General features: G+C 40.9%; 1 protein-coding gene across 1 annotated transcript; it reads right to left on the bottom strand.

Moving 5' to 3' along the window:
- Positions 1–7,727: 7,727 nt before the first annotated feature.
- shroom4 (shroom family member 4) lies at positions 7,728–106,488 on the bottom strand. The gene is made up of 12 exons (XM_086276909.1): positions 105,946–106,488; positions 70,765–70,916; positions 37,632–37,850; positions 27,152–30,041; positions 20,740–20,801; positions 17,711–18,502; positions 15,553–16,209; positions 14,003–14,132; positions 13,801–13,902; positions 12,013–12,183; positions 11,744–11,886; positions 7,728–11,218 (listed from the first exon to the last, which is right to left on the bottom strand). The coding sequence occupies exons 1-12, from the start codon at positions 106,066–106,068 to the stop codon at positions 11,056–11,058; spliced, it is 5,604 nt and encodes a 1,867-aa protein (XP_086133035.1). The 5' UTR covers positions 106,069–106,488; the 3' UTR covers positions 7,728–11,055.
- Between the last annotated feature and the right edge of the window lie 15,408 nt (positions 106,489–121,896).

Genomic DNA, 121,896 nt, shown 5'->3' with positions numbered 1-121,896 from the left:
AATGTGGCACCTTTTTTTCCCCACAAACTGCAGACGGTGAAATCCTCTTTATTTGATAAAGTGCCCGTAAACTATTCTTGCTCATACTTACTTTGTTCCCCGGCTACTTCTTTACTATGTCAGTAAACCATTTGAACAAGAAAGTACGGTGGCTGGGAAGTGCAAAGCGCAACAAATTAAAAAACGGCAACAAATTAAAAATCCACAACAAATTAAAAAACGGCAACAAATTAAAAAACGGCAACAAATAAAAAATTCGCAACAAATTAAAAAACCGCAACAAATTAAAAAACCGCAACAAATTAAAAATCCACAACAAATTAAAAATCCACAACAAATTAAAAAACCGCAACAAATTAAAAATCCTTGACGGAAAGGGATTGTCTGAAATACCGGAAGTGGAGAGTGATGTCACGAGAGGGGGCGTGGCCAGAATTTTTGGTTGAGGCGCCATGTTTCTGGGCCGAACAAAGCGCTAGCGAAAGAGGAGCGAAAGTACACGGATAACACCAGTTATGGTTCGTACTTGCTGTGCGGTCGGTTGTAAAGTTAGATCGCACGACCGGCAAGGGAATAAGGTTGAAAATGGTTTATCTTTTCATTCTTTCCCCACCTGGAAGCAACATGAGGCAGCTCATGTATCGGATGTTACCAAAAGAAGGCGTCTAGTCTGGATAGCAGCTGTGAGACCAGCTGATATCCAGTTCGATTCCATCTCCAAATATCTGTTGGTGTGCTCCAGACATTTTCATTCCGGTAAGTTATAGATATGTTCATATCACTCTTTATCGGTCTTTTAAGTCTGACATCACTAGCCGTGTCTTGGCTCAAACTCCCAAGAGCACCTGCAGGTCCATAAATCACACGATCACTGTGGCATCACTGAGTGTTGAAAAACTATCTAAAGTCTTTCATCTGTAATAAAATGATCAGCGTTCTGCTCTACCATGTGTAACAATTGAGTTTATCATCCAGGCATCCATGAAGACGAAATTAGCAGGAAGTTAGCTCGCTAGATTCCATCTAAATACAATATAGCATGTCCTAACTGAGGGATTTTGGAAACAAAGTCAAACGTACAGCTCTGCTATCACTTCCAACATAAATGAAGACAGAAAACTAAACAGCAGTGACGTTTGTAGGGTACTGAAGTTTGGCTAGCTGGTGTAAAACGATGTGCTACGTGACCATTAGCGGCACAGCTATGTTAGCATAATATAAACACTAACTTTTTCCACTTAATAAAAGTTATCGTGAGGATTCTCGGTGGTCAGAAACAAATGTAATCGCATCGCAGGATGCTGTAAACGGACCAAACTCCAGCCAGGAGAACAACTGAGATAATCCATCCACAAGGATGAATAGGATTAGTCATTCATATACTGCTGCATGGGCTGGGCTGTAGCTACATCCTAAGGTTTTAAAAACTGAGCTTTCAAATGATTAGTGGTGATAGAAGCAGTGGGAAGCCAACAGTGATCACTGACTGTTTTTAGGAGTTTTTTGAGATTAAATAGAAGACAATACAAAACATTAAACATGTTAACAACACAAAATCCATATTAAACGCAGACTACTTTAGGCCTGGAAGCAGGATTTGTCACGCCACCACTTAAAGACCAGATAGCCTATTAGTTTTCTTTTCGATGCACTCTGAGGTCATAGCAAATTAGAAAAAAAAAACATCCTAATGAGTGATTTTGCAGAACTACGTGCTATTTATAGACTTGCTAATTATTTGGCATTATTGCAGCAGACCAGCCAATGAAATGGATGAAACATCATGACTGAGTTCCAGCGCTACACAAGGGACCTGCTTCAAACATACCACCATGCCAATACTTCTTCCATGTGAGGGTGAAGAGGTGACCCTTCTGGATAAGATGGTGAAGGTTTGCTGCCGTTTTGATGAACAGTGTGGTAGTAAAACCAGGGGAAAATGAAACTTGCTCCTGTTAAATATTCTTAAGTCTTGTGCTGTATAAATAGCGGTAATTTTTCAGAAGATAAATTGAAGTAATTGATAGTAAATTAAGTAGTGTTAGTAGTGGGTGATATCGTGTAAATGCTGTCATGATTTTGTGTAAACATTTTGTCTTTTATAAACTATAAATGACATGGATTCTACATTGTAACTGATGTGATATTCTATAATAAAAAAGAGGCAAAAATTAGTTTGTTTCTTTATTGAACTTTTGAACAGTGGTACTCAGTCAGTACATATTCAGTAAATGCAAATTATTTACATGGCAGTGCACTTCAGGCATAAATCTAGACCCTTATATAAAACATTATGGGTCATTCCCACAACCCACAGCTTTACTGTGCTCCAGCAAAGTATCCAATAGCAGTGACAACTCCTCCACAGTAGCAGGTGGGATTTTTCTGTTTTGAGGACGGCTCCTTTTACCTTTCAATACGGATGGTCTGTTTATGTTTTGATCCAGAGCAGTTTTTGGGCAGCTGAAGAGGAGAAGTCTATCTTATGGCCAACCTCTGGCTGTATCTTGGTCATATTACCCAGCAAAACCCAGTATGCAGGTTCATCTGTAACAGCCCTTGTGCCACAGATCCGCATTGTTGCTTCTACTTTAAAAAGAAGAACAGCGACATGGCTGCAGGTCTCCACGACTCCGGCCATACAGGTGCAGTGGGCGGCTTCAACCTTCCCTGTGATGCTCACAATGACCCATGGCTGCAATGCTGGTTCATTCAGTCTTTGAGAGTGCAGTACCTGAAACATACAAGTTAAAAGTTAATTTAAAGACAAAGACTAATGAGCCAAGGCCAACATAAATGTGTTTTATCTACTTTCAAATCCATTTATCATAAATGTAACAAAGTGTTTAGAAAGTTAGCACATACATGTAATTTTCCATTTTTTTATGTATCCATCTATAGAACGCTGCATGTTATATTCCAAATCTGCCTGTTCTCTTTCAGAAACCTGACTTCAGAAAATGAAACTAAAGTATGTAATCACTTTATGGAGAAAGCATAAAGTTTGACTTTAGGTGACAATTATGGACACGTAATATGATAAGGAGATTCTGCAGGTCATTAATCAATGTATTATAGTAAAAAATGTATTTTTGTGACACAGGACACAAACACAGAAGCAAGATATGTAATTAGGATTATTTCTAATAAATATGAATAAATAATTGCAATTTCTTTAACCACTGAGAATAACTAAATCCTTCAGAACAATGTCACATCAATGCACTCTACTCACTATGGCTACGTTCACACTACAGGTCTTAATGCTCAATTCCGATTTTTTTGTCTGCTTGTTCACACTACAAATAAAATGTGACAGCAAACACGCTCCTTTGTGAACCCTCAAAGTGGCCCACATATGCAAAAGCAGATGTCACACACAACACGCTCTGTTTAGACCCAGACCAAACAGTATTGTTTGACTGATGCCCCTTAAGTATAAAGATTTGTTTCAGACTTTGCTTTAAATTATTTTGTTATTTACATATGGCCTAATAATTATCCTTATTGCCATTTTAGAGAGGAGCGGTGCTTCAAAGGATATGGAGATTTCTGTCAGAATCTGCAGATTATACAGTATAAGTAAAATGTTCATGTTGTCTTCCCAACAGTTTCACTAACATCTACACGGGATGGACACGAAGCGCCGTTGTTCCTGACCACCGAGAATCCTCACGATAACTTTTATTAAGTGGAAAAAGTTAGTGTTTATATTATGCTAACATAGCTGTGCCGCTAACGGTCACGTAGCACATCGTTTTACACCAGCTAGCCAAACTTCAGTACCCTACAAACGTCACTGCTGTTTAGTTTTCTGTCTTCATTTATGTTGGAAGTGATAGCAGAGCTGTACGTTTGACTTTGTTTCCAAAATCCCTCAGTTAGGACATGCTATATTGTATTTAGATGGAATCTAGCGAGCTAACTTCCTGCTAATTTCGTCTTCATGGATGCCTGGATGATAAACTCAATTGTTACACATGGTAGAGCAGAACGCTGATCATTTTATTACAGATGAAAGACTTTAGATAGTTTTTCAACACTCAGTGATGCCACAGTGATCGTGTGATTTATGGACCTGCAGGTGCTCTTGGGAGTTTGAGCCAAGACACGGCTAGTGATGTCAGACTTAAAAGACCGATAAAGAGTGATATGAACATATCTATAACTTACCGGAATGAAAATGTCTGGAGCACACCAACAGATATTTGGAGATGGAATCGAACTGGATATCAGCTGGTCTCACAGCTGCTATCCAGACTAGACGCCTTCTTTTGGTAACATCCGATACATGAGCTGCCTCATGTTGCTTCCAGGTGGGGAAAGAATGAAAAGATAAACCATTTTCAACCTTATTCCCTTGCCGGTCGTGCGAGCTAACTTTACAACCGACCGCACAGCAAGTACGAACCATAACTGGTGTTATCCGTGTACTTTCGCTCCTCTTTCGCTAGCGCTTTGTTCGGCCCAGAAACATGGCGCCTCAACCAAAAATTCTGGCCACGCCCCCTCTCGTGACATCACTCTCCACTTCCGGTATTTCAGACAATCCCTTTCCGTCAAGGATTTTTAATTTGTTGCGGTTTTTTAATTTGTTGTGGATTTTTAATTTGTGGATTTTTAATTTGTTGCGGTTTTTTAATTTGTTGTGGATTTTTAATTTGTTGTGGTTTTTTAATTTGTTGTGAATTTTTAATTTGTTGTGAATTTTTAATTTGTTGCGAATTTTTAATTTGTTGCGAATTTTTTATTTGTTGCGGTTTTTTAATTTGTTGTGGATTTTTAATTTGTTGCCGTTTTTTAATTTGTTGCCGTTTTTTAATTTGTTGCGCTTTGCACTTCCCAGCCACCGTAAGAAAGGTATCGTAGATTTAAAGGCAAAAAACTGGAATGACTTTTATGCAACTGTACATATTAATTCCAACAAAGAGTGAAAATCCAAAAGCTGCAGCAATCCTTTGTATTAATGGTGTGTGTGTGTGTGTGTGTGTGTGTGTGTGTGTGTGTGTGCGCGCTCACAGAAGGAAGATCATGGCAGGAGCTTTTTTTAAATGCATTTCCAATCAGCTTCTTTTTTTTTTTTTTTTTTACAAGAAGTGTAGTTCATACATTGGAATAAATGTATTCTTTTCGATACTTTATAAACACGAAACTAAAGATTTTCAGTTCATGCACATTGTGAAACAAGAAACTAAATATTTGTGTCACAATGATTTCTATAAAAGCAGGTTGTTTATGGGGATCATGTGACAAATCTATTGTGGTCACAATTAATGATCAATGGTGATTGAAGAGGAAGCTTGAACCCTAACTCTGGACATTTTCATGACAAGTGACAGCGCAGACATCTGCTAACGAGAGAACATGTTTTTTGTTCACCCCAAATTTGACAGAACCCTCAGACATCCAGAGCTAACTAACTAACAATGTGGAGCAATCTCAGTGTATTTAGCAGCTTTTTTTCCCTAAACACAATCAGGTGACTGAGACAAATGCCTGTAGTCATCAACTTTGGTCAATGTGAACGTTGAAGGAGATTTGTTCCATAGACACCTTACACTAGTGTTTCCTACACTTAATCCAACACTGCTGTGTTCTATTTAAACCCAGATTCCTTTTATAGTTTGCAGTGAAATTTCTTAAACCATTGCTTAACGGGCCAGAAGTACAAGTCACTCTTTACTAACACATTGTAGAAAAGTTTACTGCCAGACAACAAAGCTAACAGTCTCACGCGCTCTTTAGATTTTTACCCTTTTTTCACCAGTATCACAACAGATGACTCCCAAAGTACGGCTCAATAAACAAACAAAGACTCTAAAGTCAGAACAGAAAGAGACAGTTGGAAGATTAATGATTGGGTTTTTATGATGCGTGGTAAACGACACCGTCCTCTTCTTCTTCTCTGTGTTGTTGTTGTTCTTGTGTGTGTGTGTGTGTGTGTGTGTGTGTGTGTGCCTTAGAAGTCATATTATACATTAGCCATACTTACAAAAAACATTTTGAATTTCATTTAGAACTGAGATTCTAAGTTGTAAGCATTAATCTCAGCCAGGAGTATGTTTCCCCACTTTCATAACGCTAAGGTGTCAAATCCGTGACCCCTAACAGATGGTTTGTTACACACAGGCGACAAGGGCGAGCCACCCTTAACTTACAAAGCCTCACACACTATAGATTTTTAAAGTTCTTGTGTACAATGCTACACAGTAAGAGACACCGTGTGCTCTGTGACATTATAGACTTCTACTTCTGCTTCCATTGGTTTGCATTTTAAACTCCCAACCTTTCAGGCTGTTATGAATGGCTCATATTTCTAACATTTTGTGATGTAAAAGCGAACCACACTTTTCTAGTCACCGACAAAATGGAAACTTTTAGTTTGAAGCCCTGCATTTCTCTGTACTTGGTAGGGATGGGTATTGATAGAGAAGATTTGAAAGAACAGTGAGATCTTAAGAGATCCAGCCTACGGCTGTATGTATGTATGTAGCGACTAGCAGGTGAGGTAGGACTTCATTTTGATGGGCACATCATCACCAGTGTTGGTCAAGTTACTTGAAAAAAGTAATTAGTAACTGATTACATCTTCAAAAAAGTAATCCAATTAATTTACTGATTACTTATTTTCAAAAGTAATTAGTTACTTAGTTACTTTTCAAAAATTGATTGGGGAGATTAAAATTAATAATATATTTTTATGTGTTTCAGCCACAACTCTACTAAAACCTCAGCCAATAATAGGTAGGCCAACCTTTGGACCTCCTAGTTGTCTGTATGATAGCCGCAGTACGTGCACCACATTTGCACACTATCAGAAAGTGCCCTGGTGGAGTGAGGAGCTGTAAAGAGAAGCAGTTTATATTCTAAAAATGTTTTAAACTTATAATCTTACAACACAAAATTAGTATTATTAAATTAGTAAAATTAGTATCTGCAGTAAAGATCTTTTCATACATTCTATACATTGTACTATAGGCAAAGTTGCCTCAATTTTTATAATTTTTTATTAATATTTTGCACATTTGTACATTTCATGGACTCTTCTATTTTGGAGTGTATTTTTTTATGTATCTGTATTATATTATAAAATACACATTAAAAGTGAATCTCTGTCCAAAAAATGCAGTCAGTTTACTTTTTATTCACTATGAGCATCATCCATTATTCTCCCGCAGTAATTAAGGTTAGGATATGTATTTTTTTTTTATTCCAATCCATTCTTCTTTTGCAGCATTTAAATAACCTTGATCAGATTTGATGGTTTTGTTACAGACTTTCACAAATGTGGGGATTAAATTGTGTTAAAATGTACAAAACAGTGATTTCATGTTTTGTGAAAAGGACTCAGGCACAGAGAGACTGCAGTAGTACAGAGGGCTGGATTTAAATGCAAGTTCATCGGGAAAGTGAAGAAATGGGCAGAATCAGAAAAAGAGCAGAATCTAGATGCATTTCACTGATACGGACCTGAGTGCAGAATCTGTAAAATGACACCCATTTTTATTTTCACTCACTTTCCAGTGAATAGGACAAAAGACCTTAAACCACATGACCTTAGTAGTAGCAAATGCATAAAAATTTGGCTTTTATGAAAGCGCTGAATACAAATACAATTTTTTTCTGTTCAGGAATGCAAGTAATTAACTGCAATTGGACAAAATAATAACAACAACAACAACAACAATAATAATAATAATAATAATAATAATGATGTACTTTAGTTTGTTTGGTCTTTTTTATAAATGGTCATTTTCAGAATTCATTAATAACAATAATTATATTTTAACATTAAGAACATCATTTTAGTTAAATAGCTTGTGTATCTGGTGGATTAACCATTAAACCAATATAAAAAATAATTTTGGGAGTTACCAAAACATTAAACTGGGGCGGTTTTGCTCCTTAAACATACAACTCACGACACTGTACGTTAATATTGTATTTCCTGGCCTCTGCTCCATTCAGCAATTTAGACAGAGCATCAGTATTAATGACACAGAGATCATTTCCCTTCAGGAGATCTCCCCAGATCCCGCAGAGCTGCTGAATGACTCCCCCTCGTCATCAGTCAACCTCCATTTACCCCGAGCCGTATTTCGTCCAACCACATTTGAAGAATGGCCCCACCCCGAGAGGAAAACGCATTTCAGCACCGGACAAGTTGATATAAAGAGAGCTTTTACCCATGAGGGCATAAATCACAGCAGGAGACCCAAAGCTGGTTTAAAATATCATTATTATTATTTATGGTACTTTTTCCTCAGATGAGTGTTTTTGCAGTTATAAAACAGGCCTTTTCAGTAATGCATGTTACAAAAAGAGACAAAAAATGGTTTGTATTAAATCAAAATGACAGATGGAAACATGAACAGAAGAATTATTCTCTTTCTCAGGTCCAATAAGCAACTTTCTGTCCCTCTCCTTTCAAATCAGTACATTTCCAGTCAATTTATAGAGCAGGAATACATTTAATATGTACAAAACATGGGAGTAACACAGTTTTAAGTTTAACTGGACATCTTAAGAAAATGAAATGATAATGGAATAAAATGTAGGTTTGTTCTTTGTTTCAGTTGATCAATAATTAAATGATCAAACAGATTGGACCAAAGCGTTTCAGAGCCGTTTCATTTCCCTTCAGCATCACTTTCCTTAGAAATCTTTGGAATGGGGTTTGCTCTTCTAGTTTTGAATTTGTATTTATTCAGACAGGCAGGTCTGGACTCCTTTCTGAGGTTTAGGCCAGCGGAAAAAGCTTGGAATTGGATTTTGGCAACAAATCCCAAATTACAAGACAGAAGTTGTTTTAAAGTTTAATGGAGGGTTGTAACAATAAACAATTAACTAGAAGTTCTTCTCTCTTTCAGGAAAGCTGAATTCTCTCCATTTTGTCAACAAAAACCACAAAATTCAGTTTTAAAACGGGCTGTATCTGCTCTCTAGATAAAATGTAGATGAGAAAACTGATACTACATATATCAATCTACTTCCAAGAGCGTGTTAGCTTAGCTTATCTTAGCAGAAAGACTTGAAACAAGGGAACACTGCATTTTGTTTGTTTAATGTGTACAAACTGCACTTTAAAGCTCAATATTTAACACATTGTATCTAGGTTGGTTATTTATGGTTTATTTTGTGTTTTTTGTGGTTAACCTAAAAGTTATAACAAAACCAAAACAAGCTAAAACAATTACGTTAAGTAGCTAGGTCTTTACACTTTTGTTCCAGTATCAATTGTGATACTTACCTTATGTTTTTATAATAATTGGTGTTTAACGTTTACTTTATGACTCAGTGATTAGATTGGTTTTGTTTAATTTGAGCTGAACTTTAAAACAAGGCTAAAATAAACAACTTAAAACAATTAGCCGCTAAATCCTAAATACCAAGATGCTAGCTCCATTAGCATCAAGAGGTAGAGCTTTAAAACACTGCAGTTTTCACACTTTCAATCCTTTGTTTATGGATCAATAAACAAAATACAATGTGTTAATTATTTAATTTTGCTGGCAGAAAGAGTCGGGCTTGTCATCAATGCTAAACTAAGCTAACTGGCTGCTAGATGTAACCTTATATATACTGAAAGGGTTTGACAGGGTTTGAATCTTCTTATCAAAAATAGCCAAAATTTATACAACATTTGGGACTCGAATACAAATTTTAGGGCAAAAATGGTGGACTTAAAAACATTTTTAAAACTTTACAGTTGCTTGAACAAGCTTATTGGACAGAAAGAATGAAAAAGGATACACAAAGTTTAGTTTAACACAAACCAAACACTGGATTCATCCACTGCCAAAATATACAGTAAACTTCAACTCCTTCCGGTCTTCTTTCTCATCTTTTACAACCTATTCCAGTCATTTCAAATATCAAAACCGCTATATACATTATAAACACGCATCTTCTGTACATAACGGTCACTCCGTGGCAGAACAAGTCAGTGAAGTGTCAAACTCCACACAGTAACACATGTTTACAGCCACAGACATTACAGTAAAAAGAATATAAAGTGATATGACAATATGATGCTTAGATAAAACAGTACATGTGTTGCTGAAGGCTGTAGAAATGACATGTTTAGCTGTTAATAATCCTGCAAATGGCATTTCACAATATTGGCTTTAGTGTGGTTAAGTTAAGCACCAAAAAAATCCTTTAATTCTCTGAACCAGGAGATTTAAATACATTAAAAACAACAACAACAAAGTGAGCAGCGTCTTAGTGACACATTCAACAAGCAAAAATGTCTTTGGCAGCGTGGCGCGATACTGGTTAGAGGACAATAAATGTTACAGTACGTGGTTCATAACGTGAAGCAGAGGGTACAACATTTTCTCACGTGTTCGTTCGGTCCACGAGAAGCCGCTCACTATGAATCTTCACCAGCTGTTTCACTCACAGATCGCCCCCCATTTCCAACACTGAGCATGCTCTGTGCTCTCAGATCGCATATCCTGGAGATTAATTGTTGATATGTTTTGGTATATCTTTAGATTTATCCATCCACTGCAGTCTGTAGTTAATGATAATAACAGTTTTTTTTTCCCCCGTCTTTTTTCATTTTGACACCTTGGACTCGTGCCTCTCTCCTGGTCTCTGTTGTTGAGAGACCTCCATTCCTTCTCACCTACTTAGAGCCTTGCAGGGTGCTGATTCAGCTGTTTGTGTTGGACCTGAATTCTCTGCGTACAGGTCTGCTAATCCTTAAAAAAGTAGTTCGAGGTGCTAAATGTGAAGCTACATGAAGACTTCAGAAATCTGTGAGGCAGTCAGTTTTAGACAAGGAGACGATTTCGCTATCTGCAGATGGAGCCAGCCCAGTTATTTCCAAGTTAATCAGCTCCTAGCAATGGTTTCATACTTGGTCTCAAAACAAGTGATGCAGTTTTCCTTCAAAATAAGAGCGGAGGTTCACGATGAAAATTGATCAGGATGGCATCCTTTTCTCAGACAGATGAAATCGTAATCACCAAATCTCCTTTTCTTCATATCCAAGTAAAGTCTACAAAAAAACCCTTCCTTCTTCTCCGCTTTCAAGCTTTGTTGTTCCTAATATTGTCCATATCCCATCGACATGCCCATGCCCATTCCCAGCCCCAGCCCCAGTCCCAGGCTCTCCCTCAGCCCCCTCAGCTGCTCTTCTCCCAGTCGGATCTTGTCCTCCAGCTGCCGCTGCTCCACCAGCAAGGCGGCCTTCATCTTCACAAAGTGGCTGCCGAAGGGAAAAACACAAAAAACCCACAGTGAATATTATTAAGATGTTTGGGGTAGAATGTTGAGCTTTGATACTTTGATTTATGGAGTTAACATGCTTTAGTGTCTGTCACATGCTGCCCTTCAACACAAGAAAATGTATTGAGCTCAGCTTATATTTAGTGAAGCAGTCAGATTCCCATGGTTTGCACGAGCTCAGGTGCATGCTCAGAGACAACCCCACTGAAAACCCAGGTCATAACACACATTATGCACATGACCCAGACTTTTTAGAGATATCTGGCTTCCTGGCTTCCCTTGGCGACCTGGATACGGTCTGGCGTGATACTTTAGACCATCTCCACTGGATTTTCAAAGGTCCAGAGAGAACTCACCAGATGCTGCAGGATCTGTGACACTTTCCAGTCTCTAGATGAACCCATTCCAGAGCTCCTGACTACACTCTTACAAAGAAAAGTGAGCTCTCACCAGAACTCTCCACCGGTGGGTTTGTTTATGTTGCCACACTGGGCATATATCCCACCTGTAGTCTCTGTGCTGCTCTGGAGAGAGGCAGCGGGCCAGCACACGGCTCACAGCCTGCTCTCTGCGGTCTACGTGGTCCTTCAGGTCCTGAGCCTCGGACAGCTGCCTCATGAGCTGACGCTTTTTCTCCAGCAGGGGGAGCTGCAGTGCAGAGAGCGAGGGAGAGGGAGAATAGAGGTATTTTAAAAACAAAGCCCGATGCACTACAAGTCCACTCTGTCTACATCTGCTCTTGTCCTCGTTTCTCTCCACCCTCATCACCCTCACCCTCTCGTGGTGCTCCGTATCAGGGTCCAGTGTGTCCAGCGTGGTCTCCACCCTTAGCAGCCTCCCGGACAGCGACAGCAGCAAGCTCACCACCTTGTCCAGATCGCCGATGAACATGCGGAACTTGTCCACCTCGTTGGGCTTGCACACGGAGACCACCATGCTCTCCACCTGAGAGCAAACAGGAAGAGCAGATTTACTGTAAGTCAGTGACGTGATGGACAGAGCTGATGAAACACAGAGCTGATGCAGTGGATGTGAAACCTTACCCAGCATCAACACGCTTCTTCATTCTGCATCCATAAGATGCTATTAAAAAAATAACTGCCACGAACTTTTCAAATAAACCTGTCTGGTTTTTGTAGCCTCCTATTGGTTAGAAAATCCAACACAATGTGCTAATTTAAGTGAAGAAAAAAACCTAGCAGGCTGAACACTATTAGCTTTAAAGGTCCCCACACTCTTACACTCATATTTGCACTGTTCATTCGTGTTTCTTAAACACTTCCTTAAATGTCTTCTCCTTTAGGGTTTGTCACAGTGGCTCATTTGCCTCCATCAAACCCTATCCTTACCATCCTCCTCTGTCACACCAACCACCTGCACGTCCTCCTTCACTATCCATAAACATTCTCTGTGGCCTTCCTCTTTTCTTAGTATTTAAACTCTACCTCCACTCCCTGCATGCTTACCTATCCACCTGCCTCCGTCTCATTCACACACATGGATTCTGTCTTGCTTCCACTGACTTTTATTCCCCTCCTCTCCAAAGCATACCTCCTCCACTCCAGGATCTCTCCCACCTGTTCACGACTCTCACTACCGATCACAGCGTCGTCTGCAAACATCACAGTCCACAGAGACTCCTGCTTGTCCTCATCAGTCAATAGAAAAAGGGGCTCAGAGCCGATCACTATTATAATCCCAGTCTGTGTGATCGTTGTGTTGGTGTTGTTCCTGGATCATCATAATATGTGTCCAGGATCAACACTGCATCTGACCAATCACACTGTTATGATGTCACAGAAAACAAAAATGCTGATGACGTACACTTAGGAGGAGAGGCTGTCCGGGTCAGGCTCAGGGCGGGGGTTAGGATGCAGTTGTGGTTAAGGATATAGTTTGGTTAACCTTAACCCCTATCACTACAATGTGATTGGTCACTTGCAATGGTGAACCTGGACCAGAATTAGTTTTTTTTTTGTTTTGTTTTTTTATCAGGAACGACACCAACATGAGGATATCAGATCGTGCATATCATCCCACCCCCACCTTGAACCCATCTGTCACTCCTATCGCACACCTCCTCGCTGTCCTCATACATGCACCTCCCTCACATACTTCTCTGCCCCTCCTGACTTCCTCATGCAGGACCACAGCTCCTCTCGCTATCATATACTTCTCCATCAACACAAGAAAGCAAACATCACATCTGTAGTACTCTTGAAGCCAGTGAAGGCAAACTGCCGCTCACTGATGAGCACCTCCCTTCTTAACCAAGCTTCAACAGCTCTTTCATCAGCTTCGTCTCTGTGCAGTTACTGCAGCGCTACACATCACACTTCTTCTTAGCACATTAGATCTCTTGTGTTTAACCACACAAGAGCGTTTAACCACTCTTGTGTGTTTAACCACACAAAACCATCTAAAACAAAGCAATAAACAGCTTTGCTTTAAAAAGAAAAAGGTACTTTTCTTTTAATCTGATTGAACAAGAAAAATACAACATGTTAATAAGTGTGTTGTTCTGTGCTGACATAATGACCAGGTGAATGAGTTCGTCCTTACCTCCTCTCCCAGCTGTGCATTGGCTCTGATGTCCTCCTGCAGTCCTCTCTGAGCCTCCCTCAGCACTCCCAGCTTCTTCCGGAGGCTCTCCATCAGCTGTTTCTACACAACAGAGGAAGAACTTAAAGCCCAATAACCAGGAGCGGTCCTCTCCCTTTATCTCCACCACACCCGTTCTTCAAACAGCAGTCGCATGAATTACCTTGTAGGTCAGCTCGTCATCCTTGTCGCGCTCTCTGTTATCTGTGAAGTCCTTCATCTGCGACAGGATCTGAGCCTTGGCCGTTGATGTGCTGTAATAGGACGAACAGCTGGAGCTAGCTCCTGACCGCCTGTGGAGAAGGCACCGGCAGGGGAGTTTATGTTATTCCCACAGTGATAAAAGACAAAAAGAGGTGCAAAACAGACAAAGCTGTAAAAACACGGAGATTACAGGTGCATGTAAAAGAAGTGCAATTAATTACGTGGGTTTAATGAGGCAAGACATTAATGAGCGGCATCTCGGCACAACTCGGCTCCAAAACTGTGAAACATGAAGCCAAATGAGAGGACAGTGAAGTTTGTTTTGTTTTTTCAACACTGTGTAATGCTTAGGGGAGTTCTTTTTCAACATAATGGGTTGAAATATTAAAAATAAATCCATGACTTAGAATTTCACAATTACTTTAACTACGTTTTTGGGTAACTTGACCCGCTTCCACCTATACGGCTTTGTCTGGACTACAGGTAAGCTAAAATAAAAGTTTTCAGTGTTAAGTCAAAGAACTTGTCAGGGTCCAATCCAGGCCTTTGGAAAGGATCGTACGATGTTGAAATTAAAGATAAGAAGGGTACTGTGTCCGTTCACAGAGATAACAACCTGCTCCTAAACACATTCGTAACAAAAGGTGCTGTCTTTAATTATCAGTGGGAAGTATGTGGAGGCGAGTCACAAACGTCCGGTTTCTGGGAGTTTACATCAAGGAGGATCTGATCCCAGAAAGCACAGCAGAGACTTTACTTCCCGAGTGTCCTCAGGAGGAAGAACGTCCCTCTGAGACTGTTGGTTTCCTACTTCAACTCTATAGATAGCATTTTAACATACTGCTTCCACGTGGGGTTTCCTTGTTGTGTGGTGGCACAGAAAAAGGTCCAGAGGGTTATCAGTGTTATCAAGGGTTAAAATGATTGGAAACTGTGAGGACCTACACAGTTCAGACAGCCTAATATCATAATCAGATCATCACAGATCTCTCCCAGCCCGGTCACCTCCTGTTTAATCTGTGACCATCAGGTGGGGCAGAGCAATTAAAAGGGCAAACAGACTAAAAAAAATGTTTTTATGCTTTCCCCCTTTTTAAATCTGTTTTTAAATCTTATATAGTTTTATATGTTTTTTAGGACTGTTGGTGAGATTGCATTCAAAATTGCTGTACAGTGACAATAAAGACACTTCATTAAAAAAAGTGAAGACAAAAATGAAAAACAAATGTTTCTTTGTTGATTTTTCAGTTTTAAGATTTAAAAAAATGAACCCGTCTGCACTCTATGTGGTGCTAATTACCCACCATGCACCTGTGCCTGCGACTACGAACCATCTGTAAACCTAACAGAGAAGAACCAAGTCTTTTGGAAAGGTTGTGGGAAACAGAATGAGCTTAGTGATGAGAACAGTTAAGTCTTGTACAAATCAAATGGTCTGTGTAACACACACACACACACGCACGCACGCACGCACGCACACACACACACACACACTCTCTTCTCTCATACCTATCCAGGCTGTCTGTGCTGTGCTCTACGGGTTGTGCTTCTCTCCAGCTCTCTGTGCCCGACTCGCCCTCACTGCTCTGGGGGAAGAGCTCCTCCAGGCTCAGCCCCTCTCTGCTGCTGCTCTCCCCACCCTCCAGCTCCTCCTCCAGGGAGCTGCTCTCCACCCTTGTCCTGCCTGACGGAGATGCCTCAGAATCCGGGAGCGTGTCGATGTCCGTCTCCAGGACCGTGACAGGGAGGGCGAAGCACGGGAGCTCGCTTGTGATGGGAATGTCCTCTCCCGGAAGCTCCTCCTCCTGGAAGTCATCGATGTCGGTCTCTAGGGGGACGTCCAGGTCAGCCTCCAGGCTGTGCTCCGGGCTCGGGCTGAGGGTCGTCTCTGATTCGGTTCCCGTTTCAAGGATCTTCTGCTGATCTTCCATCTGGAAGCCTCTGTCCACACGAAGTTGCTCGCAGTCGGTTCGACTGGCATATCTACCGGAAGCCTCGATGACACCTCCGTTTTCTAAAATAGGAGGGGTCGCCGTGTCGCTGTGAACCCTGGGGGCTGAAGCTCTCTCCCACTCGGCTCCAGGTCTCACGCTGGGCTGCTGTTTGTAAGGTTTGACTGTAATTTTGTTGTGGTCTGGGCTGCAGCTGACGTCCGTCACAGATGAACTACAGAGAAACAAGAGAATTAAAATAATCTGACACATCAGTAAACCAAGCACAGGAATTAGGAGTCTATTAAAATCAGTGATGGGAATAACGGCGTTACAGTTGCACGGAAGTAGCTGTCTACGTAAGTAAACTGGGCGCTACAGCTTTAAGCAGCTGCGCGCTCCCGCGTTCAGCTATCACTTTCTGCTCGACAATCACTTTTTGGCACAACACCTGTAGCTCAGGGGACAAACAAGCGCATGAGTGCTGCTGTTTCACTGAGGAAGAATAAAGTAGTCATGGTAAGCCAATCACATGACCACTTTAAGATGACAAAAGCAACAAGGTGACATATACCAGTTTTTAAATTGTGTTGAGAGGCCACGTAAAACCAGAGTCATGATAAACAATAAATACACAGCGTTTTTTCCTCAATAGTTTCGTCACATTTACTGTCCAAGGACAGCGCAGCAAGCACTCTCTGCTTATGAGCAAAAAAAACAACAACAAAAACAGCCCGTTCGTCTTGTTGGACAAATGCACCATGTCGACCAATTAAAAAATGATATGGCAAAGTGACATTTGGTTGTTTAGGAAGAGGGAGAGAGAGAGAGAGAGAGAGAGCAGAAAAAGAGTGGGAGAGCAAGTTTTGAGATGTGAGAGATTTGTGATGTTTAGCGTGTTTGGAGTGTGTAGTTCATGTGTTGTCTTGTGTAGTTAGTGTGTAGTGTTGTGGATAGTTTTGCATTGTGTGTCAGAACAATGAGGCGACTGCTGTCTCCAGGTAGAAACAGGAGTGATACACCTGCTGCTGTCAGACCTGCAGGTATCAGGCTGTGATGTTCTCCTTTATAGTGGACAGAAATATTTGGAGTGGCACAAAAAGTTTGTGGCATCTTATTGAATGCAGAACAGCTGATTGTTCTGTAAATAGTTTGAAATGGTTATTTAAAAAAGTGTTTGTTACAGTAAAAAATGTAAATTTCTACTTGGATTTTATGTTTTTTTGTCTGATTTTAGATCAATGGTGTCAATGCAGTATGTCAACATGAAAACATAACTGTACTTTCACACACGTGAGGTTGTGCTGAAAAGAATGAAACCAAACAAGGCAAAGTAAATAGTTTTTAAAGGTAAAATGTAGAGAGAAAATCAAAAGTAGTCAAAAATGACCAATTATACCCCGGACCCCAGAGGGTTAAAGATGTCTTTAAAGTAACGCAATAGTTACTTTTCGAATCTTGTAACTCAGTTAATTTTTTGAAGAAGTAACTAGTAACTATAATTAATTCCTTTTTCAAAGTAACACTGATTAAAATATTAACAGTGACTGATATTAGCCCATCAAATATTGATCTTTACTGGTTTTCTATGCCTGAGAACAGGAATCGATCATCTTCTTGTTTTGTTATGCAAAAGTTTTTTCTTCTAGTTTTTCTGACTTTTCTAAAACAAATAATTCAACATTTAATAAAAAAACAAAGTTATTTATAAACATCAGCATTTTCTCCAGTCTCACCTGCTCACACTGTTCTCCTTTGCTACTGAAGGAGGATGAGGCGGTGGAGGCGGCAGAGGTGATTCAGCCTCCCTTTCTCTATGGGGCGGAGCCACCGGCCTGAATCCCCTCCTGGAGAACATGGGGCTAGGTGGAGCAACGGTAATGAGGCGTTCCTGAAACTGAGGCTGATTCTGATTGGACGGGGCGATTGTGCGTTCCTGGGTTTGACTGCAGCTGCATCTTGGACACCCGCCCTCCACCACTTCCTGCCTCTCTGGAGGAAGACTGAAGGACCTCTGCCTGGAAGTGTCAGGTGGAGGGACGTAGGTGGACGAGTGGGCTGAATAGTGAGCCCCTGGAGAGTTGAAGGAGGCAGGGATGGAGTGAGGAGCAGCAGAAGCAGATGAGGAGGAGAACAGGGTGTGGTGAGACGCTCGCCGGCGGTGGAACTGCTCCCACTTTGGGGGTGGTGGTCTTGGAGGAGGGGGTGTCTTCTTCCTGTTTTGCCTGGAAACACTTGATGCATCTCCACGTCTCATGTTGCCTTCCTCCACCTCACTCAGGGTCTGGCTGGTTGCCATGGAAATTGAAGGGGACCAGCGCTGGCTGCTGTCGAAGCGGAGGTCGTTTTCGGACATGGCTCGACCTCTGAGATAAAGAGGAGCTGGTGGAGGTGCAAAAGCGTAGCCGTTGTGGTCATCGGTGCTGCTGTCTGTGTGTCTGAGGCCCCATCGAGGCTGCTGGAGGTGCTGCTGGTACTGACCGATGTTCTCTGGAGGTCTGGACTCCCGCCTCCAGCTTGGGTAGTCCCTTTTGTTGTGGAGAAAGTAGAGTGACACGAGAAAGGTTATTTTATAAATAAATAGAGAGTGAGCCAAGCTTATAGATAAAGGAAGAGCTCAGAAACATCGTGACACAAATTCCTTGTAACAGAGCTCAGCTGAGGATGAAAGGCTTAGTCAACACTAGCCTAGCTGTTTCTCACATTCACGCCACGTGAATTTTTGGCCTTTGCCTGTGATTTCTATATTTCTAACTTTGACAAAGCCTGAAATTTACAATTTAAAAACTTCTTCGGTTTCTTTTTGTCTAAATTTGAACAAAAACAGTTCAGTTCAAACGCCAAATGACTGCAAAAAACATTTATTATGACAATGTCCAAAGACTGCATGAACTGAGCATCAGAATGATGAAGAAAGGAGATTTAAGTGACTTTGAGTTTGGGATGATTGTTGCTGCTAGACGGGCTGGTCTGAGTATTTCAGGAACAGCTGATTTGTGTGGGATTTTCCCACACAACCATCTCTGTGGTGTACAGAGAATGGTCTAAAAAGAGAAGATGTCCAGTGAGGAAAACAGTGGGTGGGTGAAGAAGAATGGCCAGATTGCTTCAAGCCGATAGGAAGGTAACAGCAACTCAAGTAACCACTCGTTGCATCCAAGGTACGCAGAACATGGGCTACAGCAGCAGTAGACCACACAGAGTGCCTCTGCTGTCAGCTAAGACCAGGAGACTGGGGCTACAATTCACACGACATTTAGATGGCATGCTGAGGTTTTTCTTTGTATCATTGGTTCAGGTGTCGGTGTAACAGTGTGTGGATACACGCTGGTCCCCTTAGTACCAACTGAGCATCATTTAAACCCCACAGAGTATTGTTGCTGACCGTGTCCATCCCTTAATGACCACAGTGTACCATCTTCTGATGGCTGCTTCTAGCAGGACACCAAATCATGTCTCAAAGCTCACATCATCTCAGCTGGTTTCTTGACCATGACAATGAGTTCACCACACTCAAGTGGCCTCCACAGTCACCAGATCTCAGTCTAACACAGCACCTTTGGGATCTGGTGGAACGGGAGATTCTTCTCATGGATGTGGAGCTGACAAATCTGCAGCAACTGTGTGATGCTGTCATACCAACATGGATCCAAATATCTGAGGAATGTTTCCAGCACCTAGTTCAATCTACACTATGATCAATTAAAGTAGCTGCAAAGGCGAAAGCTGTCCAACACTGTAATAGCAAGGTGTACTTAATAAAGTGTCTAGTGAACGTATATGTATGATTTGACACCAAGATCATGAAAATGGTCAATCTTGTTGACTACACCCTAAGTAATGATGTTTTCCTTTATCAAAGAAGCAAAAATAAAATGAAGTGCTTGCCAGTTATCGACTGCACTTATACAGACTGAAATCGTGAGCCTTGTGCTTGCTTTTATGCATGCTGGCAGGAGGTTCTTACAGTTGCACGTCACAAAACACATGCATCTTTGATCCTCTATTTAAAACTGAAATACAGGAGTTGCTGCTGAGAGAAAACGTGCTTCAAACCTTCAAACTGAACAGAAAAGGTGGTTTAGAGCAGGTTGGGTTGAAAATTTTGTTTTGAATTGGTTCCAAATGCCACGTTTTTCACTAATTCTTCTGATGACATTGTGCTCTATTTGTAAAGTGTGTATACTGTTAAAGTTTTGAAAATGCTTTTGGAAACAGTTTGTTTGCCCCCCAAAATTGAGTCTTCCTGTTAAAATAAACTGCTAAATAAAAACAATCAAAGTTCGAGTAACAAAAGACAAGATGGACATTTCCAGAGGGAGTATTCCTGAAAAAAAGCAAAAACACAGAGACAGTGAAAGCGGTTCAATTACAGTAAATGTTTCCTTTGTGCATACCATGCTCACTGAGCTGTTTCGGTCTCAGGTCAAATCCGAGCAGAGGCCCTTTAACGAGCACTATGCGTCCTAAATGCCCCTCCCGCTAACATACATCCAACCACATATCATTATGGTCACATTTGGAGCACGCGTGATTACTCCACACACTTAGAGCTCATTACAGGCAAATCACAGCCGGGCATGACTGAGTGGGATTTCCGCCCGCCAGTGCACAATGACCCGACCGCACCTAAACGCCTCCGGAGAACCACACAGGGGATGGAGCGAGTGAAAAGAAAGGCCGTGAGCAAATACGTGAAGATAACCAGGTCAGAAAGAAGAAGGGAAAAAAAAAAAAGGTGCGGGAGAAGAAGGAAGCGGCTCACCTCTCGGTCAGGCTGTACTTCCTGTTGAGCTTGCTTGTTTCCTGCTGCCTGGCAGGATAAGTCTGTGGAGAGATTTAATGGCGGTTAATAACACCAAAGGAATGAAGGAAGGCTTCAATTTGGAGCTGAGTGATGTTCAGCACACGTCCCAGCTGAAGGGAAATTGGTGTGTTACTCCACCCTGCAGTGGTGACGGGGTTTAGAGAGGTGGAGGTAACTTGTGCTGAGTGTGAAGTATTTCTAAGTCTAAAACCAAACTTGATGAACTACAATGAGTCAACTTTTTATTGTTATATAGCTTCAAATGCACTTTTGTTTTTAATATATTCTCCATCTCTACCTTATTTAAGTTGTCTTCTAAAAACGCATTTGTCTGACTTTTAATGATTATATTAACATTTGTTGTGTATTTTTGTGTGATTTAATTGTAAATCTCTTCATCTGTACATTTTCCACTCCGAGTTGTTTGTTGTCTTCCTATTTATAACTTTTCTTTCTTCATCATATCACATGTGCTCGAGTGAGGACTGTTTAGTAAGGCTGCGTTTTGTAATGGAAGGGAAGGCAGCGGGACCTTCATAACACTGAAAACACAGGGTTTACCCTGAAGTCAGTTTGCTGTGAATCATCCTTTGATCACTCCCCCTGGCTGTCTTCTTTGTGGACAGCATTTTTGATGGACTGTTCCTGCTCTCTGCTTGGATTGCGTGCCTCGTTGTCGTTCTGTGTTTGAGTTCTGCTCTTTTTTGCTTTTGCTTTGCATTTGGGTCCTTTTCTCCCTGCACGTAACAGTTTCCTGGGATGCAGTTAAAGAGATTGCTAACCTCATCTTCGCTTTATTGCAGGATGTTTCTGTTTGTAGTACATGCAGCTTTTGTAGATTTGTTTGTTCACTTAAGATTTTATTTAGATAGGATGGATCGCTCCTTTCATCTCCTGCACTGTTGTCTATTTTACAGTCAGAGCCACTATTGCATGTCAGTAAAATAAACATATTTTGCTTCCAAGGAGCTGGACTTATTTTTAAATTGGTCTTGAGCAATCACTCTCCAGGCCTTCTTCAGTTGATCCATCAACTGTTCACTGAAGCCTCATCGGAAATGTCTCAGTGGACCTTCTTAAACAAAACAGGGAGAAACTGAAAACTGAAAATCAGTGGAAACAGGTCTGATGGAGTGATGAATCCATTTTTTTACATTTTTGGTTCAAATCACTGACAATATGTATGGAGGAAGTCAGGAGATGGGTCTACGGCCATCTGTAAAACATGGTAGAGGCTCTGTCATGGTTGGGAGCTGCATTTCAGCTGGTGGTGTTGGAGATCTTGTCAAAATTGATGGAATAATGAAGACAGAAAGTCCCATCAGATTTTGATTCACTATGCAATATCATCTGTAAAGTGTCGGACTGGCAACAACTTCATTATTTTTTACCATGATAATGACCCCAAACACACTGTCAGTGTAGTAAAAGCATACCTGGACAGAAAAACCCAGAAGTGACACACTATCAGTCAGGGATTGGCCTCCCCAGAGACCAAAGCTCAATATACTTGAAGCAGTGTAGGATCATCTCAAGGCAGCCAACATCCAAAGAAGAGCTTTGAGTGTCCTTCAAGAAGCCTGAAGAACTATTCCTGAAGACTACGTAAAGAAGTTAGCTGCCTAAGACAGTTCAGGCTGTGAACTCAAGTGTCAGATGGAATAATATGAAGACATATGAAGGGGTGGCTTAAGACTTTTACACAATTTTCCAGAAGCTTCCAAAATTGTTGTGACTACACAAGGGAAACAGTGAGCGAACTCATTGCACTCTCATCACACACACACACACACACACACACACACACACACACACACACACACACACACACACACACACACACACACACAGCTGTGGAGGAATATTTTCTGACTGTCTGTGATGCAAATCAAAACATTCAGATGGTTTTTCTGTTGGCACAGCTGGAAGTGAATTTTACATATTTGGCCGTCACTTGATGTCAGCAGAGCATAAAACCAAAAGATAACAACTAATAACAAGCTCTATTTCACAAGCACTTGGATGGCTCTTTGACTTATTATTAAAAGGGACTTAGCACTATTTATGACACGTTTTGGCCATAACTGTTATACAAGAGAAACATTTTTATACAGGAAGTCTGAAACTGCAGAATAATGCTTAAGCTGTGAAATAAATGTTGTGGAGTAGACCCCATGCCCTCCCTCTGGACACAGAACAACTGATGGCTGCTGTCATTTAACCAGGTTGTTTACATTCGTTATTCTGTAGCTCTGCCACTGTGGTGGATGTAAAAAAGTTTTTGTCCATCTGTCATCGACTCCCACCCAGTCTGCTTCCTGGTGATGCTGTTCGGTTCGTTATCATTCTTTACGTGGCTACCGTGCAGATCTCTCGAAGCTCACGACTCTACTGCTGCCTCAGCCTCGCCCTGTTCCCACCTCGCAGACATCCCTCAGTGGATGCTATGGCTGGTCTTAGTCCAATTTCCTCATCACCTCGTGTATAAAATCATGCCAAAGCTAAACACAGACTGATAGAAGAATATTAAGCTGGAAACTAGAGATGGCACGATACCACTTTTTTATGTCCGATACCGATATCATAAATTTGGATATCTGCCGATACCGATATGAATCCGATATAGTGTTTTTTAATCAACAAAACTGTTTTTTTAAATATCTTGGTGCATTTTGTATAAGTTCATACTCAAGTTTAAAACAACAACTACACTAAAGCTATTCTGTTATACCTGTATGCAAAAAATCAGCAATACTGATCAATCTAATAAACTTAAACCTACACCATCCTCCCTATTCTGGTATTTTAAAGAGTACTTAGTGTAAATATTAAGCAACCTAACTAATAGGGTTCCAACTCCCAGCAACAACAAAATTAAATAAATAAAAAATAGGGAACCACCCCTCACGCTCCACCTCATGATGCTTAATCGACGTAATCAACCTTAATTTGATGCAGTGTGAAAAAAAATGCACAGAAATCAATTATTTTTCAAGAAATATTAAATAGATTCAACATCTTTCTTCAACAAAATTGCAGACTGCACAGATGGTACCTTCCCAAAGGAAAAAGTACTATAGCTTACTAGGGTATATATATTAGACTTAATAGTCACTATATACAGTAATTGACTTCTATTCATTTTACATCAAATTAAAAGTTTGGGTGTCAGATAATTACTTATTAAAAGCTAGAAATTTTAAATGAGAATAAGAAAGAAAAGTATGTCTTTGTGCCCCCTTTTCCCTGTTAATGCCCTATCGGCCCCCCTGGCTAAACTTTGCTAGATCCGCCCCTGCACAGTTACCAGCGTCAGCTACGTAGAAAAAGATCCTCGAGTAGAAAGTAATATTAAATACATTCTAACAACAGCTGATCAAGCTTAAACGTGCTGCTGTTGTTCAGCCGCTGGTTTCCTCTTTCTGGTGCAAAGTGGACCAAAAACAAACAAGAGAGACGGACTCGCGACAGAAAAGCCGATCAGCTGATCATTAAGCAGTTTCATGATTGAAGTAGCAGCCGGAGAGCGAGAGGCAGTCGCTTGTTAAGCTTAACGCAGGAATGCTTTACAAACATTCAGAGATGGACTTACACACTTGCTTTACTTCTCTCGGGGATAACTTTGTCGGAGATGAAATGCCAGGTTGCTAGCGAAGCTCCAAATGCTATCCAGACCACCGACAGGTCCCGCATGCCACAGCCGCTCTATCACGTGATGCATACTGCTCCGACGTGCTAACGTTCTGAGGTGAGTTACGGCGTGTTGCAAGTTTTGTGAGGTGCTTTCGTGATATTTAATGGATCGGATTACATTTTTTATTTTTCTCCGATATCCGATCCAGTAATTTAGGTCAGTATCGGACCGATACCGATACGTAATATCGGATCGGTCCATCTCTACTGGAAACACGGCTGGATTGACAGCTTCATCTAAAAATAATTTCGTAACCAAGTCAAGTCTTCCAACTGATCGTAATCCGCTGCCAGCTCAGTGATTAACATGAATTTGTTTCATTTTGAGTATAAATAACAACTGATGGCCTTTGGGGAAGGATATATTGCTTCAAAGAGTACATTGTGTGTTTTTGTAATGACGTGGGAGGTAAAATTAGAAGGAAAAAAAAGGAATCTGATTTTGTAAAACATCAATTGAATTTAAAGGCGCAGCCGGCCTCCTTTCACTCAGTGACAGACCACAAATAATAAAAGCGGCTGCAAAGATTTTGGTTTCCGTCCTGTATCCAAAACACACAAACATGACCACACAGACACACACACACACACACCTTAATGACAGCATAAACCTCACTTCTCAATACAAAAGGGAACTGTGTGAAATGAGTGAATTTTAAGGCTGACCGTCACACCGACACCTGGATATTAGGGTTTCCCCTTATCACCCATCCAGCACATCTGTTACCACTAAAAAACAATGGACCTTGTCAGCGGCAGAGTTAAACACACGGGGTTATCGCTGTGGCATCTAACCGGCAACCTTTGACTTGAGAAGAATGCCGACACGGAGGAGGCCGAGGTTCACGGCTCCCCGGAGGCCTTGGTGTGGCGTACCCTCACAGAAGTGTCCTGAACCAAACATATGCTGAACTCAAAATACATTTAGTCCAAAACAAATGTCAGTGTGGATTGCTTGGTGTCGAATGATGAGGGCACGAATGTGCAGGAGTTCACAGAAGAAGCAAAAGTTCAGACGAGGGTCTGTGCCCCCTTAAGTCGGATCAATTTGTGGTAAAGATGTAACCCTATGCCGCTATTATCGCTGACACAAGTGTCCCGCCGCTGCTCGTTCTCTCGCTCTCTAAGTTCTGCTGCAACAATCCGCTGAATGAGAATTTCAGACTGTGACCGCATGCAGGATAAGAGGCTCGGCTTCAAACCCACTGTTCAACCGCGGAGCACTTGGACCGAGCGGCCGCTTAGCTCCAACATCCAAGCGAGGCCACTCGATCCCTTTGTGGTGCTGGTTGAAAGGAGCGAGATAGTTTTCGGTCTCCGGTGGTCATCTCAGCTTGGTCCAGCAGAAAAGTTTACTTTTCACTCTCTAAAGAGGTACTAAGTTTCAATGCTGCTGGAACACTGGCTGTGATTCAACTTAGGCAGGCTGCCTCTCAGGATCATCGCCTCAATATGATAACGCAACGTTAACACAGAAATGAGTTCATTGGTAATTATGGCGAACAATGGTTTAGCTTGAGCGCCACTTGTGAATGCATAAAAAGGTGTTTTACACAAAAAAGAAAAATAAATTGGCATTCAACCCAACAAAAAAATCATAAAGTCTGACTGACTGAGATAAGTATTTTTAACCATTATTTTAAAGCGAGGTTTAACTTACTCAAGCATAAAATAACAGTTTTGCTTAGTTCAAACGTTAACTAAGGTGCTTTTTTAAGGCCTTAAAAAGCCCTACAAACAAAATCAGCGCTGTAGACTAACCTTTTGCCACGGTTAGGTGCACATGTCATGTGACGGGCAGGAATCTCAAGGTCAAGGTCAGAGGTCAAGTTTTCTGAAAATCATGTGAATGTGGTAATCCCATAAGGAAATTACCCTAGAATCCGGAAAATAATAACATAGGTGTAATTATAAAAAATCTCAGACGAGTTTAAATTTCAGTGACCTTGACCTTGAGGTCAGAGGTCAAGTTTTTTAAAAAATCTTTGAAGGAGTTTCACTGGCTGCTGCCAGTACTTTTACACATATAAAACCAACACAAAAGAGTTAGTAGAGCAATCAAAAAAGTATTACATATTATTATTGTGCAAAGAAATAAAAAAAAACAACTTCCTGGCTATTCATGAATATTATTATTATTATTGTTGTTATTTTTTATTTTTTTATTTTATTTCCAACTGCTCTTAAATGTTTCACCTGTGATTTTCCTATAGGAAAATTAGATGTTTTATACCTTATTATTACTATTATTATATTACATTATTATATTTTAAACTGTAATCCCACAGAGATCCTTTAACAGAGGCCAAGAATTAAAATATGGAGGTAGAAACTTTGCTGGGGTTTCTTCCTGTTAAAAGGGAGTTTTTCCTTGCCGCTGTAGCCAAGTGCTTGCTCATGGAGGTAATTTAATTGGGGTTTCTTTCTAATATTTTGGAGTCTTCACCTTACAACATAAAGCAACCATTAGTAGTAGGGTTACTGCAGGTGAGGCAGAGGCAAAATATGAAGTGAACAAGTCAATGAGGGTTGTTTCGTTTTTAAAAGGGGACAGTAAACGAATTCTACTTTGCTGATGCTATTGTATAGTCGTATCTGGGGTATTACCATGTTTCCTGCTCACTTAGTTGGGGCAAGGTAAAAAAAATGGAGTAGACCCTTGGAGCATCCCTCTTACCTCTGCAGATGTGTAACTCTGTGCTGAGAATCCCGGGGGCAGAGCTTGTCGGTTCTCTGGTCGCTGGGAAGGGGTGCTGACTGGATAAAAAGCTGATCGTGGGACGTGACTCTGGGTTTGGCTGTGGGAGAATATCTGAGGTTTGGGCTGGAAGTTGTGGAAGTTCTCCTTGTGTTGTTGGAAGTCTTGAGTTTTTACTGTGAAGCCACAGCTACGATAAAACTCCTGATGAGAGGTGAGCTGACAGTCTTCTTCCCTTTCCTTCTCTCTTTCTCTCTCAAGCTCTTTCTCTCTTTGATTTTGGAGTCGCTCTCGTTCTCTCGCTCTCTCCATTTCTTTTTCCCTTTCCAGCTCGAGCTCCCTTTCCCTTTCCCACTGTCGGACCCGCTCCTCTCGCTCTCTCTCCCGCTCCATCTCCCTCATCCTTGCCCTCTCCATTTCCAGTTCCCTCTCTTGTCTTTCCTTTTCCTGCTGCTTCTCCCTTTCTCTTAGCCTCTCCTCTCGCTCCCTCAACCTCTCCTCCCTTTCCCTCGCTTGTTCCCTCTCCTTTTCTTTCCGCCTCTCCCTGCTGTTACTCACAGACTGCCTCCTGGCCTCCACAGTGTTTGAAAGCAGGGAGCTTTCCTGTGGTCCCCCCTGATAGGAATATCTCCTTTGGTTTGGAGGCTCTCCCCCTCTGGTGCTCCGGATAGACCCCAGGGCATTTGAAACAGACACGCCCTTGCTCGTTTGCTCAAAAAACTTCATTCTATCTGCAAACGGAAGGATATCAGAATCCTCGGTTCGAGAACCTGAAGACGAGCGGCCGTATGTTGATGTAGATGATGAGGTGAAAGCACAAACTCCATGACGAGACCCTGTTACTCCTAAAACGCTCTCATTGGAAACTCTGCACTGTCTGTCTTGATCAGGTTCTGGTTGGAGTTTGTGCTCAGGGGTCCAACGCCAACGGCGGGCCTTGCCAGCGGGAGCTGGTTCCTCCACAACTCGGATGCCAACACCAAAACTCGGGGCGCCTGGGTCCAGAATTTGGACAGATCTGGATAAACTATTGTTCTGAGGGTAGGTTAGGGATGGAGACTGAGTCTTTAAGACATCACGGTCTGATTCACTTGAGGTGTTTGATGGTATGACTGGTTCTGAGGTCTGGGAATCTTGGGGAAGAGAAGGAGTGGCAAATGTAGCCTTGGCACCGTCTTCCTGGGCTGGCTGTTCTGCATCTCCCTCCTCATTGACATCTGGATCCTCCTCCTGGACAGTTTCTCTACTACACAGTAACCCTCCTGGACCTCGACTGCGCTGAAGCTGGGCCTTTTTCCTCTGAATCTCATTGCGCAGGTTGGTGGCAAATCTCTCGCTTCGCCGACGGTTCCTTCGATGGTTCCTGGAAGAGTTGGACTTTTTTGCACTTGCCTCACCTTCTACAACTTCTTGTTTTTTTTCTTCACCTTTTCCTCTGTCCACTGCTCTTTGCTCATCCAGTAAGGTATCCATACTTGCAGCAGCACTAAGAGGCTCAAAGTCCCGCTCAAGCATCTGCTCAGAGCTCAGTCTTTCCTGTGCTGATGATCCTGTGCTCTCCCCTGGCACGCTCACAGAGCGACCCCATGGCACGTGATGCTGATCCGGTGTGAGAGAACCGCCATTCACATTCAGCCTCTCTCTTGAATCTTTGTCATCTCCATCTCCTTCGAAGAACACAGATCCTGGGGTTGAGCATCGGCTACCTCCCCATTTGTTTGACGTGGCATGAAGGTGGTTTTGAGAAGCTTCTTGGTGTTCACTCATTGGCTGAAGTGATGAAGGGGACCACTGGCTGCTGCAGGGAGACAAAGAGGGCTCAGAAGGGTTTGATAGACTGCATGGTTCCACAGAAGGGCTGTCACTGTTAAACTGCAGCAATTGAAGTTGTGTAGCAAGGAGCTTCTCGGGAGCGCTGTGCCTGTGTAGCACAGTAGAGCAGTGCTTGGTCTGAGTGTGGGAGATGCAGGACTGCTCTTGAACCTCGGTGGAGGCTTCTGCAGGCAAGGTGTCAGAATCAGAGTGGAGGTTGGGATTTAAGGAAGTTGTCAGTGGTTCAGAGAGCTTTTCTGAGGTGCTCTCTGAGTTGTAGTCTTTATGAGCACTAGTGTCACATTTTATAAATCTAATATTTTCCGTCTGGATACAGTGTGTATCTAAAGTATCCTTCTCGAAATTCCCACTTTGACCTCCTCCTGGTGCAGGGAAGCCATTATGCATTCCTGATTCAAGATTAAGTGAGAGCTTGTTTTCTTCATAATAAGAAGAAACACCAGAACTTTCAATAGGAGCAGAAGCACAACGTGGGTTGGTGGAATTGGGATGACTCCGGGTTGCCCTAAAACTATCTTTTCTGGTTGGAGGCTGAGGAGGGTTCCTTTTTCTTTCCATTCCTGTTTCTCCATTTCTTAGAATCTCAAAGCCTCCACCCCTCCGTTCCTGCTCATAGCAGCAGGACGAGGGTCTCTCTTTTACCTCGATGGGCCTTGGTCTCGGCCTAGTCAGTGATCTGGACTTTTGTGTGATCAGCGGTGCCTCATCTTTGCCCTCACTAGGTGACTCGCAAAGGGTTGAGGTGTCTCTAACAGGGTAGCCTTGACAAGACAAGAGGTTATCCATTGAGTTGGCTTCACCGGGTCTCAGAGGGACCGTCGCGTAGTCAGATGTGTTTGAGCTGGCGGAGAAGGAGCTGTAGGCAGAGTCTCTCTTATTGTTGAAGAGGGTGGGATCGACTGGTGAATTATGGGAGTCTGAGTATGGCTGCGTGGTGGGTGTAGGTGTGTCCAAGCTCTCCATGGAGCCCAGGGAGCTGCTTCGGTCAGTGGAGGAGTAAGGTCTGGACAGCTGACTCCACTGTATGGACAAATCACTGCAGAGAGATGGAGATGCAGAAGGTCAAACGAAATGTTTCAAAAACAGACACTGGGTGGTGCTTTGGGTTATTTTGCAGACTAAATAAGCAAACAAATGCCAACTTGATCTTTGAACAACACATCAAAAACTATCCAGATTTCTTCCAGAAGGTATTTTTTTTAAAAACAAGGACTTTTCTGTATTCATTTTGAAAAATATCTCTATTCACCAGTTTAAGGTGCTGTCAAGATTATGGCAAAATAACAAGTAAAAATATAACCCTAACCATAAAGCAGTAACACTGCACACAGTCTGATAAAGACAAAAAGAGAAACGCACTCAATGGCCAATTAAAATGCAGCTTTGTTTTAGTTTTAAAAGCAAAATTAACCCTGCGTGTGTAGTCAATATGATCAGTGGTGTATGCAATGGGCCCAGATGTTGCCATTGCTGCTGATTAGATACATGCCACCTCTTCCGCAGTGCCTGCAGAAATGTACACAAAACACGTGCGCCAAAATATCGATGTACGTGTGGGTGGGGTTATAGGGTTAGGGGTGGGGTTAAATCTAGGGCTTGGGGTCATTACCACTGAAGACTTCAGAGGTAGTTTTATTGGTATTATTGAGTTTTGGGGAACTGTTCAACTATTCTTTGATTAGCATAGTTAAACAGCATTATGGATTTAGGGTTAAGCTACTTGCCATTATTAATTATCGAACAATTCACATCCAACACGTAATTGGCGACTCATCTAAAGATTAGGTTGGGATTAACATTCACTCCTGTTTTAGGAATTTTTACTAGATTAAAAACTTTACCCTTTGGGTTTTCCAACACACAAAAATGACCTCATTTACTCTAACCCTGGATGGGTTGACCCTACCAGCTTCATTTAAAGTAGTTTAAAGGTTTTTGCTGGGGAGCTGGACTGTAACAACTGCAGGGAAAGGCGGAGGAAAGTCAATACAGTATCAAAATCAAAGTAAATTTTAATGTTCTCTAAGCAACTTCATGTGGTTTCCAGAACACTATGATGTTACTTCTTGACTGACAAGACAGTTAATGCCTTTAAAAGCTACATATACTAAGTCATCTTTAATTTTCATACTGCAAGTTTCGATTACCCCGCCCTTCACATCCCATCCATACAACATTTCCACTGAACAGCTGGTGGATCTGTTTTCTATCAGTGGTGAGCTGAAGATCCACGGCAGCCCCATGCGTTTTAAAGCCCCTCGGAGGAAGCCTCTTTAGGCAGAGAGGGATTTCCTCCTCATCAACTCACGCTGCCTACAGTCAAAATGTCTAAGTCATTCCTTGATTCCTCTTATCCTTTTTCATCTTCCTCCTTCATTCCTTTCTTCCAATTTTTGTCCTACCCTGTCCCAACTTCTTTACATCAAATGCACAATATTTACCCCCCCCCCCCCCCCCCACACACACATACATATATATATATATATTATATATATATATATATATACACACATATATATATATATATATATATATATATATATACATACATATATATATACATATATATATATATATAGCTTTTAAAAAACATTTTACTTTCTAATAACTATATATATAGCCAAAAAAGAGAAGTGTCTGTACAATATAATCTATCCTAGCACATTTGATTTAGATAAGAAAAAAAATACTCCCCCAGCTGAATCAAGAGAGAAAAAAGGCAGATGAGAAACAGATGAGGTATCCCTTCTAGGGCAGACAGACATGCAATAAATGTCATATGTACTGTATATCAAATGTTGCTCAATGGACTCAACTACCCGCCACTCAACCGCAATGTTGGGTTTGAATTTGACCTGTGACCCATGTTACACATCATCCTCTCGAGCTCTTTGGCCCCCCTTGTAGTTTCGACTGTTTATTAGGCCAAAAAATGAGGAAAAAAGAACAAAAGAATTCCCAACCATCTCAACTTCGTGGAGAAAACCACACGAGACAGAATAACAGGGAGCAAAAGGAGAGCTTAGGCAGCAAAGATAGAAAAATACACTTCGTACATATTGTCTTATCAAGCGGGCTTTGAGGGCACCCAGTGTTCATGCGCTTGGTTCAAATCCAGTGCCATAAAGGCTCCAATAAAAACCTGCAGGCATTTTTATTGTGGTATTTCTTTTTCCTGTAAAGAGGAGAGAGTGGTCACTCACCCTTTTGTTATTTCTTTGGTGTCTTATTCAAACAATGGGGAAAGTTGTCAAGGAGACAGAGGAGGGGTTACAGGAGACAGAAATTTCTGAAGGACTTTGATCTCAAACCAACATGGGCAAGACAACCAGCAGACTATCTCCAGGCTGCTGCTTGTGGTATTTATGGTTTACAATTCTTTGCTTCAGAAACTTCAGTTGTAAACTATTCAACCTCAACTTACTCTTTTACGCTAAATACAAGTTTTATGCTCATGTATTCCAATGTTTTGATGATTTGTAGTACGCGTATAGGTCATTTTCCTTTCCATGCTCTTACCAGTAGGCTCTATGTACATGGTGTCTCTCACATTAGACAAGCAATGTTTCTGTGTTTGACAGCTACCGTTTTCCAGTATGGCTGGATAATGTAAGAATTATATGAGCCAACTCTTAAAACTTCACTGGCTTTTGGAACATGAAGAGGAATTTATGTCCTTTATATAATGATCATGGGGTAATAAAGTCAAGACTTTAAAGTCAATAATAAAATTAGTGACCTTTAACTCATTAATATGCTGTATAACAGAAGTTGTTTAGAGCTGCATATCTGGATATGCGGATCCAAACAATGCCTTGAGGGAACTGTGCTACTGTGCCATATAAATAAAATTCAATTGAACTGAATATTTGGTTTGATAGACTTTTACACCAGAAGCCATTTCTGATGCAGGGATCTGTGCCAGCTCCCAGGTTCAAACCAAAGATCTTTCATGTGTTATGTGAAAATGCTATGAAACCACCATTAAGCTGAAGCAGCAAACAACAGCTCTGCAAAATAAAGCAAACATGGAAATGCCAACATTGCAGTTTCTCTAGTGTCCATCCAGACATGTTCAGGCATGTTCGTCAGTCTCAAGCGTTCAGTACTAGAATGACATAAATGGGAGCCCTGGGAGTGGTGCAATATAAGTACATAAATCGCTCAATAAGATCACGGGTGTAAAACAGTGAGATACAATACTCTGACTGGCAGGGTGGAAAGTACGCTTCATTATCTGCATGAGAAAACAGTCTTTGAGGGAAGTGAGCAATGGATGGGAGAGGAGAGGCTTCTCTATAAGTTTGACCTGGGTGACAGAGAGAGGAAGAGAGGAAATGAGACGGGAGCTGGAGAGGAAATGACAGTCACTCCTGCCCAATCAGACGCAATGTGGAACATGTGAGTGTGAGGTTTGACGAAGACGCACCAGCACAAATACACAAACGCACGATGTGAGAGTTACAAAAGGCATACACACTCCTGTGAAAGCTGGAGATATTTTATCCCTACTTTACTTATTGCTTACACATGGTTAGAGCAAAAATAACACACACACACACACACACACACACACACACACACACACGGACTGTACAAAATGTACTCTCCTTCACACAAACACAGTTTATTGAACGTCTTCCTCTCTTTGTCCACATTTTCTGGGAGTCACACGACATTGTCCAGAGTTATGCCGGGAGCTGCCTCCTCATCCGACTGATGAGATCAGGCGGGAGAACTGTGGGAATAAGAACCCCCCACGCACACTAACACACACACGCACACATCATGTGGGACTATTAAAACAGTGGTACGTTAGATGACTGATTGCTATCAAAAGGAGAACAACTGACAAAGACATAAAGGCTATTTTTACTGTGAGTAGCTTGGTGAGATCATACTCTAATACAAAGAGTTTTATTCAACCTGACTATCCGATTCAATTATTTGTCACTGATGTATTACAGTAGCAGAAAAAAAAATCTCATAGCTAGACTCAGAGCGGAAGTAATACTCATTGATTTGGGAAATTTTCAATAAAAAGTAGCACTTTCACTAAGTAATTAGTCATTTACACATGCTGCTTGACAGCTGGCCACCATATTGGATGTGCTGCACCCAGCAGTTGATGGGGAAAAAATGTGTAGTCCCCAACTGGATGGCAGTGGTTCCTGGGGGTTTCTGGCTCTCGCTGGGTGAAAATTCAAACTATGATCACAGCAATATGTTAGCAATCAAATAGTCACAAGAAGGTCTGCCAACCAGTTGGGTGACACATGTTTTTCCCTAGTGACAGGTGGTTGCCAGGGGGTCACTGACTGGTCTGAAAATCTGTGTGGCTGGGACTTGAGCAATCCCATCGACTGCAATCAACCTCTGGAAACCACTCACAGCCGATCAGGGAACACTAGTTTTTCTCTCTTGGTTGCCTGATGGTCATGGATTAGTCTCTAGGCCTGTGTAAGTGGGACCTTAGTCACTTAATCCCACATTGTCAGCATGAGCACCATGATATCTATATGTCAGAAAACATCACATTGACTTGTCACGTGTCTGCAAAACTACAAAGAATATAGTTTATGTAGAATGGTCTCCCACCTGATATTTTATATGGGCACATGGGCAAAACACTGTCAGAGGGCCAGAAACTCAACAAAAGGCAGCTTCATGTTAATGAATTTGGAGGGGAATGACTAATGAATCTGGACTGCTGTTTAACTATTTAATTATTCCAATTATGTGCACAAACAAATCTTTTCTGTCATGAGTTTGAACATTGCAAGATCCCAAATGATGGATAAAAAGCTGTCTGTGCTGCATGTTTTAACATCGGGTGGCCAATGGGTGGCCAGGTATAGTAAATAATTTCCTAGTCTTTTGTTTTATTTTAGAGTTAAACCAGTTTGAAACATTCAAAAGTCTTTTAATGTACTGACATTCCTTAAAAGAATCACTATTTTAAAAAATCATTATTATCTATATTCTTTTATAGACGATGGCATTTATTCTGACTTCAAATATTCAGTTTTAATGATTGCAAAATTGTCATCCTGGAGTCCATAATAAGACATGTTTTATGCTAACCTAAAATGACAGCAAACTGTGATTCTTTTAAAAGAAAAAGGGAATCTGTGGATGTTTTTGGGGCTGGCTGTTTTAAAATGATGCTGTAGATATTGAATTCAGTGAGTTTAAGGTCATTCAGCACCATGTTTCTCATGTTTTAATTTAGCCAGATAAGTTCAACATCAAATCCATGAAAAGTGGGATTTAATTTAGAAGTAATTTTGAATGGAGTCATACAGGACTTTTATGACTTAGTAGTAAAAAAAAGAAACCTGAATACTTCCACAATTTAGAGGTTTAGCAAAGCTGGGCTTAATGACATAATTATCTACTATCTCATGGCTCAATGAGCAATTGCTAGAGTCTGAAGATCTGTAATTGGTACAGATTAATTACACCACATGGCAGGAAGATATGATACTGAAAACACACCAAACTTCCGCCGAGAGGGCGTCTGAGATAAGCCCATCAGCAAAACAAGGTTAGCCATTAATGCGTTGCTGTGTGATTTGGATTAGTCGCTGTGAAAAAGACCACACTGGAAAAAGTGTGACTCTTTCATGAAGCATTCAAATGTTTGGTGTCCAAAACTCAAGTGTACACCACCACTTTTTAAAAACTCTGCTTTTCATCAACATCTCAACTGGAAAGGTGAATTACTTAAACCAATTTCCACTCCACCCCATTTTAGTGTTATTCTACATCTTTCTTAAAACTTCTTGATTTAAACTGCAACTATTAACTGCAGAAGGCCAAATAACAAAACAAAATCCATCTGAATTTGTTGTTGCATCCCTTTCACTTTTAAAAACCCCGAGGGCTCTGAATGGATTTGCCACCGCAGCAGAAAACATCTTGTCCCCCACGAGCAGACGAACAAAGAGCTGGTCACCAGAGAGATCTGATTGGTTATTGCTTTGGAATGTTTAAATAGAAGCCAAAAATAGACCTGCTTCCTGTGTGGGCCATGTTGACATTAAAACAGTGATGTCACCTGCTTCCTGGCAATTGTTGGCTTTAGGGGCACAGTCAGAGTCACAGGGACCAATTTTTTTTTTTTTTAAATCCCAGGTGGGGACTTGCAAATAATGGGATCATACTGTATGACTAATATAAAGTATGATGTTTTTGGTGGAGCAGCAAAACCTGATTTGCTGTAATTCAGATGAAGATGCTCATCTTATATTCCCCAGCTTGTAATTACTCTTCCCCTCAGTGAGGAAGCGACAAATTAAAGCCAGGAGAAAAACGAATCCCAAAAGAACCTTAAAATCAGAGATATCACTGAGCGCACCATATAAACAACAGCTTTACATGGAGATCATCTGAAACACACTGCGTCAAGACTACGTCAAAACATCTTGCATAAACCTTATCGGTAAAAGGTCTATTATCATTAATAGTCATTAGGGAAACAAGGTGAATATCTCCGACCTCTTCAGTCGCTTAGGCCCATTTTACACCTGCCATTTTTTGTGTGCGTTGCATGTTGTGCCACTGCACAGTTTGTTTTTCTATTCTTGGCTCCATATGATGTCAAAAAATATGGAGCAATACCCTTTATTTGGTATTCCAACTCTGTAACATGCAACGTCTGTCTGCTCAGGAAACTGAATTTCCCGGAGGAATCCACCCAAGGGATTAATACAGTTTTATCTAATCTATCTAATCTAATCTAAAATACAAAAGCCCCTCCCACTTGCTTTCAACCCTTTCTTTGAGCCAATCAGAAGAAAGTTAGTTTCAAGACAAAGGTGCTAAAACAGCTTATTTCAGCTAGATGATGAACTGAGGCTCTGCACTAAGGCTCACTATAGGATCTATTCCAAACCCGAATCCAATGTTAAAAATATGGAGCTAGAACACAATCGCTCTTGTGTTGTATCTTATATCTGAAAAAACATCTTGACTCCCTCACGGGGCTCAGCTCGGACCCAGCAGACCACTGGGTTTGTGCACCACTGGAAACCCTGAGGCCCATAAACATCATGCTCACAGGCTTCATGCTATAAAGACTTATGTAGTCCAGTGCCAAATGTCACTATCAACAATATCAGTCAGTATGATGAATGTCTACCTCGACCTTAAGCGATATAGTACACTTCGAAAGTATGTAAATATTGATTAAACCAAGTGATTTATTGCTCAAATCATCTTTCAAGCAAACAAACAAAGCTCCTGCTACTTTCACATTCTACATATGTGAGACATCACTGAAAATAGTAAGGCTTTTACTGCTTTACATAACTGCAAGCTTCAACATTTAATATATTCATTACGATAATTAATTTAATTATGAAAGCAATTCCCTGTAGTGATATAATCATGTAACTGCATTCAAACATAGAAAATCCCCTGTAGAGCACAAACAGAACTTTACATGAGCTCGGAAGATTTCATTGAGTAAAACCCACCTTTCTATGGTGGCTTTTATTGAATGAAACCTAAAGGTTAGAAAAATTGTCAGAAAAAATTAGGGACCCACCTCTCAGGAAAATGCAAATAAACAGCACCACCTACTTACGAGACACATAAAAACTTTGTTCACACGTTAGCTCACCTGCTGTCAGTCGTGTGCCAGGGTAGTGTGTAAGGGCCGGGGTGGAGCTGCATGGCAGGTGGAGGGGGTGGAGGAGGGGGGAGAGGTGGGGAGTCGGCAGTGGGGAGGCAGGGTGGTGCTGGAGGAGGGGACGGGGGGGGAGGGGGAGGGGGAGGGAAGGGCAGCTCCGACAGCTTTGCCAGGTGCCAGGAGTGAGGCCTGATGAAAGGGACACTACGTCTGTGGAGACAAAAACAAAAACACACAGGTGAGAATCAAGTGTTTAATCAATCAATCAGCTGATCAGAGAGGAAAGTAACGGCCCCGATAGCCAATTTACCAGCAGTTCAATGGTACCTACTGCAGTGTCCCTGTATTACAGGAACACTGCGTTCTTCTACTAAAACACATCCAGAAACATCCTTTAGTACCACTTGCAGGCCAGTTGAATTTAGGGGACTCCTGAGATTTTGGTCAAACATAAAGAAGCGGCTGTGGGGTTGTATTTCCCGCCCGGATGCTTCCAGTGTGTCTGTATAAATGTGAAACATGCTTTTCCCCTGGCAACTAATGTGATTTCCTTGTTTTTAATAGGGCCGGTTTTCCTTTTTCCTACCTACTTCATGTCTATGGGATCTTTTTACCCACCACTTCTAAGCAGGATGTCTGAATATGATTAATATAGGCAAAATGTATAAGATGACATGCTTGTTTGCAACCACAAGCCTAAGTGTCTTGGATCGTAAGAGCTCACATAAAATGTATGCCTACAGCGGCAGCGCCGTGCCAACCTAAATCCTGTGGAAACGGCTTCCTCGCAAGCTGTTTGGACTTCAGCGCTATGTCCATTAAAAACTCATCTAACGTGTACAGTAAGCCCTCCGGTCTGATCTAAAGCCAGGCATTCCAGTGTATCCCAAGATATTCACTAAGTCCCTTGTTCAGACTTCCGATCACATATGCTCGCCAGATTCAGCTCAGCCCCCCTGCAGACAGACTGCAAGATGGGCTGATTGAGCAGAAGAAAAGAGTGAGAAGACTAGGCAGTTATAAATGTTACATTCCTCAAGTTTGAATGGACCTTTATGGTGGTAATCATATCTTTAAGAATAACACTGACTTGGAAATACTGTTGCTGGATGGAAATAACATACTCCTAGTTCCTCTATAGAGAACAGGAACTAAGAGGTGTGAGCTTGAATCAAACTGAAGTCAGAAAAGCTGGGAATTTGCTGAGAGACTTCACCCAGTGAGAAACTTACTTTAAAAAAGACAAAAGGTTCAAGTATCTGGTGCAAAAATCTTAGATGTAGAGTATAACAATTAATAAGCTTTAGTAAAAAGGAAGAGTTTTTGGAACCAAAAGGACGCTTTTGGATATTTAAATCAAAGAAAATCTCACAAAAATTCAATTTGAAATGATTTTCTTTATTGTATTTTACTTCATTTTGACTTTTTGCCACTGACTTTGACTCGGCTTGTTTGACTTGACATTTTCTTTTACCTACTCATTGAAAAATGCCATCATCAGTCAAATAACAACTCAATTAACCTAAAATTTCACAAAACTGGCTCGCTCCAATTTCAAATACACTTCAACCTTGACTGGCATTTAATCCTTTGACCCGAGAGCTTGACTTGTCCCAAAAGGTTTAAAAGTGAGTTTGAAAACACCCGAAATACCAACTGGATGACATGGTGGATAATTATGACAAAAAAAGGGCCAAAGTTTAATTCCCAACAACACTCCAATGAGAGGACTATTAAGGTCATCAAGCACAAAGTACAAAAAATGTAAAATTAGACTATTTTGGAAAAACATAGGGAAGTACAGTTTTGGGAGAAGAATGCAGATCCTGGCACCAAGAGGGAAAGGAAAGGACCATTTTTGCATATTATTGTTTATGATAAAGCAGGGGCAGGAGACCCATTTCCAAAATAAACACTCCAGTTTCCTGATTCTGGCTCCTTAAGAGGGATTTCTATCTGAACCCGCTGATTGTTCAACTCTGCTGACAATGTCCTTAAATTATCCCCTGAGAAAGTTTATGCAGAGCCTGCGTATGTGCGTCTACGCTCCTACGTGTATGCTGCACTATGTGTGGGAACTATCTAAACTTGACCAGACAAAATACCATTATTGAACAAAATACAAACATTGACAGACCCCCCCCCCCCCATTTCTCACTGCCACCTCCTCAGTTTCTCCAAGTTTAGCTTTCCAGAGATTGATTACTGTGAAAAATCAAATGTAGTAATGCCAAAGTCAGATGGAGATGGTGTGCACGACAAAGGGTAAAAAAGAAAGGAAAAATGTGCCGACTCGTAGCTTAAAAGAAAACAGAGCGCTGATCTGCTGTTGTGCAGCAATGCAGGGGACAAGGGAAAAGCTCTCCAAAACCACAAAGCCAATCAGTGCGTTTCCAAAAGGCTGAGAGCAGCAGCCAAGAGGGCAGCAGTGATCAAATTAGGGGATTTACAGCATGAAGAGCTGCACCTCCAACATAGGAATACATAAGTGTTCTTACAAACTTGACTAAAGTGCTGTACAGCTTAAAACAAAACCAAAACAGAAAGTTTCACAGTACCAAAACTTGGATGAATGACTAATAAAGTATTATTAAAAAAATAAATCTCAGCTAATAAAATAATAAACAAACAAAAGAACCACAGAAAACATATGTTTGAATAATTTCTGTAAGTCTCCATGCAGCATAGAAACTGAGGCTATTCTACAGCTTTGGAAAAGCCGCCATTAACCTCCTGGCGTCCACACATGTGAACATCACATTTTGGGTTATTTAGACCAAAATACTCAATTTTGACTACAACGGCCTGATATCCACTTACGAGCACATTATACCGCTACTGTTCTATCGAAATTTTAAATGAATATCCTCATATGTGGCTCTTATTTTTCTTAGAAACAAAAATCAGGTTAAAAAAAAATCTGCAAATTCTTTGTTTTTACATTCATCAGGTTCCAATATGTTCAAATATCACAGAGAAATTAAAAATGCATGCCGTGGAAGAGTTCGGGTCTTAGGAGGTTAAAGCACAGCCTCCTTTACCCTCTAATCCCGATCACAGGGCAATAACAAGTACTTCTTCTGATAATGTTACAGTGGTAGAAAAGGGTCAAAGCTGTTACGAAAATTTTTGGTCAAAGATTATTTAAAATGAAGAAGACTGTGTTTAGTTCAAGTTTCCTAAACCAATTATTAAAACATAGGGTTTAAATTAAAAGCTGTGTTTATGTCAGTTACGAAAAAATGAAACCACTCACAAAGGACTAAAACATTAGTGTTAAATGTACACCGTAGGTCTCTTATAACTGAAAACTCTTAGGAAGCCCTACATCCTAATCTGACATGGACCTCCATAGAAATCTACAAGTCGCATCAATGCAGCCAACAATGACCATGATTGGCCAGTTGCATATCCATTGAGTTCCCCTGTTCATTCTCAGATGCTTTCTTGCAGCTTCACAGAATTATGGGTAATCTTGCTCTATTTCCTGGAGGGTTAGTTTCTGAACTATTGGAATGGATGTAAGGGAATGCACAAAAAAAACAGCAGGGAAAATCTAAGGGTATATATATACTGTATATACATGCTACAGCAAGAAACTCACCATAAGAAAAACAGCTACCCAGGAAGTGAACAAAAAGTCCCAGTGAAAGAACCGGTTTCCCTGCTTAAAACTGTTTAATTTTTTGTTATTTGGACTTTTTTTTTTTTTTTTTTTTTTTTTTTTTTTTTTTTTTGCCAAAGAGGCAAAAACTTTAACCTATTTTACTCAAAACTGTTGAAGATCTGTACTACATTATAGTAACATTATTATAGTAACATCCACAGGGACTCTTTTATTTATGAAAAACAGGAAACACACAAAGGACCCGGCTCTTACTGTCCTTTTAACCACGGTGACTGAAAGATCTGGATCAACGAAACAGGCTTAATAATAAATCCACAGAACTCCCACTTTCTTGTTCCTGACACTGTAACCCAATTGGCTACCTGTCCCCCAACTGGCAACAACAAGCAAAGAGGAATCACATGAAGCACATTTTTCAAATAATTCCCTGGCACACCCTGAACAGCAGCTTGTCCTTGACGTGGAGTCAAAGTTAATGAGATAAGAGATGATAATTGTTCCGTTTTGACCGCAACCAATTGGGAAATTCAATCACGTTGGCTCTACGTAGCGAGCTTCTACTTCAACATGTATTCTCTGGGAGTTATGCAGGTTTTTAGGATCTTAAATAGAAGAGCTGGATGGAATGAGAGAAGTGGCAAGGAGACGAGAAGAAGACACAAGCTGGCGACAGCAGTCAAAGGCCGAGAAATTATAAATTCTCAACTCTGAATGAGCCTCTATTAGAGGATCTGCTGGAATGTCCCACTTAATGGTCAGCAACGGCAACAGCTGACTGATACCGCAAAGGTCACAGCGCATAATCTCAGTCACACACACTGTCTCAATACAGTACAGACCGAATGCCAGAAAGGCGGCTGGACAAACAAGTAAGGACTGAAACTGACTGAAGACACTTTGCTTTGGAGACAGGACGGATTCAGTTTCTTTAAAGATTCACAGCGACAAGAAGCTGTGATTTTAAAATGAGCCAGAGGATGCAAATGTCCAGATTATTCCTCGTAAGTTTGAAAATAATGTTGCACAAAGGCTGTCAAACTTACCAGACTCCCCAAGCTGAAGCGTCCACTGTCAAACTGATCGGGTCTCTTCACAGCTTCCCTGACAGCCACAGTTCAAGTTCAAAGACACTCTGCTGCTTTAAGTCCCATACACAACACTCTCTTGCTTTTATGGTCACAATTTGGAAAGAAATTCGTCCTCAAGCCAGCTGAGGTCTGATAAGAGTCGATGTGTGACTTGAAAGTGGAGTTCAAGCCAGAGAGCTTGTTGTCCATCTGAGGAGGTAAAGTAGGTGGCAGGTTCTGACCAGGAGGGAAAAACCAACCGACAAGCCTCATCTCCCCTCTCCCTCCTTTTCCTCTTTACTTCCTCCCTTGCTCCTCTTGCTGGAAGACAAAACATGACTATTACTCCCTCCTGTATTCTGCATTTCTCTCCTTACTTCCCTCCCTCTCCCTCTCCTTGCCTCTCTCTCTCCCATTTCATTCTTTCCCTGCCTCTCTCGCCCCCTCTCAGGCAGGATGTGTGAGTCAGTGAGGGAGGAAGTATTGTGGAGGGCAGATAAAGTAGCGCACGGCTGCTAGAATAATACCCAGAGTTCCACACTGTTATTGTCTGACGGGGGTGTTCAGAGGTACTTCCTCCTTGTGTGTGTGTGTGTGTGTGTGTGTGTGTGTGTGTGTTCGTGCACACGTGTGTTTGCAGAGCATGAAAAAGACATCGAAAGAGTAAAGACAGCAGAGTGCTGGAGAGACATGGGGGGGGGGGGGGTTACACTTTGGCAGAGAGATGAGAAAAACAAAATGTGGTGAAGGAAAGGGAACGTAGTAGAGGATGGAGAGGTCTGCAGAATAATTATAGACAAACACAATGAGTGGTGGTGATGGATGGACAGTAGAGAAAACACTGTGCTACTGATAAGAAATATTATCCTTTGCAATTCAAACTTTGTGCGCTAGTGTTGCTCAAAGGACAGAGCAGCGGGCAGGAGGAAAAAAAACTGGTCAAATTCTAGCCTCTGTCTCAATGTTGGCTCCCAGTGATTCACGAAACAGGATTAATTTGGGGTGGGGGGGGGCATTATGATCTCGAAGGTTTAGTTTTGTCTTGTGGTTTGTACCCTTTTCCATTGCAGTGGTGCAATTTTGCCCCTTTGTAAAAGAACAAACTCATTCAATGTTAGTTTCACCTTAAACTGTGATTGCTAAAAGAACTTCTGGGAGAACTACAAGCAGAGAGCCGAGTACAGCTGTCTCAGACACACACTTAGATAAGCTGTAATAAGTTGTACCTAATAAATTTAAAATGTAATTTTTAAGTTACATTTTAATACGAGTATTTACAATTTGCTACAGTATGTATAAATGGGTTACAACAACAACAAATGCATTGCAATCATATCTTCATACACTGTTTGTTTGTTTTTTCATTTAAAGCACATTGGTTTTTAATTTTTAATGTTATATAAATAAAATTTACTTATGATGATTCTTTTTGGAGAGTGGGTTTTGGATATACTAAAAAAACAGAACAAGAAACAAACCTAACTGTTCCCAGTAGGCTTCTAGTAGCTTAAATTATAATCAAGTGTTGTTAGAAGGAAAAAAAGCAACAACCACATAAAAATCCCATCACGGCATTCCCAGTTTAGACTCTAGCTGGGAACTTACCATGCATGTCGTTAATGTACTGCCTTATCGTTCATTTCATGTCAACTCTCAACCATGCACTTCTAGAGGAAAGCATGAAAGACCATTTATACTTAAAATACACAACTGAAAATCCACATAACATGACAGCTGAAATACTTTTAAACTAAAGCTAATGATGATGATACCAAAATTGCTTTTTCAATTAGATTATAAAATGTTGGAAAATCCCGAATTCACAAAAGAAGCCAGAAAAACTTCTGATAGGTTCTTTGAATTGCATAAACAGTCCAAAAACCAGATGTTAAGCAGATGTTAAAATTACAGTGGTTGCCTTTAAGAAGCTGAGGCCAGAAAATGTCTGGATTTTCCTTTCTTTAAAAAAATAAAAAAAAAACTAAACTGATTTATCCTCCAACAAGTTTTTTCAGATTAATCTATCAACTGATTACTCAAGTTTCAGGTTTAATGCAGCTTGTGGGTCAGAGTGGACATTTTTTCATTTTAAACCAATTTAGATTTGGGGAGAAAATTTCGCCCAGTTGTTTGAATGAAAACAGTGTTGGATAAGAGAGATGTAGAAAGCTATATTTATGAGGGTTTCATAACTTTTTCTTACAGATACCGTGAGGAAAACTTAACTAACCTGCAGTCAAAACGTAAAACTGTTGGATTGTTTGCTCTGCGCAGCAACAGACCACCAAGGCACGCTTAAAGAAATTATGATCATCCATTGATTCCAGTAACAGGTGAACCAAGCCAAACACCCACGAAGTTTATATAAAGATGATCTTTCAGAGGGTAAACTCAGCCTCAAATCTGCATTCTTCTTGATGACCCATAGGGGGCAACCAGTGTGGCTGCACAATCAAGTCTGACTATATAGATGTCTATGGGGAAATGATTGTGCTTCTCACATGATTTATGACCTCAGTAAACAGTTTCCTTGTGACTTTGCGGTCCCCAGTCACAGCTTCAAGACTTGTTTAACGTGGTATGATGTTGATTTTGAAAATTATGGTCCAATTTAGAGTAAAATCAGGCTTTTTACTGGTTCAGAGTAAGTCTTTGGAAGGTGAATACTTTCACTTAAGGTAAGTACTTAAGTTGATTGGTCTACATTTGCTTAGCATAACGAGTCTTCGTTACCTTACTTAGTCACCGTTTTCCTGTTATTTCCAGCCATTTGATAAACAACAATAATGTGCTTTATGCCTGCGTACATTAAACCTCACAGAAGCAAATGGTTAAAATTTCCTTTTGGTGTGAGCACAAAACCTATTTGGTGAGTGCCAAACACTGAGAAACACTGGGTCTATTTTGTGATTGACAAATCTATACCTTTTGAGCATGCAGTATCGCTCACTTTTTATGTTTGATATCCAAAGTCTAAGATGGCACTCAGATCCAGGCTTCAAAAACAGGAACCAGTGGTCACTGTGACTATTTGCACCTTTTATAAAAGAGTCTTTTGTTTTTTTTCTTCAGAGGGTAAATTCACCTTAGCGGTGTCTGGCTAAAAGTGTATCAATGTCACTATCCCCTCAATACTGACCAGACATGAAGCTTGCAGAGCAAACAGCAAGAGGTGAGTGTCCAGCATGAACGGTGTTAAAGTTTAACCAAGCACACAACCGCTGATACTTAATAACATGAGGCCCTCTGTGGGCTTCAAAGGACTTCCTGGAGACGTATATCTCCTGCAGACCCCACGGAAAGCACACTGTGTACATGCATGTGGGGAGATTCCTTACATTCCCTGTCTGCTCCGTCAGGGTCAAGGGTCAACTATGCTAGAAAGCCTTAAACAAGCTCACCTCCTCCCCTCTATCCCCTTTGTGTTCGCATGATAAGAATCTATTTGTTTGCTTAATGGGTCTCTCTTGTGTGTGTCTGCATGCAATCAGACCCTTGTTTGTTTGCCTTGCAGGCCCTCATCACCATTGATTATGGATTTCTGACTGGTACCCGCTCGTAGGCATGCATTTACTGCGTAGACACACGCATGCAAACATGAAGGCTAATTCCAAAGGGTTAAACACACACATACACACACAGCTTTCGCATACCAGGTAATCAGTACAGTGAGACTAGGCCCATACCAGAGGCTGATGGCAGGAAGGGTGAAGTCCACTTTAGCCTCTGCAGCACAATGTGCTGTTTGTTACTGGCTGATCCCTTCGATTGTGTGCGTGCTGAGTCTGAAATTAACTTTTTGACTCACAAGATAAAAGCACAGTTAGATTAAAAATAAAACCCCCAGCAAGGATTTTTTTTTACAGCAAATAAGATAATATGTTCAATACAACAGAATACCAATATCTAATTTTACTGGTTAATTCAATTTTTTTAAGTAATCAGTGCCTCCTGTTGTTAGAACTACATTAGAAAATTATTTTAACACAGAAGGAATCAAGATGAGTCTAGTGTCAGAATGTAGGTAAGAAGGAGACCTTTCATATGATGCAACTTCGTTTTGACTGGTAACTAGGGCTGCTCGATTATGGCAAAAATGATAATCACGATTATTTTCACTGAAATTGAGATCTCGATTATTTGACGATATTTATTTAACCCTTTAAGACCTACTATAGAACCAAGTCCGCCAGAGCTTATATATATATTTTTTTTTACATGCTGTAGTGCCATTTGTGGGAGCATTTCAAGTTGCTATACATCAACACAACTGTTATAGCCCATATTTTAATAATATGTATGCATTAAGTCCATAGTAACTACATTAATTGCAAGAAAGTGCAATAAACTACAAAAAAATTGAAAATCGTTTTTGGTTTTTTTACATATATTTCTACTTGGGGAAATTTAAGAGGCTTATCCCTCAAAACTTTAAATACAAAAAAGTTGCAAAAAATAGTTTCCCACCACAGGAAATTTATTTTGAGTGTCTTCATAGTTTTATTTTGGAGATACAGCAATTTTTATATACTGCAGGAAAAACAAAAAATAATCCTATGATGCAAATTTGCAAAGAAAACAGCATGTGCATCAAAATAAACTATTTCCAGCAGTGCAATTCGAGTTCTAAGCATCACAGAAACTATTCAGAAAAGTATAGAGTCAAACATGACTTATAAGAACACCAGTATAGGCTTTTAAGGCCTACAAGTAAAAAACTACATTTTCTGCGAAAATGACATCACTTCCTGTTTTGAACAGGAAATGGCGGACATGCGATAGTTGACGTCTTTTTCAATGTGGGAAGTGTTACGAACAGCTGATCGGATCGGCAAAGCGTGTTTCTGGAATATTATGTTTTTGTTCCTGCAAGTGCTTTTTATGCAATTTTTGCAAAGCTTTATGTGGAAGGAAACCGTGACCTAGGACAAGCTGATGGCATAAGATGTAAGTACAACTCCTCCGGTTTCATATGCAAAACAAATTATTGCGCTAGCTTACGCGGTTCCGGTTCTACAGGGATTTAAAGGGTTAACAATAACAATGTATTGAATAATGACTTTAAAAAATAATATAAAATAGTGTGCAAATACTGATAACAGTGCAAATGTTTGCAATATAAAAAATAAATGAAAAATGTAAACATCTAAGTTTAGTGAACTTTGCAGTGTTGCTCTGTGGTGCAGCTATGACACCGTAGCAAAGTTTACACACTGTGTCTACTTGATCCACGAACCCATAATGTTTCCACACCACTGAAGTTTTTTTTTTTACCTGTCTTTTCAACCAACGGCAGTCACTCTCCTCTCCAAATAACTTGTGCTTAGCTTTCCGAGCTTCCCTCGGGTCCTCTTAATTGTTGTGATGCGTGTTCGAAATGCAGAGAGGTGCGCTCGATTTGCCACACGGAGCAGCGCGAGAGTAAAGCACAAGGGAGGGGCTAATAATCGGCTCAGTCATTTTTAATGATCGTTGAAAGCCCAGATCGTAATCGTGATTAAAATTCGATTAATTGAGCAGCCCTACTGGTAACCCATCTCACGTTGTGGTATGAACTTGTAAAGTTTATCCAACATGCACTTCACAAAGTTTTCTCCAGTGAAACTATCAGAAAACAGAAAAAACATCCAAGGTACCGATGTTGGTTTCTGTTACTCTCTGTTAAAGAAATGAAACCACTGCAGTTTCTTATTGAAATCCCGATGTATCCCATGATATATGTACTCAAAACTGGTCATAGAAAAACAAAACTGTGACCCCCTTTAGATTGTGACACTGAGAGGGGTATAAAATTGATTTGACTACAGTTTTAAGCAGAATTTCAAACTGAGCTTAAATGTATTTTTTTTCTGCCGTAAAAGATTCAGATTGTAGCGCTCTCATATACTTGTGAAACTTTGAAGGAGTTAAAAAGCACCAAATTTCAACCCATCGCCATGTACATGATGGTCTGAAACCTAGAAAACATGAAGGTATAAGGTCATAACAGTGACTGGAATGGAAGCATTTATTAGGTCACCATCCAATGTGAAGGTTTATGCTATAGTGGGCCTCAATTAACAGTACTGCTAATTATCAAAACCATTTTATGTTTCTTTAATGGCTAATTCACCAGTAGCTAAAATACAGTCAAAAGTTTAAGACCACTAGAAATATAGCAAAAAATCATATTTTGCATGGTTGGATCTTAACAAGTAGATCTTCAACATGCAACAAGAAGAAATGGGAGCGAGACAGAACATTTTTTAAGCATGCTACTTATTGAAAACAACACTTAAACTGACAACGCTTAAACAGGCTTAAACAGGCTATGATCAAAAGTTTAAGAGCACACCTCCAAAAAATCCTGTAAACCGGCCCAAAAATTAATCAAAGTTCCAAATATGAACTCAGTATTGAGTAGCTCCACCATTATTGTTGATCACATGCTTGATGCAAGTGATTCCATGAGGTGTGAGAGAGAACATTTCTCCAAGTGGTGAAGACTGCCGTACGAAGGGCATGCACTGTCTGGAACTGTTGTGCACTTTTGTGAACTTACCTTGCCATCCATCCCCAAAGGTTCTCAATTGGATTTAGATCAAGGGAACATGCAGGATGGTTATTCTCCTGGAAGAAGTCCCTTGTCCTGCAGGCATTGTGTACTGTAGCGCTGTCCTGTTGAAAAACCCAGTCGTTACCACACAGATGAGGGCCTAAGTCATTAGAGATGCTCTCTGCAACATCTGGACATAGCCCTCCTGAAGCTCCACTGTTCCACTGAAGGAAAAAGCACCCCAGACCATTATAGTGTCCCCTCTACTGTGACACGTAGAAAACTTCTCAGGTGGGATCTGCTTTTCATGCAGGTAATGTTTGAAACCATCAGGACCTTCAAGGTAAAAAAAAAATTCTCATCAGAGAATAAAACTTTCTTCCTTGGTCCAAACAGTCAGTTCTTTGGCATTCAAGGAGATAAGGCCTTTGAAGCCCTTCAGTCTCAGATGCTGTCTGATGGTTACGGGGTTGCAGTTGGCACCAGTAACGGCCTTAATTTGGGTCGAGGATCATCCAGTGTCTTGACGGACAGCCAATTGGATCCTCCGGCTCAGTGATGGTGAAATGTTTGGGTCTTCCATTTGACTTTTTCGTTCCATAACCCTCAGGATCATTTAAGAAATTCCAAGTGACTGTCTTACTGTGTCCCACCTCAGAAGCGATGGTGTGCTGCGAGACTCTGCTTATGCAGTTCAACAACCCAACCATGTTCAAAAAGGGACATTTTTTTGCCTTTGCCATCAGAATGTCATGACAGTGTGACATCAGCAGTAAATCAGCCTTATTCGGTTTAAGTGTTGTTTTCAATAAATTGCATGCTCAATTTTTTTTTTTTATCTCACTCCCATTTCTTCTTGTTGCATGTTGAAGATCTACTTGGAACCTTGTTAAGATCCACCCATTGCCATTTTTCAAGTGGTCTTAAACTTTTGTTTGGGACTGTACCATTATGTTATCCATGAATGTTCAAATTACCAGTTTCCCAAAAAAAGCATAAACATAGTAAAGACCATTATTTTCTGATTAAGATGCCAAATTACAGTTATTTACATGAATTACTGAACAGAAAATGAGCTTTAAGAGTTGAATGTTGTCCTTGACTAATTTCTGACTTCTTTAGTCCACTGTGCCAACTCAAATTTTGATTTTTTTTTTAATGTTCAGAAATATATGAAAATAAATCTGCTTCTGGTAAATAATGACGCAGGCTCAATGCCTTAGCTACATGCAGACTTATCAGTTTTACTGTCATTTTAAGTCCATCCCAATAACAAATGGCTTTGGGTTTTATGTGATTGATGTACATTTAAGTGGTGCAATCCTTAAGTTAAACACCGTTAATTTCAGTTCCTGTGTATATTGCTGAAATGTCTCTGAAATCAGCGTTATGCTACCATTTACTACATTCAACAATCTGGAAAAGTTTAAGCAACATTTTTCTTAAAGAACATCACTGTGGTTTGCAGAGATGGGCAGTAACGCGTTACTTGTAACAAATTACTGTAATCTGATTTTTTTCAAGTAACGAGTAAAGTAAGGGATTACTATTGCAAAAACGGTAATTAGATTACCACTACTTTCCCATAGGAACGCTGCGTTACTGCGTTACTAAGACCGTGATTTTTTGTGAGAATGTCTCATGACAGTGACGTAAGCAAGTGTGACATTCATGACAACAGCTGTGTGCAGATCAACAATGGATCATATATCGAGTGCGGGAGAGAGTATGAGTGTGCAGCGTTTAAAGCGTGGAAGTACTGACCTTACTTTAAGTTTGATTCCATAAAAAGTGACAAAAACATTAGTGTCCGTTGTGCGTGGGAAGAAAACTTCTTTTTACAGCGAAAAAACCCCTAAACTTCCAAGCAAGCACCGAGTGCGCTACGATGTAATGGGAAATTCACAGAGAAACTCACGGATTCTTCCACTGACCGCTTCGGCTCACCTGCACCAGGGTAAACCTCCGCCTACCCTGCTCCTGCTTTACAGGTGAAAATAGAGCAAAAGGACTGCTGAGTCTTTGACTTTATTTATTTTCTGCTGTGTTTTACTTGCATCTATGTCAAAGAGTGAGTGTAACAAAAAAAAAAATAAATAAATAATGTGCTGGAATGTGCAGAAAATAGGTTTAAATGTTAAACAAATTTCTTACAGTCAGAGAATGTTGCATATAATTAAATTTTTGCTTGATGCATAAAGTTAAAAGATTAAAACTGATAAAACAAGTTTTAAAAAGAGACTTTTCCATTTGATTACATTTTGTATGATGGATTATGTAGAAAAAGTAGAATTGGGCTGAAAGATCTATCGGTTTATTCAGGTTGTAAATCGTGTTTTTAAAAAGTAACTAAGTAACTAAGTAATTAATTACTTTTGAAAATAAGTAATCAGTAAAGTAACGGGATTACTTTTTGGGGGAAGTAATCAGTAATTAGTTACTGATTACTTTTTTCAAGTAACTTGACCAACACTGGTGGTTTGTAACTAAGAAGTAAAAGGTCCTTCCTGCTGATGCACAGTAAAACTTTAAATGACAGATTCTTATGTTATGAAATGTGTTCGAATGGCAGTAACAGCTTAAGATAAGACATATAAGGGAGCTGAAGTTTAAACACTGAATAACTGTCTGGCACTCACACTGTTTAAGTGCCAAAGAGAGTCGAAATGTCAGATGAAGTATAATCTGAAACGTGGTTGAAATGCTGAAAGTTCAGGTAATAAGATCTGAAACTATCAGTAAATACTGAAAGACGCAGCAGTTAATTCAAATGAAAGTGCTGAAAGTAGCTTATATAGTGCTAGCCTAAACCTTAAGAGACAGAACTCACTCTTAGCTGACTTGTTGTATTTATATTTCAAGCAAAGAACAGCGAAGGAAAGAAATCATCAGAAAACAACCATGTGAGGTGTCTTCATACAACCGATTACGTGTATAAAGTTCTTCTGCGTCAAACACGTCCTGTTCCAAGTTACAAAATGCATTTCCACTTGTTTTTTCCCCTCAGACACACTAACTGATGCCACAGAAAATGAGAACATTTCCTGTTTGAATTCAGGTTTTTTACTGTGAATGAAAGGATAAGACTAGTTTTATCACCTCTGATCTTTTCATGACAATTTATCACCTAAACACTTGCACCCTATCAAAATCATTGCTCTGTACATTAGCTTATCTTTAACTTATGGGCAGTTTTTAAACCATTTCCTCATGTGAATGAATGCTCAGGGGATTCAATTAATAACTATTTGAATATATAGATTTGCTTTTTAAACATTAACTTGTATTGCCATGTAATTAACCAATGGAGAAGTACTTTTCAATTTGTCAAAGCATAATGTGCGTTTAAGAGCACGTAGCTTCCAGATCTAAAAGTAAAGCTATTATGGAAGTGAATTAAACCTGCACTGCTTTTAATGGCGACCAGGTGATGGCTCTGGTTCCAAAAGTCCAGCTGTATAGAGATGAATGGGAAAACAGCCTTTAACTCCCATCATTTAAGACCTTAAAAGCTTTTGGTTTCAGTCTCTAGTTTTAAGTCTTCGTGAACAACAGGAAGTTAACTTTGTAAATTATGCTCCCCATTAGAGTCAAGCAGGGTAAAGGAGGGTGTGCATTTAAAAAAATATTCCTCTACAGCAGATTCTTAAGAAAACAGTTTGCTTTGATGACAGACCTTTGGTGCTATCCTGCAAACTGTAACACAATGCCCCATTTGTGCAAATATCCATAGTGGAAAGGAGGAAATGTAAATTAACCGAAATCAGCATCAGATTGTTAAATTTGAGAGTTAATGAGTATGTGAAAAAGCTTTGGCTCTGTAATGTGTTCTGCAGCAGACTAACTTGTGAATGACAGTCAGGCTTATCTTTTCAGTGAGGAGTGTGGCTGCTCTTCTCTACCGCCACACATTACAGCAGCTCCACCGTCACTTTCAAAGCCAACAAGTTTGCACATAATTACTTAAATGCAGGATGCCACAGACACCAGCCCCGGTATGTGCAGATCTAAAATCTGAAATAAGGGGCTTATTTCTGACGTCAGTGTTTAGGCAGAGAGATTAGGAATAGTTGTAGAATTATTTTGTGAGTCTTCTGACACTCTTAGTCAGGTTGAAAGTGTCTTTAAAGGAGAGGAACAACTTGTTTCAGAGGATGAACTGGTGGAGTTACATCATGACCCAGTATAAGATGAATACAGATTATTTTGGACTGATGCAAAGCTTCTCTGATAGCGTGCAAGAATAAAAAAATATGGAGCAGAAAATGAGTAGAAATAAGTCATCTTTAAATTGAATCAAGTGGCGTTTTTAACTGGATTCATTTTATTTACTACTTTATTATTATTATTATTACTTTATTTACATTTTATTTTTACTGAAGTAAAACAGGGATTTTACAAAATAAAAATGAAAACAGTAAATTCACTACATACTACATTATGGCTCATCTGTCACTGCATGTCAATGAGCACCACTCAACCTACTCGAGTCTCAGCTGCCTCAGCTAAAGCCTGAAAGCATCATGTTCACTAGTATGGCTCCTGTACAACCTGAGCTTTCTTACTTCCATTTCTAACCTGTTTCCAATCACAGTGTCTCTCCATCTTTTACCACTACCTCCCTGGCTGTTGATGGACTAAACATAAACTTTAGGAGCTATGGGAAATCACCAAAATTAAAGTTTGGAGCTGAGCTGATCACACTTAAGGTCTTGGTTCATGTGTGTCCACATTGGCCCCTAGGAATTTGTTTTAATTTGAGACGACATTGTCCATCTGTGTATGTGTGTATACATCTGCGTGTGTGTGTGTGTGTCTGTCTGTCTGTTGGGGGGAGTCAAACCAGTGTCATGTATCACAGTTTAATGGGCCAGTTAATAAAAAGCAGGCCGGAGGAGACAGATAAACTGTTGCAGACCACACGCATTTAGGAGAGACTCAACCACATGTTAATGCTGATACAACACAGTGTTAGGGCAGCTAATCACCATTTCCAATATCTCATTAGAGATATTAGAGAAATACCTCATTAGAATATAATCCAAAACATGGGTCTCGGACTGGTTGGAAATTATTTTAAACTGGTTCTCAAATCAGTCAAGATATAGTTCTTACCTGGGCAGGAAAAGTAGGAGAGAGAGCAATAGCTTGGGGCGTACTGAACCCATGCCACCAAATGAGCCTCATAGCACACTGGCGTCTAAACAGGTTAAAGAGAAAATATTAACATGCTTCTCTGAATCAGGCTTTAAACAGAATATTCAGAGCAGTCTAAGTCCATACTGAACTCTGAATGCTGTCGAAGCAAAGCGGGAGAAGGTATAACGACGTGCTTCAAACAAATGATTAAGTGACGGGCTTCACAACAACCACATTTTGGTTAAATAGGGATTATTTTTAACAGTGGATTACACAAAGCTACTCTGATAGTGATATAACCACCAGCTGCTAGGCCTGCTGGCAGATTGTCACAATTACCTGCAGTTTTCTGCAGAGTGCTACTTTTATAATTGTTTTAATCTGACCATCACTGTCACAAAGACCTTTCAGTTTCAGTCCCAGCTCTGCATGCCACTCTGCTTGTGTAAAGTGGACTCCAACCTAAAAGTTGGTGTCCATCCTGTTAATTTAACATTTTGCAGGAGAGCAGTAACCCTCAGACTAAAGCACATAAACACACGCTCTCTTCTGTTCACAGTGTCGATATTTCATGCTAAACAGTGTCAGATCCAAAATCATTTGCAGTTGGGGCTCTAATCAGACCCAGAGTGTATGTATGTGTGTGTTTATCTGCGTGTGAGGAAGAGGTTTTTGAGGAATGCCAGGAATGTCTATTGTTCAGTTTGGGAAGGAGTGATGGGGGCAGGCTATTGTGTTTCATGGTTCTTGGCACCGCAGATCTCAGTCTTACACCGGTCTCCAGGGGCCATGTGGTACAAAAAAAAAAAAAAAAAGCAAAACAACGGGATGTGTGTGTGTGAGTGTACTTTTTAACCAGCTATCTGTCTGTGGAAAATTCCCCCTCAGAATCGAGTATGTTTGAGTGTGTGTGTGTGTGTGTGTGTGTGTGTGTGTGTGTGTGTGTCTGGGCCCACAAATCCCTTTGTGACAGAGTCAAACAAGCGTTCACTAACAAGAAAAACAACAAAAGAAACAAAACCGCTCGCCATGTAGAGCGAGATGAGCCGGGCTGTCAGAGGAGAAACTCTCTTCCAGGAAGAATGTTTCAAATGAACACGAACAAACAAAACTGCGAAATAGAGTAGCACTGCTAAAACAGCCGGCCTGTGGACAAAATCAGAGAGATTACAGCAGTGCGAGGCAGGAAGCGAAATGTTTAACTTAAGATTTTGTTTTAATCTGTAAAACATTCAGACAACACTACAACTGATTGAGCTAGACTAAATATACAGGTGAGGCAGGATATCACTGACATTACAGCTAATTTAACTGGGAATGTCCAGGTAATCATGTCCTCTTTTACCCGTCAACACACTTCAATTACAATCCCCCAAAACATTCAAGACTAATAGAGGTTAATACTCACAATTAGAGGCACTTTTGTGAGCTGAAATTTAATTATTTAACCGTACTCTGATGAAGCACATCGATTCTGGTATTAATATTGACGTTTTAAGGAGTTAAATGAGCCTGAAGGTTTCATCTGGAAAAATAAACCCACAGCAGAGACAGAGCAGGATATGGGCCAATTGCATTGTATTGCACAACAAAGAACCGTAATGTTTCAACCATACCTGCCAGTGTCGTTGGAAACAGCATTTTTTTGACTAGAGATTGTCAAGGGTCTCTGGACGTACCTGACTGAGGCCTCAGTGAATACAGTTTTGCATTTTTAAAAATATTTGTTTTATTTTTGTTAAGTTTTCAATTCACATTAGTTTCAGTTATTTCAGGTACTTTCCAGAGTAGGTTTGCTAGTTTCAGTTTAGTTTTTATTGTTTAAAAATGTTTAGTTTTAGCTTAGTTTGTACTAGTTTCAATGTTAGATTTAATCTTTTTAAACCTTATACTATAAAGGTATTAGCTGAAGGCTGAAACATAAGAAGTTGAGAGTACAGGCATATTGGGAAAGGTTGATTCACAGTGCAGGCACGCTGTGATAACAAAACTGAAACCAGCAAAGACTAAAATTCTTCTGTACTTTTATTTTATTGTTGTTAGTTAAACACAAAAACGTTGTTTCATTTCTCTATTTTTGTAAAGTTTCTAGTTTTTATTTATTTTTACCAGTTAGGTAGAAAGTTTCACCACATCTACTTTATTAATTTTTCTCTATTACATTTTCCATTAATTTTCTGAGGTTGGAGTATCACCAAGCACTTTGTGCCTCACATATCCTCTGCTCCTCATCATCTTGCAAACTTTTAATGTTTAAAAATGATGCATTTCCTGGAGTTTTTGTTTAATCTGCAACAATTTTGTGTCTCATTTTCTGCACGAGTTAGTTTCTAAACCTAAATTTGATAATTCACTCATTTCCCATGTGAGCATTTCTGATGTACATGAAAGTACACCACTGATATGACAAAGGATTCAGTAAGAAACAAACTTGACCTCTGTTTGTGAACCGTTGACGTAAAAAATGATTATTAAAGAAAATAAGAGACACTACGTATAATACAACCACAGTGGAGCCAGCAGATGGCAACCTGGTTTCAGTTGGTTCAAATTAACAAGCACTTATTGAAGCCATTATCTTCTCATAGATGTGAATGAACTGATGTGCAGTGCGGCTGTGGAGAGGCTTAGTCAAATAATAAAATAAAACAATATAATTAAAGGCTCGGCACACTCTACCACTTCTAAGATAAGATAAGATAAGATAACTCTTTATTGTCATTGCACAGTCATACATAGTACAGTAGTACAATGAAATTGGAAAAACTGTCCTACGTCGGCACTACATATAACACAACACGACACGATATGACACATCACAACGTAACAAACAACACAACACAGTATATTAACTTAGTATAAAAAAGAAGAATAAGTGTATGTGTATTGCACACTGTTATTATTGCACATTAATTATTATTGCACCTTGTTATAAATATAAATATTATTCTATGCACAGTTAGAGATATTTAGTAATCTATCCATCGACCTATCTAGCTGTCATCAACCTATTCACATACATTTACAACCATTCATAATCTACGGACCTCAACCTATCTACCAGCCCATTAGGGCTGCCACAAACGATTATTTTGATAGTCGACTAGTCACCGGTTATTTTTGCGATTAGTCGACTAATCAGATGATCATCCATTGGAGGTAAAACTACAGCTTTTTGCACCAGCAGCATCTGCTCTTATATAACTATCATTAGCTTACAGCTTTAAGTGTTTAAGCTATGTGCTAACTAAAAATAAAGACAAGATGATAGTTTATTAAATTTTAATGAAATCTGCAGATTGTTTAGATGAAGTTTAATAAACTCCTTGCTATCTAAAATATAACGGGACAGCGGAGTATATTCTGTATATTATATAATATTATATAAGCTGTCTGCTTGACGTTTATTCAGCTGTGTAAAAACTATAACTTTAAACTCAGCAAAACCGATTTACTCAGGAACAAATAAAATACTAAAAAATGCCAAACAATATCATTTTTAAGTTATCTAAGTGACTTATATATATATGTTTAACCTGAGTAGCGAAAGACGGCGGTGGGTTTGAAAACGATTGGCCGGGAGCTCTAGTGAGCCTTGCCCCCGGCTGGTGGGTAACAGACGTCTCCGAAAACGTCGGAGCACTTTTCAAAATATGTGGTGTCTTGATAAACTGAGCAGATATTTGAGGTTTACACAGCTACATTCTCGCCTGAAAATATGTTAAACGTTTATTTTGTGACCCAGAAAGAATAATAAGAGTAATATTAAAGCTAACTAGATGCCGCCATTTATGTAAACTGAGCTGGGCTGCGCTATGAATTCTGGGACAGAGCTACGTCTTCTTCGGGGTTTAACGGCAGCTGGCATCCTTGTACATGCAGTGCTGCCATCTTCTGCTTCAGTCCGTTATTACACTCTTAAATCCTACTACTTATTCCTGCGTCTTTTGTGATCTTACAAAGCTTCAAACGACGCGTCGACTATTAAATCAGTCGTCGACGATTTTGATAGTGGACGTAATCGTGGCTAGTCGACTAATCGTGGCAGCCCTACAGCCCATCAGTCAATCAATCCATCTAGATCTATTGATCCATATTTCTATCTATTAATTTATATCAACCCACTTATCATATATCATCACCTACCTACTTATCAGTCCATCCACCATCAGTCTAACCGATCCAGCTAACATCTATTCATCCATTCATCTACCTATTTATATCCATATCAATCAATTGATCCCTTCATCTTTCCATTGATCCATGCATCAACTATGTGTCTATTGACAGATCTACCTGTCTATTTGTAAATGGTAAATAGACTGATATACATATGGACTTAGTGCTTTTCTACTCTCTACAACCTGCTATTCACACCCATTCAAACAAGCACTTTCTTCTAGAAGAGTAAGTTATTTACTTACCTTCTAGCTAACATTCACACCTAGATGGAAGCATCTGGTTTAATGCCCAATGCATCTGTGGTCTTGCTCAATTTGGCATGCAGACTGGAGCCAGGGATCAAACCACCAACCTTCCGATCAGTAGATGCGCTGCTCTCCCTCCTGACAGCCACCCCGTTAATCCATCCATCCATTTATTTGTCAGGGACAATGCACACAAACTAAGCTCATATGACCTGATTTAACTACTAGTTAATTTCGTGTTAAATTAATGGCCTAAATCTTGCGGCTTTGCTACATGTCATCTTTTCTCACGTTCCTATCTGAGTCAGGAATCATGTCAAAACATGTCAGCATTTTCTTTCACCTAAATACCGGAGAAGTCCCACAAACCCTGGATTCTTTTCTCCCCCAGCCACTTTCCCTGTTTCCATTCTTTCATCTCCTCTCCCTCCTCCCCACTGCGGCCTTCGGTTAAAAACAAATGTTTGACTAATGTGAAGCGCAGATGAAAGGGTGAGTCGAGATGAAAGGGCTTTGTCATAAAGTCGTGTTTACGCTGTCAAAATCATCAAACGTGATGTCAGGCTCTCTTGTAATTATCATTTTAATTTCCTTACGTATTCTCCTTCTGCCACGTAACTCCAGCCTTTGCCTCGCTGAGTCGGTGGGTATTTCCTGTTGTTCTGTCGTCTCATCTCTATGAGTTTTAGACATTTACCAGATTGCTGACAGAGTATGACAGAGTATTTATAGAGACGTATATAAAAATGAAATTGGGTATGACAGAGCGAGATAACCTTGATCTGTGCGGAGAGACTGAGCAAAAGGTAGGTTAACACAGAGACAGACAGACTCATGCCTGCATCCACACCAATGGCTTTCTAATTAAATTAAACTAACATTCATGTTTGGACTGTGGGAGGAAACCAGAGCACCCAGACCCAACCGAAGCTGCCAAATTACAGACCTGAACCCAAACCGAGGCTTTACTTCTTTGGCTCTTTTTGCTCTACAGTGCATATTAGTCTTCTTCATTATTACAAAATCATAGAGAAAAAGAGCTCTATGTCTCGATACTGAGACCTCCCATATTTCGCTTGATAAAGGGAAACCTGTACGTGGAAAGCAGCAGTAAGACCGGAGCACAGCACAGATAAGCCATCAACTGTATGAAAGGCGGGTCTGAGGGGGAGGTGGTTGCAAAGCTGTCTGCAGAGTAAGTGGGGGAGGCTATATGGGATGAGCTGAGCCACCCGCTGAGCAGCAGAATCTAAATTAAAGTGTTTTAAAAGCAAAAAACACCAAATTTTGCCTTCACCAGCTTGGTTGTTAACCCTGACGTGGAATGAGAGGTTTACGTGTAACTGAAGACACAGCGTGTTCACTGGGTAACAACTAGTCATGTACCATTCATTAGTCACCGAGTATACTTTGGATAATTGTGCTTTTAGACTCTATTAATGAACGTTCCCCATCTTTTTGCAACCAGAGAAGTCGCCCCCTGCTGGGCATGAAAAAGAATGCAGGCTCACTTTTTAGACCAGGCAGACATTTTTACGTTGTGACACTGGTTTATCCAGACTTTGAAGACACAGTACATTTTATCTGTAAACTCACATTTTTTTACCAAAATACTTTGTTACTGCTGCACATTTATTAAATGATTTTTCCTCTTAAATTCACACAGATACATATTCTTCGTACAGGAATCACTCAAAATAGCTTAAGTGAGATGCAACAAAGAAAGTCAAGCAGTTTGACTCTATAAATACTGATCGCTTCTGTTTCGCACCAGTTAAGATTCATGCTATGTGTAGTTCACTGGCGCCCCCTAAACGGGTTTTTTGGTACTGAAGTTCTAAAGATTTGGTGCTTCCATTTACAGTTGCACACATCAAAATGGTCGAATAAAACTAACATTTTAAATGCTTCTTCCGGGTTCATGTAATTGTTATCATGGCTGGCAAATGTAATATAAACATAGGCGCATGTACACCTGCATGTACAGAGGAGCTTCCTATTCCATCAGTCGCTGTAAATAAACTGTTTGATCTTTGTCCGCTTCCCATTAAAGACGCTGCTTTTCACACAAGTAAACACACAAATCTTGCTAACACATTAGCTGGACAGGAAGCAGGGACGGGAAACTCTGGGAAGAACAGGAAATAATGATCCAAAAGTTGAAGAATGTCCTCCTGCATGCTCCGTGGCTGCCCACCACTGAGGGAAGCCAAAACACACTCACACACACACACACACACACACTGCAGCTGAAATTAACAAAAGGTCTCTGAAAACAGGAAGTACTATAGAAGAGACATTTCCAGGTCGGGCCAACAAAACATCCCCAAACTTCACTTCCAGAAATATATTGGAAAAATCATCACTCGCTTAAAAACACCCCAAAATATGTAAAGAGACAAAAAATACTCCGAGGCGACAACACTTTGAAAAGGAGGGCAGAGGGCTGGCAAGCGTAGAAACTGAAAACTATTCTTATCAGAGAACACAGACGCTTAAAAAAGGCTCTTATGTTTCATTTATGTAGGAAAATGTGTGAATGAGATGTTCATTTCATTTTTTAAGAGATACAGCAACGCAGCAGAGGAAATGATGTTCCTATAGATGTATGAAGCTAACCTTTTATGCAAAACATATTTATGAGTTAGAAAAGAGCTTCAAAATGTCTACTGAAAGCCATCAAAGTCCAGTAAGACAGGTGTACAGAGGCGCAGGTAATTTCCACAGTGGAAGGTGGAACAGGTGGTATTTACAGACTGTTCATAAAAGACAGACATAGTGGAGCCAATGCAGATGTGCTTTAAACATGGATTCTTTTGAATGGCCAGCAGGGGGCGACTCCCCTAGCTGCACAGAGACTTCAGGTTGTACGGAAGTCTGGGAAAATTACTGGCTTCATTCTTGATTTATAATCTCTGTAAAAATGTTTCTAGTGAGTTTATGATCCAAATCGCTCATTACAACATGGAGCTCACTTTGAAAATTATTTTCACATTTATGTAAAATAGATTATAAAGCAAACTGTTTCCATATGGATAGCTAGCGTTGTTATTTACACTGGCATTTCCCTCCTTTGACATATCAAAAGAAGTATATGTCAGTCATATCGAATTCACATGAAGAACTCCCCTATATAATATGTAGCAAATGATCATATCTACATAAGCATGTCTTCATGTATGCTAGTGTGATTTTTATTATAAAGTGTGGCCAATTCTGGGGCTGTTTTGGGGTAATTAAGGACAAAAATGCTCTTTACTGCCCTGTCCTTCATAAAATGATGTTCAAATTTATGTTTTTTTGCTTTTCTGTTAAAAGAAGCATTTTTAAGACAGTGGTTGTCTTAATTAAGAGAAAATACAGCAGCAGTTAACAATAGTGTGGGTCTCTTTCACCCTCAGCTGGCTTGTTAAAGGAGCCATAAAGCATCACTCCTGAAAATAAAAGCTAAAATGGACCCAAACACACTCCCCTTTTCTTACCCTCCACTGAACTGCTGGGCAGGCCAGTAAAATCCTGCGGTTTGCCAGATTTAGCCTGTGGGCCTTCCTTTGGCCTGCTCCTCTTTCAGCAACAGGACAATGTAGTAAGTCTGATCTGAATGTGTTTTATTTAAAGAATAAACAATGGCGCTAAGAATGGCGAGAAACAGATAGAAAACAGACTAAATGCAACATCTCTGTAGCAGCCGACAGGCACGAGAGTGAAGTCCTTACTGTAAATGCAATGGAAAGCTGTCAGACACAATACGCCCTTTTGTAAATCATACACAAGCCTCTATTTCAAAGCTTTCCAAGCAGAGTTTAGCAAAAAAGAAAAAAAGAAGTAGTGCAAAAAAAAGTTGCACAAAAGTACTATTATCAAAATCATCATCTCTCCTCGCCAACTCCACATTTCCTTCCACTGAATTTACATCTCATAATTAAATCCACAGTGTGTACATTTTCCCCACAGGCCCCATCGGCTGAAAAGACCATTTATTCAGAGGCCACTACTGTACAGGGGACCCCCGGTGAGTGACTTCCTGATGTTTCCACAGGCAAACGTGTTGAGCACATAATAATCCACAATATTACTCCCCATGTAAGGCCGTTTAGACCATTTGAGCTTTAATGGAGCTTAGAATAACAGAACGAGTGTGCAGGATAATTTCGCACCTTTATTAAACACATACACATGTGCATACAGATGTAAAAACATAGCAGTGCTTTAGTTTGGTGGGGAAAAAAAGAAATGAAATGTAAATTAAACGTAGTCTTGCCAAATTTTTACAAAACAAGATGATTGGTTGAAAGATTCCCTTTAGGTTGCCAAGCAAAAAGACAAAACGGGCACAAGCTTCCAGAAGAGGGCGCTGTTCAGGCCTTGTCAGACTATGAGCTTGTAAAGCGCTGATAGGGCTGTGGCTTTATCAACCTGAAACATTTCCTGTGCTTGATGAGGCCCTCATCTTTTTTTGTATGGAGGAAAAGACACAAACTTCAGAAACTATTCAGCTGTCATTCTCAGCCTGTACAGCTTCTTATAAGTACTGCTCATTTTTACAACGTGTCGTTTTCAATGCAAACGACACATACAGTTCGTATACCTCTTTGCAACTGACTGATCTCTAGGCCCATGTGAATGGGGCTACAGCAGCTACTTACAACCATTAGCAGTACTTATTTTTTCCAAAATGACCAGTAGTTACCAAGTAGTTGCCAGCAAGTCTCGAGGTCTGTGTAACTGGGACATAAGCAAGCTAGCTAACCACAGGATTAGCACAATAGCTTCTTATCCAAATATAGTAAATTCTAGCTTCTAAAAACTAACATGTTGTGACCAAAACACTAACATGGAGGATTCAAAATGTGTCCAAAAGTCATTATGTAACGTTGCAGTGGCTACGTCCATGCTTTTGCACTACCTGTAACTCGGGTGGATAAAAACATGTTATAAGCTACTTGCGGTTGCTCCCTTGCTACAAGGGGTCACCACAGCTAGCAGCTCGGCATGTTTCATTTGGCATGCTTTTATACCGAATGACTTTCCTGACGCAACCCCAAAGTGGATTTGTGTCTCCAGCTAGAATAAACCAATAATTGTGCAAACCACTGCACCACCAGAGGCACCAATGGATAAAAAGATGCTAAAATGCCAAATGTGCCACACAAAAAAATAAATAAATAAATGGTAGGCCTTTATATACCTTGGTGACCAGCCGAAGCAACATCTATGTGCAGGAAAACACTGCTGTTCTGCTCTTTTTCTTTTTTTTTTTTTTATAATGAAAGCACACAAAAAAATGGGTGTTGAGTTAACTGAAACTGTAAACTTATGAACTGTGAACTAATCTTCCACATTTTGCAGTTTCAAGTATTCATACAAACACTGTAATGCTACTAAATTAGTCTGATCTGAAACTAATGGCAAAAGAGGGACTTTCTGTTCAGCTAGCCACTTTTTGGCATCACCGAGTCCAAGCCAAAAATATCTGTCCCACCAAACCACAGCATGTCACGCTTTTTACACATTCCCACTAAAGATGTAGTAAGGAACACGAACGTCCATCCATTTACATCTCTGCACCAACAGCCCCTATGTGTTACTAAAAGAGGTGGTAATGAGTTTTGGCTTTTGACTAAGGGCCCTTTTCCACTGTTAAAAGTATACAAGCAGAGCCAAGTGTGCAAATGTGAGCATTTCATCATCCCTGGCCAGCCAGTATGTGTGTGTGTGCAGTACTTTCAGAGGGTTCCTTGTTCCTGTACAGTAATGACTAAAACCAGACTGGCAGGCGGGTGACGTGACTGGCACAGCGTCAGGGTCAAAGTGCAACACAGTCCCACCTAATACAGAGGCTGTGATTGGTCATTAGTGTCAGTAACGTGTCAATCACAGGGGGTTTAATTTATGTGTGGGCGACCAAAATAAGAGCACTCCAGCCAAAAAAACAAATAATACCTCTTTATGGGCACAGACAGAGAAACACGCAGGCTAATGGCACAGAAATGCTGATTCATACAGAGGAGCTTGCACAGATTGAAGGAGGTTATAATACTGAATGTCATCTTTACAAGGCTATGCTGTTTTATGAGTTTTAAGATGAGATGCGCCCACATTTTTAACCACCTGAGCTCCAAACAGTCAGAGAAGAGGGTGAGGGGGGAAATCTTTAACGTTAACTTTAATTAAAGTTCATTCAGTTAGTTAATTCATCCATTTTCTAACCAAAGGCTCCCTATTTCTTGGCCACAGTTTCAGCTGTTCTGGGACATAAAAGTGTTCCCACCAATTAGGAGACCAGCTCTAATAGAGGGTGCAGACTGCATGATACAACTGCAGTGGAGGATGGCCATTGTTAACGACGATTTATAATTCTAACTCATACAAAAACAGAGGTGGACATAAGTTTAGGTGGAACTTTTTTTTCTTTTAGCTGCTGTACATAATTTGCAGAGAAATCCTTCTTAAAGACTCCATGCACTTTGGTTTAATTTGCCATTCTTCACTAATGTATAGTCTATCTCTCAGATATAAAACGGTGAGCTTTTCTGACTATAATTGCTTCCTCAGGCATGGTGACCATTGTAACAGCAAAAATCATGTGCATTCTGAGCACAGACCGCTTTTAGAGGAAGATCATTTCCTCCACCTGCCAATTGCTGCATATTATGCCGTCACCCACACTGTAAACATTATCCTTTCATCTTCCTGCGTTTATCCAGGTCCAACATGCAACAGTCCAACAGATGCCAAGATTAATCTCCAGCCCTTCTGACGGGAGGCCAAGGTGTTTCCCCAAATCAGCCAAGAGATAATGACCTGAAACACCTCACCCATGAAGCACCCTAGTCAGATGCGTGAATCACCCCCAACGGGCTCCTTTCGATGTGGAGGAATACAAGCTTGACTCTGAGCCCCTACCAAATGGCCAATCTCCACATCCTGCCTCTAAGTTCTCATTGCCACAACTTTTATCTGCAATCTCAGTCTTTCAATGATAAATCAAGGGTGGGAACGTAGATGAAATGCTTGCTTTCAGGCTCAGATCTCTTTCTGTCACCAGACTAGACCGATCTGTCCAGTCTCACTCACAATCCACACTGAGCTTGCAGACATACTGTTCATGCAAATTTCATAACAAATAAGAGTAGGATCTGAGCTTTAGATAGAAGGATTACTTCATAGGTTTTGTTCAGTTTAATGACATCTTCATGTGCAAATTTTCCAAGTGTACATTTACTGTTGCAACTTAGTGGATGAAGGCTGAAATCTAACACATGTTTATATATAATAGTTTCTTTTTTTGCAGGGAGAGAAAAGAAAAAGCTTTCCCTGTTTCCATACGCTTTGTTGTTTTTATCAACTTTTCTCTCACACTGGCGTTGATTTTTCCATACTACCTAACTTACTTAAGATGTAAATCCAAGATATTAGTGGTGTTACAACTACTGCTTTGTCTCCTTGGACAGCTTCAGACAGCTGTTTGGCAGCAACGCGCCTTGTTCTGGCCTTGAAACCAGACCAGCCGTCCAGCACCTCAGGGTTTTCTGCTCCTGTTTCTGCAGCAGGCGGATTAATTCTGTTAGGCATGCACACAACAGTATTTACACCCACATGCGTACTACACTGTACATCATATTCAGCAGGCTCAGGCTGACAGATTGACCAGTGGACAGACAGAAATGTCTTTAGGAATGCAACTGGCGATGAGAACTCTCCCAGTGAAACCCACAGTGGGTGCTGGTGTCTGGTATGTGTTGCATGTCTGACTGCTGGGGCTTTCCCAAAGCTGTGTGAGAGCCGACATGTGTCCACACATATGCTAAACACTCAACACTAACAGTCTGATCGGTTACATAGATATGCTGTAGATGTACTGCCAAGTTAGCAGCTTCAGACTTTCTGGATATTTACAGCTTAAATTTAAAACTTTTTAAGATGTTATGGAAAAACATGCAGCTCGTTTCTTCATTTATTTGGCAAAATGTCCGATTTTTGTTGTTTTAATGCAATTCTCAGAGCTCTGGTTGATATTATTAACTGCTTAATTGGTCTGAGCAGCAATTTAAGATGAAACATATAGGTTTAAGTCTATACAAATAGCCCTTAACCCTTTCCCCTATAAAGATGAGCTCCCCTGTACTCTTAAAGACGAGTTCTGAACCCTCAGTATATCAATAAAGATGTGCTTTGATGACTATTTGAACAGTTTCCAAGGGTTTTCCAAGGATAGCTGCATAGGCAGGGACCACTCTCACTAACCACTAATTCACACCCGGTCATTTTGTTGTAAAAGCAGGCCTGAAATATGAGAGAGACTACTCACATCGGTAGAGAGAAACAAGGGTTATTCAAAGTAGGCTCAGAGTCAATCAAGCCAACAAAAGTACCAGAATAAATATCCCCAAATCAAATCGCTGATAAGACTGTGACGTGTCCTCACATGGGTCAGAAGTATTAAAGTTAAAAAGGTTTCAAATGAACGTATTCTTAATGACATTTACCAATACAAATGGTAGTATGACTATTACTAATCTGTCAAAATATTTTAGAGTATCAGGCCAGCCATTAACTCAACTCCAGTTACTCATTCTGTGTGCTCTGAACTAATTGCTTGTTATAGAAACAGGTACGGCCTCCCCGAACGACCCCGTAACAGAGCGCCCATTGTTGAAACACTTTATTACACTGATCAACCAGTATTTTGCTGCTGGGAGTCAACTGTACTTTAACAAATTTTACTTGCTGACATCACTTGCGAACTCATTTTCATTACCTGTTTTTTGGTTTGTTTTATTTTTTCCCCCAGTTATGACATGCCAACTGTTGGACAACTTAGGATGGCTGGACAGAAACAGCGACGCCCTTCAGCATTCAAGAAATAAGTCTGGTCTCAAGGAAAGTGACGCCAAGTATAGGTAAGGTTGGTCCTGAATCAGCAGCAATGGGAAGCATTAACACAGGTTATCCCGAATTTTGTTGGCAATCGCAGAGCAGAGAATTATGCTGAGCTTGTGGATAACACAATGAAAACATATCAGCTCAGGAGTGCCAGAATGACACTGAAGACGCACTTACCTCAAGTGTTTTTCCTCCAAATCTTGAAGATGTTAGCAGGCAGGACAGATTTGATGTAAGATAGAAAAGTGATGGAGAACTGATATCAGGGAGATTTTGATCCGGGCGTGATTGCGGACTACTGTTGGTTCTTGAGAAAGACAGATGGCTGTGCAGCACAAGCACAAAAGCAAGCATCTAAAAACAGTTGCGAGCACGCTGATCCCTGGTGTGTTTTCAGAATGAACAGATTAAAACTATTTTTGTTAGAAATAATTACAATTCAAATGTAATTACAGTTAAAATTCCTGTCATTGCGTCGATTTATTATACTGATATTCAAAACTGTCAAAACGTCAGTGATAACAAAAACCTGACACGCAAATTCAATTAGATTTCATATCTGAACTCACTGTAAAAGAACTTGATAAATAGCTGAAGTTCACAGTTCAATCAAAGCAGCAATCGGTTGAGTCCAGCTCCTGACAATTTAAATGCCAGAGCTCAGATCTGCTGCTCTTTTCCCCCAGCACTTTTTTAATCCACATTAAGATGCCAACTGGAGTTCAGTTGACGGGCTGAAACTGTTCCCGTCATTAGCTCCAGCTCCAAAGCCAAAACACAAATGATGTTTTTTTGCCCTTTGTGTGTCTGTGTGTTTTTGTGCACAAATTTCTACCCTTTTACTATGTCTCAATAAGGTGCATCCTTGTGTTAATCAATACAGCGTGTTTTCACTGCATATTACTCCTAAACAGACCTTTCAAGCTGCTGAGGAGTGTGCACCACTTCAACTTGCAGTTACACTTCTGTGAAGGTGCATGTCAAGCTACAGTGTAGGGTCCAGAGCTGCGCTGGAGCCTGCGCCTTAGACTACACACAACCTCAAACATCCCATGAATCAAACATTAAAGTTCTGAGGAGAAACAATGCGTAGCTGTTTTTAGCAGGAAGCTCTGACAAGCACGCTAGTTGCAAAGTACCTAAATGATAAACAGAAATTTATCTGCTATAGAGCAAGATTGTTCTTTCTGGAAAGGACCATAAACGGTGCTTAAAGAGAGTTGACGTCAGAGTTACAACCATGAAGTGAATGCAAAAGTCCAAGTCAGAGCAAGTGTCAGTTAAAATCTTCTGGATGTGTGCACAGTCCTGTGAGTTTTTGAATAACGGCAATTATGACTTTTAAATAAAGCACTAAGGATATACAACTGCTGGTGTAGATGTCAACAAACGCACACAAGCAGAGTCACCTATACTCCACCCTCACTGCTCATCGGTTTCCTTTCAGACACCCTGAAAGTCAAAGGTGACTTCCCGTGAAAAACATCTTAAGTGTGAGAACGCGCCTTTTAGGTGCCGATGAACCGGGGAAAAGGACGGCGACTTCCTCCCTCACCTTCCTTCCCAATGCTGAGAATCAAACTAAACACAATATTAGGGGTCAACAAGTCAAAGAAGACGAATGAGCCAACGTTCACTGTGAAGCCACGAAATTACTTGTTGATGAAGTTTATGTACGAGTGCCGTTTATTTAACTATTATGGTTGTTTTTTTTAAACTATTATTATTTTTTGAAATCTGCAATCTCAGCTTGGGAGCTTGACATGCCTCAAAATAAAAGCAGAGAGGCTGACGGGAATGATGCTGTGAATAGGCCGAATGCTGAATGGCTGAAAAATAAAAGAGAAAGGAAGCGACAACTTTGTTCACCGTGAAGAAAAAGAAGCCGAAAAACAAAAACGAACACAAAGAAGGGCCTCGAAGGGCAATGACAGTGGCTGAAGAGGACGTATTAAATGTTTTTAAGCTCGAGTTTCACATCATCTCATTTCTAAGACGAAGAACATTAGCCCCTGCTGCAGAGACCAAACTAAAGGCCCGGCAATATCATAAGCGTGAACCGCATTACTCCTTTGACACTGCCCCCTGGTGATAGTACACTGTTACAGCATGCACACAGCAGTCTGCAAAGCACGTGAATGTGCATTGTACAAGGTTAAAATATCAATACTACAATCTAAATATCAGGAGAACAAATCAATATGCTTTCAGATGTGTGGCTACATGTTGGTGACCTTTTCCTGGATTCTGGCTCCACTGACAGGTGAGAGGTAGGAATTTCAAACATGATACTGATAACCAGGAAAATACTCAATACTCAAAACCATTTTCCGAGAAGACACAAACCAGGGGGTTAGAGGTTCAGGGTTGTATCAGGAAGGACACGCAGTATAAAACGAGCCAAATGAAACATGTGGTACCTGCTGTAATGACCCTTTGTAAATTAACCGCAGCACACTATCTTAACGATACCATAATGTGGCTATCGGGTAACTGATAATAGTTAACCAGTCACAACATTTGGCAACTCCTCCCCGAGCCTGCTTCAGCCACAGCTTTCTTCCTTTTAAAAGGGAGTTTTTCCTTCCCACCGTCTCCAAGTGCTGCTCATAGGGGACAGTCTGACTGTTGGGGGTTTCTCTCTAATATTGTAGGGTCTTTACCTTAAAGGTGAAGTGTACTGACTTCAAAAATATGCACTGACCAGGTTAAGAGTTGTGGTAACTGTTCAGTACTTTAATGATGTTGACATAAACTAGTTAAATCAATTAGTATCTGAGTCTTGATTTATTTTGACAAACCTTACTCAGTAATGACCCTTCAGGTCACCTCCTTGTTGCCAACTGGTGCCTTTTCCTTCCCCTTTCGAGCTTTCTTCCCCAGAAAAGGAGCACCGGGTAAAAAAAATTGACAGTGCTGCTCTGTAACCGATCTCCTGCACTCGTTGGTTTCCCACTGCTCAGCAGCTGCAAACACATGAAGCCCTCGCTCTCAGAACAAAGTAAGAGCCTTTCTGTTTCTTCTGACTTTCTCTCTCAGCACAATCTCACATGTAAATACAGCCAAGAATCACAGCAAAGTCATTATCTTTACCAAAACTGCAGGGGGACTTTGTTGGACGATGTTGCAGTGATAACCTCATTCGTGAGCCCGTTCGCTGAGGTTCTTTGTTAGAGGTAATTACACATTATAATATTATCTCAGCTTGTTCTTGTTCAGTTCCTCTCACCGTTGCAAACTTTTATTTAAATAAATGAACTAAATAAATAAATGAACTCTCACGAATGCTGGTATAGCTGCTTCTGCAGCAGCGCCGAATCCGAGTCTGTGTGAGAGGTATGCGTAGCTTCTGATTTTGTCAAATGACATCTCCACCCACAGCTCTGTCTGCTAACCCTAGCATGAACCTCTCGTGGATCTGTGTAGTTCTCACAGCGTTTACCTCCTGACTGTGAGCTTCAGTATCCTGTAGGATCCCTTAATGAGAATCAGGGCTTCTTGTCTGCTGCCGTAGAGGGGGGATCCGTTTATGTTAATGAGTTCATCACCAACTTTCAGCTTCTTGCAGTGGGCAGCCTTCCCTCCGTCCTCGATCTGCAGACAAAGACACGATTTGGTTGAGATGAAAGAGGACACTTGGAAGGCAAACAGAAGGACATTCAAGAAAAAAAGAAATCATTCTAATAATAAAAAAAAGTCACTCAAAGACACATCAGCGCTGCCAGAACGACTCCTTTAAAGCCCATTTTGAAGACATTTTTTGTTAAACTGTCTTTGTCCCCCTGGCAACTTCACCCTAAACAGCATCTCCAAAAACAGCCCGAACCAAACATCCCACAGAAACCCATCACATTCCCCTGTAATAGACTCTGTGTGTGTGTTTGGCACAGAGGTGACTGCGGGTCACACAGTGGTGAAGGCTGTGCCGTTAATGCATTGCTGGGATGTTTCAGGGTGTTTTTTAGGCTGCAGAGAAGTGAGACATTGACGATTGTGCGGTGCAGTGTGGTGAGAGGTTTCAGTTCAGCCATAAATCTCTCACACACACACACACACACACACACACACACACACACACACACAAAAAGCATGAAAGAAATAAAAGACAGGAACACACAGACGGACGGGGCAAATGACCTGCTTACTGAGCGGACCACCGGCAGGAAGACAGTCAGGCCAACAATGACAGAAAAATCAGGACGGATCTTTTTTTGTCATTTATTTTGCTGCGGTTTTATTCCCACATTTAGAGAAGTACTGGAACAACATGCTCATGCATCCAAAGAACAAATATGCATGTCACTGCAAATGCACTATAACGCTTCTGCTGGCACCTCGTTTCAGTAGTACTAACACTTCCACATAGGTAGTGTGTCATCAGTGACAGTAGCTCATTGGAAAAGCAGGATGGAAAATGCGCGCTGTTTACCTACACTTAAAAATGCTGCAGCCTGATAGCATCAATAAAACAGTTGTTTCCTCGATCATCAGAAACATTACTGTAAATTCTCTTCAAACATCAAAAAGTATCAAACCATCAAGTTGTCAGAACTTTTCCATCACAAAGTACTTGATCGCGTCTCATGACATCCGTACTACAAACCACATGAGAATGTCTGCTTATTGGCTAGCTGTGAACAAAGAAAATGCAGGAAGTCATTGGTTGATTATATGGTTTACTGCTGCAGTGTGTGTACTCTCAAGGTCTGCAGTACTCTGTGGCATCCCCGATGCAACGCATACCTGCTACTCTGCTCAGACCTGCGACGTACACCTGGTAGTTTAGTCGAGGCTGGACCATGTTCTCTCTATAAACGAACCGCCTTAGAGTTTAGATTCGAAACTTGACAGAGTCCGTGCAGTCGCCGTTGCATCCACACCTGCATGCCTCACAGAAACCGCTGCATTAGAGGGGGAGGAAGTCTTTTAGTGACCAACCATCATGTACAATCCAACGCGCCAGAACAGAATCAGTGGACAAGCTTAAGTGGACAAGCTTTATTTTGAAAGTTCGAACGCTTATCTCATCTTGCATTTTCTCAACCGGATAACTTGTTGGCCAATCTGGTTTGTCATATTTTAGTCCTGCTTATACAACAAAATGACTGGGTGTGCCTCAGAAGTTAGTGAGGGTGGTCTCTGCCTATGCAGCTACACTTGGAAAACCCTTGGAAACTATTCTAAAGGTCATTAAACCACATCTTTATTGACATATGCTGAGGTGTCAAAAACCATTGTTACAGGTGACGCACAGGCGAGGTCGTCAAGTTTTGGGTTGTGTGTTAATCGGTCAACTCAAACACTTTGTCATCTTTTATAAGTATGTTGGCACTGTCATGCATTTTTTCTCTCACTGCCTCTCGAGCTAAAACAGTTTCAAAAATGTACCTTTTTGCAAAAAAACAACAACAAACAAACCAAAAAGCACAAGTGAGGGTGGCAACAGATTTCTGTTCACAAACCACTGTCTTAATTTAAATGTGTTTAAACTAAAGACACTGATACTGGGTAATCTGGGAACACAAAACTTTGTTTCAGAGATAAGTGATAAAATGCTGTTGGTATGTATCTAATATTAATCATTAGATACATACATCCCGGGCCGCCCCCCACCCCCAAATTTCACAACCCTCAAATAGTGACTGAAATCCTTTTTCTCCTTTGGCTTTGTCAGAGGTCACCAGGCAGCTAGAAGCTGGTTTTATTATCCATCACTTTCAGTTATCAACCCCAGGTGAATTCCACTATTAACCCAGAATAAATGCTCTTTAAAGATGTCTCTGGGGCAAACGTAAAGGAATATATTCCAGGGTGGAAACGGAGAGCAGACCTGCCCCTTCTTTTATTAATCATTCATTCATTCACTTTTTTGCTTTTACTGCTTCAGAAAAAAAAAAAATCAAAGGAATGCGTGTCATGGAAACACAGGTCTGATTTCACGGTTTCAGGATTTTACAGACACGCAGCGGGGGACTCGGCCCTGCGAGCCAACTCAAACATAAAGTGAGATCTTTCACATATTAACTCATTCTTTCTGCCGAGCTCTCCTGGGTCTGATGCTGTCATCGACTTCAAAGGTTAAATATTTTCATCCAAACATGAAAAACTTTAAGCAGTTAGTCACATTTGAAAGGGACACTTTTATCACAACTTTGGGTTTTGGTAGCACTCTGTTTCTGTGCTGTTTTAAAACTATTTTAAGAGTCCAATTTAAGAATGATGACTTAGTGACTTAGGGTAAGTCATCAGGTCTTTCTAATATGCATTGGCCTGTGTCCATTTATCATACCTGAGAGGAGCAATGCCAGAAAACTGTTTTCTATCAACATCCCTAATTATAGCAAACAGATGACAAAAAACACCTCTCTGGAAAACCCTGCTGGAGCATCTATTAACAGTTGTTGTGGAAGGACCTAAAACAGTAACATCAATGGTGATGAGGGTGGGGTCAGGTCGGCAGATTGAGGTGTTACTCTCTTAAGTCATCATTTTTTCAGGTAAGTGTTATATAGGGTTTTCCAGGTTGGCTGTCAAATTATACTGTGAAAATGTCTTAAGACACTCCTTACTGTTTTGTATTTGCTTCCAAGGACTTGGTCTCAAGCAACAGTGCTCAAGCCTTTTGGCATTGGCTGCCTTTTTTTCACTCACTTTCAGTCCTTTCCTTGTACCTGACCAGGAATAATTTTATGACTTATTATTTAACTATTAATCATTCAAGGATAACAAAGGGCACCTAACTCAAGAGATGAACCTGTTTAATTCTGCACATAACAGTTAACTTCACAGGAAACCAATTTTAAACTGTATCTTTAGGCATTTTATTATTAGCAGCCTGTCACAAAAACATCAACAGATTGTGACCCATCCTGTAATACCATGCTGAAACTATCTGATTAGTTGCCAAACACACTGCCAGTGCATTAAAGAAACATAACTGGAAAGAAAAACACTGTGAAACATTATCCTCCCCAGAGCCAGGACCTCAACATTACTGAAGCTGTTTGGGATCATCTAAAGCAGTAATTTTCAAACTGTGGTAGGTGTACCACTAGTGGTACTTGAACTCTCTCTGGTGGTGTGCAGGAAGTCTCCATTTTTTAAAGATTAAATAATATACCATTGTGGAGGTATGCAAAGACTACACAAGAGCTTTGAGTCCTCTATGAAGAGCAGCCTTTGCTTATCGCCAGCTGTCGTGGCCACTACTGAGTGCTTGCGGGCTCGTTTCCCTGGGCCTTGAAACTGCAAAGGCAGCACGGCGCTGTTAAGTTGTCACCGTGCTGAGATCCTAGCCACCATCGATGAGTCAGAGGCCCCCAGGAGAATCGGTGGGGGTGCGGGAGATGCCATCAGTAAGTCGGGAACTATCGCCTGGATGCCGAAACTCCTGGTAGCCAGGAGAATCCGATCCGCTTCTTCTGCGAGTGAGCGGTAATCCTTTGCGGCCAGCAACGGGGAGTTGGGTGGGTCATAAGTGTGGTACTTCAAGAGCCATATTTTATGAGGTGGTACTCATTGTGAAAAGTTTGAGAACCACTGATCTAAACGTTGCTAACATCCAAAGAAAAGGTTTGACTGTCCTTTAAGAAACCTGGAGAACTATTGTTGAAGACTACTTAAAGTTACAAGAACGCTGCCTAAGAGAGTCTGGGCTGTGTTGAAGAACAAAGGTATTATTGACTTATTAATAAAGACTTTCAAACTGGATAGAAATCTACAAACTCTGCTTGTGCCTTGTTACCTGTATTTCCATGTACGTTTCAATAAATCCATCCATTCCACTTATCCTTCTCAGGGTGGCGGGGGGTGCAGGAGCCTATCCCAGCTGTCATAGGGCGAGTGGCGGGGTACACCCTGGACAGGTCGCCAGTCTGTCACAGGGCCAACACACAGGGACAGACAACCATTTGCGCTCCCGCATTCACACCTATGGGCAATTTAGATTTTTCAATTAACCTTTCCCCACAAAGTGCATGTCTTTGGACTGTGGGAGGAAGCCGGAGTACCCGGGGAAACCCACGCAAACACGGGGAGAACATGCAAACTCCTCACAGAAAGACCAAAGGAAGGGCAAATGATAAACTGACTGGTTCTTATACATCACGTTTCTACTCAGCGTGAGCACTCAAAGCACTTTACACAACATGTCTCAATTAGCCATTCAAACACATTCACGGAAGCATTTTTTTCTATTCACGCACATTTACACTCTGATGGATGCAAGAACTTGGACTTCAGTATCTTGCACTAGGATACTTTGGCACGCAGACTAGAGAAGCCAAAGATGGAGCCACCAACCTTGTGATCAACAGATGACGTACTCTACCTCCCGACCTATAACCACTGAAACTTTTCTTCAGTCCCCAAAAAGCAAACAAACCCTGTGGCACCACTGACAGCTAAAGACGGATGGTTAGTGAAACTGGGTTAGATCATTTATACTAGCCTAACCCTATAAAACTAGGGTTACAGGAAAGTAAGGCACAGGGAAGCTGTAGGATGAATGTTAAACTGTTCTCATTAAAAGCATGTTGAGCATCCCTGACAGACAGGGATAAATATCATTAAATGAAAGGAAGACAGGATTTTGATCTGGATTATTTACAGTGAAAAACTAATCCAGACTTCAGGTACAGACTGACTCTTACCTAGTCTAACATTTTAAAAACATCTGAGCCCTGGGCTGTTAAAAACTCAAGTGTGTTACGCTTGAACCGTGCTAATAAAAAGCTGATTATGAAACATAAATAGTTTATAGAGTTTATGCCACAGCAAAGCACCACTGTAAACAAAAAAATAAAGAGCACAATTAATTAATAAGCGGCTAAAACCACAATAACAGCTTCAGGACATCATTTTGAAGCTGAAGTTTACCTTTGACCCCTACACAGAGGTGAGAACACCAAACATTTTCACAGGGAGCGGTGAAATGTAATGTACATCACACTGAACTGTGTCTACTGAAGCCACTTCCACACACACATTACTGTAAAATACAGAACACACACATGCACGCACACAGACACACGTATGCAAAAAGGCCGCCAGGCTGTGTTGAACCCATGTGACACAGTACTTATGTTCACTTGTTTCTAATGAGTTTTTCATTATGAAAACAAACCAGGGGCAGAAATGGCTGCAGTGCTGGGATGTTTAATGTTGCTTACAATGAGGATCACTGTTATATACACACACACACACACACACACACACACACACACACACACACAGAGTCCAAAGCACAACACGCATGGTTTAGGAACTCAAATACACAGCAATAATATGACCCCTAATTATCCAGCAATGTAATAAATGCTGGACTCTAATGAAATAAACAGTGCTGGTGGAAGATTAAAACACACTCTGGTCGACGCTTGGCTCTGCTAAAACTATCAGTGTGCCGTTAAGCTTCAGGAGTAATCTGTCATTTTCCCATGGATGAAAGAGGAGCGGAGGAATGTAATGGGGAAGGGGGAAACGTAGGATGGGAATATGATGAAGAAGAAGACAAGATTTTTAGAGAAAGCAAGGCAGCATGCGCTGAAAAAGGGAAGGGAAAAGGATTTTTTTTAATAAGCCAAAAGGTAAGTGCCTGAAGAAATATAAACAGGAAGAGAGATGAAGATGAGGGGGGAGATATACAAGAGGGTGAAATAGTGTAGACAGATGAAATAAAACAGAAGGGGAACTAAGGAGGAATAAAGTGAGATGTATAGATAGAAAGAGAATAACTGAAAGGAGGTGGATGGAGGGAAGGGGTGGATGAAGAGCAAACAGAAAGGAGATGAAGAGGGAAAAAATCAACTACATGAAAAACAAAAGAAGAAGGAGATCTAATGAGGTTAATGTTTAAAGAGGGTTATAAAGAAGTATCAAAGGAAAGGGAGATGGAAAACAGAGAAGAAGAAGAGAGGAAGCGCAATAGAAAGATGGGAATGAATGGGAAAAACCTGAAGGAATAGCTTAGGGGGAATGGTAGAAAAACACAAAGTAAAGAAGATGCAGGACAGAACAACAAAAGGAGGGAAACTTATGAAGGCTAAAGAGCAGGAGTGAAAAACAGGGCAGGAAGAAAAGATGATTAAGATCAGAACCAAACATGATGAAGAAGAGAGGAAACAAAAACAAGGAAAAAAAACAGAGGAAGGGGACTTACAAGAGAATAGAGAAAGGACTAAAAGAAGGATGTGTGTTGGAAGTGGAATAAGGAATTAAGGAGGATGTAATCAAAGGTAACGGTAGAAGGAAGAAGAAAGGTTTGGGTGGAAAGGAGAAAGATTAAGGAAAAAATGAGGAATAAATGAAGGAATAAGGGAGAAGGACTGGAGAAAAAAGAAATGTGGAAGAAGGGAAATGAGAGCCGGATGTAGGATGTAGGAGTATACAGAAATGGGATGATGGGAACTCAGACAAAAAGATGAAAGAAAAAGAAGGAAAAATACACAGATAACAGCAGGATAATTAATAAGGAAGAAACTTAAAAAGAGAATAGGCTATGTAGATAGAGAAGGAGTAAGGGAGGACAGGAGGTATGAGGAAGGTAGGAAGAAGAGGCTGGATGAGCAAAAGGAAGCAGGAGGAAAAGGAACAGGGGAGGGAGGAGACGACCTGAGGGCGGCGTGCTGTAATCTGCCACGCACACCTGTGGGTTTTACATACTAAACCCCAGCACGTGGGTTTGTGGGGCATAATTAGAGAGCGGTATTAAGAGAGTTTATGACGCACAGAGCAGGCAGATGTGTGGGAGGCTGAAGTCATTACCCAGAACTCGTTTCTTGACATCCTTTTCGTTCTAGGTGCTTCACGTCATCCTGCCAGAGAGCCAACTTTCCACAAAGGTTGACCGACGATCGGTAGCAAAAATTTACAGCACGAAGACGTCGGCTTCAGGATCCGCGTTAATCGAGAGTTCACGAAGGCAAACTCAGGCAACATTCCTGGAGATACAAGGCGCTGGCTTGATAATCTCTAATCAAATGTCAACTTAAATGACAAATTTGGCTTTGACATTGATGCTGCACTTCTTTCTTTGAAGCGGCGCTCTCATTTTGTCTGAGACTGACTCTCAGTCCTTCACAGAAGCTGTAGCAAACGATGAGCTATGAGGAGGGAGGAAAACGAAACTGTAAAATGCAGTTCCTCAAGTGGCCACTTGAGGCACCATAGACTTCAATGTTAAAATGTCCTAATTTCTTGCAGAAATACACATTTATAGTGTGGTCCCCGTTTTGATTTCTTTGGACAGTTTCTCCCTCATAGAAACTGGACAGAAGGTGTTATTGTTTGTTTGTTTGTTTGTTTAAAAACAGAAACCTTGGTGGTTTCTGTTTTGTTCCTGAACATCAGAACCAATTTCCTCTCATTCGAGGGTGACGGTTTGTCACCACTTTGACAAGGTCTAGAAGAAGACCCGCAGCTGAATAACTTTTACTCATGTATAATTGTTTGAAATGATCCAGCGTGCCATCATGCATGTGCCAAACAGTAGAAAAACAACCAAAACAAAGTGAAACAGCTCCAGAGACACACTCTGCACACAAAGGCCAAAACATCTCTCATCTGTCACACCCTGCTCGATAAAGGGTTTTCCCCTCACTTTGTATGTATCTATACGCCTCCTCTCAGCTGTTTCACAGCTCAGCTTCACTCCAGTCTGACCCACATGTCTGCAGTGTGTGTGTGTGTGTGTGTGTGTGTACTGCTGTGGGATGTCCAGACAGGGTGAGGTCACTCCAAGCACTGAGGAGTCAGAGAAGAATAGCCTCTCTGTGAGCTGAAACACACACACGCACGCACACACACAGGTCAGACACACCCTTTTATATTTAGATTCAAGTGGTGACTTCACAGCCTCGAGGTGTGTGTATGTGTGTGTTTATACAGTGGCACAGTGCCCACTGCTGTGCCCTGGAAAAAGACGGAAATCCCCCCACATGCTAGTCACAGGTTGTCATCACTCAGCTATCACCTGACTGCGCTGAACAACAGTCCCTTTATCAAAAACTGGAACGATTAGCTTCAGACTGAAGATCATTAACTGCAAAATTGTTCGTGTGTGTGTGTGTGTGTGTGTGTGTGTGTGTGTGAGAGAGATGATTAACACAGCAAACATGTGCACTTCAATATCAACCAGCAGGAGACACATGTGCATGTGCTAATACACACATGTATTAGCCAAGTCGTGGAGGCATAACTGGGCTTATTTTGGCCTCATCATGTTAATCATTACGTTTTTTTATGGGGAAGACTTGGTTTAATGTTGCAGGTGGTTACCGTTAAATAGATGTTAACGCAGGGTCCTCTGAAAGCAGGCCTGTGCGCCTACCATGGGCGAGGCGGTGCAGGAACTCGTGCATTTAAACCTCAAATTGCAGAAAGGACGAGACAGAGAAAATGAGCAGCTCTAAGAAAGTTTGTGTGTAAAAGCGAAGATGCTCTGAAAAGGAAAAAAAAACAAGCGCTGGCACGCAGCAGCAGAGTCTGGGAAAAGCTGTGTCATTTCTTTCATTGCTGGCTACAGAAGCGAAAGAAGGAAACCACTCTTCGATTGTTTACACGAAGACGTCCAGAGAGAATAAAACAGGTTTTTTTTTTTTTAGGTTTTTTGCTTTTAGGGAGGACTGAGAGCGGTGTGGATGTGTCATATGTTTGAATGACATAGAAGCTGGGTTTTGAGGTGCATGTAACATTCACATGCAAGAACACACACAAGGAGAGGATGAGGGCGCAAACATGAAGCTGAACGAGCCTGATGAAATCCTTTTGCAGTAAACGTTTGTCTTAGTGTGGTGCTGTTGGTCATTGTGTGATTATAATATGCCACTTTTAGAATTTTAACTTAAAGATGGAAAATATTTTGTGACTGAAAACTTTTTTTGCAAGGAGGACAAATAATGATAACAATGAAGTCGCTTTTCCAATTATGTAATGCAATATATTGATAATTGTCTTGTTTATCTGGCATCTAGCCTTAATATAGCCAATAGGCTTAATAGGCCAATTTCATAAAGGAGTTATAAAAATGAAAGAATAGCTGTAAAAACTATGATGATGACAGCAGACCATCTGCCTGGATCTCACCCTATCCTCAGCATCTGTCACACCAACCCTCTGCATGCTCTCGTTCCATGTAGTTTTCCTCTTTTCCTCTTGCCTGGAGCTCAATCTTCAACACCCTTTATCCAATATATCCACTATTCCTCTTCTGCACATGTCCAACCCATCTCAGCCTTTCCTCTCTGACTCCCAATGAAACTCTGAGCAACTTAAACTCTTCCACTTCCAGCACAGCCTCCTGTCTCTAAACCACACATCATACTCACTACCATCTTGTAAAACTTCCCTTTCACTCTTCCTGCTGTCCTTCTGTCACAAATTACCGTGTGCACTGTCTGACGCTTCGGATGGTTGCCAGGTATTTTAACGCATCCACTTTCACTACCTCTACTCTTTGCACTGTTACACCTGTCTCCCTTTCACTCACACACATTTGTTCTCTCTTGCCTCTGCTCACTTTCGTTCCTCCTCTCTCCAGTGCATACCTCCAGCTCTTCAGACTATAATCTACCTGCTCCCTACGCTCACTACAGAGCACAATGTCGTCTGCAAACATAGTCATCTGTCAAACTGTCCAACCTGTTTTTTGACATGCTGCCCAAACTCAGCAAATCTCTCCTAGTTGTTACTAGTTGTCTATTCCATTCTGTTTTATTCTATTCTATTCCATTCATGACTGATCACAGCAGAAACTTTGCTTCCTCATGGCAGGAAAGGCGATGATTTAGCTGGTTTCTTGTGAGCATGGAAACACACTGAATGATGCTCAGTGGTGCATCTCCTCCGTGTCAAGGCCCTAAATAGAGCCATCAACATGACAGGTAAACACAAGACCCTCCATGAACCATGCCCCCCCCAATCATGTTTGAGTGGATCCCAAGGACAAAGACCCTGGAAGTGGGTGGGGGGTGTTTGGGACGAGAAACCCCCTCTCAGGACCTCCTGCTGTGCACCAGCTTTGAGCTTCTGCTATTGTTTACTCCTCCATCTCCCAAGCCGAATGCCTGCGGATGCACTGAGGAGTAAATTTGGAAACAGCAGTTTGAAACGTGGAAACATGACTCGGAGGGAGCTGCCAGTTCTTTCTGCAGTTCTGAAGGTAGAGGCCAGTTTCTCCCACATTTCCTGTTATGATAACATTTGAATCCACCTTCTTTTCCACTACTTGGGGCTGCTCACAGCCACAAGTCTGAGTCACTCTGTGTTTGACCTCCGCAACGAGATCAAGAACTGTGAAGAAAATAAGCAAGACGCTACAGACTCCAGAACTCCCAACACTCCCAACACTGCCTTTGAGGTGCACAAGTTGTCATTTGAGCAACCGCACAGGACAAATCCAGGAATTTATTTCATTGCGGGGTTTTTTTTCATTTGATTCATTTTGGTGTTATGATGTTTCCATTCAAAGCTTTACTACCACTTGACAATGCTTCTTTTTGTTCTTTTGCACTACTGACAACATATATAACAAGTTAAAGATTAAAAACTTAAATATTTATTAGCAATGTTCAACTAAATGCCAGAATTGAAAATTAAACGTTTTTTCATTTAAATGTGACTTTTCAGTCCCCACACTGGAAATCACTGCTCCAAAGAACTGCTCCTCTACCTTTGACAGGCAATAGCTATTCAAGCTGACAATTTGCACCTTTTTAAATAAGTTCAAAATTAGGTGTACAATCATATTATATACTTTTACTATTACTTATTCATACTTTGGGAAAATTCACTGATTTTCATACAGCACTTTTCTTGTCTTACTAACCACTTAAAGCTTTCTTTATCACACATCTGCACCTGTGGCCAACTTAGAATCACCAGTTAACCCAACATGTAAGTCTGATCACTGTTTGCCATGCTGGTTCTTCTAAAACGTAATCTAAAGGTCTTTATAAAGGCCAATACTGATATATCGGTAAACAGCTACGATATCAATGTAGCTGATATATCGTTCAGGTTCTAGTTCATTTTGGAAGGTTTTTGAACTATTTAAAAAAAAGGAAGTTAGAAAAAGTATCTTTAAAGGTGTACCTCTGTTTTTGTATAAAGGACTTTGGTTTTAAATGTGTTACTGCAATTAAATGTACTCACTTAGGTACAAAAATCCAACGGGGGATGATTTTTCCAGTTATAGACAAATGAGGAACTAATTAATCAATAAACAGCTGAAAAACTGAATGATGATGAAAACAACCATGAGCTAACCTTTAGGCAGTGGTGAATAAAGCAGCTTAAGAAACCCACAAACATTTTCTCCTTATCAGCCAAGTAACATCATGAACTTCTACGGTTTTGTTCCCTTTAGGCCCTCTCTTTGTTTCTTTGTCTCTATAAACGTGAAGTGGAACACTGAAGCTTCAGTTACCCTCAAACAGCATCAATAAGCTTGTTCTCCATTTACAACTGCCATTAGAGTCAGGAGAACACCAGCTGATGGGTTTTTTAACGACGCAGTGTGAGGAAAATCTATATTTGAATATTTTAACTCGTGGATTAGTGGAATAGAAGAAAATGCATTCGAAAACATGAAAACTCTTATTCTAGGACCCCTCCTTTTCAAGTTGTGACCCCAGAGTGAGTCCCGCAGGTTTAAAGCACTACTAAAAGCATATTTAAGAGTTCTCTTCTTGCGTCCCCAGCATTTCATGTTATGTTCATTTTTTCCCCTCACTCATTCTCATACAGCTGCACACACCCTTCATCAACCTCTGCCCTCCACTCTGAGCCTTGTGAGCTTCTCCTCCCTTCCTCACACCCACACTCACACAAGGCCTCCTTTATCAGGGTGGGGAGGAGGGGAGCTGCAGGGACGGAAAAAAAAAATAGCTCCCACGCTCACACCGAAAGCGCCAACGGCCACACGTATGTGTGCGTTTGCATGATGTATACGGGAGTCTAGCTCCACTGATCCGTGGTGTTGTCCTTAAATGGCCTTTTTTCCATGGAAGAACCCAAGGGCGCAAACAAGACAATGCCCCCCCAGTCAGGCACGTCCTTTTATGGGTGAGGTTCTACTGATTTGGCCTGTTTAGGAGAGCAGGGAGCCCTGGGTCACTGACACATTTGGATCAAATTCAAAACAAGAGTGAGAAGGTAGCAGAGGAAAGGAAAAACAAGAGAAGAGTGAGAGGAAGGCAACAAGAAAGAGGTAAAAGAAAGGAAAACCAATGCCTTTTTGGGTTATTTTTAAGTCAGTCAAAATCTGAACACTGACTAATCACTGCCATCCTGAATTAAGACTCGAAACCACAGAAACATCCTGCGAGCTCCGTCACATGGATGAACTGCAGCATGTGAGCAAACGCCCTCTCACTTGTGAACATAAGTCGTCTCTCTCTCTGTGCTTCTCTTAGAGGGGAAATGCTTCTTCGAGTCCTGGACAAACTCTGGTTAACTGGCCTGGACCTGACGAAGCCCAGACAGGAAGCGAATCATGCACATCTTTGTTAAGCCACTGATTAACAAAGATGTGGCTCATCTTCTCCCTGTTGGGTGTTTTTTGCTCAATCCTCATCCCTGTATTTGCAATCTTGTCTGGAAGGCACTGGCCAATCACCAATCACGGATGATCAGCTGGAAACTGGCCAATCGACTGATGCACCTGAATTTATTTATGTAGACCCCGTGCAACAAAGGAAGTGAAAATCACCTAGGGTTAAGGCAGTGTTTACCCAACAAGAATACATCTTCTAGAAGCAAAGTTTAAAAAGGAAAATAAAAATATAATATTACAATAATATGAAGAGATTAAACATACAATGCAGAGTGAAAACGGTAAGTGCAGCCGTGTGAGTGAGTGAAACTAGAGGATTAAAGCTCTGTGGAAGTGTGTACACTTTAAGCTCTTTGCTCAGGAAGACTGAGCTGCATTAACCAAGGTTTAACTTTAGCTGAAGCCGGAAAGGAAGCCAACAAAAATGCTTACTGAGTAAGTTAGCAGACTTATCAGTGTCACAAGTCTATCATTAAGAAACGGGAGAATCTATTGGATTATATTTGTTATCCCATTAAATTATTGCTTGTGCATGTGAGTGTGTAAGAGAGTTTTAGAAACTGTGATTTCAAACCTGTTGATTTATCATTTACCACAAGTTACCATGGAAACCCCCGCAACAACTGAATCACCTTCAAAACACCAAAAACGAAAATTAACGTTAAACCTCAAGCTTCCTCCATGTGCCAAAGTTCTGTGTCATCCTACGAGGCTCTAATTTCAATTATGGCTTCAGTAGTTTTCCTTTTCGCACTTCAGTCTCTGGAGCAGAGCATGAAGTCCTCCAAAAATCACAGAGAGGCTCATGCTGACCTACTCCAGGCATCTGCAGGCCTGATGAAAGCTAGAGTCGGTGTTGAACCACAAAGGCAGGCTTGAATCCTCACCTTTTTTAGGAAGCAGAAGTGGCCGACAATATAAAATACAGTCATTTCTATAGAGGAAAAACGGGAACTTCCTGTGATTCTTTATCAGTAGGAAAAGCTGTAAAAAATTCAAAAGCTATGCACTCCTTCACATTTTCCAAAGCTGTCCAGTGGACCAGATTGGAGGCTTTGACGGGCCTATTCTAGCTCCTGGGCTTTATGTTTGACACCCCTGCAATACATAATGTTGACAATAGCACTGGGACACCAACACACTGCAGACAGGAGCTGCTCAGCCATGAAGCTCCCAGCGCACAGTTGTTGTGCAGATGTTAATTCCAGAGGAATTTGGCGCTCTGCAGACTTACCGTGACCTGTCACTTCGTAGTAACTTTTCTGTGTAACTTCGCAGAGTTGCTGTGGTTCCTAAATGCTTCCACTTTGGAATAATACCTCTTACAGTTGATTTTGGAGTACCTAGTTTCACAAACTGCCTTGCTGCAACAACGGCAGTGCGCTCGAATTCAATGAGCTCTTTTGAACAGCTCATTCTTTCACTCATTTGTAAAGACCTCTGTGGTCCAGTACGCTGCTCCGTATACGCCACACAACCCACCAAATAACCGCAGTTGCAGCTAAATTGCTTTCACTGTGGAGCACGTTAGTAACAGGTTGTGGAAAACAAAACACTGTGGACTTTCTGCCGTGCCATGAGATGTGTGTCTGTGACATTTATTGAAACCAGTTGGCACATTCCTCCACTTTCATCCAAACATATGTACATGTGATCCGACTTGGTGGCTTCTTCTGTTTGTTTTTAATCCAGAACGTTTTCAGTAATTATTTATAATGTGCCGCAGCCACTTTCTGGTGGGTCTCCCCACTCGTATATTTTTATTAGCTGTACTCCCGCGAGGAGACTAAATATTTTAAATTCAAATTAAAAAAAAAAAAAAAAAGAAAAAAAAAAAGAGCAACTCTTCACGTTTGAAGAAATGCCAAGAAGATGTGACTGGACGAAAACACAGTCACCAGCTCAAGCGCCGCGATGGCTTAAAAATGATGAGAAATAAAATACAAAAAGTGGAAAGCGTGCAGGATGTTTAAATGTCATCATCAAGTCCCACGTCTCTGCAGAAGCTTTAACATTCGCGTTATTTCACTTTTTATAAGGGCAAATAGAGGAAAAGCGCATAAATAATGGGGGGAAACTGTATTCTTATGAGTTTTATGAGGCTATAAACAGTTTTCACCCATAAAAGGCTGCACTAAAGAGCTGCTTTAGGATTTAAAGTTTGATGTAGTTTGTTGCATAAATATTTGAACTCTTTTCCTTTAAAAAAAAAAAAAAAAAAAATCACCTAAACCAAGAGGATCACTAAACAAAAGAAAGTGCCAGTGCTGTTAGGTAAACAGGATGACAACAAGAAGAAATGTGCCGCCCATAATGTTTGACTGGCAGGTGACTTCTGGAAATTCCCCCACAAGCATTTACACCAAAGATGCTCTTACCACTTTAAACTCCAGTAAAGCCGTCATAATCTCGCCTAATCTGGGAAAGCAAGCCCCTCGTTACAGTCTCCGAGCTGTGAACCACATCAAAGCTCCACGGCCCAACAATCCTCAGGAAGCCCAGCAGCATCACGCTAACCCCCGACCCAACCTGTCGAACTTTAACCCTCAGTCATCATCAACATCTATACATCATCATAGCACAACAAGCCTCCAAATCCCATAATCCACCACAATCCTGACAATCAAACTATCACATTTAAAGGCACTCACATGCTGAAGTGACAGCGTCACGCACAAAGAAACAGCAAAAACTTTGTGACTGTGCGACCTTCAGGTTTCTCTCACACACACAAACACACACGTTTCCATACTTCCAATACTTTCCGTTTACCCTAACTCTTGACCCAAACCATAACCTAATTGTAACCCTGACACCAAAAACCACAGTCTTAAAAATGCCTTCAAACTCCTGGGATGGGCAATTTGTCCCCACAAGTATGGTAGCATTCCAATTTTTGGTCCTCACAAAGATGTATAAACAGACGGAGGCACGTGTGTGTATATGTACACACCAAAACGGGGGAAAGTCCATTTTGGGGATGGATTTGAGCTCAGGTTGATATGGGGATGACACAGATAAACAAATGAAAACAGTTCAGCTCAGAGGTTTTATGAGGACACCCTCACACTGGTGATAGCACATACACAAAGCACAGAGTGTGGCTCCTCTGGTCATTCAACTCTTTTGGAAGACATGCACACAATTTTGAACGGCAAACTGAGACTCAAGCTAAACACCAGCAAACAAAAAAAAAAGAAGATAATAAGAAGGTCAGCGTGGTGTTCAGTAATCACTGTGACACTGCAGACTGCTTTAAATGCAAGGCTTAAAACAACCATGCATACATCCACAGCCATTTTCCACAGGAAAAACGGTTTTTCCTGTTTTCAGCGTCTCTGCCTCCAAGGTAAGACCATTGACAACCAGTCCCCTGATGTAGAAAATGAACTAATCTATGCAGGCTATGTCAGAATAAACCGCCATATAACCAGATTAAAATTAGCTTCGTTCAGCAATCTAATGTGACGTTGTGTGTGTGCAATGATACACACAGTGCAGGGTGCTGCACATCCCAGAGACATTTATAAAATACGACTCAATTACTGAAAAGTGTGATTGGCCGTTTCAAATGTTTCCTAAATACACACACTGTATCTGTATGGATACATTTAACCTCTGATTGTCATATTATTCTACACACTCACAGAAAGGTTATTCCTCTGTGTTTATGGAGTTTTGATATTTAAACTGTCCACACACACACACACACACACACACACACACACACACACACACACACACACCCACCCACCCACCCACCCACCCCTGGCTGTGTGTTTCTGGTGGAGTATGGCAGCCATTAGTTCCGGTGACCAGCGCTCACAGCAGCAAAGGTTAAAGGGCTCGGCAGCCTGGTGGGACCAGAGGCCGGCTGGTTTGATCCATCAGTGTCATAAAGAGACTCTTTGTGTCTCTCTGACATACACACACTTAAATATGAGTGAAAGATTAACTTCTTAATGTGCACTAAACGACCCTGCCCTTCTCCACTGAAACCTGCCTCTACCCCCCACCTACCTACACCCACCCGCGATTCCTCAATCTCTGCACTGGATGTGCTTTGTGTGTTTACGAGCACCACAGATAGAGGGTGTATTGTATACGCTTTTACTCCTGTCACATCAAAGCTGCTTCTCTCTCTGGACTGCCCGTCAAGTATTTTTTTATAGAAGTCACAACATGTTTCGCTGACGATCAGATCAAAATCACAAAAGCTTTTGTTTGATCACAGATGAAGAAGCTTTTTGGCATCTTGCAAGTAGAAGAGATTGAGTTCTTATACGTATTAAGTCCCAGCTTATTAGGGAGGAATAATGGTTCTTTTTGTTTGCCTTCATCTGGAAATGAAAACGATCATTAGCTGGCAACGACTTGCTCACAGCAAACCTGTCATCAGGGGATTAAAACAAACCTCAAAAATCAACAAAACAGTCTCAAGCAGTTCATTTAACAGCTGAAGACAGATTTAAAGCATCTCCAATTAACACTTACTGCTTTAAAACCACCAATGGAAAACTATTTGGAAACTTTTTTTGATAGCTAGCCACAGCTCTGTTTATTTGTTTTGAAGGCCAACAACACCTCAGTTTTTCTGTTTTTCCTTAGGAGCACTGACACTCTGTTTCTATCATGGGGTAGCAGCAATGTCTAAGGTGGCACCTAACATGCATGAGTTTACATCATAACTTTTATGTTTGTTGGATATCTGATAAAGCATGAGATGTTCTTACAGGGTAAGAAAAAACACCTTTACAATTTTATTTAAGAACTAAAAAGGTAAGTTTTTGAGTCCTCATCGTCAATGTCAATTTTTTGACATGAGTATTAACTCACCCATCCAAATCATGGAATTCAGGTGTTTCAGTCATAACCATGGCTGCAAGTGTATCACATCCATCTAGCCATGCAGACTGCTTCTACAAACATTTGGAAAAGAATGGATCGCTCTCTGAGCTGAGGGAACTACAGCGTGGTACCGTAATAGGATGCTACCTGCATCAAGAACAGTCGGAAAATTTTTCCACTGCTAAATATTCCACAGTCAGCTGTTAGTGGTATTATGACAAAGTGGAAGCATTGGAAATGACAGTCATGAAGTGGTAGGCTACTTAAAATCACAGAGCAGGGTTAGTGGATGAGGCATACAATGTGCAGAGGTCACCATCTTTCTGCAGAGTCAATCGATCCAGACCTCCAAACTTCACGTAGCCTTCAGATTTGCTCAACAGAAAGCTTAGAGAACTTCACGGAATTGGTTATTTCCTTGTGGAATGTCTTCCCAGAAGAGTTGAAGTTGTTATAGATGCAAAGGGTGGTTTCATATGAGTGTAAAGGCAGACGAGCGAATACTTCTGGCAACCAGATAATCCCCTGGGCAACATCCAATTTGAAATCTTCACTCTCAACAAAATAAAAGTGATGCCATCCTTGAATATGCAAGTGTTGTGTGACCCACCTGCCATGGGATACAAATTTTAATGCAAGGTTAGTAATATTAGGTCAGAATAATGAGCAATATCACAAACTAAGCACCTACTGTTACCAGCAGTTAAAGAATATTTCTGCTGCCCACCTGCAGTACCTCCACAGCCCACCAGGCACATGGCCCACTTTGAAGATCAGTTCTTCAGTTCTGGTGCCACACTTCACAGGTACTTTGTGTTTACTGACAGGTAAGCATCTTCAATGCAAACTACTGCCAACCACAGTAAACTGACCAAAGCAATCACAAGAAGGTTTTCAGTTCAGCTCTGTATATCCTTTAGTGATAACTTCATGCTAGCAATCGCTAACAACCTCCACCAGTGGGAATAAACACTTTGCAGGTGGTTACCAGGAGGCAACTAACCAATCTCTAGGACTCTGTGAATTTAAGCGATAGATTTCACTCTGACAGCCAGTAACTGTGAACAACCTCCAGCAACCACTCGCAACAGGTTAGGGAATACATGTTTCCCTGGCAACTGGTGGTTGTCAGATGGTTGCCTACAGGTCTCTAGGCCCGTGTGACCAAGGCCTTAACCAAATGTGGCTTCTAACTTTCTTTTTGAGTACACATTTTACATTCAAATGTTGCAAGCTGGGGATGTTGCAATTATAAATAACAGTTAATCCTCAGCTTATCCAAAATATCAAGTACAGCTGCTGTGGCTGAAAGATGAGTTGAGTGCTAAAGTCAAATATTTTACGTTATTATATGTAATTAAAGGTCCAAAAAAAACTCTTGTCTCAGAGACACAAACCAAACCTTATGCGAGTTTCCCAGAGATGTGTTCAATGACTCATAGAAGTAGATAGTTAGCAAAGTGTATCCCGAAACCTGAAACCTTCAGCTCCTTCCTCTGCAGTTTTCTCCACCTCTATCTTTTGATGTATTATCTCTCCATCCGTCTGTTATTCCATTCATCACCCTACAGCTAAAGGGACTGCAGACGACCCCGGTCTCCCCCTTTTTCCACTTAAATCAACTCTTCTTAGCTGACGTCTTTTTTGACATATTTGTAGGCATGACACATCCTGCCTCTGTCTTTACTCTTCATTCACCCTTTTATCCTCCTTAATCCACCATCTTCCTCCCTTCTTACATTTCTAAGAATCTGTCTGGTCCCAGTTTATCCATCTTTCCTACATTTCACTCCCATATACATCACTTCTTATCATTCTTATCCCTGTCCAACCTTACAATCGGTACATGTGCAAGCTTTACTGTCAAGTGAAATGGCTGAACTCATAATTCTACATCTAAAACCTGCTCTTTGAGGCTCATGGAGGCAGTTAGCTAAGTTTAAATTTTATCTAGAGTTGCAATGATGAGTTAATCAGCAAATAACTCCCTTTTCAAGACAAGTTCCCAAGAGGAATAATTTAAATTTGGGGCGTTTGCACCACCTGTCACACAAAAGGAGACATTAGATGGAGATTTTTCACAGTTATGTAAGGTTGTTTTTACACCACTACATAATTTAAGATGCAGTCTAGTGTAGTCTTTCATCTTTTCCTCTAAAAAATTTATTTATATGACTGGTTGATTTAATTAACATTCAAAAACCACTTTTTCCCACTACAACAACAACAGAACCTGCACTATTTTCTAGTTTTGGTTATTTTAGTCATTAAATTTATCACAGCTGTAGCTTTAGTGTCAGTAGGAGTTGTTTCAGTATTTAGTTTGTCTCCCACAATGGTCCAAATGTTGTCTGAGGCATTTTTGTTTTTAATGTGAAAGATAGACTTGAGACACCACAATCCCTCTCATTTGTCTGTTTGGGGACAGTGACAGCGAATATTGATTATCAGCAGCTTTAATCAGCTTTCAGAAACCAGACTCCAACTGAAACCCAGCAGATGAATAAACAATCTGGGCAAAACTCCTCATAAATCCTAACCTAGAGGAATGCAACACACCCACTGTCGCCCTCCTCCCTGCACCCACAGACTTTGGTTCCCTACTCAGAAGCTCCACTCGTCCCATTTCCAATGAAGATAGAACACGAGGGGAGAAATCCCACTTAACATCCCTCTAAGTAACCCACGTTGCCTGACAAGGACGGAGGAGCAAGACGAAGGGATGAAAGGACTTTTCCTTCAGACGCCACCGATGAGAGACAGGAGGGACGGCGATGGAGGAGCAATCGCACAAAGAGAGTTTTGTGTCATTTTAGACCTCAAACTGGAGTCGCCTCGCCGGGCTAGCTACAAGTATGGACCGCATTGCGTGGTGGAATTTGTGTGTGGGGTACATTCTTCGGTTTGGGGCATGGCTACGCTGCAATAAACTGTAAACATATAAACACAGACGCAGAGAAACGCACACAAATTATTCCTGTAACAGCCCTTCTTAATCCGACATAATAGCTCGGAAACTGCTTCTAAGAGTTGAGGAAAATAGCTGCGCTGCGGTCAGTGGAAAATGTTATAGAAAGGAGCCGAAAGCCAAGAACAAGGTGGGATTAAAGGAACGCGGTAATCAAGGCAATCCACTTCAATAAACTGTGAAATGAGGTAAACTGGGACCGCAACCAGAAACAACTGGGACTGCGATCAGAAAGCAGCTGTCCATTAATGTGACCATTGTTTCACTCATTTGTCAATCAAGTGTTTGGTCTATTGAAGATCAGAAAATATCTCTCATCACTTTCAGTGTCTTGGTTTGTCCACAATGACTATAACAGAAAGCAACCAATCAACTAATGAACAAATCCATCAGAGTTTTGTGTGTCAGCGCCAGAAGTACGAGTCGTTTAAGTTTAATTTTTTTTTAATCATTTTTTTACTGTTAAAAGCCAGTTAACTGCTGGATCTGTTAACATGCCACCAGGGTTAGGAAGCGAAATCACCGTAACTATCATAAAACATGTTTTTACAGTGGAGTTTTTTTTACTGAAGCCTAAAATAAACTAAAAATCAGATTAGTTTAGTAAATAGGTTAGTTAATCAGATTTTGTTAAAAGATAATCAAATGCAACTCGTCACTATAAATATCCTGTTTTGTCCATTTAAAGTAGCAACATTTACAAGGGTTCAGTTTGCAGTAATGAATGGCTAGAATAAGCTAATGGTGTCACTAATATCTCCAGCTTTTAATTTCAGGTCATGTTTCCCAAAATAAACATATTTTAACCCTGGAGAACCCAAGGGGTCAGATCCGGCCCCATTGGTTTACTAGGGAACCCATGGGGTCAAATTTGACCCCATGGGTTCTCCAGGGTTAACCCATGTTACTGAAAAAAAACCAGTAATAATAATAATAATAATAATCATAATAATAATAAGTTGGCCTTGAGTTGCCAACACTGGAGGAGCTAAAATTGGCTTGCCAAAACTTGCTTTAAAAAAAACAAAAACAAAAACCTGATGACTGCATGCAGAATATTACATGTTATATTTTGGGACATGGGAAGCTCCAACTGTTAAAATAACTAATGTTGTCTGTGTGACAAACCCCTTTCGTCTGGTCGCTTATTCGCAGGGGATCGTCACAGAGGATAGCACCACATGTTTGATTTGGCAGTTTCGTTTGATGCTAGACGCCCTTCCTGACTGATTTATGTCTCCAAACTGAATCAAACTTTTGCTTGTTCAACGAATGTACTAACCAGTACACAGTGAAGCCAATACACCAACTGCTGTTGCCTTCCTAAACAGCAGTACATACCAGAAATCACATCCGCTTGCTGGTGCTGTTTCAGCCGGTCCTGGACCTCAGTGTGTATGATTGGTTTTTAAGGATATGTCAGTGCAGAAGCTCAGAGAATCTCTGTGCTCTTTAAATCACAACAGATGAGACTTTCTTTGACTTCTTGACTTGATGCTGACGCAGAGGTTTTGTCTGCGTGGTGACCACTATCGCCCGGAAGCAGACTGCAGCATTGGAGTAAATGGTGACATCACCACTTTGAGGGTGACACAGTGGATCTTTTAGCAGAACACCAAAGACAAAAAAAACAAAAACAAAACAAAACAGGTAAACAGTCTTTACCCCCTATGTGGTCAGCTGATATTTGTCCACTCGTTCAGTGCTGACAGTAATTTAAATTATACATTATTATTAGTGTTTCTACACACAGTTTGCTTTAAACAAATGCCAAACCTACTTTTTCTTTTTTTAAAATCAATCAATTAGAATGTCACCATCCTTACACTTAATTTCAAAGTTCAGGAGCTTCTAACAAGCTAGTCCCAGCCCTTCCCATCTTATGTTTTTCCTATCAGCTGTCTCATTGGCCAGGTCGTTGTTATGGTGATCCTTGATTGTCTCACTTTAGAGTCATTATAGAGTGACTCGAACGAGCAGCAGGTGGACAGCTCTCCACCTACGTGGGCCGGGTCCTCAGAAGGTCGGGTAGGCCGGAAGTAAACGGCTGTGAAATTGGACGGTCTAGCCTTCTGATTAGCGTCACCGCTGTCTCGCTGGAGTTTAATAAACTCGGCCGTCTGCTCCTTGCTATCTAAAATATAACAGGACACTGGCGTAAATTCTCGACCGTCTCACACTTCTGTTCAATCAGTTTTCTGTTTGACATTTATTCAGCTGTGTGAAAAGTTTGGCTGGGCCGCGCTATGAATTCTGGGATATGGTGGACCACGAAGGACACACCCGACCCATCCTTCAAATTCAGGGAAAAGGAGGACGCATTTGTCGGCTGCATTCGGAGGAGTCTACGAATTTGGACAGCCTTCGGCGCGTCGCTGTGACGTAATCGGTCTACATATACGTCCTCAGGAGGATGCAGCCCATGAATCTGGACATGACCTATGTCTCTCTCTTTCACCAACAGCACTGCTCTGTCTTCTTCTGTGGGATCCAGATGCCAAGGAAACACATTTGCGTGCACTGTGAGCACGTGACTTGTTTCTGTTTGCTTCAACCTCAGTCTCAGTCTCAGCTCTGATGCTGAATCTCAGCACAGTCAGCTTAACTCCGGGCTCTGCATTATGATTTTATGACTGAACTCTGATAACAGAGCACACTTTAAAAATTTTGTTTTTATTTCTCTGAGCATCCTAAACAAGAACAAAGTCACTAAAATGAGACTGCTGTAGGTAAGCGATAAAGGCTGCAATCACCCTGAGGGTGCGCTGCAACTGGAGAACAGCCTAATTTGCTTGTGCTTCGTCTATTTGCATGTGTTTTCCCCAAACAGAGGAGCGCTGAGCTCTCAGGGCCCTGACAGGAGAGGAGTGAGTGTTACTGTGACTTCCTCATGATTGTAGGCATTCAACTAAAATTCAACTGATTGTTGTCAAAAACTGTTTTCCATCATATCAACATTTCATGTGTAATCTGAGCTAAGAAAAGATGGCTGAGGTGTGTGTGGGTGTGTGTCCTGCCCCTCAAGTGAGGGGCTAAAAGGGGGAATGCCTGACAAAAATAACAAGAATTGCAGCAGCCTCGAAACTGCAATGATATAATTTTGCTCGAGGGCAAGTTTCACTACACAAACAGGGGTTTTCTTCGTGTATCTTTGTGAGCACTGGTCTCATTAGCAGGCCCTTACGTTGGGATCTGTTTTATGATTCAGGTGTAGGTTATTGTTGGGCACTTATTTGTGATGCTTAAGGTAAGGGCTTCATTATGTCAGCACGGATCCTCACATAGCTACAAAGTGTGTGTGTGTGCGCGCGTGTGTGTGTGCGCCTCCAGACGTAGCCTAAAAGAAACCACCAAAGGCTCCACAGATCAGAGACAGAAGCATTCCAGCCCCACCCAAACACATGCGCACAGCTGTCTACAACTTCACCTACTCACAAGCTACATGTTTCCCTCAACCAACCGTTTATCTCAAACATTTCATGTGTTAACTCCATCTGAATTATTTTCTGTGGTCAGGCCTCACAGTGTGGCTACAAGTCATCTGTGAAACACGATAACCTACAAAGAAAAAAGGCATGAAAACCGGGGTGTTTATACCAGTTTCTTGCATGAGCTTTCGAGTGAATATCAAGAATTCGTCCCGTAATATCAGAGCGAGCAATGCAGTGCTGAAGTAACTGCATGAGAAAATAAGAGAGGAAACAGAAAGGTGACCTCATGCTGTGTCCTTACTATTGCACCTTAATCATTAGATACACACTTGAAATGTGGCAGTCTGTCGTGAGAGGATGAGAGGTGAAAATGTCTTTATGAAACTTTAAGTCAAGTCGATTCCTTTCCAAGCTCCTAGGACCACTGGGACCTGGATGATAGAGAACCTACACAGACATAACCTTAAACTACAGTTCTTCAAGAGCCTGTGTGCTGATCTCTGCCTTCGTTAACTGCTGAAGCCCAGGCTCTGGCTGCTGGGCTGGAGTCTGAATGCACTCAGCTTTAAAATCACTCAGAGTTCTTGGCTAGCTTTACTTTAGCATGTTGTGTGTGCAGGTGCTTACACAGAGCCAAAGTTATCTCACCTTCTCTCAATCTGATTTTTAAGTTATCATGTCATGTGTACCTTTGGTGGAATGGCACCATCAGTGGCCATGTTATGTTGGAAGAATTGCAGGGAAAGTTACTGAAAGCATGCATTTATATGTAGGAAACTCAACTAATCACAAGAAAAAAACTGTTACAGTGTCAAATTAAAACATGTTGTTCATTTTCACTAATTATAGCGTATTTTTTCATAATGTTAAGAGTTTGATTTTAAAATGGTCTGGTTTTGACTCAATTCAGTTTTGTTTTGTCTGAAAAATGGTCCAAAAACTAAGAAGAAAAGCTGAAAACCAACAAAAAATATTCATATCTGATAGGCAGTAAAACGTGGATTTTTTTGGCTCTGCTTTTGCTTCATAAATGAACAAAAAAAGAAAAAAAAACCCTCATAAAGTAAAGTTCAGTACAAGTTGCTGGAAACATGAATACTCCCACATTTTTTCTGCCGCCCTCTCATCAATGCACTCTACTGTGCTGCTGTGCGCTGTTACTGCACAACATATGTTTTTGGTTAGGTAGGACAGTTAGCAAAGCAGGGCAGTGGACAGGAAAAACACACACACACACACACAACACACACACACAGAGTAGGTACAATAGCATCTCTATCTGATGGCATCTTTATCTACCCCCCTCTGAGAAGACTGCTACTGGAGGCTACCTTTACTGGAATGCAGGGGGAAAACACACACACACACACACACACACACACACACACACACACACCAGCTGTTTACAACCTCAAGACAGCTGGCTGCATACCTTTGACCAAATGTCAAAACATTCCTTTGTAAAAATCCCTGAGTTTTCTGTTTCTGTCGTCAGCAAAACAAAAAGCAAAACAAGAAAAATATCAGCTGGGAATCTCAGATTCTTGCTGTTTTGAAACTCATTGTGCTGGAATGCTCCCCACAAGAAATGCAGCTTGATTTCCAGCAGTAGAAGAAGGAGAAAAATCCCTCTTAGCCACAAATCAAAAACATCAAACTCTTTTGGAGGCTCACCCCTTTGTGCCAACATGTACTGATTTACAGTTTGGATTAAGATGAGACGGTCTTAAAGTGCCAAAAACCCTGCAACAATGTGCCATTACCTGCTCTGCTTCAACTGCACTAGATTAACAATTTTAAGCAGACAAAACTGATCATTTAAAGGAGTTTTACCAGTTTATATCCTTATTTATCCTGTGATAAAGCCATTAAATCTAGATCCTGGATTCCCAGATTTCCTTATGATCTCAACTGTTGTGAAAATAGTAGATTAAGTACACTACCGTGCTAATGCCAAACTTTGTTAATTACTCCTGATTAACTTCAAAAGTCATCCAGATCCACAAAAATGTGAGGCATTAGTGCAAAAACAGGCACGAGTTCATGACCAGACAGTAGGGTGATAATCAGATAAAAATAAAGAAACACCCAATGAAATTTTCTCCACTGCAGGAGTCATATCATGGTCTTCGCTGGGTTTGTGAAGACTCCACAAAGCTCTGCATAATTTTACTCTGAGGGAGCCCAACTTAAAAACAGCTCGGTCAGAGTTCAGCCGTTGGAAAACACAGCACCAAAGCTACCTCCTGCTGCCGGTCAGTGCAGCGCTGCTGGTTTCGGTGGTTGCGCGGCCTGGGAGATTGGCCGAGAGTTTGCCGGCTGAGTGAGAGGAGACTGGAGATGGTGATGGGAATGGAGACCCAGCTTTATGCAACACCTGGACCACAATGAAAATGGACCGTAAACAAGCAAGAGTACAGCTCCCAGAACAGTACAGGCTCTTAACTCTTTTCCTAGGCTGACAACTGAAGGAACACCAGACCAATCTGAACATGCAATTTGAATTATTACTCTTTGTTTTGGCGTGCTTCACCCTCAAGTGATAGACTGTGGTCATGTATTACGCCAGCTGCTTATTCACATGATTTGTTCTTAAAATTTTAATCGAGAGTGTTTCCTTCAAACTATTTCTACAATTTTTCGGTTTTTTTGCAGTAATGAGCATGTAAGAGAGAGAGCTCAGGTCGAGCAGTTTGGAGACAAAATTAGGAAGTGTCAGTGGATATTTTTGACAAAGGGTGTTGAAGATGAAGCTGCCAGGCAGGTGAAAAAGAGGAAGACCACGGAGAAACTTATGGATGTAGTGAAGAAGGACATGCAGAGGGTTGGTGTGACAGAGGAAGACAGGGTGAGATGGACCCTGATGGTGCTTAAGTGCTTTGAGGGCTTGTCAACGAAGGTATTTGGGACCAACTGTATCTTGTAAAATATATTTGGACAAGGCTATTGACTTGTAACTGCTAATCTGTTCACTCAGGTCCTTCCTATTTAGTGTTTTCCCAAAATTAACCTGGTTAGGTTGTTGCTTTGAGGGTCCTCAATTTCAGTGATGTCAGTCACAAGTCTCTCGTAGCGTAAGCAACAACTTCAAGTCCTTTTTTATCTTTGTCCACTGGGAGCTGGAGGGTCACTCCAATCAGCACTTGTAATGGCTCAAACCTGGCTGTGCGTTTATGCTTTGCCGAGTCTACACCAGGTGTCCCCAATCCCAGTCCACGAGGGCCGGTGTCCCTGCAGGTTTTAGATCTCACCCTGGGTCAACACACCTGAATCACATGATTAGTTCATTACCAGGCCTCTGGAGAAGTTCAAGACATGTTGCGAAGGTAATTTATCCATTTAAATCAGCTGTGTTGGATCAAGGACACCTAAAACCTGCAGGGACACCGGCCCTCGTGGACTGGGATTGGGGACACCTGGTCTACACACAGTTTTGTAGACCATTATCTACATGTTGTAGCTGTTAAGTGCTACCAGAGGGCGGTGTCACAAACAACCGACCTTGATGTTCGCAGGGCTCCAGAGGCACCAGCAGCTTCAAATATGTGTTTGCTGCTTTGTAATGGCCTTTTAGCAGCTGCTCTCTTAATCTGATGTATTTGTCTGGCAGAAACCTTCCTCATTGTGTCTTTATCCGCACGAACCCATGTGTGCTCTGGCTCAGCCACAGATCTCTTAACATTATGGTGATCATGCTTAAATTTTCGTGAAATATCGAAGGTTTTCATTACGTGTCCAAGGCATTCAACTATTTCACTCTTTTCAGCAGCAGAGAGATCCTTTTTCCCTTCCTATGTTGCTTGAAAATGCTGGTCTGCTTAATAATGTGGAACATCCTTCTTTAGTAGTTTTTCCTTTAATTGGGCTGACCTGGCAACTAATGATCACAGGTGTCCGAGATTGTTTTCAGTGATACAAAGAGTCCCGAGACACAATTCCATCCATGGGTTTAATTGAAAAACAACTTATTTAATCTTTATGACACTTCAACACAATTTGCATAATAATTTGGCACACGGTGTATTTATTTGTCCCTGCATCTCCGCTGCTGCGTCCCGCTGTTACTGTGTTTATATTCAGGCTAGATTCTCCTTCTCTCAGTCTCAGTGCACCTCCTGTTACTTGTCCTCACGCATACGTCACGTGTGGAACTAACCAGAGACAGATGAAGTGAAATAATGTTAATGGCCTTGGTGACAACACATTATGTTCCAGTAAAAGTTTCCAAACTAGCGTTACACCAAGCGTATCGACAGCAGGAGACAGAAAAGCATCATGTCTGCTCTTTTGACCACAGCTTGGTTCGATCTCGGGAGGAGACACAAATCCCTTTGGGGTTGCGTGAGGAAGGGCATCCGGGATAAAACTCACTGCCAAATCAAATATGCAGAGCTACCCACTGTGGTGACCCCTTGTGAATAAGGGAGCAGCTGAAAGCAGCTTTTAGTCTATGATCTGAATCCGGTCTTCAGGTGTTCTTTATAATGACCAAATTCTATTATTAAAAGGTACAACTATTGTACATCTGAGTAAAAGACACCCTCAGTTTTTTTGGAGGAACTGAAGGCCTTTCCCCCCCTGAGTTGGCTAAAAGAAAGCTTCCATTTATTATCAAGAAATTCAACCTGAATGAGCAGAGTTTGTTTTTTAAACTGCAACCAGTCTGGTTTGACTCATTAAGACAAATTTGTCTGAAAAACGGTCAAAACATTAAGCAGATTACGCTATGAATTCAAAAAAATAGCAAATATTTGTATATGATAGGCAGTAAACAATGAATTTTTGAAATTTTTGCTCTTTTTTTGCTTTATAAATTAACTGAAACATCCTCCTCATGAAGTAAACACCAAAGTAATTAAATAGCAGCTAGTTAGTAGTAATAGTAGTATTAAATAATGGTAAAGTTCATGTTTCTTCACTATCTACTATAGAAATTTCTGTTTTTATAGAAGTTTTTTTCAAAGAAAAGAGTCAAATTTCAGAAAGACAGTACAAACATTTTTCTGTACAAAGAAAACAAGTTTCTTAAAATTTAAGCTCAAAGAGTCGTGCTGAGAGATTTATTTCTCCAGCAAGATTTCTTTATCACACAGAAAAACAGATGAACTGTTGCCCTTCCTTTTGTAACATTCAGATTTCTCAGGCATTAAATGTGTAGTTAATCTTCTTTGCACTGACAGAAAGGAGAGTTTCACTGGTCTGGCTGTATTTGGCCCCTCCTGACTTACACAGTCTGCAATGGAGCACCTGATATAAGGTCAACATTTGGAGGCATTCTGTAAAAATGCTAAATTGCACAATGCAGTCTGAGATCTTTTAGATAGCAAACATGTCGGGTGTGCAAGAGCTTCGGTGGGAAAAACAATCTAAAGCACAGCAGTAAAGTGGGCAACTGGTATCCATCTAAAAACCTCAGCAGAGTTGAAAACATGAGCCATTAAATTTAATTCTGAGCATGACCAATTACCGTGCTGTATGCAAAAAGACTCAATTAGCCACTATAACTTAAAACCGCCCCTCAAACTGTGACCAAAGCAAGATCTTTAAAGCCAAAGATGGATTTCTTTTAGATGTGCAACGATCCCATTGGAGCGTCGTCTCACGGTCAGCCACCGCAGAGCAGCCTAAAAAAACCTGTTGAGGAGGCACAGAGACAGAAACAGCAGAGAGCTCGCAGTAGATCATAAAACCACACATGAAAGCGAGCTGACAGCGCCGCGGCAGCTGCTCTGTCAAACACAAAAATGAAAGGAACTCATCACTTAGTCTTCCAAAACTACAAAGGACATAACAAATGTCACACAACATACGGGTCTGACAACCAGTAGGGCTTTTAATGAGACGTCACCCTAAAACACACCTGTGTGACTGTAAGTAGGAGTTTCTATCACTCGTACAATAAAATTCATGCTTCTTTGACTGCGTTCTGTGCATTTTTATTCAGTTTAATCTCCGCTAACTGAATTTTATTATTACATTTCTCAGGAAACTATGACGTGTGGTTTGTTTGAAAAACAATATTTAAAAATACCTGAAAAACGAAGCTTGGCATTAAACCGACGCTCTGTCAACATGTTAGAAAGTTTGAAAAAGTGTCTGATGTTGGATTTTTATTGTCAGAAATACGTCGTTTTAATGGATAACCAGTGTGTTTGTCGAAGACTTGGCGGGCCTTCTTGAACTCTCTCTTCTGTGCACCATTGAAGCGCGCCAAGTTAAATCATGTCCGCAGCCAACAGGTGCTAATTTAAGACTTCTTCATGGGCTTTGTATTTATTTTAAAAGTCGAGTGGAAAGATTAAAATAATGAGGTGGTGAAAAGGCTTTTAACCGTTCAAGTTTTTGTTTTCCCTTCCTCTCTGGCACACCGATTCAGCTCACCTACCACATGGAGGACGTTTTCCAGCTTCAAACTAAAATACCTCTATTTACTTTGTTCCTATTTTCACTCCTTACTGGAGTATGTTGAGCTTTTTACATGGCATTTTATCACTTATTGAGATTTTATTTAATTTCACCATTTCCCTCTACTTCATTGAGCTATAGCAATAGCCTAGGTGTTTACACATTCACTTGACAAGCAAAAGGTTGCAAGTTTGATTCCAGATAGAGAGACAAACAGGTCTTCTTTGGATGTCATCCATGCAAGCCTTTATTGAGCTATAGGCTCTCAAAAATCTGATTTACTTACCAACATAACCAGAAACCATCACCATCAGTGCCCTGGCCCCAATTAAACACATGAAGATGTAGAAACAAACTAATAAAGTGCTTTTGACTCGCCTTTAGGCTTTCCCAGATGCACCGTGACTCATTTTTCCTCACCTCTATTTTCACCAAAGCATGTTTACGTCTCGATTGACCGACTGGCTGAAAAGCACTGGTAAGAGGCTCAAAGACCAAGTCGCTGAACGGCTGAGCGAGCAGCAAAGCCAACGAGTGACCGACCAACTTTAAACAAAACCTCAAACTCACCGTGTCATCACACAGCTGATCACTGGCTGAAAGGACACCATAGTATTCCAGTCTGGGAAATCGACACACTCACACACACACTCACACACACACACACACACCCACAGAGAGTAGTAATTAGTTATGCTCCTGGTGAAATGTTGACCAAATGGCTTACATCCCTCTGCTGTCTCAGACTGGAGAAGCCAACCCTCCCCCTCCTGCAGCACACACACATTCTTCAAAACACAGACACTGTGAAAAGGGCACCAGGCTGTTCCATAAAGACACGCTGCTGAATGACACTTGTATCCACATTAAAACTTTTCAGGCATAAATCCTGAGAAAAGGAAACTTTTTAAATGTGAGAAACCTGTAAGAAGATCTGACTGAAACAAACAACGCTTTAATGACCTATTGTTGCCTCACTCGTTTTTCATTAACTGCTTGTTAAATAGAGGTATACTGTTGTAACCGACACACACCCGAGGGATTACCTATCTCATCCGATCTGGGAGCGCCTTGGGAACCCAAGGATAGTGGGGGCAACAGCATTCAGCATAAAAGCAAGCAAACTGAAAGAAGGTGCACCCATGCTTCGCTTTTTGACAACATATATCAAAACAGTGATCAGCCGCCTCTCCACCAAGTTCCTCAACCCAAAGACGAACTCCAACTCCACCATGCTGGACTGTAGCTGACTACTACAACTGAACTCTTGTTCTCCTCCAGTGAGCCTCTGATTGTACAGATAAGACGCCCGCTTCACACGTCACTGAGCCAGCATTTAGCTCTGTGAGGCACGAGTCCCAGCTCTCCACCTGCTTCAGGATCTGGTTGGTGTGACTCTAAAGTGTGCAACAGATTGCCAGAGTTGCACCATGTCATCAATGTATCAACAATGTAATTTCATTAAAATGCCACAGCGACGTTGAGTTCAGCGAAGGTGATCAATAACGTTTAAGCCTCAACAAAATCTAAGTGGCGTTAACAAAAGGAACAAATCACCCCTTCAGAGTTCTTCCAAAGGAAGAAACTAGCAATAAAGATCAAACCAGTTTCCACGTGACGCTGTAAATCTACTTTTCTCTGCTCCATTTTAACATGGGAGTCTATGGCGATTTATACACTGTTCAAAACAGCCTCAAGTGGCCACTGGAAGAATTGCAGTTTTTGTCTTTAGGCATTGGCTTCATTTATCAGCCTGTAACCTGCTGCTTTGTACTGAGGCACAATCACAACACAGGCTGTTATCAATCTTAGTAAGCTGGAATGGGACCTTGACTTAAGATTATTTTGTAAAACAGAAATCTGTAGACAGCGAATAGATAAGATAAAGAAAGTCACAGGCTCACACAGTGCTCATCCCTCTAAATCTGTGGTCCACAGACACCGTAACGCTCTGTGTGCAGGCCCTCCCTGACCCTAAAACACATTCCACACTCACGCCTTTCACACACCTCAGCTTCACCTTCGCTCTGCCTGTCCTTCTCCCCTTTCCTTCAAGGACTTAACACTTAATCATTAAACACTCCAAACACATTTCAGCACCACACTTCCCTGTCCGTCACTCACCTTCCGAGCTGATTTTATTGTGTATCCATCTGTGTGCGAGTGTCAGCTCGCCACCGGACACAAAACAGCCACAGAGCCCAGCTTTGATTTTTATCTCCTTTAGCGGTCTCAGTCACATTTTCCCAGGGGCTATGTTACTGTGTTTCCAGATGACTGAGCCAGGTTTTCCATTCCCCCACTGTGGTCAATCTAGACGCACACCAGCCAACATTTACACCACTACCACTGCTGCTGCTGTGACTTCTCAACAGAGTGGGAAAGAGACCGAGAGAGAGAGCACGAGAGGCACTGGGAGCAGAGGTTGCATGTCCTACTTATGCACGGACCACCCCCAGCAGAACACACAGCAATAATTGCTTGTAGTAATTCAAAGACGCCCTCCTCGGTTCTACCGGCTCACCACCCGTGGCATCAAACTGTGAGACGAGAGGCTGGGAGGAAACCTTGCCCCCACCGAGCGACTTGATCTCGCAGCATGAGGTCACATCAGCTTCTGAAAGCCTGAAGGTAAAACTGCTGTCTTTAGCTTGCTGAACATCTCTTTCAGATAGGTGGCGTTTCTCGGCGATGATGCAGCCCGCCACCATTTATTACACATTTTCGTTCATCTTACTTGACAGCACAAAGTAATAGATTCTGTAGTGCATTAAGAGTCTTCAGAGGGGACACGTGCTTTGGGGGGGGGAAAGGCAACTGTTGTTCTGTGCCTAAGAATAAGCAAATGGATTAAACCTTAGCTGATTAGCTTTCAGTGCACAAACCTTACAGAGTAGCTTTCTACATCTTGGGATGGGAAGGTGGACCGGTGGATTGTCGCAGTGTCAGCAGTAAACCAGACATCATAGCGGACTGCCGCAGCAGTAAGAGAGCTGAGCCAAAAGGCCGTCTTCGTTCCAACCCCAACCAAGGATCATGAAGTCTGAGTATTGACCAAGAGAGTAACGCAGAAAAGTTTCCTCCACATAGGGTGGCTGGGCTAAGCCTTAGAGATGTCCAGAGGGCGTGTCAAAAAGGAGCCAGCTGGTTAGGATGCCTCCTTTTTAGAGGTTTTCTTTTTTCTGGCGACACCCAACTGGGAGGAGATCCTGAGGTAGACCCACTGGAGATATTATATATCGCTTGTCAGGCCTGGGAACGTTTTAGGATCTGCCAGGAGCAACTGGAAAGTTTAGTTGGGTAGAAGGATGTCTGGAATACCCTGCTGCTACTGCGATCTGACTTTGGATGGATGGATGGTTAGATGGGTCACTGTATATCATACTGCTGCTGCAGGTGAGGCAATAAATAAAAAAAGATAAAATGCCCTTTATTTTGTTTGTTTGCAAAAACATACAAATATCCTCATAAATATCATTGTAACAAACTTCCTTAAAGTATTGTGATTTAGGCTGAGGCTATATCACAAGTTGTGGATGCAGGAACGCAACCAAATACTTTTAGATGCCTTCTTGAATCTGTGCGGACACAACATCACACCGCACCAGTGCAAACTCAAGTAAAAGCATCTTAGAAACCATGTGAGGAACATGCAATGAGCACAGAGAATCACAGGATTTCATTTACAAGGATTCCCACATCCCACAAACAGCCTCACGCTGGATTATTTATGGCCCAGACCAAGTCATCTAAAGTATGACGTCTGTCAACACTTGGGCGTCTTTACCTCACATTAAATGATGTAACAAGAAGATGAACAGTCTCCTTTCATCCAGGATCCCCCCAGGCAGGAACCTTTAACCTCCAGGTTTGAAAGCACAGTGGCATTACATTGTGTGTGTGTGTGTGTGTGTGTGTGTGTGTGTGTGTGTGTGTGTGTGTGTGTGTGTGTGTTGGGGTGGGGGGGAATCAAAGACAGTGACAGCTGAGAAACATCAACCTGCACCGGATATCTGCTTTAGCCTTGGAGAATCACATGTGTTTTTTTTTCCTTCACAAAAAGAGCAGGACTTTAAACTAAGCTGTGCACAATCACTTCAGTGGAAAGTTCAAACCAGCAACCCGGGGAGCAGCTACACAGACCTGCGACAATAACCACCACAACCGCTGCTCTGTTGGGTCAGGCCTGTTGCAACAGCCACATCCTTATGAAATCCAATTCCTACATCCAATGAGAGTGCAGTGGCATACGAGTAACAAGCCAAGGGTCTAAATCTGTGCAGAAAACTTTACAGAACGCAACGTGCATTTAACACAGTGCAGCATAAGCGACTTTACACATACTTTCAGCCCGTCCAAACAGGGAGTTTTCACACACAAACACACGTATATACGCTGTCAGTTGTTATGGTCACTCACTTTGGTGATGATGAGCGGCTCCCCGTGCTCTAGCCCTCCTTTCAACGTGAACCCCCAAGGCGCGCCCCCGCTCAACTGGACCTGAATGTGGTGGAAGGAGACGAGCTGCTCCACGGTTTCCATCCTTCTCCTTCCGCTCCGTGTATCCGTTATCCCTCTCGTTTTCTTCGTCCTGCTGTCTGTGTTGTTACTGAGGTTAGCGGCGCCGGTGGCGGTAACTCTGCTTCTCCATCACCGCTGTAACATCAACGAGGAACGGATGGATTGGCTGAGGAAGAAGGACGGAGGGAGGGAGTGCAAAAGGGGGAGGGCAGAAAGTTTTCACGCGGGGCTCAAAGTTAGCAACAATTACAGTGAAATGTCGCTTTCTATTTCCGGTTAAAATGTTTAACTTGACCACAAAGTGACTTCTAGTCGAATTTTATAAAGGTAGATTTGTGTTATAACGTATCATAATCATCTTTTGGTAATACCACCTCATATACTTAGCTTTTAACGCGAAAATTTCACATTACATTAGCTTTTATTTTTATATCCACACAACCTATTTCCGGTCTAATATTCACAAAATTCCCACGGCAACAAACTTTGGGAAAACTTTTACAACGCGAGGTAGGCGGGGACTTCTCCCACTAGCCAAACGCCTCGATTTGACCGATGGAAAGCTCGGCCAATGAGAGAGCGGCTTTCGGACGTATCTTCCAATACGATGGGCCAAAGAGGCAGAAGTTGTGAGGGCGCCTCCCGCTGTATTGTTAACAGCATCAGGCGGTAAGCAGCAGAACGAGAGGACAGTCCTGGGCTTTTATTTGAAACAGGAGATCCACTGCGAAAACTATCAGCTCATTTTAAGCCGCCATCTCCACATATAATTGCATGATTTAATGCAAGAGAGCTGCTTCACTATAATTTTGCTGTATAACGTAATACTGCAGGCCTCTGAAGAGCAGATTGTAGCCATATCAAAGGAAATCACTCCTAAGATAAACTGTGTAAAACACTTTTGTTTAGCAAATATTGAGAAAGACAGAAAAAGTACAGACGTCTTTAAGTTCAATTTGTCTTGATTTACTAGCCAAGGAATCCCATAAAGTTGATTTTGTTCGTCTGAATGCAGCGTTTTTAGCAGGAGAAACGTTTAGTCATTCAAGTGACATGCAAAGTTCCTCAATGTGAGAGGAAAGTCATGGACAGGTGGGTGACATAATAAAGCATATTTTATACCATAATGAAGTGAATATATATATATATATATATATATATATATATATATTAATTTATGTGGTCTGGACATTGCTGGAAACATCTGAGATATTTTAATAAAGTTCTATTTATTTTAATAAATATATATTTAATTTAATAAAGTAAATATTTAATCATATGTATTGTTTATTTTATTAATATACATTGTATTTAATGAGTTTTTTATAGTTAAATATGTTTTTTTAATAATGTGTTTTAATTAATAACTTTTAAAAAATAACCTTTTCTCTGTTTTAGTGTAGAAAAAGTTGCACATTATAATTTAAAATCTTGTTCCCGTTGAGGCTGAGCTTACTAAAGGAATGGGAAAAGTGTGAATTAGCACTCAGTCCAGATATTGAAAAGCCCTCTTATCTGCAGCTGGAGGAAACTATTTTCAGTCATCAGTCCTTTGAAGTTATGAAAGGAAGGGAGATGATGAGAAATGTCCCAAATTGGGCCAATGCGGTCTACATAGGAGTAAATACTTCATGTGACTGCACAGATCCCCATTCATAAGAAAAGAAAAAAAAAAAAAAAAAGAAGTTATGAAAGGAATCTCTGAGTGCAGTTTAAAAACACTTACAGGTTATCCGTTGTGTTTCTGCATTATGCTGACAGACACACAGACACTCCTGCTCAATCTCAATAGTTGAAGAGGTAACTTCCAAGTTAGGCTTGTTATGAAAAGATCTTAACTCTGTTCACGGACTTCTATTCCTATCACAACAAAGACTTTCCACCCTCCACCCTGAAGCTCTGCAGACCTACACGACCACCTAATTATGCTGGTTTGCAGGCCAACAATAACATTTAATCACATCCCACATTTTTCTAAATTCTTACCAGTCTTCTTATATAACAGCTGTATTAAGACACAATCAGTCAAGAAAACACCACCAGTCAAAGCTGTGGTGTAAGAACAACACACAGCATGTTGTTTAACATCTTGTTAAAGTGTGTCATGAAAAAATGTCACACATGGACATTGGTATATAGCCTAGGGGAAAATACACCTAACTACACATCTAAAGGTTAAAATTAGCATATTATACATAAACAGTTGTTGTAAATATATTAAACATGTTCCCATGCGTCTTTGGGTGTTAGTTTGAGTCAGATGTATTGAAAATGTCTAACAGATATCATACAAAGCGATGAAAACAGCCAAAGAAGCCAGTAAAAGGCATGAAAAATGTCTGAAATGTTAAGTTAAGTGAAGGGTAAAACTATACTAATGAACTGCATTTAGATACTTTTATTCCTCATTGGCACCATACCCAAACAATAATTGTGCTCTCAAATAATCCCCAAAGTTTCTTACATAAGGTATCACACATGGTGAAAATAACTACACAGCAAAAAAGGGTACATTATCTTTTTTCCTGCAGATGTTTATGAGATTTTCTGTGTATGGTAAATTGCAAAAATTGAATCTGTGGTCAAAAATATTTTAAAAAAAGAAAAAAATGTATTTACTTTAGAAATAGTACACTGTACAGTATTTTTTCAGGGTTTTCAGTGTACATGCTATCAAAACTGGTAGCTCCAACACATAAAATGTATTATACAGTTATATTATTCTGCAGAGTTTCTGTATTTTAACTTAAAAAGAAACAATTATTTTGGACAAATGCGCTCTTGTCTGATCTCGCAGCCATGCTCCTGTCTCCAGTCTGCTCCCCGTAGCCTGAAGTTTTCCCACTCTCTCCCTGCAGACAGAAATAATTGGACTATAGATAATCACAGCTGTGGAATGCCACCAAATTGCAACGCATTTAACTACATGTGTGTATGAGTCTCTATCTTTGTGTTTCAATAGAAAGAACAAATGAAGGAGAAGTGATAGAGAATCAAAGAAAACAGAGGCAACAGATGTGGACATGCCCAGACATCCCACCTTTCATCCAGACCACGAGGAGTTTGTTTTGGTCAGATTCCTCTCGGCCTTGTTTTATTCTAAGAAACTCTGAGCTGGAATATTTGGTTTGGTGGTAAGTGCTGCTTTCATGTGAGGTCAAGTTTTTAAAAAACAGAAGGCGCAAGTGGAGATGGTTTATAGTGCGTGTTTCTTTCATTTATTTTGATTCTAGTGGGTTTAGCGTTTGAGGCTCAAACAGAAACAGGATGTTATTATTCAGATTTTCCTCGCTCAGAAGTGTGTAATATCTCTCTCTCTCTCTCTACATATATCCATCTATCTGAGCTTCCACGTGGTGCTGAGGCAGGTTATTGGCCGTTAGTTGGATGGGACCGGTCCCTTCTGGGGGTCCTTGACAATCAGGACTGTCCGGCCTTCAGTTAACCATTCTGGGGTCATGTCCAAATTCATGGGCTGCATCCTCCTGAGGCCGCATTTGTAGACCGATTATGTCACAGCGACGCACCGAAGGCTGTCCTAATTCGTAGACTCCTCTGAATGCAGCCGACAAATGCGTCCTTTTCCCCGAATGTGAAGAATGGGTCGGGTGTGTCCTTCGTGGCCCACCATATCCCAGAATTCATAGCGCGGCCCAGCCAAACTCCAGTTTCCAACAATGGCGGCCGCTACTAAGTTTTAAAATTACTCATACTAATCTTTCTGGGTCACAAAATAAACTTTTAACATATTTTCAGGCGAGAAAGTAGTTGTGTAAACATCAAATATCTGCTCGGTTTATCAAGATATCCCATATTTGCAAAAGTGCTTCGACGTTTTCAGAGGCGTCTGCTACCCACCAGCTCGATAGCTAGCCGGGAGCTCGAGGGTTACTGATGCGGCCGAGAACGGCACAACTCCCGGCACATCATTTTCAGATCACCGCGGAGTTTCGCTGCTCGGGTTAAACGTAATATATAAGTCACTTAGACAACCTAAAAATGTTATTGTTGGGCTTTTTTCAGTGTTTTGTTTGTTCGTGAGTAAATCTGTTTGGCTGAGATTAAAGTTATTAGATTAGATAAAATAAAACTTTATTAATCCCCCGGGTGGGTTCCTCCTTGGTTTTTACACAGCTGACTAAACGTCAAACAGAAAACTTATTAAACAGAAGTATGAGACAGTCGAGAATTTACGCCAGTGTCCTGTTATATTTTAGATAGCAAGAAGCAGACGGCTGAGTTTATTAAACTCCACCGAGACAGCGGTGACGCTAATCAGAAGGCTAGACCGTCCAATTTCCCCAGCCGTTTACTTCTGGCCTACCCGACCTTCTGAGGACCCCGCCCACGTAGACCGCGAAGGCCGGGTCCTCAGGAGGATGCAGCCCATGAATTTGGGTGTCTCTCATCAACTAGCAGCTGGTTCATTTGTGCTGCCAGATGCTCATGGAGTGCAGTCAGCTTCTTCAGCCTGTAGCCTTGAACCATATCGGGGCCTGGTGCTGTCCAACTCTTCATACATTGGTTCATTGGTTACTGGACCCTGTTCAGGGAAGTTGCAGTGGTCTGCTCTCAGATCCACTAACCACTGAGCATTGCTGTTATGGATTGTGTCTTTCTCCCATATACACTAAGTGACACTTGTTGCACACTCCCTCAGCATCTTTCATACTCTGACACGTGCCTTTTGCTCTTGTTCAATCTGTATTCAGAAGAACAACAAGCAAGCCACTCTTACCTGTCACTGGACCTTTTTGAGTTTTGGAATTGAAAACAGCGATATTCACTGGTGGGGAGGTGAAACGACCTGGTAAATATGCTCCCGAAGGCCGTTATGGCGCTACCGGCAGAGGATGACAGCTATGTCAGTGTTAGCACGCTGAACGCTATACTGGAACAGCAACAGGAGTTTTATAAAGATCTGATTCGCCAACAGCAAGATAACTTTAAGATATTTGTCCAATTAATCATGGATGAAACTAACAAAAGGTTGGACAGCATTTAGCATTCATGTACATGAATTAAATCCAGCCTGCAATTCACGGATGGGGTTTTCACTGAGCTGCAAACTGAAGAGAAGTGCATTAAAAGCAAGCTAAAAGAGTTTGAATCGGCAGTCTGTAGCATACATGAGGAACGCAAAGAATCAAAAACCAAGATGGATTATTTATAAAATCAATCGAGGAGGAACAACATTGTGGTGGATGGATTAATAGATAAAAAAGCAGAAACTTGGGAAGGATCAGAGGAGAAAGTCCGACACATGCTGAAGAACAAACTGGGCCTGGACAGTGATAGCATTCAAATTGAACGCGCTCACAGAGTTGGTCCATACAAGGAAAATGAACGATCCAGGCAGATTATGGTCAGATTACAACGATTTAAAGATAGACAATTAATTCTCTCATCTGCCAGAAAGCTGAAAGATACCAGTCTTTACATCAACGAGGATTTTCAGTCCATCAGGAAAAAGAGAAAAGAACTGTTACCACGGCTGAGAGCGGCCAGAGGTGATATTGCCTTCCTGAAATCTGACAAATCAATTGTTAAACCAAGGTCCCAGAACCCCGGAATTAATATTTAGACTTCAGCAATGTTGTCATTTGTAGCTGTTGAGATTAATCGGATTCAATGATTTGCCGTACGTGTCACGGCTGGGGGCAGTCGTGTGGTGTATTGAAAAAAGGATCCAAAATGCAGGTACTGGCTGGGGTGCGAGTGAGTGTTTATTTACAGCGGTGAGAAGGTGACAAAACAGGAAGAGCAGAGCGGGGAGTAAACAAACCTAAACTGGGAAAACTAACGAACAAAACTTAAACCAGACACTCACGGGAGGAGGAGCAAAATGCACAAAGAGAGATGGCAAAGACACGCAGAATAAGTACCGGGTAACATAGACTAATGCAGACTGACATGGAATTAAACAGAGGACACGACAGAGAGCACAGGAAAACACAGGGCTTAAATACACAGGGAGTAATCAGGGAATAGGCCACAGGAGGGAGACACAGCTGGGAGCAATTAGGCTAATGAGACAGGGGAGAGGTAAAACTGAACACACTGACATGAGACATGAACTTTCAGAATAAAACAGGAAACTAACAGACACAGAGAACCAGACCGGACACTGAACTTGACAGGCAGACTCATGAGCAGACACAATAACACCATGGACAGACAGAGAGAACACAGGCAGGCATGAAACAAAACCACTAACACATAGCAAACCTAAACAAAAGACAAAACAGAATAACCGAGAACAAAGAATAATATAAAGAAACACAAAACACCGAGTCCTCAGACTCAGGACCATGACAGTACGTCCTGGATAAATCTCATCTTGTAATGTATGCTGATGATTCCACCATGTTTTATTCAGCCGTATTACAACAAGATTTGCTGAACGTGTCTGACTGGATAAGTAAAAACAACATGATTTTAAACGTGTCTAAATCCAAATCCATGTTAATAGGAAGTAGAGGACGCTTAGTCAACAACCCACAACTAAATCTTTCCATAGCTGGATCGGTATTAGAACAGGTCACCCAGATTAAATTATTTGGTGTTACCATAAATCAGCATCTTTCGTGGTCTCAGCACATAGACTCTGTTATTAAGAAAATGGGACAGGGCATAGCTATAGCTAGGAAATGCTCCTTTTATATTACTTTTTCAATTATGAAAGATGTCATTAATGCACTAGTATTATCTCATCTAGAGTACTGTTCAATCATTTGGTCAGCAGCTAAGAAGACAGATCTGAACAGACTTCAGTTAGTCCAGAATAAGGCAGCCAGATTAGTGTTAAGGTGTTCATGCCATACAAATATCGATAAAATGCATGATAAACTTTCTTGGCTTCCTGTACAAGCTAAATTATACTATGGCTTACTTGTATTTATAAAGAAAGCAATACAGTTAAACACACCACATTTCTTTTTCTGCTCAGTTGCAGTATCCCGATGAAATATATAATCATACTACACGATCTTCAGCAAATCGCAATTTAGTAATTCCTTGAGTTAAAAGCAACTTTTGAAAAACTCTGTTATATTTAGAGCATCTTTTAAGTGGAATAAGTTGCCTTGTGCAATTAGAGAATTGGCTTCTATTCATAATTTCAAAAAACCCTTAAAAGCCTACTTACACAGCTTTTAATTATTGTAAATATTGTAAGAGGGTAATGTCATTTGCAATGGAAATTTGTGTATTTTGTCTCCGTGTTATTGATATTTATATGCTCATATTTTCACAATTGTAAAACCTCACTGTGGATGTAAGAGCCAAATTATGTGGATATTTTGCATCCACTTTATTGTGCGATATTTTATTTGATGGTTTGGGCCCCAGGAAGACTAGCAACCACTGTTGTGGAAGGTAATGGGGTTCCTTATAAATAAACAATAAACGCTTCCAGTATTGCTCCGTCTCCAGCCTTGGTGGTGCTGTTCTCATATTGTTCCCCTGCAACTGAGAGTACACCTTGGCTGGTGCTGTGGAGAACAACTGGTTTATTCTCCTGCCTTCTATCTCTCTGGTGTACCTCTTCAAGGTAGGTAGGCTAGGCTAGCCCAGGGTAGGAGTCTTTGGCCGAGGCTATGAGTCTCTCCCTTTGAGATACAGTGAGGAGAGGGGCCCAGAGTACAGCTGCTGATCCTCCACAACTGAAGGAGCCAGTTGAGGTAGTTCAGGCATCTGACTACTAGAACTCCTGGAAGCTCCAATGTGAGGTATTCCTAGCATCCCCTGCCAGGAGGAAGCCCCAGGGCTTGCTGATAAATTAACATCTCTCGGGTGGCTTGGGAATGTCTCCGTTTCCCTGCAAATGAGCTTGAGGAGGTGGTGGGGTGAGGGAAGTCTGGGTTTCTCTGGTCAGACTGCTGCCTCCGCGAGCTGAACCCAGAAAGAATGTTATGTTTAAACTTGTGCACAGACTGCTTTTGTCTAACAATAACGAGCCTTATTATTTCATTTAGAAAATTCTTACATTCAAAGCTGATTGTGGGTGAATGGCACAACAACAGGCCTCAGGATCTCGTCACAGTATCTCTGTGCATTCAAATTGCCAGCACTAAAATGCACCTGTGTTTGTTTTCCATAACATACGCCTGCCCATACCAGAACCCCCCAATGGGCCACTCAATACTCAACGCTGACATCAGCAACCCACTTACCCACATGACACCACACACGCTGTCAGCCATCTGCTCTGAACAGTGAAAACCAGGACTCATCCGTGAACAGAACACCTCTCCAACGTGCCAGATGCCATTGAATGTGAGCATTTGCCCACTCAAGTCAGGTACGACAAACCGCAGTCAGGTCCAGACCTCAATGAGGACAACAAGCATGCAGATGAGCTTCTCTGAGATGGTTTCCTGACAGTTTGTGCACACATTCTTTGGTTATGCAAATCGATTGTTACTGCAGCTGTCCGGGTGTCTGGTCTCAGATGATCCTGGAGGTGAGCATGCTGGTTGTGGAGGTCCTGCGTTGGTGTGTGGTTGTGAGGCCAGTTGGATGTACTGACAAATTCTATGAAATACCTTTGGAGATGGCTTATGGTAACAGCAATGGGCAACAGCTCTGCAGTCAGAGCTGCAGTCAGCATGCCAATTGTACGCTCCTTCAAAAGTTGCAACATCTGTGGCATTGTGACCAAACTGCATGTTTCAGAGTGGCCTTTTATTGTGGGCAGTCTAAGGCACACCTGTCCAATATTCATGCTGTCTCACTGATTTAGAGAGATTTGTGAACAATATTTGAGAGTAATGGGCCTTTTGTGTATGTAGAAAATGTTTCAGATCTTTGAGTTAATGGAAAATGGGAGCAAAAACGAAAGTGTTGCGTTTATATTTTTGTTAAGTGTAATTGGATTCAATAATAATTAAAACAACAGACACAAAACAATTTGATACATGCATCTAATTACAGTGGGGCAAAAAATAATTTAGTCAAGGCAAGGCAAGTTTATTTGTATAGCACAATTCAACAACAAGGTGATTCAAAGTGCTTTACAGAGACATTAGAAACAAAAACAAATAAAAAGCATGATTTAAAATTGATTAAAACAAGCAAATAAACTAACTAACTAATTAACAAACAAACAAACAAACAAAACAGTATATAAAATCAAAACAGATAAAATCAGAACAGTAGATAAAATCAGTAGTTAAATGTAAGTTTTGAAATTTAAGCTTAAAGTGTGGATTTGGTGCTTTATTCAAATGCAGCTGAGAACAGGTGAGTCTTCAACCTGGATTTAAATAAACTGAGTGTTTCAGCTGATCTGAGGCTTTCTGGGAGTTTGTTCCAGCTATAAGGAGCATAAAAGCTGAATGCAGCTTCTCCGTATCTGGTTCTGACTCTGGGAACTGATAAAAGACCAGATCCAGATGACCTGAGGGATCTGGAAGGTTCATACTGGGTCAGGAGGTCATTGATGTATTTTGGTCCTAAACCATTCAGAGCTTTATAGGCCAGCATCAGAACTTTAAAGTCTATCCTCTGACGGACAGGTAGCCAGTGTAAAGACCTCAGAGCTGGACTGATGTGGTCCACTTTTTTGGTCTTAGTGAGGACTCGAGCAGCAGAGTTCTGAATGAGCTGTAGTTGTCTGACTGATTTTTTAGGTAGACCTGTAAAGATGCTGTTACAGTAATCAAGCCTACTAAAGATGAATGCATGGACTAGTTTTTCCAGGTCCTGTTGAGACATCAGATCTTTTATCCTTGAAATATTCTTGAGGTGATAGTAAGCTGACTTTGTTATTGTCTTAATGTGTTTTTCTAAGTTTAGGTCTGCATCCATCACTACACCCAAATTTCTCGCCTGGTTTGTGGTTTTTAGATGTATAGATTGAAGTTCTCTGGTGACCTGTAATCGTTTTTCTTTGGCGCCAAAGACTATTACCTCAGTTTTGTTTTTGTTTAGCTGGAGAAAATTGTGGCACAACCAGTCATTGATTTCCTCAATGCATTTACCAAGAGCCTGTACAGGGCCTCGGTCTCCTGGTGACATTGTGATATATATTTGTGTGTCATCTGCATAGCTGTGATAGTTTATTTTGTTGTTGTTTATAATCTGTGCCAGTGGGAGTATGTAAATGTTAAACAGTCAGTCAGCCACCGATTGTGCAAGTTCCCCCACTTAAAATAATGACAGAGGTCAGTAATTTGCACCAGAGGTACACTTCAACTGTGAGAGACAGAATGTGAAAAAAAAATCCATGAATTCACATGGTAGGATTTGTAAAGAATTTATTCGTAAATTAGGGTGGAAAATAAGTATTTGGTCACCTCAAACATGGAAAATCTCTGGCTCTCACAGACCTGTAACGTCTTCTGTAAGAAGCTTTTCTGTCCCCCACTCGTTACCTGTATGAATGGCACCTGTTTGAACTCATCATCTGTATAAAAGACACCTGTCCACAGCCTCAAACAGTCAGACTCCAAACTCCGCCATGGCCAAGACCAAAGAGCTTTCGAAGGACATCAGGAAAAGTATTGTAGACCTGCACCAGACTGGGAAGAGTGAATCCACAATAGGCAAGCAGCTTGGTGTGAAAAAATCAACTGTGGGAGCAATCATCAGAAAATGGAAGACATACAAGACCACTGATAATCTCCCACGATCTGGGGCTCCACGCAAGATCTCATCCCGTGGGGTCAAAATGATCATGAGAACGGTGAGCAAAGATCCCAGAACCACACGGGGGGACCTGGTGAATGACCTGCAGAGAGCTGGGACCAAAGTAACAAAGGTCACCATCAGTAACACACTACAACGGCAGGGAATCAAATCCCGCAGTGCCAGACGTGTTCCGCTGCTGAAGCCAGTGCATGTCCAGGCCTGTCTGAAGTTTGCCAGAGAGCACATGGATGATACAGCAGAGGATTGGGAGAATGTCATGTGGTCAGATGAAACCAAAGTAGAACTTTTTGGTATAAACTCAACTCGTCGTGTTTGGAGGAAGAAGAATACTGAGTTGCATCCCAAGAACACCATACCTACTGTGAAGCATGGGGGTGGAAACATCATGCTATGGGGCTGTTTTTCTGCCAAGGGGACAGGACGACTGATCCGTGTTAAGGACAGAATGAATGGGGCCATGTATCGTGAGATTTTGAGCCAAAACCTCCTTCCATCAGTGAGAACTTTGAAGATGAAACGAGGCTGGGTCTTCCAACATGACAATGATCCAAAACACACCGCCCGGGCAACAAAGGAGTGGCTCCGTAAGAAGCATTTGAAAGTCCTGGAGTGGCCTAGCCAGTCTCCAGACCTCAACCCCATAGAAAATCTGTGGCGGGAGTTGAAAGTCCGTGTTGCTCGGCGACAGCCCCAAAACATCACTGCTCTCGAGAAGATCTGCATGGAGGAATGGGCCAAAATACCAGCTACTGTGTGTGCAAACCTGGTAAAGACCTATAGTAAACGTTTGACCTCTGTTATTGCCAACAAAGGTTATGTTACAAAGTATTGAGTTGTATTTTTGTTATTGACCAAATACTTATTTTCCACCCTAATTTACGAATAAATTCTTTACAAATCCTACCATGTGAATTCATGGATTTTTTTTTCACATTCTGTCTCTCACAGTTGAAGTGTACCTCTGGTGCAAATTACTGACCTCTGTCATCATTTTAGGTGGGGGAACTTGCACAATCGGTGGCTGACTAAATACTTTTTTGCCCCACTGTATATACCTAAAGGGGATCACATTAAAATGTTTGAAACATATTCAACTTTTAATTTGACACTGAAGCACAACTGGAAGATAAAACACTTTCATTTTCATTTTGTAATATAAAACCTACAAAAACGTAACATGCTCAGTAATTTTCTGTTCACAAACACACACACCCCTGTAGGAACTGCATTTGTAGCTTCACTTTGGCTCCACCTAATGGCACATTTGATACCAGGCTGTAAACATATTTACATCTGGTCTTAAGTTGTTCATTTCCACACTGCCTCAAGTCTCCAACTGAACAGCTGCAGACTTTTGCACTTCAGTGTTTGTTTCATTTTCAGCCCTTGAATTTGTCTCTTGATCTAATGTCTGACTCTGACTCATCAATATATTTGTGGTAAGCTATGCATTAATCCAGGCGCATGTAAACCTGTTTCAGAGCTACTCATTACATGAAGCAACACCACTCCTACTATGGCCAGAGCCCACCTTTACTTCCCACAAGAAGTATTTTCATAGGTTTTATTTTCAATGTATTCAAAATAATATTTAAATAAACACATGACTAGTGTTTTTTCTTTCTAAATAAGTAAAAATTATTTACTCATTTATTAAATTATCACTATCACAATTCTGACCAATCACAATAGGCTATAACACAACAACTAGTACCTGTTAAATGTGAGCACATCTTGGTGCAGAGGCTGTTCAGTGGAAGATGAAGAAACTTTCCTTTAGGATACTTTATCTGCATTTTACTGCTGCAGTTGCTGCGTTTTGTAATGTTGGCATGATGGTTGACTTCAAGTCTGAACCTGCAGTAATAATTTGTTGTGAGAATTTTAAGTTTACTTTCTCTTTTACATGAACAGAAGAAACAACAATTTCATTAATTCACTGGTGGGGTTTCCCTTTTAAACTATGTTTTAATGTGCCTTTAGGTGGAGCCAAAGTGAAGCTACAAACGGAGTCCCTACAGGGGTGTGTATGTGTTTGTTAGCAGAAAATTACTGACCATGTCTTTCTAGGTTTTATATAGCGAAATGGAAATGAAAGTGTTTTATCCTCTACTTGTGCTTTAATGTCTAATTAAATAGTTGAGTATCTCTTCACATAAAGGTATAATCAACATTTCAATGCAATCTCCTTTAGGTTATTTATTCATTAGTTGTGAGAACAACTGTGAGCACTCAATTATTTGATACCCTTCACATATTTGTCAGCATTCAAGTTTCTATTTTTAACTGCACTGGAAGCCACTGAAGTGATGCCAAAACAGAAATTACATGTGATCAAACATTTGTATGTTTTCCCATGTTCTCATGCAAGTTAGTGAAATTGTCATGTTTTTTTGTATTTGTTATTAAGCACAAAGTAATGCATTTCAGTAGGACATGCATTTTGTTTTATTTGTCTTTATTTTGTTGTATTTTTTGTTGTAGAAAAATCAGGGAGGTGTCACTATGACAAACATTATATTTTTGTAAATTTAATCAAGTAGAGTTTAATGTCCAACTCTAACCAAATAACTTTTATTTGTGTAACCATAAACTAACAAGACATTTAAATCAGCTGTGTTGGATCAAGGACACATCTAACTCCAGGCCTGGAGTTTCACACCTGTGGGGTAAGTAATCTCCAAAAGTTGATTCTGTTCATCTGGACGTAGCGTTTTCAGTGGGAGAAATGTTTCGTCACTCATCCAAGTGACTTCTTCAGTCTCAGCTGACTGCAGGTTTCCCCAACCGTATAAACAGTACATTTGCATAATGACAGTGAACATTCCAAAAAAAAGTATTATTACTATCAGGAATGTGTAAAATATCAAAAATATATAACAACATTATAATATATATAACAATACACGATACCAGCCATTAATCCATTAATTTCCAGTAGTTTTCCCAGTATTTTATTATACCTCCACTTCATCAAATACTTCTTCAACCTTGGAAAAATAACAAAAGTGTTTAAAGAAAAATAAAACTTTGTTTCTCACCTCTCCATAAGAGAATAGTCATCACAGCAATACAGCACAAAAACTGATGGAGAGCCATTGTTAACTGCACCTCTGTCATGGTATAATTACATTTAAGTACCTGAAGATTATTCTCAGCTCCACCCAGTGCTCCACCCTTTCACTGTCGCATTAGCTTTCCAAAAAAAAAAAGTCAGGCAACTGGTGATGAAGTTTTGCTTGAGCAAGGGGTGAATAAATTATTTTTTAAATTACCCTTATCCTCTGCAAATGTTTGGGTGCTTTTTTGTATTTGAAGGGGATAAAAGCACATCCTTCTCATGATTGCAACAATCAATCAGAATCACTGCTAAAGATATGAGTAATACATACAATATTGTGCTGCAATCAACCTCACCTGATTCTTATCACAGCCACATTCTGTTAATCACTTTAAATTCACACATCTCAACTTCTCTGTGTTTGCAAGGGTTTGCATTTTAAAACAATATTCTTTACTTTCTGTTGTACTTGCCTGAAACAATTTTGTTTTGGGGGAAACATTGACAAGAATCAAAAAAGAAAAACACCAAACAGGTCTAGTAACATTTGTGTCATTACTTTCACTTTCATGTCTGCTACTAAGTACAATTCGGACACTACTTAGAACGGATGGTTCTGAATATGAACAGTGTTGGGAAACTTGTTCCATGTTGCCATTTGCCCACTTTAACAGCATCACTACTGACTTACTTAAAACATTAGACTATGCATTTTCGAATAACCTTCCTCTTACATTGTTAGTCAAACTGCGCTGTGAAGTTCAAAAATGGCTGTTCTTTCTTTTTTTAACCCATAATATTTGCATTAATGTAGATTTGAAATCGATAACAATGAATCTTAATTTTAAATTTTACATATATAGGCTGAACTACAGGCTTCATTATGAAGTACAAAAGTGACACAGACTTCCCTAAATTTCTACATTACCATTGCATAATTCACCAGCAGGCAATAAATGCAAAAGGTGACTAGTTCTACTCATGTGATGACTCCTGCATGAAGATTATAAATAACGTCTGTTTATGAGTCTCAGGTCATAAACAGACCCGGGCAGGGGTTTTAGAACAGGTTTTGTGACTTTGATCAACTCAAACCACTTGTGTAATTCATTTGAGATCCTTTCATCCAAGTGGACATAACATGAATTGCTGAGCAGCTAAGTGCAATGTTTAACTTGCATGCTGGACAGGAAGAGATTGTTGCATGCTGATGGTCTTTAAGTTAGGACTTCAGACTTCCAGTCTGTACAAAGGTGTATGCCCAGCAGCAATGAAAGTTGCCTGGCTTTTTGGTTTAGCTTATCTTTGTGAATCATGCTTTTCTGACATGAACTTCATGTAGAACAAACACAGAACACATCTTACTGATGTGATGTATATATGTATGCGCGAGTGTTAAACTCAAGTATTCTACAAAAAATTAAGAAATACGTCAAAAAATCTTAAGATCCAATGATTTGTTTAAAATGCAATAGATTTGGTGACTAGTACATATGTTACAAGAATAATTTGAAAATGTTTTCTTTTAAATATTATATAACTACTAATTTGAACAAAAATGGCACAGAGTTCATGATTTTCTCAAAATGTTTAGAAGGTACTCAAAATGTATTTCTTTAATGTCATTATGTTGCTAGAACTTAACAAAGAGACTCTTAAGAACTTGGGGTGTCGTCTGGGCCATTTGACTAATGCTCAGGTGGCTGAACTTGAAGACCTTATCTCGAGTATTCAGGTTTGTTTGGTTATGTGCCTTCTCGTACAGACTGGGCGGGGCATGATATCGATGTAGGGGAGACACAGGCTATTTGCAGAGAGTTAGGGCACTGTTTATCGTTTGACAGGGCAACTGTGACTTACCTGGGTTGAGTGGTTGGGCAAGGGTGTGTCGCTCTGTTACAGCCTAAAGTGATGGCAGTTGAGCATTTTCCGCGACCTTTCTGAGGGTGCTTTCTGCTGGTAACAAAGTACACGCTGTATACAGTTAAATGGATTCCTTGCTAAGTTGCCTGTTATGTGTAGTTCCCACCCTGGTTGATCCCTTGGACTTAAGTTTTTAGATGGAAATATAGTGGCTAGTCACCTTCTCAGCCCCTCTTTAGCATTCAAAGTCCTGATACATTTTGTGCTTGAAA

This window comes from Aulonocara sp. 'chitande type north' Nkhata Bay, linkage group LG3, assembly GCF_057382095.1.
Source record: "Aulonocara sp. 'chitande type north' Nkhata Bay isolate Kocher_YH1m ecotype deep benthic linkage group LG3, A_spYH_male_GT1.1, whole genome shotgun sequence".
NCBI classification, from domain to species: Eukaryota; Metazoa; Chordata; class Actinopteri; order Cichliformes; family Cichlidae; genus Aulonocara; species Aulonocara sp. 'chitande type north' Nkhata Bay.
Note: the sequence above shows the minus strand (reverse complement) of the source record. Positions and strands in the feature narration are given on the sequence as shown.

What these genes read in the sequence shown, in the direction of transcription:
- shroom4 (XM_086276909.1), bottom strand. Translation starts at nt 106,068, where the DNA reads ATGGAAACCGTGGAGCAGCTCGTCTCCTTCCACCACATTCAGGTCCAG. An exon ending in ATGACGAGCTGACCTACAAG is followed by an intron (nt 13,903 to 14,002) that starts GTAATTCATGCG and finishes TCTGTTGTGTAG; the next exon opens with AAACAGCTGATGGAGAGCCT. An exon ending in GAGCAGCACAGAGACTACAG is followed by an intron (nt 11,219 to 11,743) that starts GTGGGATATATG and finishes TCCCTTCGGCAG; the next exon opens with CCACTTTGTGAAGATGAAGG.